Below are 144,179 nucleotides of genomic sequence, written 5' to 3' on the forward strand. Positions count from 1 at the left end.
GAGCTATATCTACAGGGTGTGATGAAAAAACCGCAACCAACTTCAGACTGCTGTCATTTCAAAGCCATTCGTCCCACAGCTGTTAAAATTATTCCAGTGACAGCTCATTATATTCTTTACAAGCGGACAAAAGCATTTTGGTGAGAATTTTCCAGAAAAAAAGTTATTCGTGATAGAATTCGAGCGTGATAGTCTGATTTCTTTATATTTGGCAGGAAAACTACAAGTGGCTATGGTTAGAGCAGCCCAGCATTTAAATGTGAATAAATCTTTTGTGTCTCGTACCATCGCTCGTTACCATGATACTGGTAGCGTAGCCCGGCGTCAATGAAGTGGACGGAAGAAAACAGCAACATCAGCAGAAATGGTTCGAAAAGTAAAGTAGCGACTTGATCGAAACGCGCGTTGGCGGAAAAATGGCTCGTGAGCTGAACATATCGCAATATTCCACTCTGCAAGAATGAGCTCTGGGTAAAGCCATTGAAATTCCAAAGAACTTACACCGTAACAGAAAGAAAGTAGACTCAAAAGGAATAAAGAGTTGCTTCGCTTGGCCGAAAATGGTAAACTGCCGAATTTGGTTTTCTCCGATGAGAAAATATTCGTTGTCCAGCAGTTTGTAAATAAACAAAATGATCTGTTTACTTGCCAAAGAGGTCAGCTGAAAATGAGCGCCGGCCATGGTGGTGGTGTGGGCCGCTCATATTAATCAACCGTGGCATCAGAATAAATGGCGAATATTATCGCGAAAATATTCTGGAGGATATTAAAGCCTTTGGCACACAAACATTTCGGCTGCAGACCTTGGAAATTCCAACAGGACTCAGCACCATCGCACTCGGCACGCGCCACCTAAGAATGGTTACAAAATGAGTTTCCTTGGAGTTGGACTATTGTGTCTGGAGTATTTTGGAAGTCAAGGTTGGCACTAAAAATACCAAAGTATAGGTCACCTCATCCAAGCGCTTCGCCGGGAATGGGCCAAAATACCGCAGAGTAACATTCGGGCGACGTGTGACAGTTTCATTGGCCGTTTGAAGGCCATAATTCGTGCAAAAGGTGACCAATTCGAACAAATCTAAACTTATTCTAAAATTTGATGCTATTTCCGATATTTTTTGCTTTCAATTATGGCGTTTGACTTTGTAGCAGTTTTTTTTATCTCACCCTGTAGATTTCGAAAACTTCCTCCGTATCCCAATTTAACACTAATTATAGGATTCCAGCTCCATCAGTTCCTAAAAACTCGAATTGTACCAAATTTAGTACCGTTTAGTACTGTTCGTATACTTGAGTATACACTTCCGAAACTATATTCTTATATCGATCCCACTCCTCAACCGTGATTCCTATTCCAAATTTCAAATTTTTAATGCTAACCGTTCCATTGTTACGAGATAGTACTATATATAGTACATTTTAGAACTTTCCTCATCCTTCAATAGTGAGGGATATCACATGGTCGACCAGACCTAAATATAGCCGTTGCCTACTTATTTTCTTTTGCAAATTATTTTTTTTTTTCGTTTATTCAAAACTGTCATACTTTGTTTTAACAAAATTAAGAATCGCCCGTATTTTGGTGTCCAGACCATCCTACCAACCACCAACAGCCTTTCATGGGTTGGTCTACTGTGAATGAAGTGTTCGTGGTGTTCATGATGTTTTCCTCGATTTTTACATTGATATAACGTGGCAAATGTATCCCTTTCGACCTCGATTTAGTGCCATGACACTTCATCTGGAATAGCAGTACTTTAAAGCGATTGTTCGCTGCTGCACGGATTGAATGAATATTCAGTCTTCGTCAATCCCATCAGCCAACCAGCCAGCTAGCTCGTTGTATTTTCCCGTTTTCGTTTATGTTTGTTTTTGTCTCTTGGTAAGAGATTTTTTTGCTGATCTTTTTTTTCGGAGCATTTTTCATAGATGCTATTAAAAGATTAAGAAATGTATTTCATGTTTCTTTCCTTCGGGACAAAAGACACAAAAAAAAAAAAAACGAAGCTCTAAAAATTCTCATAGTGTCGTTTTTATTTCGCTTCGTTTCGATTTTTTTTTCTGTGTGCGGCTGTTGTTGAAAATGAGTGAGAGATTTCAAGTAGGGATACTTGTTTCAGGAGGGGCCATAAATTGTATAAGGAAATGAGTGAAGAGGCAATCAATCTATCTTAACAATGGATTTAGGGGGGAAAACAGTAACAGTTAATAAAATGTAAAGGATATGGATGTACTTACACATACATACTAAGGGCACTTCATGCTGTAAAAAAAAAACTTAACCGAAATTTGCTTGATAAGAAATGTAAGGAGGTTTGTTTTTTGGCACAAAAAGTGTTTGGCTGTATGAGTGTGTGTGGGAAAATAGGGTCCATAAATAAAGCGTTATATGTTATTCTGTAATAAATGTTATCGTGGAACATTGTAAATTGAATGCTTTATTAAAGTAAAGAATTTATTATTACTTCTTTACAATTGCACCAAAGAAAAATCCAATAAAATATTCAGTAGCACACCCAGTTATTTGAAAGCAGTACTTATGTTTGGGCTAACGCAAGTTTCATAAAATATATATTTTGATAGCACATATTATTCTTACATGCATCTCTTCAACGATTTCAAATGCTAAATATAAATCCTCTATTTATGAAATGATATTCGGGAGAAAGACAATATCAGTGGTGAACAAAAGTGAAAAGCAAAGTATATAAATGAACAAGTAAAAAACATTAAGTTCGGCCGGGGAAAACTTTTAATACCCTCCACCTTATGGTAAAGAAAACATTAGAGCCCATTATGACCCACATATACCAATTTTTTAGACATATTCATGGGAAAATGTGCCAAAAATCATCAAAATACTGAATATCGGGAAATACGGCTATATGGGGCTATACAAAAAAGTGGATCTATACATACAGTTTTTCGCCAAAAGAGCTAGAACCCATTAAGACCAACAAATATCAATTTCTAGACAAATTCGCGAAGAAATGTTGCAAAAATCATCAAAATACCGAATATCGGGATGTACCTTTATATGGGGACTATACCAAAACGATATATCTCATTTTCAATACCAACCAACATCGCACTCAGTTCGATGGTGTTGAGTCCTGTTGAAATGTACAAGGTCTGCGGCCGAAATGTTTGCGTGCCCAAGGCTTTAATAACGCTCAAGAATATTTTCGATTAGTACGAGCGGAGAGCGACCATCGGCTGTTATGGCGGCCCACACCATCACCATGGCCGGCGCTTGAGTTCTGGTAGCTAACGAAGGTCCACATTTTCAACTGACCTCTTTTTTTGTTTGTTCACAAACTGCTGGACAACGAATTTTTTCTCATCGGAGAAAACCAAATTCGGCAGTTCACCATTTTCGGCCAAGCTAAGCAACTCTTTAGCTCCTGCGAGTCTATTTTTATACCCTTCACCATGTATAGTATGAGGGTACATTAAGTTCGTCATTCCGTTTGTAACTCATCGATATCGTATAGACCCCATACAACGGCACCCAACGATATTAGGTATTTTGATTATTTTAGCCATATTTTCCAATGGAATAGTCTGAAAATCCACACAGAGAGTTCTGTCTGAGCACTTTACCCTCTGGAAGAGAATTGTTTATATAGGTTCACGATATCGTATAGCCCCCATACAACGGTACCCCCAATATTCGGTATTTTGATGATTTTAGCCACTTTTTTTCTATGATGATTGAAATGAAATTTGATGATTGTAGCCATTTTTTTCAATAAAATTATCTGAAAATCCACATAAGGATTTCCTTCTGAGTACTTCATCCCCTGGAAGATTATTGTCTACATAGGTCCACAATATCGTTTATCCCCAATAAAACGGTACCTCCCGATATTCGGTGTTTTGATGATTTTAGCAACATTTTTCAATGAAATTGTCTAAAATCCATATTAGAAGTTCTTTCTAAGCACTTTACTCCCTGGAAGAGAAATATCTGTATAAGTTCATGATATCGTATAGCTCACATACAACGGTACCCCGCGATATTATTTATTTGGCGATTTTAGGGACATTATTCACCGGAGTTAACCCGAGCTCATTTTTCAATATTTGCTGAATGGAATATTGCGATATGTTCAGCTCAAGAGCCATTTTCGGCCACTGCGACATGAGTTTCGATCAAGTCGCTTTTTTACTTTTCGAATCATTTTTGCTGATGTTGCTGTTTTCTTCCGTTCACTTCCTTGACGTCGGGCTGCGCTACCAGTATGACAGTAACGAGCGATGGTACGAGACACAAAAGATTTATTCACATTTAAATGCTGGAGTGCTCTAACGATAGCCTCTTGTAGTTTTCCAGACAAATATAAAGAAATTACACTATCACGCTTGAATTCCATCACGAATAACTTTTTTTCTGGAAAATTCTCACCAAAATGCTTTTGTACGCTTGTAAACAATATAATGAGCTGTCACTGGAATAATTTTAACAGCTGTCGGACGAGTGGCTTAGAAATGACAGCAGTCTGAAGTTGGTTGCAGTTTTTTCATCTCACCCTGAATATCTTCATCCGATTTTGGGTTAATTTAGACACATTCGATCGAATTCAGCCTAGAAACAAGTACGTTAAATTTGGTGAAAATCGCTTCAAACATAGCTATAGCTCCCATATATATGTTTCATCCGAGATGGTGTCTAAGTCCCACACTTGTGTAATATGCACTCTACAACAATTATATTTTGTATCAGATATCTCATAGAGCTCACTAGTGATATTCTCTAAAACATATTTTGAGTTACCGACAAAAATCGGTAACTTTGAAAACCATAATTTTGATATAAAAATTAAGTTAAGGATGACAACATTGATATCTATCGGTAGGTCTTAGCGACTATCTTGATTTTGTCGCTAATTTACTGATAAATTTCCTTAGTTACCGAAATTATAAGCATTTTACTTTTACCGACTTTTGGCGGTAACTCAAAAAATGAATAAGAGAATCACACTACAAAAGTACTCCTGCCAAATTTTATCGAGATTTGTTTAGATTTCGATATAGCTTCCATATATGTAAAATCAATCCAAATTGGATGGATTTCACCAGATTCAACCGAATTTTTCCATTTGGTAAAACTCGCCTCGGATAAATATGTTTTCATATATTTCATCTAGAAGTGAAATAACGCGCTTTTTGGCAAGGTTATTTGGTATTATAGGTAAAAATACATCCCTCAAATTAGGTAGAATCTATTCAAAGTTTGATGTACGTTCCATACACGAGTATTAGTTTCCTCTGATTCCAAATTATAACTGGTCTAAAGCCATGATTCATAGTTGGTATGAAATCCTTTACATAAATTCCCAATATACAACTTTACTAAGTATGCATGGTGGTGTAGGGTATCATACAGTAGGACCCGCCCTTTCTTTGCTGGTTTTCCACTCATGTGGTCCAATATTAAGAAGTCAACATAAAAATACAATTAGATGCGAGAAATTTGTTGAAAAAGGTGGGAATACATAAAGCGCTTATCTGACTGGCTTAAATCATCGGCTGGCTTCTTCGGAAATGAACAAAGGAGCCTAGGGCCAAACTCGAACTACGTCAACCTAAAACTCCTTTGTTCATCTATGAAGAAGCCAGCCGATGACTTAAGGCAGTCAGATAAGCGCTTTGTGTATTTCCATCCTGAAGACCGGAAACGAAAGCCCCATATAATTGTATTCGGATTATACAAACTGTACCCACCAAAGGCCCCATATTTCGGACTTTCTTTATAATCGGTATTTCGTATTGACTGTAATTTGACATTTAGTGTTCTAATTGAACGATTTTATGACAGTATTCTTTTTTGACAGAATTTTCCAGTCTTTTTTATGAAACCGTAATAGCTTAAGCACATTCTTGCAAAACAATTATAAGGTTGATAAGTTCTGAAGTATATACATGAAACAGGTTGGAGTACATAAATGAAAAAAATTAACTATTTAATCTTTTGAATTTTCAAGACCACATAATTAAGCAATGATCTAGATTTTGCTAAAATCAATACTTACAGATTTTAGCAAAATCTAGATCACTGCTTAATTTTCACTCCCTTGTATTAATAAGGTGTCCACAAATTTAAACCCACTTTCGTGCCCAATTGTGGTGCTACACTTACCAATTTACGGTCCATGCATTTGTGTATGCAAATATAAAACCAAGTCAACGCATTTACCCACTTCCTAAACTTTTCCATGCCAAATACTTTTGTGAAACTATGTCCCTAAAATAACTTTGAATTTGTTTAAAGAAATTCAATCAAAAGCTATTTAACTTTTCTATAAAATTATCACCTAGTTGCTTACACCTGCACTTGTTTTTTTTTTTTTTCAAAGCAAAAAAAAAAACTAGAGTGTCAAACAACAACTCGCAAGAATGTCAGTATGGTGATGTTTCCAATAAATATGTACTACCTACTTACTGACGATGTTGCGTATGTCCTACACGGCCACCAGCTTTTTATCCTTATCATGTTTCATTCTGTTATTATTTCACCCCCTGCACCTGTCTCGATCCGTCCTGCTTACTTTTATTTCTTTTGCGAAAAGTTGTTCTTTAAATATTTATTTCGTATTTGCACATCTTTAAGTTACTTTTCGGTTTCGGTTTCGTTTTACAAAGAGTTTCTTACCTTAGCTGTTGTTATCTACTGTTACACCGCAGTTACAAGTTGCTCTTGTTGTTGTTGTTGTTGTTATTCTTTTTTGTTTTGCAATGTTCTTCGAAGAGCTCGTGATGACGCTCAAGGATAGTTAGCATTGGCTCTGGCTAGGTCTATGCCGGTGAGTGTTGTAAAGTTTCCTTTCGCTAGTGTCTTAGAGGCGGAGAGAGAGCGAGAGACACATACTTACTTTTGTTGGGCCGAAGTTGTCATCAAATCTACTGTTCTACTGCCACTAAGTACAAACAACTTTTACCAACTAGCGTTTACCTTCTGGGAAATGTTCACACACACACGCACATAGAAATAAGTGTGAGTTTTAGGAGTAACAGAAGACATACCAACTTGTTTCAATAGTAAACAACCAAAAACCATCCGAACAACCATCCTGCCTATTTCAAAAAGGGGCTTGTGAAGGGTAGTGCGCAAGGAGTTTTTTAGAGAGTTAATTTGAACTTTTTTCCTGAACATTGTTACTTACCTGTACCAAATGGTATATAAAGTTTGTCCTTTCGTTTGTAGGTCCTTGCATCAGTCATTTTGGGCCCTGTGAAGAGAGTTGTGGGAAGACTGATTGCCTGATCTAAAATCAACAGCCAGAAGAAACGGCTGAAGTTAGAACCTTGAAATTTTGCACGAGGGCTAGTTTGCTGGCATAGACGTGTGATAAGGCAGTGTTTTTTGGAAAATCGTACCAAAAGGATACGAAAATGAGTAAATTTAGTGGAGTTAAAAACGTTGGTATGATAATCAATCAAAAAAAATATTTTCCCCTTTTAGAACTTTACTGTATCGGTCCCAGTTTTGGTATGCCCTATTTACAAATATAATGCAGATTAAAGAAAAACTTTTTGAGAAATAGGCCAAGAAATGTCAAAAGTTGGTCGGGACCGACTTTATGATACCCTTATTAAGTAGAGCTATTCGCAATATAAATAAACGTTTTTGAATGCATATTTTGGCTTTAGAGCAGTTTAGAGTGGAACGTATATTCTACTGTGACTCGGCTTCCACTAAATTAGAAGGAGACATTTGTGACTGAACCGATTTTCACCAAATTGGATATACTAGCTACTAGGCTGAATTCGGTAGGATGTGCCAAAATACATCCTAGTTCTGAACCGAACTCGATAAAATTTGGCAACGGTATTTCTGAGCTCTATGAGATATCTGATACTAAATATCATTGTTGTAGATTGCATATTACGAATGTGAGGGATTTAAATACCAAATCGGATGAAACATATATATGGGAGCTATAGCTATATCTCAAGCCATTTTCACCAAATTTGATGTATTTGCTTCTAGACCGAATTCGGTCGAATGTACCAAAATGCAGGTCATTTGGACTGATATTGGCCATTAAGTACACAATTAACCCGAAATCGATTGAAGATATATATGGGAGCTATATCTAAATTTGAACCTTGAGCCAAACAAATATTTGGATGGACGGACATGCACAAATCGGTTGACAGATATATGTCATCTTCACAACAGATCTTGCGTTAGCAAAAATATTTGGATGTGTGAAATTTGAATAGATTTGGATGCTTATTTCGCTTTCTTTGGGCGTTTTATTTTTCAAAATTTTAGACCCTGTGCTGGGGAGGTACCAAAAGAAATGGTCCGATATGTACCATCATTTTAACAGATCTTGTGTTGATGGAAATATTAAGATGTTCCAAATCTGAATGGAATCGGTTCTCAATTTTGCGTTTTATGAGCTTCATGGAGAGGTATTAGAAGGAGTGGACCGATTTATACCATATCCACACCAGACCATGGGTTAATAAAAATATTGTGATGTGTGTAATTGAAAGAACACCAAATGCTTATTTCGGATTTTTTGATCGTTTTGGTTATTCAAAACTTCGACGCATTGTGAGGGAGGTACCAAAAGGAATGGTTCGATACATTCCATCTTTATTACTGATATTGTGTTTATGGAAATATTGAGATGCGCCAAGTCTGAATGGAATCGGATGTTAATTTCCCGTCTTATGAGCTTCGTAGATATTTAAAATGTTGATCCTTTGTGGGGGAGGTACTTGATGGAGTGAACCGATATTGTCCATTTTCGCACCTGACCTAGAACTGAGGCAAATATTAGGATTTGCAAAGTTGGAGTAAAATCGGATTATCCTTTCTTTCACTATGCAGTAAAATATTTTCTTTGAAAATTTCGAGTTTTTGTGAGGGCGGTACCAGAATTAGGATTCGAATATTGGGATTCGCAAAGTTGGAGTAAAATCGGGTTATTCTTTCTCTCTCTCTGTGCAGTATAATATTTTCTTTGAAAAATTCGAGCTCTTGTGATGGAGGTACCAGAAGAAGTAGATCGATATTTTCCATTTTCGCACCTGACCTGGCACTGATGCAAATATTAGAATTCGCAAAGTTGGAGCAAAATCGGGTTATCCTTTCTCTCTCTGTGCAGTAAATTATTTTCTTTGAAAATGTTGACATTTTGTGTGGGAGGTACCAGAAGGAGTGGACCAATATTGCCCATCTCCGAACTCGATCTTTGTCTGATAAGTTATTAACCCAAAAGCTGGTGTTAAAATTGGAAATATCGGTCCACTCCTTCTGGAATATATCGGTCCTCCCCCACAAATTGTCAAAATTTTTGAGTATTCATGAAGGTCATAAAAAACACGAAATTAACATCCGATTCCATTCATAGTTGGGTACATCTCAATATTTCCATCATCACAAGATCTGTAATAAAGATAGTACAGTTCGAACCCTCTCCCACACAGGGTGTACGAATTTTGCAAAACAAAACGCTCAAAGAAATCGAAATAAATATCCAACTCTCTTCAAATTTCACACATCCGAATATTTTTGATGTAAGATCTGTTGTAAAAATTATATGTATCTGCCAACCCCTTCTGGAACCTCACCCATACCCACGTTGTAATATTTTTATCAGTCTAAGGTCAGATACGAATTGTACAATATTGGTCAACTGCTCCGGAACCTCCCCTATAAAGGTTCAACAGTTTGAATAATCATAACTCAAGGCTGGGGGGTATAAATCTGTCGGAAAAACCGACAGTAAGAATTTAACTTGTTATAGTGGATTAAATGGTCGGTCCAGGCCAAATATAGTCTTTGATAAAGTGTTTTTTTTTTTTTTTTTTTTTTTTTTTTTTTTTTTGATACATACAATTACCCTTAGAGAAGATATCGGAAAACGGACAAAAATTTGAAAAATATTTTAAAAAGTCTTACAAGTTAAAAAGCAGTAAGTTTGGCCGGGTCAAACTTTGAATATCATCCACCATTTCGAACTAATTTGAAAGTTTTCAAAAAATTAAATCCGTTAAAAATTTTGTTAAAATCTTAAAAATGCCGAATATAGCCGTTATATTGGGGTCTCTACGACGTGAACCTACATAGGCTTTGTTTGTCATAAGCCATTATCATATTCAAATTCGAAACTTGAAATAAACGGTGAATAATGTAGCTAAAATCATCAAAATATCGTATATAGGAGGTACCTTTATATCGGAGCTATACGAAGACCTTGACCTGCATAGACAATTTTCAGTCACAGGCTATAGCATCCATTACGAATGTCAAATACGACATCGCAAAAAAATTCGGTGGGTATTGTATCTACCGAATATAGGGAGGTACTGATATATGGGGCCTATACGAAGACCTGTACCTGTATAGACAATTCTCTGTCACAGACTGTAGATCCCATTACGAGCTCTAAATACGTAATTTGAAACAATTCCGTTAAATAATAATGCTAAAATCATCAAAATACCGAATTTTGGGAGGTACCGTTATATGGGGGCTATACGAAGACGTGGACCTGCACAGACAATTTTCTGTCATAGGCTGTAATATCCATTACGAATCTCAAATATCAAATTTGAAACAATTCCGTTAAATAATGACGCTAAAATCATCAAAATACCGAAATTTTGGGAGGTACCGTTATATGGGGGCTATACGAAGACCTGGACCTGCGTACACAATTTTCTGTCATAGGCTGTAGCATCCATTACGAAGTTCAACTACGACCTCTCAAACAATTTCGGTGGGTATTGTACCTAAATTCATCAAAATACAGAATATAGATTGGGACCTATGGGATCTATACCAGGACCTGGACCTACATAGGCAATTTTCTGTCACAGACTGTAGTTCTCATTACGAACTCAAAATACGTAATTTGAAACTACTCCGGTGAATAATGACGCTAAAATCATCCAAATACCGAATATTGGGAGTTACCGTTGTTTTAGGGCTATATGAAGACGTGGACCTGCACAGACAATTTTCTGTCATAGGCTGTAGTATCTATTACGAACTTCAAATACCAAATTTGAACCAATTCCGGTGAATAATGTCGCTAAGATCATCAAAATACCGAATATAGGAAGGTACAGTTATATGGGGGCTATACGAAGACGTGAACCTGCACAGACAATTTTCTGTCTTTATCGGTAGTATCCATTTTGAACTTCAAATACCAAATTTGAAGCACTTTCGGCGAATAATGTCGCTAAAATCATCAAAATACCGAATATCGGGAGGTACCGTTATATGGGGGGTATTCGAAGACGAGGACTTGCACAGACATTTTTCTGTCACAGACTGTAGTTCTCATTACGAACTCTATATACGTAATTTGAAACTACTCCGGTGAATAATGACGCTAAAATCGTCAAAATACCGAATATTGGGAGGTACCGTTATATGGGGACTATACGAAGACCTGGACCTGCATACACAATTTTCTGTCATAGGCTGTAGCATCCATTACGAAGTTCAACTACGACATCTCAAACAATTTCGGTGGGTATTGTACCTAAATTCATCAAAATACAGAATATAGGGGGGTACTGATATATGGGACCTATACCAGGACCTGGACCTACATAGGCAATTTTCTGTCACAGACTGTAGTTCTCATTACGAACTCAAAATACGTAATTTGAAACTACTCCGGTGAATAATGACGCTAAAATCATCCAAATACCGAATATTGGGAGTTACCGTTGTTTTAGGGCTATATGAAGACGTGGATCTGTGCAGATAATTTTCTGTCACAGGCTGTAGTATCCATTACGAACTTAAAATACGAAGTTTGAAACAATTCCGATGAATAATGTCGCTAGAATCATCAAAACACCGAAGATAGGGAAGTACCGTTATATGGGGGCTATTCGAAGACGTGCACCTGCACAGACAATTTTCGGTCGTAGGCTGTAGTATTCATTAGGAATTTCAAATGTCAAATTTGAAACATTTCCGGTGAATAATGTCACCAAAATTATCAAAATACCAATATCCGGAGGTATCGTTATATGGGGGGACATGGCCCATTTACGAAGTTAACCTGCCTACTGGAAAAATAAACATGTGTGCAAAATTTAATCTTCTATCTCAATTTATTCGAAAGATAGCGTGATTATAACAGACAAGCGGACGACTCTAAATCGACTTAGAATTTTACGCTGATCAAGAATATATATACTTTGTTGGGTCTGACACGAGTATTTCGAGGAGTTACAAACGAAATGACAAAGTTAATGTACCCTTTCCATAGTATGGTGGAGGGTATAAAAAGGGGGCATGCATCCTGACCCTAGAAATATTGGGGTATGTGTATGCCCCCCTCTCATAATTAAAATGTTTTCGAACATTAGAAGTAGTGTAATTTCCTAGTCGGACCAGCCGCAATCAATGGAACTTTCAACTCGTTTTTTATTTTTTTCTTTTCTTACTTTTTTATTTTGCGTGCATAGCAGCTGCCATCACTTCCAATGCTGTCGTTGCATTAAGAAAGTTGTTCGTGATATTCTTGCTGGGGTGTCTTAAAATGTCTACAAACGAAGAAAAACGAAACTTTTTCTTGTTGAAAAATGTAATTACACTAAAAAATTAAGCAAAGAACTTGCAGAAAATGAGAGCAGAATAGAATGAATGGAATGAAATGGAAGAACAAAAGCCGTCGCCGGGAATGTAGTTAAGAGATACTTCTTACAGTTGACTAGCTGGCTGGATGGCTGACTGGTTGGTTGGTTGGCTGCAACACGCCAATGTGCCAGTAAAGAATGGTTACATTTGCCACTGAATTTCAGTCTATTCCCAAAAATGATGCTAGTGCTACTAATGCTGCTGTTAGCAATGTCGCCGCCACCGCCGCCGCACTTTTCACGGCGGTCTAGAACGTGGCATCTTGTAAATACAACTATTTAGGATTTTAATTTTATTAAAATAAAGAAACGTGTTGAAGACTACAGCAAGTTTTCCATTTTTGCAATTTTAGTTGAAAACTCTTGTCGTCTGTGTGTGTGCTTGTGTGTGTATTGTTACTTGCTGTATGACGTTTCATTGTAAAACTATGTCTAAGAGTATAGTTGTAAGTGTATGTGTGTTTTAAGTAAAATCACGAATTACATTGATTTTTTATTACAAGTTGTCTTTTTTGTGTCTTCAAAACTAAAGACAAGTTTCGTGTAGAATGGGAAATTTCTGTCTTCAACTTTCAAATTTGTAGCACATTACAGAAAATTGAATATTGGTTAAACTTTTTAAGATGTTGGTAAGTAAAGAGAACTAATGCTAAAAATTAACAACATTTAAATGTAAAAATTGTATGTTAAAATAATATTTAATGTAGAAGAATTTCATATCTAATTTTAAGATAATTTTTACGAAAAAGTTGGGCAAGCGAAGACATAGTTAATAAAATAATTTTTTAATTGCCTCTCAATTTTATAAATTTTGAGGAGTCTGAGAATTTTCTAATAAAATTGATTTTAAAACAAATAAGCAAAGGCTTAAGACGTACGGGGCTGGCCATGTGATACCCTGCAGCACTATAATATGTTCGAAGTCCCCTTTTATCCAAATCCATTTTGGAAGATTTCGTTTTTGAAATTATGACAAAGAGCACTGCCCAGAGGTTACCCTTAGGTTTTTGACCCGGAGAATTTGGCCAATATTTACGCACTCCATGGTGTTGTTAAGTATTCAGAACAATTTCACACGAAAGATGTGGTCCGTTTTACAGTTAAATATAATCCAATGGTCATCCAAACTGCTAGACTTCTTCCCGGTCCTTAACAGCCTTCTGATGCGAAATTCCGTGTCGATGGCCTATAGAGCAACTACAAAATTACCAAAAATTTAACTTTTTTTTAATCCATCTGAACCTCTAAATATATATCTTAAGAACAATAGGTTTTTATTCTGACCCTAACCAAAAAATGCAAAATTGCATAAGGATCGGAGGATAATTGCGACATGCATATAATACCCCTGAACGTAGTGTTGGGGGGTGTAAAAATTTAGAAAATTTACAATTTAAAATTGTAAGTCAAATTGAAACCAGTAAAGAAAGTCCTAAAGTCGGGCGGGGCCGATTTTATGATACCCTACACCACTTTGCTAGTTTAGTTGAGCTCCACTTAATAATTAAAAGTTTTTATGGGAGAATTCAATCATACACGCTATGATTATAATTATAATTTAAAATTCAAAGGACTAAATATGCCGAAGCATTTGTATCTTTTAAATTCGGACTTGTATTGCCCATTTGGTGCGAAATTAATTTGAAATCGGATAAAAATATATATGGGAACTATATCCAAATCTGAACCGATCTCGATAAAATTTGGCGAAGATATTTCTGAGCTGTATCTGATATATTTTCGTGAATATCGTTGTTACGGAGTGCATATTACGTCTGTGGGTAACAAATACAATAAATCGGATGAAAAGTATATATGGGAGCTATAACTATATCTGAACCGATCTTCACCAAATTTGGCATACTACCTTCTAGACTAACTTCGGTCGTATGTGCCAAATTCCACCCCATTTGGACAAATATTAGACGTTTGGTGCACAATAAATGGTAATTCGCACGAAGTTATTTATGGGATCTATATCCAAATCTGAACCGATCTCGATAAAATTTGGCAAAGGTATTTCTGAGCTGCACTTCATATATTTCCACAAATATTGTTGTTACAGAGTGCATATTACGGCTGGGGAAGACAAAAATAACAAATCGGATGAACAATATATATGGGAGCTACAGCTATGTCTTAACCGATTTCGATCAAATTTGGCATACATATTTTCAGGCCTAATTTGGTTGTATGTGCAAAATTCCATACTATTCGGGCTGATATTACACGTTTGGTGCACAAAAAAAAGCAAATCGGTAGAAGATATATATGGGAGCTATATCTAAATTTTTACCGATTATCTCCAATTTCAATAGGGTTCGTCCTTGGGCCAAACAAATGTTGTTTGTAAAATTTCATCTCAATCGGATAATAAATGCGACCTGCATTTTGTTCACAAGAATACATGGACAGACGGACGGACGGACAGACGGACTGACATGCATAAATCAACTCAGAAAGTGATTCTATGCAGATCATCAAAAGGAACTATGGGTCTATCTCGTTTCCTTTTGCCTGTTACAAACAAATGCACAAAGACATAATACCCTGACCACCTTGTGATGTAGGGATAAAAATTGCATGCGATAAAAAATATGACAAAATTTGAAAACATGTAAAAAAGCAGTAAGTTCGGCCGGGCCGAACTTTGAATACCCTCCACCATTTGGAACGAATTAGAAAAATTTCAAAAAAATTAAATCCAATAAAAATTCTTTTAAAATCTTTAAAATATCTAATACAGGAAGGTGCCGATATATAGGGGGATATACGATATTGTGGACCTATAAAGACAAATCTATGTCTGCGTGTAAAGTACTCACAAGGAACACCTTCTATGGATTTTCAGATAATTCCATTGGAAAAAGTGGCAAAAACCATCAAAATACCGAATATCGGGGGGTACCGTTATATGGGGGCTATACGATATTGTGAACCTATATAGATAATTCTCTGCCGAGGTATAAAGTACCCACAAGGAACTCCTTATGTGTATTTTCAGACAATTCCGTTGAAAAATGTGGGTAAAATCATCAAAATACCGAATATCGGGGGGTACCGTTATATGGGGGATGTACGATATCGTGGACCTGTATAGAAAATTCTCTCTCAGGGGGTAAATTACTCGCAAGGAACTACTTGTGTGGATTTTAAGACAATTCCATTGAAAAATATGGCTAAAATCATCAAAATGCCGAATACCGGGGGGTACCGTTATATGGAGGCTATACGATATTGTGGACCTATATAGATAATTCTCTGCCGAGGTATAAAGTACCCACAAGGAACTACTTGTGTGGATTTTCAGACAATTCCATTGAAAAATGTGGCTAACATCATCAAAATACCGAATATCGGGGGTACTGTTATATGGGGGCTATACGATATCGTGGACCGATATAGCTTATCTTCGAACTTGACCTGCCTGCAGACAAAAGAGAGATCTGTGCAAAGTTTTAGCTTCCTATCTTAATTCGTTTAGACTGTAGCGTTATTACAACAGACGGACAGGACTTAGAATTTTACGCTGATCAAGAATATATATACTTTGTTGGGTCTAAAATGATTATTTCGATGAGTAACAAACGGAATGACGGACTTAATATACCCTCCATACCTTTTTTGGTGGAGGGTATAAAAAACCAGTAAAGAAAGTCTTAAAGTCGGGCGGGCCGACTTTATGATACCCTACACCACTTTGCTAATTTAGTAGAGCTCCACATAACAATTAAAAGTCTTTATGGGAGAATTCAATCATACACACCATGATTATAATTATTCGGACTTGTATTGCCCATTTGGTGAAAAATTAATTTGAAATCATATAAAGATATATATGGGAGCTATATCCAAATATGAACCGATCTCAATAAAATTGGGCAAAGATATTTCTGAGCTGTTTTTGATATATGTCCCTGAATATCGTTGTTACGGATTGCATATTACGGTTGTGGGTAACAAATATAACAAATCGGATGAACAGTATATATGGAAGCTATAGCTATATCTGAACAAATTTGACATACTAGCTGTTCAAAAGAACATATTTTACTAACACATTTTTAATTTTGTTTTTATTATTATTTATTCTATGTCAGCATATAACTGACCTATATAATTATTGTTTGCCTTATGCAGGCCAATAGCCTAAATAAAGAAACACCTCGATTGGTTTCACATTGCATGGGTTATTGGCTGAAGTAATTTATTGCTTAGTTAACTTTAAATGCTAGTTTTAATGAATTCAAAAATGTATAAATAGAAAGCAAAAATAAATTTTCTTGGTAGATTACAAGAAATTGTAAACATACCAAGGTTACACAATTCAAGTGTTGTGTATATCTGCTTTAATTAATATTAATAAACATTTTTGGTGACCCCGACGTGATCCTGACAAGGATTACTTGATTCACTCATAAATTTCGAATTTCCCCCCACCAGTGGTAAGGAATTTGAAATATTTATTTGTGAAAGGAGCTAGTTACGTACAACTAGTAGCACCATCTAAGAGCCAGAAACATCTGGAGAAGAAGCCAGTACCTACATCAAGAATCTGAATCAACTGATAGCTAATCACCGTAAGGCGGATACAGTATGGATCTAGCTACAGTAATCGAGCAACAACAAGCAGCAATTGCCGAGTTGAGGAAGGCAATTGCGAACGTAAAAAAGGCTCCATTGGAAAGAAGAACGGTGGAGTTCTACAGCAAAAAGCTCAAGGAAATGGAAGCACTCTGGGCAGAGATCGATCGCAATGAAAACAAAATTCGTGCAGATCCTGCGGCAGAGTCACATCTCCATATCACCAATAACGAATACCAAGTCATTGGTGAAGAGTACAGAGCTGCAATCGACAACATCGAGGCAGACATCAAAAGGGGCAAAGAACAAATGCCTCAGAAACCGCTTCCCGCAACAAGGGAGGGGGTGCAAAAACAATCAGGCCAGTTTACTGCAACCAGCAGCGTGACTGCATTAGTGAGACGTCAGAGGGCTCTAATGCAGTCCATACAAACGTTAATAAGGGGCAATTCAGGCCAAGCTGCTCCCTGTCAGACAGTGACTGCAATTGAAAAACTGTGGACACATGTGGAAGATATCCACTTCAAAATGTTCGAGGACTTTGATGACCCAACGTTGGTGGGGTACGATGCATCAGCCTACGTTCTCTTAGAGGAAGAGACGTTAAAGTTCAAAGAAAAAATATCGACGCTAACACAGGTCGATCATTCGTCGTCTCAGCAGAGATCAGGCGGAAACTTGGCAAATCAAGTTAATCTGCCAAAAATTACAATCCCTCAATTTAATGGGGATTATTCGAAGTGGCAGACGTTTGCTGACATTTTTGGGAAAATGATCAACGAGCAAGCCTTGCCACAAGTGCAAAAAATGTGGTATCTCAAGGCCAACGTGACTGGGGAAGCCGAGAAACTCATAAGGCACCTCGAGTTGACCGAGGCGAATTATGACATTGCCTGGAAGACACTCCAAGACAGGTACAATAACAAGAGAGCTCAAGTGTCAACTATACTTGAGAGAATGCTAAACCTGCCCAACATGTCTGGCGATAGCAGATCAGTGAAGGACTTTCATGATAGTCTTCATGAATCGTTATTGGCATTGGAGGGTCTTGGAGTAAGGCCAAGGGAATGGGATCCACTCTTAATCCACATCCTAACAAAGAGGATGGACAAGACTACTCATGTGTTGTATGAGCAGTCGATTGTAGATTCGAAAGAACTCCAAACGATGAATCATTAGAAGCTGTCAATGGGATTCAGAAGAGCAAACCGTCAGCAACGACTGCTTCCACCACGATCCGTAGATGTCACATGTGCAAAGGTGACCACCCCCTATATTACTGCAAACAGTTCTTGGCAATGACAGTGCCCGAAAGACAGAAATGGGTTGCTAGACACAAGATGTGTCTAAATTGCTTCAAGGATGACCATCAGGCAAAAACGTGTACAAGTGGGAAGTGCAGGAAGTGTCAACAAAAACACAATACACTTTTGCATTTTTCAACGAGGCCACAAGTAGAGAACAAGTCAGCAGATTTGTCGGTTCAACAGCCGCCAACAGTAGCATCGGCGAATAGATCCCAATCATACGTACTTCTTGCAACCGCACGTGTTGCGATCAAGGCAAATAATGGAAGAAGCTATGAGTTTAAGGCGATTCTGGATTCCGGTTCACAAATTAATCTGGTGTCAGAGCGACTAGTGCAGAGGTTGGGTATCGAACCCATTCAAACATCTCTCTGTATCGAAGGTGTTGGAGGTAGATCAAGAACCGCAAACCACAGGGTCAACGTGGAGCTTAAGTCACTCACCAGCAAATTCAGAACACGCCTAGAAGCCTTTGTGTTACCAAATATAGTGCCACCCCAACCAAGCACTGAGATCGACATCACATCATGGCCTATTCCAGAAAACATAAAACTAGCAGATCCCTATTTTTATCAAACGACCAGGATTGACGTACTACTTGGAGCAGAGTTCTACTTCAACCTGATTCTCTCACAAGAACTTCGAATGTCCAAAGAGCTTCCTATATTGAAGAACTCAAAACTAGGATGGATTGCTAGTGGAAGAGTTCAGGCTGAATCAGAAACTGTGACATGCGCCGTTTTCGGAGAAGATGAACATGCTTTAGAAGATTTATTAAAGATGTTCTGGGAACAAGACGATGTTTGTGAAGACCAGAACTTGACAATAGCAGAGGAACAGTGTGAAAATCACTTCAACCAAAATACAACAGTGAATGAGAATGGTCGGTTTGTGGTGCGATTACCGTTTGCAGACGGCCCTGAGAAAATTTCTGAATCCTTGAATATTGCAGCATCAAGATTCTTTGCGTTGGAACGTCGCTTATCTAAGGATGCAAGTCTTCACGAGCAGTATGCTAAATTTATGAAGGAGTATGAGGATCTGGGACATATGACGAAAATACAATCAAGAGAGGTGCGTGGTAATCATTACTATATCCCGCATCATTGTGTCCTACGCCCAAATAGCAGCACAACAAAACTGAGGGTTGTGTTCGATGCGTCTTGCAAGTCATCATCTGGATGGTCACTCAATGATATTTTGCATTCAGGTCCCAGGGTTCAAGGAGATCTGTTTGGAATGCTGTTGCGGTTTAGACTGCCGAGATTTGTGTTTACAACAGACATTGAAAAGATGTACAGACAAGTGCTAGTCGACAAAAGAGATCGCAAATATCAACTAATCGTATGGAGAAACACTCCAGACAAGGAACTCGAACATTACATGTTGAATACGTTAACATATGGTACGACGTGTGCCCCATATCTTGCTACAAGATGTCTGAAAAAGCTAGCAGATACGAACATACAAAGATATCCATTGGGGGCGATGGTATTGCAAAAGAATTTTTACGTTGACGATTGCATGTGCGGGTCTGACAGTTTAACAACGGCAATTGAGATGCAGAAACAAGTTAATATGTTACTACTGGAAGCTGGATTTAGACTACGAAAATGGTGTGCTAACCACTTAAAACTGCTGCATGGAATTCCTCCAGAAGATAGAGAAGTAGATCTCAATTTTGACAAATCATCAACCAAGGTTTTGGGATTAACATGGATTCCTCAAGCAGACCGATTTTGTTTGAAGAGTGATGTGAACGAATGCACCAAGGTCACCAAGCGGAAGGTCACATCTGATTTGGCAAGATTGTTTGACCCCTTAGGAATTGCGGGTCCTGTGGTGTCAGCAGCTAAGATCTTTATTCAGCAACTGTGGAAGAATAAACTTGGCTGGGACGAGGAACTGCCAGCAGAAAGGGCAGCATATTGGCTATCGTTCCGAGAAGGTCTGAAGATGTTAAATGATTTCAGGTTACCCAGACACATGTTTGATGGAGAGAAACCAACAAAAATTGAGATACATACTTTCGTGGACGCGTCAGAAAAGGCATATGGTGCTGTGGTGTATCTTCGAGCTATGCTGCCAGACGGCAGGCATATAGTCAGACTTCTTTGTTCAAAATCAAAAATAGCACCAATAAAGGAGATCACGCTGCCACGGTTAGAGCTTTGTGCCGCTGAATTGGGAACAAAACTTACTGCTAAGGTCAAAGCCGAATTGGGTTACGAAGATCTAAGGACTATTTATTGGTCAGACTCAGAGATTACATTGTACTGGATCAATTCAGAACCATCAGCTCTAAAGACGTTCGTTGCCAACAAAGTAAAAAATATACAAGGCAGATCGATAAACACTCAATGGCGACATGTGGGGACGAAGGATAATCCTGCCGATTATATATCCAGAGGTATGAAACCAGATCGTCTGTCGGGATGTCTGATGTGGTTTTATGGACCCACGTATCTACATGGAAATGAATCTCTCTGGCCGGGGCCCTTCTCAAAGAATAGAGAAAATCAATCCGATCTTGAATTCAAGACAAAATCTACAGTATCAGCAATTGCCTCACAGAGTGGGTTACAGGATATGATCTATGGAATCAACCACAAGGGTTCATTTAGACGATTACAACGTATTGTCGGTTATGTCCTGCGATTTTCAGAAAGGATAAAGGGACGCAAGCATGGAAGTTCGACAGATGTATTGACACCTATGGAGTTGAATCAGGCGATGCAACTAATAGTCAAGACCGTACAGGTGGCAGATTTTGCGAAAGAAATTCAGCAATTGAGGAAACATGGAGCATTGGACAAATCAAGCTCCATACATAGTTTAACTCCGTTTCTTGATGACAGAGGAATACTTAGAGTCGGTGGCAGGTTGGAAGAGGCAACCTTAGCATACGACACAAAACACCCGATGTTGTTACCATACAACGATCCAATTGTGAAACTCATTCTCAGCATGATCCATTTAGAGAATAGCCACTGTGGCTCACAACTATTACTGGCAACATCAAGACAAAAATATTGGATAATCAAGGGGAAGGCTATGGCTCGCAACATTGTGCAAAATTGCGTAAGGTGCACCCGGGCGAAGCCAAAGTTATACAACCAAATCATGGGAAATCTCCCACCGAGCAGAGTCACACCAGCAAGGCCGTTTATTGTCTCCGGCGTTGACTATTGCGGACCGTTATGGGTCCACTACAAAATACGAGGCAAGAGACCACACAAGGTTTACATCGCTGTCTTTGTCTGCTTCGCAACAAAGGCTGTACATTTGGAAGTAGTTACAGACCTAACAACGGAAGCATTCATTGGAGCATTGAAGAGATTTATCTCTCGGCGAGGAAAATGTCAAACCCTATATTCAGACAACGCGACTAACTTTGTAGGTGCTAAAAATCAGCTCGATGAATTCAATAAGGCTGTCTTTGGGGAGAAAGGCAAAGAAATAATAGCGGAGACGTGCTCAAGAGAAGGGATCGATTTCCAGTTTATTCCCCCAAGAGCACCACATTTTGGTGGCTTATGGGAAGCCGCGGTGAAGTCAGCCAAGCAACTGTTGCTTCGCACCACTAATAGTGCATCATTAACCCACGAAGAGTTGGAAACAGTTGTTATTGAAATAGAAGCAATCCTGAATTCCCGACCGTTGACTCCTATTTCTGACGATCCAAATGATCTAGCTGCATTAACACCTGGTCATTTTCTTGTGGGAGAACCGTTAACGGCACAGGTTGACCCATCAGCGAACCAATCGTCAACATCATTGACAAGCAGATGGAAGGTCGTATCTCAAATTAGGCATGAGTTTTGGAAACGTTGGTCCACGGAGTACTTAAATACTCTGCAAGAAAGAAGGAAATGGAGTACACCATCTCCAAACGTGGAACCTGGTCAATTGGTCATTATTAAGGAAGATAACATGCCTGTAATGCAGTGGCCGCTAGGCAGAATAACCCGAACATATAAGGGCAACGATGGAGCCGTTCGTGTAGTCGACGTAAAGACACAAAACGGCGAAATTAAAAGAGCTATAACCAGATTAGCTCCTTTATGGAAAAAGGAAAAGGAACCTCTTCCGCCTATAGAGACCAAGAGTAGGAGTGAAGAGCCATCTCCAAAGCGATTGAAGACGTCAAGCAGCATGCTAGTATCGATGATGCTTGTGGCTTTACTATTTTTACCTCTATGCTTGTGTCATTCGTTCAACATACACAAGTTTGAGAATAAGCCCGGCATCTATTTTGAAGGAATTGGAATCACAAAAGTAGTAACAGCAGAGTGGAAACTGATCACTTATTATGATCTTTCCCCATTTTGGGCAGATATGGATGGCTTTTCTACCGGGATAGGAACCCTTCAGAAGTTGTGTAAGATAGCAGTTGAGAACAGAAGCTGTGAGATACTTTCAGAAAATCTTATTCAAGTACAAAAGCAGTTGGAATCAAATACACTGAACATATTCCCCAGGCGCATCAGGAGAGGAGCTCTAAACATAGTCGGGAACCTCGCACACTCGTTATTTGGTGTCTTGGATTCGGAATATGCGGAGCAAATGACTGTGACAATTGAGAAGGCAAATGAAGACAAGCAACATTTGTTGGATCTTCTAAAAAATCAGACATCTATTATTGATTCAACAATCAACATAATTAGAAAGGACGAAGATACGAGCCAAAGGAACTTCGGCAACATGCAAGTGGAGATGAACCTTTTGGCAAATAAGGTGAAGAAAGAAGAAGATGTTGTAAAGACAACACAATCAATTATGTTTCTCACTTCACAGCTCATGCTACTTTCATCAAGGTTGAAACATATAGAAGATAACTTAATCGACGTTTTAACGGATGCTCATCATGGTCGGATAAGTCCGTTGCTACTTACGCCACATCAATTGCTACAAGAGCTCCAAACCATCAAGGCTCACATTCCTCCATCTCGTGCTCTACCCGTTCGCGAAGATAATGTTTCGGATTTCTTCAAATTAATGAAGAGTAAGGGAAGGGTTATTAAGAACCATATCATATTCGAGATTCGCCTTCCATTAGTGGATCTCCAGCAGTATGATTTATTCAAAATGATCCCCGTACCTATGCTACGATCCGGTCGATTTATTTCAATAGCTTTGAAATCAACATTATTGGCAGCTAACGTCCATCGGGATGAGTTCATATCGCTAACCGCAGAAGAAATGAACAGCTGCATACATACCACAAATGACGTTTTTATTTGCGACAACCAAGCGAAATTTAGCAAAGGCGATCGATCACATTTATGCGAGGTGATTTTCTTATTGAACAAATCGTCAGAAGAGTGCGACTTGCAATCAACCATGCACCACCAAACTTGGAGACAAATGGAACAAAAGAATAAATGGATGTTTACTCTAGCCAATTTAACAGAATTGTCCTTTGTTTGTGGTACAAAAATGACACACCTGGAGGTGCAAGGAGCTGGAACTTTAGAAATTGGGCCAGGCTGCATTTTCAAAGACAACACATTTACAATATACGGTCACTACGAAAACAAAACAACAGTGCACACATCATATCTGAGACTTAAGCCACTGGATTCCATAATCTCAAGCAGTAAGCTTGTCTTGCTCAACAAAACATTAAACAGCACCTATGAAACACATGCTGCTGAACTCGTCACCTTACACCAACAGCTAAAAACTATTGAAATCGGACGCCTTCCACAATTAATGAAATCGACGGCCATACACCATCATACCATCAGCTATCTAGCTCTTTGCATTGGAATTGGAGTAGCCATATACGTCATTGTCAAGTTTCGGCACCACAGAACTTCCAACAATAACATGAACCCAACACCTACCCCTCGGCAGTCAGTCTCATCATCATACGTCATTGACCAGACAGTTTCTTGAACGTTCCTCGTTCAACGTGGGGGAGAATGTTCAAAAGAACATATTTTACTAACACATTTTTAATTTTGTTTTTATTATTATTTATTCTATGTCAGCATATAACTGACCTATATAATTATTGTTTGCCTTATGCAGGCCAATAGCCTAAATAAAGAAACACCTCGATTGGTTTCACATTGCATGGGTTATTGGCTGAAGTAATTTATTGCTTAGTTAACTTTAAATGCTAGTTTTAATGAATTCAAAAATGTATAAATAGAAAGCAAAAATAAATTTTCTTGGTAGATTACAAGAAATTGTAAACATACCAAGGTTACACAATTCAAGTGTTGTGTATATCTGCTTTAATTAATATTAATAAACACTAGCTTCTAGACTCGATTCGGTCGAAAGTGCCAAATTTCATCCCATTTGGGCAAATATTAGACGTTTGGTGCGCAATTAAAGGTAAATCGGACGAAGTTATATATGGGAACTATATCCAAATTTGAACCGATCTCGATAAAATTTGGCAAATGTATTTCTGAGCTGTATTTGATACATTTCCCCAATTATTGTTGTTGCAGAGTGCATATTACGGCTGCGGAGGACAAAAATAACAAATCGTATGAACAATATATATGGGAGCTATAGCTATATCTGAACCGATTTCGATCAAATTTGGCATTCTTATTTTCAGGTCCAATCTGATCGTACCTGCAAAATTCCATACTATTCGGACTGATATTACACGTTTGGTGCACAATAAATGGCAAATCGGACGAAGATATATATGGGAGCTATATCTAAATTTTTACCGATTATCTCCAATTTCAATAGGGTTCGTCCTTGGGCCGAACAAATGATCTGTGCAAAATTTCATCTGGATCGGACAATAAATGCGACCTGTACTTTGTTTACAAAAATACATGGACAGACGGACGGACGGACGGACGGACAGACGGACGGACGGACATGCATAAATCGACTCAGAATGTGATTCTATGCAGATCATCAAAAGGAACTATGGGTCTATCTCGTTTCCTTTTGCCTGTTACAAACAAATGCACAAAGACATAATACCCTGACCACCTTGTGGTGTAGGGTATAATGAAACAAAAGATATTCACTTTTTATACCCTACACCACAAGGTGGTCAGGTTATTATGTCTTTGTTCATTTGTTTGTAACAGGTAAAAGGGAACGAGATAGACCTATAGTTCCTTTTGATGATCTGCATAGGATCACATTCTGAGTCGATTTTTGCATGTCCGTCCGTCTGTCCGTCCGTCCGTCTGTCCATGTATTATTGTAAACAAAGAACAGTTCGCATTTATGACCCGATCTAGATGAAATTTTGCACAAATCATTTGTTTGGCCTAAGGACGAACCCTATTGAAACTGGAGATAATCGGTAAGAAATTAGATATAGCTCCCATATATCTTCGTCCGATTTGCTTTTTATTGTGCACCAAACGTGTAATATCAGGCCGAATAGTATGGAATTTTGCACATACAACCAAATTAGGCCTGAAAATCATAAGTATGTCAAATTTGATCGAAATCGGTTCAGATATAGCTATAGCTCCCATATATATTGTTCATCCGATTTCTTATTTTAGTCCTCCGCAGCCGTAATATGCACTCTGTAACAACAATATTTGGGGAAGTATATCAAATACAGCTCCGAAATACATTTGCTAAATTTTGTCGAGATCGGTTCAGATTTGGATATAGCTCCCATATATAACTTCGTCCGATTTACCATTTATTGTGCACCAAACGTCTAATATTTGCCCAAATGAGATTGAATTTGGCACATACGACCGAATTGAGTCTAGAAGGTAGTATGCCAAATTTGGTGAAGATCGGTTCAGATATAGCTATAGCTCCCATATATACTTTTCATCCGATTTGTCATATTTGTTACCCACAGCCGTAATATGCACTCCGTAACAACGATATTCAGGGAAATATATCAAATATAGCTCAGAAATATCTTTGCCAAATTTTTCGAGATCGGTTCCGATTTGGATATAGCTCCCATATATATTTTTATCCGATTTCAAATTAATTGTGCACCAAATGGGCAATACAAGTCCGAATTTAAAAGACACAAATGCTTCGGCATATTTAGTCCTTTGAAGTTTAAATCATAATTTTAATCATAGCGTGTATGATTGAATTCCCCATAAAAACTTTTAATTGTTATGCGCAGCTCTACTAAATTAGCAAAGTGGTGTAGGGTATCATAAAGTCGGCCCCGCCCGAATTTAAGACTTTCTTTACTGGTTTAATTTTATTGAATGAAAGCAAAATATGTCGGAAGTAGCATCAAATTTTTTAATAAGTTTAGATTTGTTCGAATTGGTCACCCTTGCCGCGAATTATGGCCTTCAAACGGCCAATGAAACCGTCATATGCTGCCCGAATGTTGCTCTGCGCAATTTTGGGCCATTCCCGATCGACACTTTGGTATTTTTTAGTGTCAACCTTGCTTTCCAAAATACACCAGACACAATAGCCCTACGGATTGGTATCCGGTGGCCATTGTGCGCTGAAAATGAAGCGAGGAACCTCCTTTTTGTAACCATTCTTTGGTGGCTCGTGCTGAGTGCGATGGTGTTGAGTCCTGTTAGAATGTCCAAGGTCTGCGGCCAAAATGTTTGCGTGCCCAAGGCTTTAATACACCTTCCAGAATATTTTCACGATAATATTCGGCATTTATTCTGATGCCACGGTCTATTAATACGAGCTGAGAGCGTCGATCGGCTGTTATGGCGGCCCACACCACCACCATGGCCGGCGCTTGGATCTGGTGGCCAACCGAAGGTGCACATTTTCAGCTGACCTCTTTGGCAAGTAAACACATCATTTTGTTTGTTCATAAACTGCTGGACAACGAATGTTTTCTCATCGTAGAAAGTCATCATCACCACTTTCGGCCAAGTGAAGCAACTCTTTAGCCCTTCGGAGTCTTTTTTCTTTCTGTTGCGGTGTAAGTTCTTGCACTTTCTTGAATTTCAATGGTTTTATCCCGAGCTCATTTTTTTATATTTTCCGAATGGTATATTGCGATATGTTCAGCTCACGAGCCATTTTTCGGCCACTGCGACGTGGGTTCGATCAAGTCGCATTTTTACTTTTCAAACCATTTCTGCTGATGTTGTTCCGTCCACGTGAAGCTGAAATCTAGAAATTTTGTATTAAGGTACCTGTTGGTGCTAGGTTTATGATAAAGAGGTGGTACAATTTAATATTGGGTGAACATATAGAGTTTGAAATCTGAATTTTTGAAATGCGTCTTATATACGAAAAGTTCTAAATGATACCAAATTTGGTATAAGGTAAAGGAATAGGACTGGGATCCTCTAATTTGATGTAGACCTCTCTGTTGGTATCTGCAATTGAGACATGGAGGTGGTTTTGGAAATGTGTACTATAATTTACAAAAAAACCTAAACAGTACTCAATTTGGTATTGGGTGGATGGGTAGAGATAAAAGTCTAAAATTACATATAGATGTCGTTCTGGTATATGTGGTTAAGATGTGGAGGTGGTCTTGGGAAAATTTACTATAATTGTTCGAAATGTACTAAGTTGTGCTAAATTGGGGGTTGGGTGAAGCGATAGATCCGAAATCGCGAAATTTGACATTGGGGTCTTTATTGAAATGTATTCTATAATTGTACGAAAAATACTAAATTTTCCTAAATTAGGTACTGAGTCATGATCCCAATAGAGATAATCCCCATTGGAATTATAGAGATTTTTTTTGGTCATAACTCCCATAATGGAATAGGGATTATGTCCACAAAAAAATTATAAAATAAAATAAAATCGGTCGTAATCCCAGAAAATAGCGAAACCCCCATAACGATTTCGGACATAAACCCCATTGTGTGATAGGTATATTTACCATGATGACTGCAATGTAATTTTATCATGTCGAAATGCCCGGTTACGCGGTCGATTCGAAATTTCGAATACATAATCCGTGTTCTATCCGGTTCATTTAAAAGCTTATGATATATACCTATCTAACAAATTGTACCAGAAGGAATGGTTCGATTGCTAACATCCTTATAACATACCTTGTGCTGGACCGATATTTTCCATCCTCATACCAGACCTTGGGTTAATAAAAATATTGTGATGTGAGTAATTTGTAGACCATCGGACTCTTACATCACATTTTATAAGAGTTACTAGCTTAAACCCGCTTCCCCTTTTTCATTTTTTATGCATTCAAAATTTTATATACGAATTGTTGTTGGTTTAAAAAAAATAACACAAATTCAAAAATTTAAAAGACGTAATTATTGTAATACTTTTTATAAATCGGCCGAAAATAAATATGGGAGCTATATCCAATTCTGAAACGGTTTGATTTGAATTTGATCTGAATTTGACAAGCTTATTTTTGTACCAAATTTAGTCACTCATGCCAAATTTCATTGGAATCGAATCTGAACCGATTTTAATATAATTCGACAAATTTATTTTTGTTCCAAATTCCGTTATGCATACCAAATTTGGATCAAATCCCGTCACACATTCGAAATTTCATTGGAATCGAACATACATATCATGTTTGATCATCAAATAAACGAAATCGGTCAAAAATATATATATGAGAGCTATATCCAAATCTGTACCGATTTTAATATAATTTGGCAAATGTATGTTCGGTTTGAATTCCCTCACTTATTTCCAATTACTTTGGAATCGAACAAACATATCGTGTTTGGTGCATTAAATAAACGAAATCGGTCGAAAATATATATGGGAGCTATATCCAAATCTGAAACGATTTTAATATAATTCTGCAAATTTATTTTTGTTCCAAATTCCGTTATGCATTCCAAATTTGCAGACTGTATCTGTTGTCTATTAATAGATATGTGCATATAAAATCCAAATTTTTGGGAAGTACCTCAGGTTCTGATTCCATATCTCCAGTTCCAAGTGGAATTTAAAAAATTTATATAGCCTATGTTACTTCCAGGCAATGATGTAGGAAAAGGAAAATCTGTTCACCGGTTTTCGAGTCCATAAATTACAAACAAACATTTTCCTCTTTTATAAATATAGATAATTATCCAAAATTTAGACCCTTTAGGAGCTTGATGGAGTGGACATATATTGTCCATTTTCACACCTGACTGGTAATATTTGGATTTGGAAAGTTGGAGCGAAATCGGATCATCCTTTCTCTACATTTTAAGGTAGATTTTTCTCTGGCGTATTAGCGGGCACTTGGTAGTTCCCAATCTAAGCCTTTATTTGCTTCGGGTAGGTCTACTAGACATGCATAGTGATGTAAAGTCGGCCAGCCTCACTTTTGACTTTTCTGTATTGATTATGTTTTGAATTTGTGCCAATAGACATGGACCAGTATGACCAATCGTCGTGTGTTGACCGAAATATTGGTTAAAGGATAAGTAATAAATTCCGGAGAAGATTGAATATTTTGTTCCACTCCTTCTGATATTAATAGGGATTAAGATTTTTTCCAGAAAAGGTACACAATGGTCAACTTCTTCTTGTTCCTCTCCTGCAAAAAGAATAGTCAGGTTAAAATAAAAATTTGGTACAATTTAAAATTGTACGACTTTACGTATCTCCCCCACAAAGGGTTAAAATTAAAAAAATAATAAATAAAAACCCTTATTTTATGAGAAATAATGTCCGATTTTGTTCAAACATCGCGTATCCAATATTTCTGCCCATGCGATATTTAAAGTGGTTCTTTTATCTCATTAAAATATACAACTTCTTAAAACAATTTGAAAATTTACATACCTACGAAAGCATTGATGTATATGTAGAACACTTTCCTTCCCCCCTCCAAAATACCTTCAAAACGATTGTTTTATTGAGTTTTTTCTTTGAATGGATTTTAATGAGGTAGCTGAAGGTGGTGGCAATGATGGTATGTGCATTTGTTGCGTACCAATTTATCCGTGTGTGGTGTCATTCGGTCGCAAGGTAATAGTTGTTGTTGCTGTTTGCTGATCATTTGATTCCCCCCATCAAATATTTATGCCTATTTTAATTTAGTTTTCATTTTCAACATGATTCGATGATGTTCGAGACGAGGCATTGGATGCTTGGGGCGGCGGATGGTTCGGTTCGATGGGTATGGGTATAGAATATATTCATATCCCTTGTGTATTTTATGAAAATCAATTTGATTTTTGATTAGCCACACACGCTGTCTGTTTGCTCGACTCTGCTCTGTTATCTCTGTAAGTGGTGGTAGTGGAGAATGCTGAATCTCGCACTGATGTTGAGGCAGCAGCTCGCTTATGTCTGCTGCTTATTTGATGGTGTCTTTTGGTGTTTTGATTGTGGTTAAGTTGACCTGTGTGTCTACATGCCCATCCATCCATCCGTCCTACCAACCATTCATTTACTCATGTTCCAGTCGACTTTTCTCCCCGTACTGTCGCCCGTCTGTTCCCCCGACCCCATGTTTGCTTACCCATTTGGCTGCGTGTTTGTATTATTGTGCGGCTCAGTTTGTTTATCGAAAATTAACTATAAATTGTTAATAAATTAGTTTTGTATTTCGCAGTCGGGTATCACTCCACTTGCTGGCTATTGACAGAATTGAATTTGGTGAGAATGATGAAGCGCAGCGTCTAAAACATTCAACTCGAACAGGTTTCCCAAGGGGAATTGCCATGAATTGTGTGTGATTTTGTTGCGTGTGGTTGGGGTTGTGGTTGCTGTTGTTGTTTGATAAAGAAGTTCATAGCACTCTGTTTGAAATACGATTATTTAAATATTTCTGTCACATCAATTTATTTTATTTAAATTTCATTTTTTTGTCCGTTTGTTTGTTTGTTTTGTGTTCGATGGGGCATTAGGTGGCCCTTAATGGGGGGCTAAAGTATTCGTATACAGGTGTAAAATATATACTCATATTTTTCCAAGGGAAACAACGATGTGAAATAAATATAAAAGAAACAGAAACATGAGTAATGATCGAGTTAGGAATTTTGAAAGTGATAAATAATCGCAATGGCCTCTATTATGTTAATTTACATTATTTAAACCGAACCAGCGGTGAGTTAAGGGATTATACATTTTTCATTTTGGGGTCATCGGTTTTTAATATCAATGAACTGTTTGTTGGTCAGTGGAGAAACATAAAATATAATGAGTTTACGGGAAGAGGGCATTGGAAGTGTGTTTTGCCTCAGATGTTTGGAAAGTTTTCAAAAATTGGTCATATATTCTCTATTTTGAAATTAGCTAAGTGCGTTTGTTCACCTGACATTTTAAGATGTCATCAAAAATTCATTTGGCAATTACACTGTGCAACAGCCAATCCCAAAACGGGTTCAGGTTCCAAGGCTACAAATTTTATATATCCCTAATTATACACCATGGATCTCAAATATGTTGCTCTATATTTCACAACATTTAAGATATATACAAATACATAAATTATATAAATAAATAACACAATAAAACAAATAAATAAATTTGATAGAGGCCTATGGGTTACATGTAGAACATTTTTACAAAATATGGGTCATACCATTCCAAGTTTTCCAATTCCGATTTCAAGTATATACGATTTCAAGTACACTGAAAAGGAGAGTATATTAACTTCGTCATCCCGTTTGTAACATCCCTAATTATTCGTCATAGATCGTAATGCTCAATTAATCACAAATCGTCATTATCGTAAATTCCGATCCTTATCGTAAATTCCGAGTTGTGTTTAATACCCGACGACCACTCACCAGTTCCGTATTTTCCTTAGATGTTGAGATGCATTTTTTGACGATTTTTAGATAATCGGGAATCAATCACTCAAATTTCTCAACAACCCGAGTAACAAGAGTTAAGAAACTTCATCTCGACACTAGCATTCCTGACAGTCGTAAACATCCCGAGAATCTCTCCATTTCCCTTGGTATTAAATGTAACATTATTTATTATCTTGTCTAATTGATGATTATCTATAAATGTCCAAATTTTCGCATGGACCCCATGCAACTGTCCATCCACTATCGTTAGGATATTTTCATGCTATATGTCATATTTTTCGACGGAACTGTTTCATATTCGGTATGAGCAGCTGGTAATGTGCTCCACTTCCTATGCAATATTACATATACAGGTCCACATCTATTATACTTCCCATATAATGGTACTTTAACACATTCGGTATTTTGCCGATTTTAGCCACAAATTAAATTTTGATCTGCCAAAAGTTACCGCCTATTCTTCTAATGTTCACATTTTCATATAACACCGATTTTCGGTATTTTAACTATTTTAACGGCATTTTTCCACGGATATTTTTTTTTTTTTTGAAATTTTGGAAGTTCCTTCCAAATGATGGATGACATTAAAATTTTGAACCGAAAATTTGACCCGTGCTTTTTTACTTATTATACCCTCAACTATATGGCTACAGAGGGTATATATCATTTGATACGGCCAAAACATGCCACATCGAAATAAAGGTTTTAGATCCTAGGTCTCTTCGGACCAAATCCGTTTCAGGACATTTGGAACTGATCTAGGGGTCCTTTCGTCCATCTGTCTGTCAGGCTGACTGGTGCGCATGTTAACTCTCAAAGGGAGTATCCGATTTGGTCCAAACTTGGAACATCGCAATATTATTTTCAAATTAAAATCGAGTTTGGAGATGGGCGGTATCGGTCCACTCCTTTTGGTACCTCCCCCACAAAAGTTCAACATTTTCGAAGCTAGGAAGTGATAGTATAATTAGATTTTGTGCAAACTTTGCGGTGCTAGATCAAGTGTGAAAATTGAAAATATCGGTCCACTTCATCAAGTAACTCTCAAACAAAGGATCAACATTTGGAATTGTGAAATAAGAATTCGATTGTGTTCAAACTTCTCAATATTTTTATCATCAGTCCACTCCTTTTCGTACCTCTCTCATAAAATTTCAAATTTTACACATCCCAATTCTTTTACCAATATAAGATATGTTAAGGAATTTATGGGAGCGACTCCTTGTGGTACCTTTCCCACAACCTGTCAACAATTTGAATAACCAAAACGCTTATAAATGCGAAGTAATCAACGGATCGTCGGATTAGCACAAGATCTGGTGTGAAAGTGATACATATCGGTCCACTTCTTCTGGTACCCTGCCCACAAATGGTTTAAATTTTGATTAATCATTCGCATAAACTTGGAAATAAATGTTAGATGCTCATCCCAATCTATTTTCAGTATAAGATGAATTGGAACACTTTGGTCCACTATATCTGATAGCTCACCTACATTTCCTAATTTTTCAAAAACCATTGCATTCCTCATGTAAAGGTGAATGTAGTAGTCGGTATAGCCCAAATCTGACATATTTATATCAGATTTAGGTCAGATACGAAGTGGACAATATCGGCCCACTCCTTTGGAACCTCCCCTATAAAAGGTCAACAGTTTGTCTTTTCCTGCCAAATTCTTTCCGTTAAAGCTGGGATCGCTTTACGCGAAACTCTCACCAAGTTTGATATCATTTACTTTAGTGATGACATATCCCGATTTGACTGAAATTTGTAATCAAAATATTTTGAAAGATTTTCAAATTGGTTCTATTTTAATTAAACATTTAAAGCGATCGATACGCATTTGGCATATAACACCTCGAAATATACATTTTAGACCCCACAAAGTATTATTGATCAACATAAAATTCTATGTCGACTTAGCGATGTCCGCCCTTCCGTCCGTCTGTGGAAATCACTCTAGCTTCAGAACGAAACAAAGTATGTTTATAAAATTTTGCTCAAATGTAAATTATGTCTGCAGGACTTTTGGTATTGAAAACGGATCATGTAGGTCCACGTTTTGGTATAGCCCCCATATAACGGTACCATCCAATATTCGGTATTTTGAAGATTTTACGACATTATTCAACGAAATTGTTTCAAATTTGGTATATTTACTTCAGCCTAAGACAGAAAACGTCAACACGTCAACGTCTTCGTGTAGCTCCCATATATAGCAGTACCTCCTTATATTCTGTATTTTCATAATTTTAGCGACGTTATTCACCGTAATTACTTCAAATTTGCTATTTGAAGTTCGTAATAGATTCTACAACCTATGTTATAAAATTATCTGTGCATATCCTCGTTTTGGTATAGCCCCCATATAACGGTACCTCCCTCTATTCAGTATTTTGATGATTTTAGATGGGTCATTCACCGAATTTTTTTCAAGTTTCGTATTTGAATATTGCAATGGCTTATGACAAAACGTATCTATGCAGGTCCACTTCGTCGTATAGACCCTACAAATTCGCTATTTTTAAGATTTTAACAGAATTCTTAACGGAATTTACTTTGTTATACCCTACACCACAAGGTGGTCAGGGTATTATGTCTTTGTGCATTTGTTTGTAACAGGCAAGAGGAAACGAGATAGACCAATAGTTCCTTTTGATGATCTGCATAGAATCACTTTCTGAGTCGATTTATGCATGTCCGTCCGTCCGTCCGTCTGTCCGTCTGTCCATGTATTTTTGTAAACAAAGTACAGGTCGCATTTATTGCCCGATCCAGATGAAATTTTGCACAGATCATTTGTTTGGCCCAAAGACGAACCTTATTGAAATTGGAGATAATCGGTCAAAATTTAGATATAGCTCCCATATATATCTTCGTCCGATTTGCTTTTTATTGTGCACCAAACGTGTAATATCAGCCCGAATTGTATGGAATTTTGCACATACAACCAAATTAGGCCTGAAAATATGTATGCCAAATTTGATCGAAATCGGTTCAGATATAGTTATAGCTCCCATATATATTGTTCATCCGATTTGTTATTTTTGTCCACCGCCGCGGTAATATGCACTCTGCAACAACAATATTTAGGGAAATATATCAAATACAGCTCAGAAATACATTTGCAAAATTTTATCGAGATCGGTTCAGATTTGGATATAGCTCCCATATATAACTTCGGCCGATTTACCTTTTATTGTGCACCAAACGTCTAATATTTGTCCAAATGGGATGGAATTTGGCACATACGACCGAATTGAGTCTAGAAGGTAGTATGTCAAATTTGGTGAAGATCGGTTCAGATATAGCTATAGCCTCCATATATTTTATTCATCCGATTTGTTATATTTCTTACCCACAACCGTAATATGCACTCCGTAACAACGATATTCAGGGAAATATATCAAATACAGCTCAGAAATATCTTTGCTAAATTTTATCGAGATCGGTTCAGATTTGGATATAGCTCCCATATATATATTTATCCGATTTCAAATTAATTGTGCACCAAATGGTCAATACAAGTTCGAATTTAAAAGATACAAATGCTTCGGCATGTTTAGTCCTTTGAACTTTAAATTATAATTATAATCATAGCGTGTATGATTGAATTCTCCCATAAAAACTTTTAATTGTTATGTGGAGCTCTACTAAATTAGCAAAGTGGTGTAGGGTATCATAAAGTCGGCGCCGCCCGACTTTAAGACTTTCTTTACTGTTTTTTTTTTTTTTTTTTTTTTTGTGAAAATTGCCAAATTCGTTTCAAACTAACAGCTTTTCTACTTGTTTTCATATTCAACCGAATATTACCATTTGTTGAATCTCGGTCCGGTATATCTATTGTTTTAATATATATATTTTTCTAATATAATTCTTATCGAAGTCATATCATACACTGTTCATCAATGTTATTTGGTACTAGAGGTACAAAAGCCTCCGGCAATTTTGTTGAAAATCCATTCAGAGTTGGATATAGTTCCCAAATTACGACTACTCCAAAGCCATAATACGCATTCACGTAAGGTTCATAGTTGGTGTGATCTATTTCACATAAATTCCCAATATAATTTTCTTTGTTAAGGGAGCTCTACTAAATATGCAGAGTGGTTATAGTCGGCCCCTCCCGACTTTTACCTTTTCCTACTGGTTTAAAGTGGTTCTATTTTAATCGCACTTTTAAGGTCATGGATTCGCATTTTGAATTAATATTTGGGAATGGTAAAAAATAATTAATAAATCTGTTATTTACCATAATGTTCAAGTGCCACTTATCATTTTCTTTTTACCCAACAAAAAAATCATATTACTTCAAAATAGAATTTTTGCCAATTACCTTAATATTATCGAATAGATGCTGGCGTTTTATTCTAATTTTATTTCATAAAAAATACTCATTATGAGGTTTATAACAACGATTCATACAATTCATGTTAGATTTAATATCCATTCCTTTAACCTAGGTCCAGCTATAAAAAACACATCGTTTCATTCATTCAAGAAAACATTTATTTGTCTGTCCATTTGGCCTTTTGTTAGTTTTATTTGGTTGGTACTGATGGCCTCTTCGGGGCGTTTGTGTTAAAATTCGATAAATAATTAATGATGGTATCTTTCATATTAGACAGAAAGACATATTGTCATGTAACAAAAAAAAAAAAAGAAATAAAAAACTTGTTAGTATAGAATACTACAACAGCAGCAGCTAACAACAATAGTGGGCTACCATAACTCTTTTTTCCCGATGGACGGTGCTAAAGAACCAACGCTAACTCTTTGTTAACTGATATTTTTGTGGCACTTGTTTAGAAAATACATGTTTCAGGGAGTGAATGGCGATGTTACTTTAATCCAATTTTGTATTTTGTCTGTTCTTTATTTCGATGTCATTTTCTTTCCGTTTCATTAATATTGACCACACACGTGCACACATACACACACACAATTCTATTCTCCTATTGACTTTTACGATTGTCACCTAAAAGGATCATAAATGGTTTTAATGTTCTTTTGTAAATGTGGGATCATTGTTCAGATGTTTATTTTTTTGGTTTTCTATAAATGGTTATTATTATTTTGGGGATTATTATTATCATCATCATTATTTAATGTCAATGCACTAAATGGCCAGCAAGTGGTAGTGTTTTGAAATTTTAATGAACGTTTTTATGAATGTTTCTTTTTTGTTATTAAAGGGGTCACGAATTGAAATGGATACAACAGGACAGGAAATAAAATTAAATTGTTTTGGGGGAAATAAAGAAGAAAATAATGAAATGGAGCTAAAGGTGATATTTTTACAGCCATAAGCTCTGTTCATTTACGTAAAAAAATCTACAAGTTTTACTATTTTTGCTACCCTTTACAAAAAACCGTATCCTTAGGCAGAAAAGTTGTAAAAATGTGGGGTTTACTTTTAATTCTTAAAGCCATTGCTTAATTATAGATTATGTTTGTGTTGATTTTGAAAAATTGCAACCTAATTTGGAAATTTTACTACTTTTCATTCATTTACTTTCACAAATCCCTCTTTCACTAGTTTTACCATTAACAAGTAAGCAAAGGCTACAGTCGAGCGGGGCCGACCGTTGAATACCCTACAACACTATAATAAACCATACAGTTTATATAGGCGATATACTCGAAAGAATTCCACAAGATATTGTGACAAATAATAAAAGAAAACCATCAGGTTTCGTTCTCTAATTGTCGAATAATAGCAACTTAAACTAATTTGCTCATTTCCAATTTATTGGTAGATGTTGCACGTAAATGGCCTTCCTACATCTGGAACTAATATTTCCCAAAGACCTATAATCTCTCAGAAGTGGCAAAAGATTAACATTTATTATTGGTTTTTGACTGAAACGCATCTATATGAGATACAGACATTTGACTATATTCTTCAGCGAAATAATCAGAAGTGCGTCTTTCCTGTATTTGTGAATTTTCCAAAAAGTCACTGGAATGGACATTTTCGTATTTTGTCTACAAAAGTTGGCAAACTATTTCACACATTGAATATTTTTGGATGGCCATCCGAAACTGCTTGGATTTTGCAATGTGCGGTAACACCCATTCAAATGTGCGTGAGGATCGGGAGATAATTACGACCTGCTGACAATTTTGCAGTTTTTTGGTCCATTTCAACCCCTAAATATATGGTGATCATCTCCAAAAAGAGTAGGCTTTTATTCTGACCCTCATCTTATCCCCATGCAAAATTTCGTAAGGATCGGACCATAAATGCGATCTGTATACGATATCCTGATATCCTAACTACTTAGTTTTGTTAGCTGTAGAAATTTTACTAAATGTTTAATTCAAAATGAAAATATGCCAAAAATATGACAAAATTGAAAAAATGTGAGAAAGTGTTACAAAATCAATATTTTCAACTTTAGAGAGATATTTTTATGCGATTTTTTTAGACGTTTTTTCTTTCCTGCCAAGAGGCCATTCTAAATTAATGAGAACTGTCGAAATCAGTTCAGCCGTTCTCGACATGTAAGAGATCTTTCAAGCATATCTTCTTTGATAGAAATATATATCGCACATATTTTGCTATATATCCGATTTGTTGGATGTTAACATCAATGTAAAGGTCAGAAGTAACCTTGTCATGGCTTTGTGATTTCGCCGGGATTTAAAATATTCGCGGTTTAATGAAAAAATTTGAATTTTTTCAACACAAAATATATGGTCTATTTTACCCGCTAAATATTATCTGATGATCACCCAAATTGGTAGGCTTCTTCCCCACCCTAAACTCTAGCTACATGCGAAATTCCGCGTCGATTGGTCCATAATTGCGACCTGTATAGCTACTGCAAAATCCCACATTTTTTCAGTATTTGGTCCATTTCAACCCCTAAACATTTGGCGATCATCTCCAAAAGCAATAGGGTTCTATTCTGGACCAAGCCCCACCTACATTCTAAATTTCGTGAAGATCGGGCCATAATTGCGACCTGTAGAGTGATTACAAATTAACATGGACAGACGGACAGACGGACGGACGGACATACATAGCTACATCGACTCAGCTCGGCGAGCTAGGAAGATCCATGTATACTTTCCTATGTGGGAAACCAATATTTCGAGGTGTTACATAATTTTTGGCCCAATCAAACTTATAATACCCCCAACACATAGTGTTGTAGGGTATAACAAGTTACAGCTGAGTCGATCTAGCTATGTATGTCCGTCCGTCAGTCCATGTTAATTTATAATCACTCTACAAGTCGCAAATATGGTCCGATCATCACGAAATTTGGAATGATGGTGGAGCTAGGGCCAGAATAGAAGCCTATTGCTTTTGGAGATGATCGTATAATATTTAGGGGTTGAAATTGAACAAAAACTGAAAAGTTTCCTGATTTTCAGTTGCTTTACAAGTCGCAATTATAGACCAATCGAAGCGAAAGTGGGGATAGAGCTTAGGGCTTGGCAGAAGCCTTCCAATTTTGATGACCGTTACGTAAATGAAGATAGTAAATATATCGGCTATATATATAGAAATATATACAATATGTATATATAAAGGAAGGGGATGTTAGATAGAATGCTTATGTCTCAAGAATGGCTGGATCGATTTTGACAAGTTTTGTCAATTCAGAATGCCCTCTTGGCATTAAAGTATAAAATCTAAAAAATCGCGGAAAAATATGCCAATAAATATGTTAATATAGATTTTGTAGTATTTTGTGACATTTTTTTCATATTTTTATCGCATGCGATTTTTTTAATTTGACTCATAATATTGAAGTGTATATTTTGGAATATTTTTTCACTTAACAACACAGAAAAAAATTCCTGATCACACAATTGAAGCCAATCGACACGCCTGAGAAGAGAGTAAAGGACAGGGAAGAATTCTACCATTTTGGATGACCATTGGATTATATTTAGCTGTAAAATAGACCACAACAACTAACAGCACGACGGAGTGCGTAAATATTGAGCAAATGTCGCAGACCAAAATGCTAAGGCTGATGTCTGGGCAGTGCTCCGTGGCATAACTTCAAAAGGGAAATCTTCCAAGATGGATTTGGACATAAGAGGGCTTCTAACATAATGTAGTGTTGTAGGGTATCACATGGTCGGCAACGCTCGACTATAGGCTTTGCTTACTTGTTTACCTTAATTTGCCCCAAAGAACTCAATATATTAAATTACAGCTCATCATTGGGTTCGAAATTTCGGTCGAAACCTTTAAAATGGATCGTAAACATTAAAAAACGACGTGTCAGTCAGGAAGACAGGTGTTGCCTAATCGACCTAAAATTTAATGCTGTCCTACTATAAATACATACAGGGTGAGATGAAAAAACTGCAACCAACTTCAGACTGCTGTTATTTCTAAGCCACTCGTCCGACAACTAATTATTCCAGTGACAGCTCATTATATTGTTTACAAACGTACAAAAGTATTTTGGTGAGAATTTTCCAGAAAAAAAAAGTTATTCGTGATGAAATTCAAGAGTGATAGTGTGATTTCTTTATATTTGGCTGGAAAACCACAAGTGGCTATCGTTAGAGCACTCCAGCATTTAAATGTGAATAAATCTTTTGTGTCTTTTCCCGTCGATCGTTACCGTCATACTGGGAGCGTAGCCCGGCGTCAAGGAAGTGGACTTAAGAAAACAGCAACATAAGCGGAAATGGTTCGAAAAGTAAAGAAGCGACTTGATTGAAACCCGCATCGCAGTGGCCGAAAATGGCTCGTGATCTGAACGTATCGCAATATTCCATTCGGCAAATATTGAAAAATGAATTCAGGGTAAAGCCATAGAGCTCTTTTTTAGGTACTTACACCGCAACAGAAAGAAAATAGGCTCAAAAGACCTACAGAGTTGCTTCGCTTGGCCGAAAGTGGTGAACTGCCGAATTTGGTTTTTCCGATGAGAAAACATTCGTTGCCCAGCAGTTTGTAAACAAACAAAATGATCGTGTTTACTTTCCAAAGAGGACAGCTGAAAATGTGCACCTTCGGTTGGCCACCAAAACTCAAGCGCCGGCCATGGTGATGGTGTGGGCCGCCATAACAGCCGATGGTCGCTCTCAGCTCGTATTAATCGACCGTGGCATCAGAATAAATACCGAATATTATCGCGAGTTCCAACAGGACTCATCACCATCGTACTCAGCATGCGCCACCAAAGGATGGTTAAAAAATGAGGGCTTAATTTCAAGCGCAAAATGGCCACCAAAATCTCCTGATACCAATGCGTTGGACTACTGTGTCTGGAGTATTTTGGAAAGCAAGGTTGGCACTAAAAAATACCAAAGTGTTGATCACCTCAAGCAAGTGCTTCGCAGCCAAAACCGCAGAGGAGCGTTTCATTGGCCGTTTGAAGCCTATTATTCGTGCCAAATATGACCAATTCGATCAAATCTAAACTTATTCTAAAATTTGAGGTTATTTCGGACATTTTTTTGCTTTCATTCAATAAAATTATAAAAAAAAGTCAAAATTGTGGCTTTTGGCTTTGTCGCAGTTTTTTTATCTCACCCGATACCTAATATATTAGAATGAGTGTGACAGTCAGAAGTGACCGTATATTTGAGATTTGGCTGGAATTAGAAATAATCGCGATTGAATGGAAATGTTCGTATATTGTTACATAAAGTTATGGTCTATTTCAAGCGCTAAATATTGTCATTCAAATTTGTAGGCTTCTTCCTAGTACCGAATTCGAGCCCAATGCTAATTCTAAAATTTGATGCTATTTCTAACATTTTTGCTTTCATTCAATAAAATTTAAAAAAGTATAAATTATGGCGTTTGATTTTGTTGCAACACCTTAGCTATCAGAATCGGTGTAACGGTCGGATGTGAATCTTTCATATATTCGGAATTTGCCTGGAATTAAAAATATTTGCGATTAAATGAAAATTTTGGAATATTGTTACAAAAAGTTATGGTCCATTTAAAGCGCTAAATATTGCCATTCAAATTTTTAGGCTTCTTCCCAGTTCTAAATTCGAGCCCCATGCAAAATTCCGAGTTAATTGGTTTATAATTGTGTCCTCTAGTGTAATTTTTTTGTTTTTTTTTTTTTTTTGTTTTTTTCCATTTTTTGGTTTTTGGTCCATTTTAACCCCTGAATATGTTCCGATAGACTTCTATTCTGACCATAATCCCACCTCTATGCAAAATTTAGTGAGGATAGGACAGAAACACGTAGCGTGTTTACAAATTAACATGGGCAGGCGGAATATACCTAGCTACATCGACTCAGCTCAGCGAGATAGGAACATCCTATGTCCAGGACCAATATTTCTAGGTGTTACATAATTTTTGAACGAATCAAACTTTTAATACCCGCAAAACATAGTGTTGTAGGATATCATCGCCCTTCATTATTTCAACCTACATTCAACAATGACCATAGCTGGTGTGATCTACTTCACAGCAATTCCCAATATAATCATATGTTTGTTATGTGTATAACTGCCTGCCCTATTTTGTACTTCCCTCACTGTTAGGTCCTTAAATTTTTCCTTATTTGACACAGTTTCGAACAGATTATTTAATATAGCCCACAAATGTTGTTAATGTTTATTCTTTTTTCACCAAATTTAGTTTAAATTCTGCAATAATTACTAGGTGAAAAACCAGTTTTTCTATCCCTTGCATTACTTCCGGTAATTCATAACGAAAATAATTCCACTTAATTTATTAGCTTCATTACTGCATCTCCCCCCTGTTACGTTCAATATCCTCCAAATACTGTTTTGGCATCCTTGTACCAGTGCTAACTTCATTTTCAACAACAACTTCGTTAGCACTTTTCACTTTCCAATGGCCGATTCCGATGGCCTAGAGAGACCAAAAACAAATGTTTGTATGAATGTACCTAAATGTGTAAGTAGTACGTACTACTGCTACTTAGAAGTGAACACACACACACACAACTCGCTAGCTGACTGGAGTCGGTCGGTTTTCGTGCAAATTATTTTTAATTTTCGGCAAAATTTCAAACGAGTAAATAAAACCCCATTAAACTAATGACCTGTTGAGATTGTTTATAAATTTCGTTTCACTCATTCATGGAATGCCTTTTACTCACTTTGTTGTTGGGCATCCGTTTGTGGGTCTGTTCATCCTTAGACTTATAGGGATGTGTGTGTTTGATGGCTCTCTTTCATTATCGCTTTACTCCGGTGTTCCTCGTTGTGTGGTATTTAATTTATTGCCCGTATACCTTTGACCTCATAAAAAAGGTACGACTACGAAATACATTCGTTCGAAGTACAACAAGTTCGAAACATTACAAACGGACAACATTAGCAGTGGCAGCAGGCAGCAATGGCAACGGAACGGCAAATAAATACAAACATAATAACACTTTGTAAATTACCCTTTGATATCTTTTGCAAATGCTTGCCATATAAGAGTTTTACTTAACATTGCTCCGGAGTAGGCAATAATGAGGCGAGGAACCAAAGAAGAAATAGTTTTGTTGGGCAAACACGATGAGGGTGAAAGTGAGTAACATCAATCAGCAGCAATTTAAGTATGCAGGTCATTCATTCCATTTATTCGCATACATTCAAATCGCATACAGAGTGCATTTCTAATCATTTGGAAATATGTTTGTACGTCTGAGTTTGAATGGTCACTGAAAGGAAACAGAATTTCCACACATTCAGAATGATTGATATCCCTTGTTGGATTCCATTCAATCAGAGTTAAATGTCCACATGGGAGGGAGTATGAGTGGTAGTTCATGCAACCGCCTGAATGCATAAACGGTTTTATATTTCATATTTTTTTAGATCTGAAAGCTTTTGAACCATACATATTGCATGCCCTGTAATTTAAAGGTGCAATCGAAACATAACCAACGTTTTTGGTGTAAATTGAAGTACCTCTGCGATCGATAGGGGCATATTGGTTCGCAAAATCTAATACAAATGTAAATTCAAATATATATTTATATAAAAAGTCAATTTATTATAAGGTGAAACCGGGTAGAGCCTACTATATAATATCATACATGCCCATAGAAATTCAGCAGAGCTAACTGTATCTTCGCAACAAATGAAGTTAGAGCCACGACCTTCGGGAGAAATATTAATTATATTTCAATGTGTGATTACATGAAATTAATTCGAAAAAACAAATCCAGTAAAAACAAGTAAAAAAGCTGTAAGTTCGGCAGGCCGAACTTTGAATACCCTACACCATTTGGTACAAATTTGGCAATTTTCAAAAATTAAAATCCGTTAAAAATTCTCTTAAAATCTTAAAAATACAAAATTTAGCCGTATATTAGGGTCTATATGACGACGTGGACCTGCATAGGCAACTTTTATCACAAGCTATTACAAAATTCAAATGCGAAACTTGAAAAAAAAAATATGTTTATAATGTAGCTAAAATCATCAAAATACTGAATATAGGGAGGTATCATGGGGGTTATAAAACGTAGACCTGCACTGACAATTGTCTGTTACAGGCTGTAGTATACATTGCGAACTTCAAATACCAAATTTGAAATAGTTCCGGTAAATAATGTCTCTAAAATCATCAGAATACCCAATATCGGGAGGTACCGTTATATGGGGGCTATACGAAGACGTGGACCTACATGGCTCATTTTCTGTCTTAGAATGTAGTATCCATTACGAACTTCAAATACCAAAATTGAAACAATTCCGGTAAATAATGTCGCTAAAATCATCAAAATACCGAATATCGGGGGGTACCGTTATATGGGGGATATACCAAGACGTAGACCTACATGGCCCATTTTCTGTCTTTAGCCGTAGTATCTATTACGAACTTCAAATACCAAATTTGAAACAATTCCGGTAAACAATGTCGCTAAAATTATCAAAATACCGAATATCGGGAGGTCTGTTATATAGTGGCTATACGAAGACGTAGACTTACATGGCCCATTTTCTGTCTTTAGCCGTAGTATCTATTGCGAACTTTAAATACTATGTTTGAAACAATTCTGGTAGATAATATCGCTAAAATCATAAAAATACCGAATATCGGGGGTACCGTTATATGGGGGCTATACCAACACATGGACCTGCACAGACAATTTTCTGTCACAGGCTGTAGTATACATTGCGAACTTCAAATACCAATTTTGAAACAATTCCGGTAAATAATGTCATCTATCAAATCTTCTAAACTACCAAATTTAAATCAATTGTGGGGGTAAATGTGACTATGATTATCAAAATACCGAATATCGGTGGGTGTCGTTACATGTGCGCTTTAGGAAAAGGTGGAACTAAAAATTATATGGTTTGCCGCGGGGCTAGAACCCATTATGAACTGCAAATACCAATTTTTATCAAAATATCGAATATCGTGAGGACCGTTATATGGGGTCTATACCAAAATGTGGACATATACATACAATGTTTCTTGACAGGAGCAAGAACCCAACGTGGCCAACAAAATTTAAATTTTTAGACAAACCCATGAAAAAGGGTGGCAGAAATCACCAAATACCGGGAGGTACCGTTATATGGCGGTTATACCAAAACGTGGACCGATATATTTCATTTTCAATACCAACCATCCTAGAAAAATGCAAATTGTTCTGCCAAATTTTGAAGGTTTACGTCAAATAATGTGAGCTGTATCGTGATTTCAACAGACAGACGGACATCTTTAAATCGACTTAGATTTTTACGCTGACTTTGAATACAGGGTGAGATGAGAAAACTGCAACCAACTTCAGACTGCTGTAACTTCTAAGCCACTCGTCCGAAAGCTGTTAAAATTATTCCAGTGGCAGATCATTATATTGTTTACAAGCGTACAAAATCATTTTGGTGAGAATTTTCCAGAAAAATTTTTATTCGTGATGTAATTTAAGCGTGATAGTGTGATTTCTTTATATTTGGCTGGGAAACCACAAGTGGCTATCGTTAGAGCACTCCAGCATATAAATGTGAATAAATCTTTTGTGTCTCGTACAATCGCTCGTTACTGGTAGCGTAGCCCGACGTCAAGGAAGTGGACGGAAGAAAACAGCAACATCAGTAGAAATGGTTCGAAAAGTAAAGAAGCGACGTGAACGAAACTCGCGTCGCAGTTGCCGAAAAATGGCTCGTGTGCTGAACATATTGCAATATTCCATTCGGCAAATATTGAAAAATGAGCTCGGGATAAAGCCATTGAAATTCCAAAAAGTGCAAGAACTTACACCGCAACAGAAAGAAAATAGACTCAAAAGAGCCACCAAAATGGTGATGGTGTGGGCCGCCATAACAGCCGATGGTCGTTCTCCGCTCGTATTAATCGACATGGGCATCAAAATAAATGCCGAATATTGTCGCGAAAATATTCTGGAGGGTGTATTAAAACCTTGGGCACGCAAACATTTTGGCTGCAGACTTTGGACATTCCGACAGGACTCAGCAAAATCGCACTCAGCATGCGCCACCCAAGAATGGTTATAAAATGAGGTTCATCGCTTCATCTCCAGCGCAGAATGACCACAAAAACCTCTGGATACCAATCCGTTGGACTTTTGGGAATGGGCCAAAATACCGCAGAGCAACATTCGGGCAGCTTGTGGCGGTTTTATTGGCCGTTTGAAGGCCATAATTCAAGCCAAAGGTGACCAAATCGAACAAATCTAAACTTATTCGACATTTTTTGCTCTCATTCAATAACTTGACTTTGTTGCAGTTTTTTATCTCGCCCTGTAGGTCCCAGAATGCATGCATTGTCCTTTAGACGATCTTCATAGAATATTATTCTTGGGTTTGATTTATGCATGTCTGTCCATTTTATAGAGAACGGATCAGATTTGAATATAGCTTCCATATAGTCTTTATCGGATTTTAGGTTTATTGTGCACCCAAAGTGTATTATCTGCTTAAGTAGGTAAAGTATAGCTATAGCTCCAAAATGCATGTTTTAATTTAAACGCTCTCAAGGTCGTTAATTTTAGTATAAATATTTGATCCTTTTTGTTTCGCCAGACAATACAAATTAAAAAATTTCAGAATTCTATTTTTTACTGGTTAGTATTCTAGAGTCTTGATTAACTCGCAAAAACACGCTTGCTAGTACTTAATAGTTTCTTTTAGAACAAGTTTCTAAAAATTCAACCCCATCGTCCACTTATCCACTAAAGCCTTCTTCTTTGGGTGTCGATGGAACAATATAGAAAATATACATTCTATCTTAGTTTTAGTTGAAACCAGTAAGGAAAAGTAAAAAGTCGGGACCGACCGACTATGCATAAAAATGTTTATATTGGCTCGAGTTGCACAAAATGGAAACGTAGGTCCCGACATTCACTCCATTTACGCTGATATTAGCCATTATTTGCATAAAAAAACCAGAAATTGGATTAAGGATATATGGAAGCTATATCCAAATCATAGCCGTTCTCGATTGGGAAAGGTATTTCCGAGCTTTATAAGATATCTGGTACCAAATATCATAGTTGTCGAATGCATATTACGAATGTAGGGGCTTTAAACACCAAATCAGATGAAACATATATATGGGAACTATAGCTATTTCTGCACCGATTTTCACCAAATTAAACTTACTTGCTTCTAGAGTGAATCGGGTCGGATATGCCAAAATTCGGGTCATTCGTGCCGGTATTGGCTATTTGGTGCACAATTAACCTGAAATCGGTTGAAGATATATGGGATCTATATCCAAATCTGAACCGATCTTGACAAAATTTGATATACTTATTTCAGAGCTGTATCTGATGTTTGGCACCAAAGACCATTGCTGTGGAATGTACAAAATATACATGTAGATCATTTGGACTTAGCCATTTGGTGCACAATTAACCCGAAATCATTTGAAGATATATGGGAGCTATATCTAAACCAATTTCAATAGGGTTCGTCCTTGGGCTAAACAAATATTGTTTGCAAAATTTCATCCCAATCGGATAGTAAATGCGACCTGCATTTTGTTTTGGACGGACAGACGGATTGACATGCGTAAATCGACTCAGAAAGTGATTCTATGAAGATCCTCAAAAGTAACTATGGGTCTATCTCGCTACCTTCTCTATGTTACAAACAAATGCATAAAGACATAATACCCTTACCACTATGTGGAGTAGGTTATAAAAATCGTATTTTACTATTAGTCAAGAGATAAATTTTTGATCCCAACTCAAGTTTTTCCGCCGACAAAAGTTAATTTGGCCCACCTCATTATGAAGCCGTTAAAATGTTCGCCCCGATCAATTTGGCTTATCTTATTAAAATTTTTATTTCCATTATGGCCCATTAGTTTATATCATATTAATCTATGGATAACCAATGAATTACATGCCAATTAGTGAGTATTCATCAGTAAAGGATACTCGCATATCAAATAGTTTCTTCTATGGGTAAAACTTCAGTCCAAATAAAACAATCTCCATAATTTTGATGGAAAAAACAATGCCACATATTATGGCTATTAACAACACAAAAAAAAAGAAACAATTTCATTCAATTGTTTTTTTTTCATTTGAAATGAACAGCAATTTATATTCCTTTAATACAAAAAAAAAAAAAAAAACAATTTACAGCTTTGATCGGATCAGATCAGATCATTTTGAGTTGTACTTTTAATGAATAAACTTTTCTCGTATAGAATTCCAATATGAACTGAATTCCACAAATTATAACAAGCAAAAATTTGTTTCTTTTTTTGTTTTTCATTTGGTAATAACTTTAAAAAAGTATTTCAATGTAATGTTTCAATTTCTGAAATGTTCTACATTTATTGCTTTATTGTTGTTGTTGTGTATGTTTTCTTTTTTTTTTGCCTTCCAACCTCACGCAATCAAATACAATTTAAATATTTTCCCCCCTAAAAAAAGTGAAAGCTAAAGGCCAAAAGCAAAGGAAGAATACAAACAACAGTAAACAGCGAATTTGGGGTGTTGGAGTTATGTAATATTTTATCTACTTACGACATTCTCAAAGCGAAAACGTGGCCTTTAATAAGCTTTACTGGCAATTATGGTACTTTAGAGACTGGCGAATGGATTATTCACACCATTGCTAAGAATATAAAGTGTTACAAGCGCCCAGTTCTTAGCACAAATAAAAAAGCTAGAAAAAATTTAACTGGGCAACAGTAAGGACTGTTGTTGTGGGGGATATGAAATTAAATTTCTAAGTTCCAGTTCGTTTCGCCTGTAAAGCGATGCCTTATATATTTCAAAACCCTAGATAAAACATCTGCAGGACTATGTGGCATTATTTCAAGAATGGAATGGAAGTAAAAAATTCAATGCGAAATTTCTGTTTTTTCCGAAAAAGCGAATTAGGTAATGTAGTAGGACCGTCTACCGATGCTTTTTTAGAGATTGCAAATTTTTGGAAAATATTGATTCCAGATCTATGACTATTCCCTCGAAAAGAGGGGCAATTAGGTTCAACATTTGTTTTTATTGTATAGTAGATTTTGGGATGTTTCATTCTAGTCAAAAGGGTTCTAGATCTGCAGAGACTTTACCACAATTTGTAGTGTTGTAGGATATCAAATGGTCGGTCCCGCTTGACTATGGCTCTTGCGTACTTGTTATACCCTCAGCCACAGAGGGTATGTATCATTTGATAGTGGCTCATCGAAATAATGGTTTTAGACCCCAAGTTTCTTTGTTCAAAGAGAGTCTCTAAGTTCAAATCTGTTTTGGGACATTTGGAATCGACCTAGTGTCTCTCATCATTTACTCTCGAAGGGGGTATACGACTTGGTCCAAACATGGAATATCGTAATATTTTTGCCAAACTTAGATCGAGTTCGGAGATGGGCTGTAATAGAACAGAGGTAAATATGATGCCAAAATGAACAATATCGGAAACTCCCGCACACATGGTCAAAGTTTTGAATAATTACAACTTATATAAAATGAAATAAGAGTCCCACTGTCTTTAAGTTTCCCACATCGCAATATTTTTACCAAAGCAAGATCTGGTATGAGGATGAAATATATCGGACAATTCCTTCTGGTACCTCCCACACATCCGGTCAAATTTTTGAATAATTATATATCTAATGAAATGCGAAATAATCCCCTTAATCACTACGCATTTCACATATCCCAATATATCTACTGACACAAGATCTATTATGAAGATGGTAGATATCGGTCCTCCACTTCTGCTACCTTCCTCACAAAAGGTTATTATTTTGAATAAGGAAATAAATATCCAAACAAAGTGAAATGAACGCAAGTAAGTAAAAAGCTGTAAGTTCGACCAGGCAGGACTTTGAATAGCCTCCACTATTTGGAACGAATTTAACAATTTTCAAAAAAATTAAAATCCGTTAAAAATTCTGTTAAAATCATAAAAATATCTAATGTAGCCGCCATATTAGGGTCTAAAAGACGACGTGGATAGTCAATTTTTGTCATTAAAATATTCAAATGCGAAACTTGAAAAAAATCGGTGAATAATGTACCTAAAATCATCAATATAGGGAGGTATTATTTCATGGGGGGCTATACCAAAATGTGGAGCTGCGCGGACAATTTTCTGCCTTAGTCCGCAGTATCCATTACAAACATCAAATACCAAATTTCAAACAATTCCGATGTATAATGTCGCTAACATTATTAAAATACCGAATATCGGGAGATACCGTTCTATGGGGGCTATACGAAGACGTGGATCTGCACAGACAATTTTCTGTCACAGGCTGTAGTAATTATTACGAACTTCCATTACTAAATTTGAAACGATTCCGGTTAATAATTTCGCTAAAACCATCAGAATACCGAATATCGGGAGGTACCGTTATGTGGGGGCTATGCTAAGACGTGGACCTGCACAGACAATTTTCTGTCTTAGACTGTAGTATTCACTTCGAACTTCAAATTACAAATTTGAAACAATTGCGATTAATAATGTCGCTAAAATCATCAAAATACCGAAAATATGAAGGTACCGTTATATGGGAGCTATAACAAAACGTGTACCTACACGGCCCATTTTCAATACCAAAAGTCCTGCAGACATAATATACATTTGAGTAAAATTTTTCAATCCGTTTAATTTCGTTCGGAAGCTTGAGTGATTTCCACAGACGGACGGACATATCGACATAGAATATCGACATAGAATTTCATGCTGTACAAGAACATATATACTTTGTGGGGTCTAAAATGTATATTTCGAATTGTTACAAGCGGAATATCAAACTTAATACACCCTCCATACTATGGTGGAAGGTGTAAGAAGTGAAATAAACATCCGATTCTTTTTAAATTTCACACATCCCAATTTATTTACGGTCGGTCCACACCTTCTGGTCCCTCACAAAGGGGTTAACATTTTGAATAGCCAAAATGCCGACAAAATGCGAATTCTTTGGATCCTACTCCATATAGGGTCAATAGTTTGAATAATCATAACGCAAGGCTGAGAGCATATACAGCCAAAGAAGGGCGATACCTTTCACGAGCCAAGACCACCAAGTTTAGGATAATTCTGTTCAAAAACGTAGCTACAATCATCAAACTACCGAATATTGAGAGGTACCGTTATATGAGTCCTATACGAAGTTGTGGACCTGTTTAGGCAATTTTCTGTAATAGGAGGAAATACCAAATTTGAAATAATTGCAGTGAAACTGTGGCTTAGATCTTCAGAATACGAATAGGTACAGTTACATGCAACCCTATACCAAAACTGGGACCTATATGTACAGTTCTCTGCAAGGACATTTCCTATATACTGGGAACATATACTCCCAATATACAGCAAATTCAGTTTTAAATTGTGACGAAAACAACCAAAATACTTTATACCTGTTATATGGGGCCTGTATCAAATAGTTGAACTATATGGTCGGGTTTCAATACCAAAAAAACGCAGACCTAAAATACATTTCAGTAAAATTTTATCTATTACGTTTGGAAACTACAGTGATTTCCACGGGCGAACATTGCTAAATCGTTATAGAATTTTATGCTGATCAATTATATATTTAATTTGTGGGGTGAAAAATATATAATTCGAGGTGTTACAAACGGAAGGACAAATTTAATATACCCACCATACTTTGGTGGAGGAGGGTATAAAAATTGGCACGAGAATTCAAACCCCTATAAGACAGAAATTACCCAATCCGATTTCCTTAATTTAGAATTTCCCAACCCCCGGACAATATTAGTTGGGAACGTGGACCTGCGAGGTACCCTTCTATGGGAACTATACTAAAACATATAATTATTTTGGAAATTTTCTGAAATACCCCGAATTAGTCTAAATACAAATTTAAGGTCAAATCGATTCGAAAATGTGGTCAAAGTCTCGAAATAGGAAAAATCGGGAGTTACCTTTATATGGGCTCTACTCGGAAACATTGCATCCTTTAACCACATTCAGTCTAGAAAAAAGTACATCATAAAAAAATCGGTTAAGATATTGCTATAGCTCCGATATATGTTTCATCCGATTTAGGGTTTTAGTACCTCACTTTCATAATAGACACTCTATAACAATGAAATTTGGTACCAGATAACTTATGGAGCTCAAAAATACATGCGCCAAATACGCATAGTGTTGTAGGGAATCATATAGTCGGCCTCGCCCTACTTTTGACCTTACTTACTGGTTTTGCATTGTTGAGGATATAGATATGGTTCTACAAAAAATTGGCCTAAGAACCCTCAACACGTTTGGGGTTTCATCTACTAACTGAATACTATCAACTCTATTTAGAATTTCCCACCCGCCAGATTGGTTGTGGCACTTTGTAATTAATTATTTCCCTATAGTGCAAATCCCTTTCAGCGTTACTGATGACCCAGCCTTATTTTCGAACAACTTAAAAAGCAGTAAGTTCGGCTGGACCGAACTTTGAATACTCTCCACCACTTGAACGAATTTGGAAATTTTCACAAAATAAAAACCGTTAAAATCTTAAAAATACCGAAAATAGCCGGGTTTGCATGACATGGACCTGCATTGTTGTCATAAGCCATTACCATATTAAAACTCGAAACTTGAAATAAAATGTAGATATATGAAGACCTAGACTTGCATAGACAATTTTCTGTTACAGCCTGTAGCATCCGTTACGAACTTCAAACAATTTCGGTGAGTATTGTACCTAAAATCGTCAAAACACCGAATATAGGGAGGCAGTTATATGTGGGGCCTATACAAAGTCCTGCACCTGCATAGACAATTTTCTGTCACAGTCTGTAGTATCCATTACGAACTTCAAATACCAAATTTGAAACAATTCTGATGAATAATGCGCTAAAATAATCAAAATACCGAATATCGGGAGGTACCGTACCAAATTTTAAACAGTTCCGGGGGGTAACATTGTATGGAGGCTATATAAAAACGTGGACCTACATGGCCCATTTACGATCTCAACCTGCCTGCTGGCAAAATAAACATGTGTGCAAAATTTTAGCCTTCTATCTCGATTCGTTCGTGATTATAACTGACAGACAGACAGTCGGACATCGTCTAGAATGAATACGGTGATCAAGAATATATATACTTTGTTGGGTTCACATGAGTATTTCGATTAGTTACAAACGGAATAACAAAGTTAATATACCCTCCATAGTATGGTGGAGGGTATGAAAAGAAAGATGCAAAGAATCTGCTGGACCGTAACCTACACCAACATGTTACTCATTTTTAAAAAAAACCCCTTGGGATTTCCGGTGCGACAATAAAGTATCCACCGAATGTTTGCTGAGTAATAAAGTTTCTTTAACTCCTGGGCTACAACAATAATACTCCTAGTTGTTCTTAAGTCATCTGCAAGAGTTTTATTCTTCACATCGGAAACTTGTCCCCACAGCTCGAAATTTGTTTAATTAAACCTTCTCAAATCATAAACAATCATTTTGGACCAAGATGTAACATCAAAGTAAAACCCCTTGAAATGTAGTGGAAATAGTTCCATCCGATTTTATATTTCGGCAACATTAAAGCCGTACTACGCATTTTTTAAGGATAATAGTTTGTATAAATTATTTCACACAAATTGCGAATATATCTTGCAAAATATTTCGTTTTTGAAATGATATAATATTACAACATCGAAATCATGTCGAAATTTCGTACAAAGGAACAGTCCTTAATTTTGAATGTTGAAATGAGGCGTACCGCTGTGGATGAAAGTGTCATGTAGCTTTCAATTGGACATGTATTTAGCGCTTTTCCATTTTTTTTTCAGTACAAGCCTCCAAAGATGGTAAATTTGTTTTTAGTTTCTTTTTTTTTTTTACATTTAAATTTTGTTTCTGTATACGCTGCGGCTTCTTTCCACCGAGCATATCCCATTATTCCATACATGCCGTTATTTGCTTGACCATGAGCCCGTTCCTTTATTTATTTATTTTTTTTTTTTTGGTGGCCCAAAACACAGTGGTTGTTTCTCATTTCTCATACAAATATGTTACAAGTTACTGGGTAAACCGTCCGACCGACCAACAACCAAACAATCATTTCACCAAACGACCGACAGTTTGTTTGGACCACATTCGACCGAATGACCAACATCCATAACACATGGTTTTCGGTCTTGTTTATGACAGCCTTCAGTATGGAACATGGAGGGAACAACTCAGCTCGAGGATAGAGAGCAGAGAGAGAGAGAGAAAAAACATTATTAGCTAAAGGAGCTGCCGCCTTATCCCTTCCATACAGAAAATGTTAAAGCCCTCAAGGATGTGTGAGTGGGTGGTTAATGGCTTGGGGAATGTGGCGGCAGGCAACAGCTAATAAATAGGCATGCGGCGGCCCGCTCGCCTGCCTGCCTGCCCATGTTGCCACTTCACGCGGTTCGTTTTAACCCAAGCCAGGAGGATATCTCATTTCGAAAGGGGTGGTGCTTGCCAAGTGCTTTTGAATATGAAATAAGGGCTAATTTAATGTTATTTAACACCGTTTTGTCGACGACCCACAACGGAGGACGGCTGGAAAAATGTGACGACAGCAGCAGAAAAATAAAAGCCGACAAAAACAACAAACTTTATTATATTTCAAAAAGTCATGTCATTAATTTTTATGTGTGTTCGAAAAAGATCAAAGGATAACCGAGTTAATTACAATGAATAGTGTTTGCCAGGATGTAAGGAGGTGGGTGGAGAGTGTTCTGTTTTGCATACAACAGAGGGTCATAATCACATTAAGGGTACATGGAAATATCCCCCCGTTTCTTTGTGAGGTGCTGTGGTATGGTGTCGAAAGGATTGGCATTCAGCCACCACATGTGAATACATTTTCACGTCGTAATTATCACTTCCTCGTCAACGTTAGATTTTGAATGGTCCGTTGTGAGCCAATAGTGTATGGTAATTAAAAGTTAATGATATCGAAGGGGTGGAGGGGGGCGAGGCAGAGTTATTTCAATGGACTAACATCAATACTGATTGACAGGCTATTTGACGATAATTTAGTGGGATTTAATACTTTAATTAAGATTCGAATTATGTGTAAGTCTGTAAACAATAGAAGTCATGAAGGGAGAGCATATGATATAATTTGTAATTCCTGCCAGTGGGAGTGAGATTAGCAGAATTTGTTCATTAGGAACATTTTCAATGGATATAAGAATCTGGTAGTCATTCAGTTTGTAACTCTTAAAATCTTCATTTTGGACCCCATAATGTGCAAATACTAACATGTTGAGAAAACAAAAATTGAGAGGGACCGGTCTACGTCAAACTGTAGATTTAGTAGAGCTACTTGTAACAAGAACACGTATTATTGGAATTTTATGTGAAATAGAACAAATGTGATCTTTTATCAAAACAGAAAAAAAAAAAAAAAAAAAACAAAACAAAAAAAAGCAACAAGTTAAAAAGCAGTAACTTCGACCGGGCCGAACTTTGAATACCCTCCACCATTTGGAACGAATTTGAAAGTTTTCAAAAAATAAAATCGTTAAAAAATTATGTTAAAATTTTAAAAATACCGAATATAGCCGTTATATTGGTGTCTATACGGCGTGGACCTACATAGGCATTGTTTGTTATAAGCCATTACCATATTAAAAATATCGTATATAGGGAGGTACCGTTACATCGAAGCTGTGCGAAGACCTTGAACAGCATAGACAATTTTCTGTCACAGGCTGTAGCATCGATTACGAACTTCAATTACGACATCTCAAACAAATTCGCTGGGTATTGTACCTAAAATCGTCAAAATACCAAATATGGGGTGGTGCTGATGTAGATCCCATTACGAACTCTAAATACGTAATTTTAAACAATTTCGGTAAATAATGACGCTAAAATCATCAAAATACTGAATATTGGGAGGTACCATTATATAGGGGCTATGTGAAGACGTGAACCTGCATAACAAATTTTCTGTCGTAGGCTGTAGTATCCATTACGAACTTCAAACACCAAAATTTGAAACAATATCGGTGAATAATGTCGCTAAAATCATCAAACACGGAATATCGGGAGGTACCGTTATATGGGGGCTATATGAAAACGTGGACCTACATGGCCCATGTGTGAACTTATCCTGTCTACTGGAATAAGCATGTGCGCAAAATTTAAGCCTTCTATCGCAATAAGTTCCAAAGATTACAACGGACAGACAGGCAGACGGACATCGCTAAATCGACTAAATCGACTTGGGATGACAAAACAAGATATATTGGGGGGATGTACAATATTGTGGACATATATAGACAAATTTATGTCTGGGGGTAAAGCACTCACAAAGAACTCCTTGTATAGAGTATTAGACAATTCCATTGAATGATGTTTCAAAAACAATCAAAATACCGAATATCGGCACCGTTGTATGGGGACTATACGATATCGTGGACCTATATAGATAATTATCTTCCAGGGGTAAAGTACTTACATGAAACTACTTTTGCAAAATTTGAACAAAATTGGATGATCCCTTCTCGTTGTATACGGAAATTTTTTTTGGAAAGTGTTGACTTTTTGTTGGGGAAGGTACCAGAAGTAATGATCAAATATTGCCCATCTCCGAACTCGATCTAAGTTTGATAATAATATTACGATGTACCAAGGACAGAATTCTCCGATCTTGCTCCAACTTTGCAAATCCTAATATTTACATCAGTGTTAGGTAAGGTACGAAATAGACAATATCGGTCCACTTCAACAAGTACCTGCTCCACAAAGGGTCAAAATTTTTAATAATTATAAAAGATTTTTTATAAAAATGGTAGAGATCGGACCATTCCTTCTGGTACCTCCCCCACAAAGAGTCAAAGTATTGAATAACCAAAACGATTATAAAATCCGAAATAAGCATCCGGTTCCTTCAAATTTCACACATGCCATTATTTTTACTTACCCAAGATTTGCTGGGAAAATGGAATATATCGGCGCACTCCTTGTGGTACTCCCCCACAAAGGATTCAAAATCTTGACAAAAAAAAGTTCATAAAATGCGAAATTAACATTTAACTCTCTTCAAAAAACACACATCCAAACATTTTTTACTAACGTTAAATCTGCTGAGAAAATTATATATATCTGCTAGATTCTTCTGGTATCGCACCCACAAAGGGTCACAATTTCCAATATTTATATCTGTCATAACTTGCGAAACAAGTCAGCAAGTACAACTTGCTGTATCTAAATATTTCCCTTAATGTAATTTGTCGGAATTTATGATTTCGTATAAAATTGAATATAAATGTTCGATTTCCATTAACATTTTCATATACCAATATTTATACCCTACACCACATAGTGGTAAGGTTATTATGTCTTTGTGCATTTGTTTGTAACATGGAGAAGAAAGCGAGATAGACCCATAGTTACTTTTGAGGATCTCCATAGAATCACTTTCTGAGTTGATTTATGCATGTCAGTCCGTCTGTCCGTCCGTCCGTCCGTAGGTCCATGTATTTTTGTGAACAAAATGCAGGTCGCATTTATTATCCGATTGAAATGAAATTTTCCAAACAACATTTGTTTGGCCCAAGGACGAACCCTATTGAAATTGGAGATAATCGGTAAATATTTATATATAACTCCCATATATATCTTCTTACGATTTGCATTTAATTGTGCACCAAACGTTTAATATTAGCCCGAAATGCATGGAATTTTGCACATTCAACCAGATTAGGCCTCAAAATAGGTATGCCAAATTTGATCGAAACCGGTTCAGATATAGCTATAGCTCCCATATATATTGTTCATCCGATTTGTTATTTTTGTCCCCCGCAGCCGTAATATGCACTCTGTAACAACAGTATTTGAGGAAATATATCAAATAGAGCTCAGAAATACATTTGCTAAATTTTATCGAGATCGGTTCAGATTTGGATATAGCTCCCATATATAACTTCGTCCGATTTACCTTTTGTTGTGCATCAAACGTCTAATATTTGCACACATGGGATGAAATTTGGCACTTACGACCGAATTGAGTCTAGAAGGTAGTATGTCAAATTTGGTGAAGATAGGTTCAGATATAGCTATAGCTCTCATATATATTGTTCATCCGATTTGTTGTATTTTTTACCCACAGCCGTAATATGCACTCCATAACAACGATATTCAGGGATATATATCAAATGCAGCTCAGAAATATCATTGCCAAATTTTATCAAGATCTGTTCAGATTTGGATATAGCTCTTATACATATCTTTATCCGATTTCAAATTAATTGTGTACCAAATGGGCAATACAAGTCCGAATTTAAGAGATACAAATGCTTCAGCATATTTAGTCCATTGAACTTTAAATTATAATTATAATCCTATGTGTGTGTATGACTGAATTCTCCCATAAAAACTTTTAAATGTTATGCCGAGCTCTACTAAATTAGCAAAGTGGTGTAGGGTATCATAAAGTCGGCCCCGCTCGACTTTAGGACTTTCTTCACTGGTTTTATCTGCATTAGATGAAGTGGAATATTTCGGTCATCTATATCTGGTACCTCATGCATATTTCCACATATTCCAAAAATTTGCACATATCTCATCTAAAGTATAGGAAGTAGACGATATAGTTCAAATATGGCACGTTATAATATTTATATCAGACTTAGATCAGATACGAATTGGGCAACATTGGCCAAGTGCTTCGGAACCTCTCCCAAAAAGGGTCAATAGTTTGAATATTCATAACTCAAGACTGGGGATATACATGTGTCGGCAGAACCGACTGATACGATTTAACTTGTTTTTTTTTTTTTTTTTTTTTGTGGATTAAATGAAAATCTCTCTTGCCTCAGCCGAATTATTATACTTTTCCACAAACTACAAATTGAATTTATTCAAATTTTCACTTCGACACCTGCTCAGTTCTTAATTTGTCTTACGTTAAAACAGATTTGTCACAAATTTTCAATGAAGAAATATATTCGTTGAAAGTCCCCCTTAACATCTGTCACAATTCAAAAATGTACTTAATTCGAGGCCATTATGGTATTTGATGTTTGATCTTTCATGTTTGCCTTTGCTTGCTCACATAAAAAGAGCTTCGATTTTATTTCAAAAGAAAATCTTCTATAAATCATTTAAAAACACATTCGTTTTGTTAAATCTTTGAGTTGGGATGACAAAACAAGATTTATGCTTTCTTTCGAAAATACAACATGAATTCTCTTTAGCAGAAAACAAATGTGCAATTAAATATTTTTGTGTTTTTTTTTTTATTTCGTGTCCATTCCTACGCTGCCGCAACCGCCGACGATGAGAGAAAATTGCCATAAATTAAATTGGCGTTAAGAAGGCGCCACATAGCCAGCGGCAGCAGGCAGCATCACCATCATCGCCATCGGTACCAGCACCATCACCAGTGGAAGCACCAGCACCAGCAAGATATCGGCATTTGTTCTTTCGCCCATAAAATTTCACAAGAATGATATCAAATTCTTCTGTGAAAATATGTCACAATGAGGTCATTTTCATTGTGTGTTCGTTCGGCTTGCTCGGTATGAGATTCTCTTAATTAATACAACACATGTAGTAGGTACTTAGTAGTATATAACAGTCGGGGTTAAAATTGAGAAAGTTTGGGGAAAAAGAGCAAAGACATTGAGGATTTATTTAAATGTTTAAAGCCAAAAAATATTTAGTTCGGCCGGCCTTTTAAGGTTGGGGAAACATTTAAAAATAAAAATAATGAAATGAATTTTAAACTGAAAACACCAATAAAATCGATTGGAAAATTTCATTTAAGGCTCTGAAATACCATAAAGTGGGCGGGATCGTTATAACGGGGCTATACCAAAACATAAACAATTTTCTGCAACAGGGCTTGGTGTCTAAAGTGAGTTTCAAATTCTAAATTTGAACCGATTCTGTTGAAATAAATTGCATACGAAAATACCTACATATGGGTGATACTCCAAAACATGGGGCCTTTATAAAAACGTGGACCTGATATGATAATTTTTATCAAAGAAAAGTTCTACATACACACGACTTCTTCAGGGCAGGTTCATTTTAAAATTTTACATTCGTTCTAACAGTTCGTGTTAGATCTTATTCTACCCTCCACCAGAGTATGAAGGGTATATTACGTGTGTCATTCCGTTTTTAACATCTCGAAATATATACCTTAGGCCCCACAAAGTCTTGATCAGCGTAAAATTCTACGTCTCTCTGTCTGTCCCTATGTGGAAATCAGTCTAGCTTCCACACGAATTGAAGTAGGTTGATGAAATTTTACTCAAATGTTTATTCGGTATTTTGATTATTTAAGGACATCATTTACCGGAATTGTTTCAAATTTATAGTTCATAACAGGTACTATGTACACTCTACTTTGACAAAATTGTCTATGCAGGTCCAGGTCTTCCTATAGCCCCCATATAACGGTACCTCCCCATAGTCGGTATTTTGTTGATTTCAGCGAAAATTTTTACCGGAATTGTTTCAAACTTCGTATTTGAAGTTCCTAAAGGGTACTACACTCTACAACGAACAATTGTCTATAAAGGTCCAGGTCTTCGTGTAGCCCCCATATATCGGTACCTCTCTATATTCGGTATTTTTATGATTTTAGCGACATCATTCACGGGAATTGTTTCAAATTTCGTATTTGAAGTTCCTAAAGGGTACTACACTCTACGGCGAACAACTGTCTATGAATGTCCAGGTCTTCGTATAGCCCCCATATAACGGCTAACCTCTCCATATCCGGTATTTTCATGATTTCAACGACATAATTCACCCGAATTATTTCAAATTTTGTATTTGAAGTTCCAAATGGGTACTGCAGTTTATGACAAAAAATTGTCTACGCATGTGCAGATCTTCGTATAGTCCCTTCTTATATTCGGCATTTTGATGTTTTTGAGACATAATTCACCGGAATTGTTTCAAATATCGTATATGAATATTGTAATGGTCCATGAAAAAAATTGCGTATGCTGGTCTACGTCTTCGAATAGATCCCTATATAACGGTAACTCCCTCTATATTCGGTATTTTTAAGATTTAAAAGGAATTTTTAACAGTTTTAGTTTTTTGAAAATTTCAAAATGTTTTGTTCCAAATGGTGGAGGGTATTCAAAGTTTGGTCCGGCAGGACTCACTGCTTTTTTAATTATTAGTACTCAAAATATACAATTTGTTCAGCTTGACAATATTTTTAATCAAAACTTCATACACCGCACAAAATTTTCAGACCTTCAAGTCTATGTTGATTATTGAATTTTTTTTCACTTTCGGAAAGAGTAATAAGAAAATGTTTACTTTTTACCAACAATTCTTTAATGTCTTTAATTTTGAAGTCTACCGAGGAGGATGTTAGTAGCATATCTCAATCCGGTTCAATATCTAATATTTTCACGGTCTTAGCTCTATTTCTAATTTAAATGCCAAATATAATACTATATTTTTGGACAATTATAGTACAGCAAAACCAACTCCATATCTAGATCCCAGATACCAACGGAGACCTCAATATCAAATGTTAGAAGTTTATCACTATCCCTTTAACCAATAGCAAATTTAGTACCATTTAGAACTTTTCGTACAATTATAGTACACATTCCCAAAACTATCTCCAAGCTAGTATAAGTTCCCCAAACCACCTTCATATCTCAAGTGCAGATACCAACAGAGTCCTCAATATCAAACTCGAGATTCCAGCTCAATTCCTTTACCCAATATAAAATTTAGTACCATTTAGAACTTTTGGTACAATTATAATACACAGTCCCAAAACTATCTCCATATCTCCAAGCTACACATGAACAGCGACCCTAATAACAAATTTTAGATTTCAAGCACTATCTGTTCACCCAATACCAAATTGTACCCAATATAGTACTATTTAGTACTTTTGGTGCACTTGTAGTACCTATTTCCAAAACCACATCCTTATCTAATTCCCAGATACCAACAGAAATTTCAATTTCAAATTTCAGACGTTTCTATCTATCTCTTCAACCAAGACCAAATTTAGTACCATTTAGTACTATTCGTACAATTAAAGTGCACATTTCCAAAACCATGTCTATATCTCAAGTGAAGATACCAATAGAGAGAGACCTCTATATGAAATTTGGGGATTTCAGCTCTATCTCTTCACCCAATACCAAATTAAGTATTACTTAGTACTTTTCGTACAATTTTAGTACTGTTTATGAAACTACCTTCATATGTCCAGGCACATTCGTTCACACAACAAGTGAAGATGCCAATAGAGACCTCAATAGCAAATTAAGTACCACGTAGTACTTTTCGTACAATTTTAGTACTTGTTTATGAAACTACCTTTCATATGTCCAGCCACATATGTTCACACAACAAATATAGAACTATTTAGTACTTTTCGTGCACTTGCAGTACACTTTTCCAAATCCACCTCTATATCTAGATCCCAGATACCACCAGAGACCTCAATATCAAATTTCAGTAGTCTATCTTCAAATTTTTCAAAAATATCTATAAAATTTAGGGATTCCAACTCTATATCTTCACCCAATATCAAATTTAGTACCACTTAGTACATGTTTCCGAAACCACCTCCGTATATCCAGTCTACGCATGAGCAGTAATACCAAATTTCAGATTTCAAACACTATCTGTTCATCCAATGCCAAATTGTACACAATATAGTACTATTTAGTACTTTTCGTGCACTTGTAAAACACATTTCCAAAACCACCTCCATATCTGGTTCCCGGTATCAACAGAGACTTCAATATCAAATTTATGTATCCAATCAAAAACAATATATCAAATTAGTACCATTCAGTACTTTTCGTACAATTAAAACACACATTTCCAACACCACCTTCATATCTCAACCCAAGATACCAAAAGGAACCTCAACATTAAATTTCGGGATTCCAGCTCTATATCTTCACTCAATTTCAAATTAAGTAGCATTCAGTACTTTCCGTACATGTTCCTGAAACCACCTTCATATGTGCAGGCTACACATGAACAGCGATCCTAATACCAAATTTTAGATTTCAAACATTTCACCAACACCAAATGGTACCAAATATGGTACATTTTGAAAAACATTTTTGAAAATTTCTAATTCCCAACACCCCTTCGGTGCATCTATCCTGTACTCATTTATCACAATTCCTGGTCCATCGATTCATGAAAATACAAATTTGTTCCAAATATAGTATCATTTAGTACACATAAGTTTGCACATCTAAAGCTACCTACATACCCCAATCCTACACTCCCACAGTAGTTCGAAGTTTGCGTTGAATTTAAATATTTTTGAGAAAGAGATTTCCAAGCGTTTAGAATTCAAGAAGTAAAAAAGCAGTAAGTTCGCCGGGCCGAATTTTTTATACCCTTCACCATTTGGAATGAATTAGGAAATTTTCAAAAAAATAATAATAATAATAGTACTGGCCAAAAATCCTTTTAAAATTTTATAAATTCCAAATATGACCGTTATATTGGTGTCTATACGAAGACGTGGACCTGCATAGGATACGTTGTCATAAGTCAGTGAATAATATAGCTAAAATCATCAAAATATCGAATATATGGGGCCTATACGAAGGCCTGGACCTGCATAGACAATTTTCTTTCGTAGACTTTATTTACATTACGAACTCTAAATACGAAATTTGAAAAAACTCCGGTGAATAACGTTCCTAAAATCGTCCAAATATCGAATATCGGGGGGTACCGTTGTATGTAGGCTGTACGATATCGTGGACCTATATAGACATTTCTCTTCCAGGGAGTGAAGTGCTTCTAATATGGATTTTTAGACAATTCTATTGAAAAATGTTGCTAAAATCATCAAAAGGCCGAATACAGTGAGGTACCGTTATATTGGGGATATACCATATTGTGGACCTACATAGACAATAATCTTCCAGGGCGTGAAGTTCTCAGAAGGAAATCCTTTTATGGATTTTCAGGCGATTGCATTGAAAAATGTGGCTAAAATCATCAAAATACCGAATATCGGGGGGTACCGTTGTAGGGGCAATACGATATCATGGTCCTATCCCTCTTCTAGAGGGTAAAGTGCTCAGAAAAAACTCCTAGCATGAATTTTCAGACAATTCTATTCGAAAGACCTCCTTGTGCTAATTTTAAGACAATTCCCTTGAGAAATTTGTGTATCTCAGAATTTTGAAAATGTGAACCGCAAACTATTATTTGGTTAAAAAAATACCTTAGAAACTTTGATGCTGAGGTAGAAGTGTGGACCGAAGGCCTAGTAGCTTTTCAGTAGTTAAGAATTGTTTTCGATCATGGACTTTGCTATCTCCTGCCCTTTAAAAATTCAATCACGTCATTACTTAAGGTAAGACGACTTAGCTTACCTCTGCATAAAATAAAACCAGTCTGTATACATTTTACCCGAATAGTTACTCCCTAAAAAGGCACACGGAAATAAAATACTAAAAAAATTAAAATTTAATTGAATTCTTTTTAAACAAATAAAAAAATGTTGCATTGTAGAAAATACTTCATGTTCAAGTGAAAATACCAAACTATTTAAATGCTCCTTTGTATTCGTGTGTCTTTTTGCATGTCTGCGTGTGTGTGTTCAAGTGTTGAAAACGGCAAAAGAGAATTTCTGTTATTTGCGGTGTCCTGACCGATGAATTAACATTACTTAACTTTTCTTTGCATAAGGTTACCACATACTCATCGAATAGATGCAGCTTAAAATTACACACAAGTGGACTTTACATAGTTTCATCGGCCACATCGACAACAACAACAACAACAGCAACAACTACAGAGTAGGCCAAAATTGTCGTACACCTTGGGGATATTTGTAGAAATTAAATGAGTATTCGGCTCTGGGGTAGACTATAATAGTTAGGGATACATACTTGAATGTTGTCTCATGACGGTGTTACCCAAGGGAATCAGGTTGTTGGTCACTAGGTGGGTGAGATGTTAGAGGTCGGAAAGTCGGTGAAGTTTTATGCCTCATACATTTGTTAAGTGTAATGTGTGCAAATTGATGATCGTTTTGAAGTTTATTCTACAATCTATTGAATGAAATATTCAGTACATGAGATGATGGAAAATGGATTTTTGCCTTTGTGACAGTGCAAAACTTTTACACTGTGCAACATAAATATAAAAAAAAAATAAATAAAAATAAAATAAATTATAACAAGTAAAAAAGTATCAGTCGGTTTTGCCGACAGATGTATACCCTCAGCCAATTTTCGATTATTTAAAAATATTTTGACTTCTGTTATGATTATTCAAATGTTTAACCCCTTATGCAGAAGGTTTCGAAGGAATGGATCAACATTGGTCATTTAGTATCGGACTTAAATAAATATGATATAAATATTGCGACGTGCTAGGTTTGGACTGTGTTATGTTAATGGAAATTTTGGTATGTACCAAGACTTGAATAGAATCGGATGTCAATTTCGCTTTTTATGAGCTTCATGGATATTCAAAATTTTGAACCTTTGTAGGGAAGGTACCAGAAGGAATAGACCGATATGTCCACCTTCACCACGGATCATTTGTTAGTGGAAATAATGGGATGTGTTAAATATAAAGATAACCTGACGCTTATTTCGGATTTTATAAACCTTTTAGTTATTCAAAACTTTGACCTTTTGTGGGGTAGGTACCAGGATGAATGGTCCGATCTCTACCATTTTTACAGATCCTGTGTTGATAGACATATTCATATGTGTCAAGTCTAAACAAAATCCGATATTAATTTTGCGTTTTATGAGCTTAATGAATATTCAAAATATCGACCTTTTGTGGGGGAGGTACCAGGTGGAGTGGACCGATGTTGTCCATTTTTACACCTGTCCTAGCACGGACGCAAATACTAGAATTTGCAAAGTTGGAGCAAAATCGGATTATCCATTCTCTTTCTGTGCAAAAAATACATTTTTTAAAAACTTCGACTTTTTGTGGGGAGGTACCAGAAGGAGTGGACCGATATTGTCCGTCTTAACACCAGACCTTGGGTTAATATAAATATTGGGATGTGAGAAATTTGAAGGCAATCGGACTCTTTCATCACATTTTATGAGAGTTGTAATTATTCAAAATTTTGACTATTTGTGGGGGAGGTACCTGATGGAGTGAACCGATATTGCCCATTTTCACACCTGACATAGCACTGACGCAAATATTAGGATTTGCAACGTCGGAGAAAAATAGGATTATCCTTTCTCTTTTTGTGCAAATTTTTTTTCGACCTTTTGTGGGGGAGGTACCAGAAGGAGTAGCCCGATATTATCCATCTCTGAACTCGATCTAAGTTTGACAAAAATATTACGATATACCAAGTTTGAACCAAATCTGATACTCCCTTCGAGAGTTATCGTGCGCACCAGCCAGCCAGACAGAGAGAAGGACGAACATCACTAGATCTCCAAATGTTCTGAAACGGATTTGGCCCAGACACCTAGGGTCTAAAACCGTTATTTCGACTAGGCACGTTTTGACCTATCAAATGATATATACCCTCTGTAGCCATATGGCTGAGTTAAAAAGCAGTAAGTTCGGCCGGGCCGAACTTTGAATACCCTCCACCATTTGGAACGAATTTGGAAATTTTAAAAAAATAAAATCCTTAAAAAATTCTGTTAAATTTTAAAAATGCCGAATATTGCCGTTATATTGGGGTCTATACGACGTGGACCTACATAGGCATTGTTTGCTATTAGCCATTATCATATTCAAATTCGAAACTTGAAATAAACGGTGAATAATGTAGCTAAAATCATAAAAATATCATATATAGGGAGGTACCATTATATCGGGGCTGTGCGAAGACCTGGACCAGCATAGACAATTTTCTGTCACAGGCTATAGCATCTATTACTAAGGTCAAATATCTCAAACGATTTCGGTGGGTATTGTACGTAAACTCGTCAAAATACCGAATATCGGGAGGTACTGATATATGGGGCCTATACGAAGACCTAGACCTGCATAGACAATTTTTTCTGTCATAGGCTGTAGTATCCATTTTGAACTTCAAATACCAAATTTGAAGCTCTTTCGGTGAATAATGTCGCCAAAATTATCAAAATACCGAATATCGGGAGATACCGTTATATGGGGGCTACGTGGACCTACCTAAATGGGCCATTTACGAACTGGAAAAATAAACAGGTGTGCAAAATGTTAGCCTTCTATCTCAATTCGTACGAAAGATAGCGTGATTACAACAAACAGACGGACAGACAGACAGACGGACAGACAGACAGACGGACAGACAGACTGACGGACAGACAGACAGTCAGACGGACAGACAGACGGCTAAATCGACTTAGAATTTTACGCCGATCAAGAATATATATACTTTGTGGTGTCTGAAATGTATATTTCGAGGTATTACAAACGGAATGACTAACTTAATATACCTCCATACTATGGTGGAGGGTATAAAAAATATCTGGAAAGCACTAGCAGATTGCGAAATATCAATAGGTGCCCGCTATTTCCCTGCCCTGACAAACTTTGTTTATTTTACCAGCGATTGTAAGTAAAACAAAAAGTAATTAAATACATTTTATGCAATGTGTTGCATTCATTGTAATGTAAAATGCAATGCAATGAACCCAAAAATGAAACATTGCGGCGTACACGCCGAACTCAACCAATGGCCGGACGACCGACATACGACAAATGATTGAAGAGTAAAGTTAAAACATTCACAATAAATAAATGCACCAAAAGACAAAAAAGGTAACATAATAAAAATAAATACAAGAGTTAATGCGAATATTTAATACAGTTCACACAATTATTTAATGAAAATGTAAATTTTTTTTTTATTAAAAAAAACAGCGTTATGAAGGGAGATATACAAATACCTGGATCTAATTTATGACTAAATGATAGAGAGTTTATGTTTAAAGCCAATTTGGTGAAATATAACTGAAAAAAACCAGTAAGGAAAAGTTAAAAGTCGGGCGGGCCCGACTATTTGATACCCTTGACCACTATGTGTATATAGTAGTGCTCCCATAACAAAAAGGGTTTATATTTATTGGGTATCTATGTGAAGTAGATCATACCAACTATGAACCTTGATTAATGCGTATCGTGACTTTAGAGTAGTCACAATCCGGGAACTATATCAAACTCTGAATCGATTTTCAACAAATTTGACGGAGGCTTTTGTACCTCAAGTATTGCTGTATAGTGGATGATATGACTTCAATAAGTATTATATTAAAAAATATTTATTGGAGAAATATTGGAGCAAATATATTTAACACCAAAGGGGATGAAACATAAATATGGAAGCTATAGCTGTATCTGAACCGTTCGAAGTGCCTAAACTCAGTCCATTTGGGCTTATATTAGCCATTATTTGCATAATAAACTTGAAATCGGATAAAGACATTTATTGAAGCTATATCCATGTGAGAGACGGATGAAACATATACAGGTTGAGATGAAAAAACTGCAACCAAATTCAGACTGCTGTCATATCTAAGCCACTAGTCCGACAGCTGTTAAAATTATTCCAGTGACAGCTCATTATATTGTTTACAAGCGCACAAAAGCATTTTGGTGAAAAATTTCCAGAGAAAAAAGTTATTCGTGATGGAATTCAAGTATGACAGTGTGATTTCTTTATATTTGGCTGGAAAACCACAAGAGGCTATCGTTAGAGCACTCCAGCATTTAAATGTGAACAAATCTTTTGTGTCCCATCGCTCGTTACTGTGATACTGGTAGGATAGCCCGACGTCAATTGCCGGAATTGCCAAGATTCAGTTAATTTGGACTGATATTAGCCATTTGGTGTGCAAAAAACCTGATATCTGATAAAGATATGCGAACTATACATTTGACAGAAGTATTTCTGTGCTGTATCTGATATCTGGTGTCAAATATCATTGTTGTGGAGTGCATATAACGCATGTGAGCGACTTTAATACCAAATGGGATGAATCATATATTTGGCAGCTTTAGCTATATCTGTACCGATTTGATGTACTTAACTCTAGACTGAACTCGGTCGGAAGTGCCAAAATTCACTCCAGTTGGACTGATAATGTTGCTAAAATCATCAAAATAGCGAATATTGGGAGGTGACGGGGATATAAGAAATCGTGGACCGACATGATCACCTGGTGTACAATTAACCCGAAATCGTTTGAAGATATATGTGGGAGCTATATTCAAATTTGAACCGATTTTCACCAATTTCTATAGGATTCGTCTGTGGGCCAAACAAATATCTCAATCGGATAATAAATACGACCTGAATTTTGTCCACAAAAATACATGGACAAACGACGGACTGACATCCATAAATTGACTCAGAAATAGTTTCTATGAAGATCCTCAAAAGTATCTATGGGTCTATCTCGCTTCCTTCTTCATGTTACAAACAAATGTACAAAGACATAATGACATGGTAGAATAATACAGATAGATGCATCAACGCTTGGAAACATTGATATGTCAAAAAATTTTAAATGTTTTCATATCTCCACCTTAAAAAGGAGGGTATGTTAACTTTGTCATTCCGTTTGTAACATCCATAAATATTTGTCGTAGACACCACAAAGTATATATATATTCATGATCAGCATAAAATTCTAAGTCGGTTTAAGAATGTCCGTCTGTCTGTCTGTCTTTCTGTTGAAATCACGATACAGCCCACATTATTTGACGTGGAACTTCAAAATTTGGCAGAACAATTTGTATTATGTCTATGATGGTTGGTCTTGAAAATGAGATATATCGGTCCACGTTTTGGTATAGCCGCCATATAACGGTACCTCCCGATGTTCGTCATTTCCATGATTTTAGCGATATTATTCGCCGCAATTGTTTCATATTAGGTATTTGAAGTTCATAATGGATACTACAGCCTAAGACAGAAATTTTTCAGTGCAGGTCCGCGTCTTCGTGTAGCCCTCATACAACGGTACCTCCCGATATTCGGTATTTTGATGATTTTAGCGACACTATTCACCAGAATTGTTTCAAATTATGTATTTGAAGTTCGTAATAAATACTACAGCCTATGACAGATAATTGTCTGTGCAGGTCCACGTCTTTGTAAAGCCCCCATATAACGGTATCTCCCGATATTCGGTATTTTGATGATTTTAGCGACATTATTCACCGGAATTGTTTCAAATATAGTATTAGAAGTTCGTAACGGATACTACAGCCTAAGACAGAAAATTGTCTGTGTAGGTCCACGTTTTGGTATGGCCCCATGTAATGGTACCTCCCTATGTCCGATATTTTGATGATTTTAGCTACATTATTCACCGATTTTTTTTTTCAAATTTCGCATTTGAATATTGTGATAAAAGTGGCCTATGCAGGTCCACGTCGTCGTACTTTTAACGGTTTTTATTTTTTGAATATTGCCAAATTCGTTCCAAATGGTGGAGGGTATTCAAGGTTCGGCATGGCCGAACTTACAGTTTTTACTTGTTTCAAATATATGTAGATTTTTATATATTTTCTTATACGACATCATTCGGAGGTTATTATAATTCGGGGTTTTCAACAATTTTTACTAATTTGAATAATTTTTCATTCAACATTTTCAATTCCTAAATTGGTTTGACAGCTCATTGTCCCAGCAGCTGTGTCAATGCGTCTACCCATATTCTTCTACCATGCATAATACCCTTACCATTATATGCTGTAGGGTAAAAAAATAAGATCAATAAGTTGTATAGAAACATTTTTGTCACACTTTCCCCTACATGTGGTGCCATTGTGCAATGGTTTGTACATAGTTTATAGTAATCAACTTTTTCCTGTGGCCCCTCATTAGGAAACCGCCCGATATTCCGTATTTTTACGATTTAAACCACATTCTTCCATGGAATTGTTTAAAATTTCGAATTTGAAACTCATAGTAAATAATAACCCCTGTAGTAGAAATAAGTCCGCATTTTGGTACAGTGGCCATATTGCCGTAAAACTTGAAAGCTTCAACTGCAGCCTCCAACCGATGAAATCTAAAGTTAATCGTTGACTGATTGCATATAGTTACGTCTACATTGGTAAAACTCAAAAATGTATTTTAGCTGTAACTTCGACGAAATAAGGACTTGAAAAAGTTACAAACAATTGCACAAAACTTTAATATCTTCAAACCCAAAAAGATTTCACAAATAAATCAGCAACAATATTAAATGAAACTGAAATTGGTTAATTTTTTTCGTTCGTGTAGACATTGAGACGCGGGCGTTTTTTGGTCGGTCATTGGCCAGTTTTCGTTGCAATTTTTGGTTGCCAGACCCATAAAATTAGTGACACAGCCGTTGGTCGGGCCCATAAGCGTCGTTGGACGCTTTTAAATGTGGTATGTTAATTCATTTCGTTGACGTTTTGGAAACGTGCGTGCATGCGCATAAATTGTCAGCAGCCATTGGCTTGTTTATGTTTCAAGTAATGTTGTTGCTGCTGTCATTGTGTTGTTGCTGTTGTTGTTAAGCCTTATTTAGCGTTTAACAGCTAATTTATGTAAATATTGACATTTTTCAACAGAAATCTGAATGAACGAATGTGTGTGTGTTTGTGTACTGAGTCCATTGTGAGAGATTTTTGGCCGAAGAAAAAAAAAAAAAAAAACGCTCTCCTCATTTGTCGTGTTTAACCTTTTTTGGATGCAAATGCATTCTTAATGTTTGGTTGGTTTGGTTTCACTTCGTTTCAGTCATTCAACCAGCCAATCATTCAGTTCAAATCGATATGTTCGGTTGAAATTGATTTGTTGATTTAGCATTTTTCCACCGTCATTTTCATCCACAACTCATATCAAATTCAACATTGATTTTGTTCAAATTCATTAAATGCCTATTGAAAACACGAAAAAACACAGCAAGGAAATTTAAAACGAAAAATGTTTCACATTCAGACCTACATACATACTAATTGGGCTTACTGCACGAAGTTCGTATATTTGTGGGTACAGTGAGACCTCATTTCACAGAACTTTTATTCAATTTTTTTTTTTAAATATAAATAACCATTGTTTTGTAAAAAAAAACAAATAACTAGTAAAAAGCAGTAAGCTGGCGGAACTATGAATAACATCCACCATTTGAAACGAATATGGAAATATAAAAATAATAATAAAATCCGTTAAAAATTCTTTTGAAATCTGAAAAATATCGAATATATCATATCATACTGGGGTCTATACGAAGAAGTGGAGCTGCATAGGCAACTTTTGTCGTAAGCCATAACAATATTTAAATACCAAATATAAAAAAAAGTAAAAAAGCTGTAAATTCGGCCGGGCCGAACTTTGAATTCCCTCCACCATTTGGAACAAATTCGTCAATTCTCAAAAACATTAAATCCGTTAAAAATTCTGTTAAAATCTTAAAAATACCTGCATAGGTAATTTTCTTCATAAACCACTAAAATACTAAAATTCAAAACTTAACAAGTTAAAAAGCAGTAATTTCGTTCGGGCCGAACTTTGAATGCCCTCAGAATTTGGAACGAATTTGGAAATTTTCAAAAAATATAATCTTTTAAAAATTCTGGTAAACTCTTAAAAATACCGAATATATTGGGTCTGTTATATTTGGGTCTACAAGAATATAGCCGTTGTATTGGGGTCTACATAGGCATTGTTTGTCAGAAGCCATTGCCATATTCAAATTCGAAACTTGAAATAAACGGTGAATAATGTAGCTAAAATCATCAAAATATCGTATAAAGGGAGGTACCGTTCAATCGGAGCTGTGCGAAGACCGTGACAAGCATAGACAATTTTCTGTCACAAGCTACAGCATCCATTACGAACTTCAAATACGACATCTCAAACAATTTCGATGGGTATTATATCTAAACTCGTCAAAATACTGAATATAGGGAGGTACTGATATATGGGGCATATACGAAGACGTAAACCTGCACAGACAATTTTCTGTCTTAGGCTGTAGTATCCATTACTAACTTCAAATGCCAAATTTGAAACAATTCCGGTGAATAATGTCGCTAAAATCATAAAAATACCTAATATAGGGAGGTACCGTTATATCGCGGCTATACGAAGACCGGGACCTGAATATACAATTTTCTGTCACAGGCTATAGTACGTATATGTAGACTTAAAATACGAAATTTCAAACAATTTAGGTGAAAATTGTATCCAAAATCGTCGAAATATCGAATATGGGGAGGTACTGATGTACAGGGTGAGATAAGAAAAACTGCAACCAAGTCAAACGCCATAATTTTTACATTTTTTTAATTTTATTGAATTAAACCAAAAAATGCCAGAAATAGCATCAATTTTAGTATAAGTTTTGATTTGTTCGAATTTGTCACCTTTAGCACGAATTATGGTCTTCAAACGACCCATGAAACCGTCACATGCCGTCCGAATGTTGCTCTGCGCAATTTTGGCCCATTCCCGGCGAAACGCTGGCTTGAGGTGATCGACACTTTGGTATTTTTTAGTGCCAACCATGCTTTTCAAAATACTCCAGATAAGATTTTGGTGTTCATTGTGCGCTGGAAGTGAAGCGAGGAACCTCATTTTGTAATCATTCTTTGCTGGCGCGTGCTGGGTGCAATATGTCTGAGTCCTGTTGGAAGGTTCAAGGTCTGCGGCCAAAATGTTTGTGTGCTTTTATACACCCTCGAGAATATTGTCGTGACAATATTCGGCATTTATTCTGATGCCACGATCGATTAATACAAGCGGAGAGCGACCATCGGCTGTTATGGCGGCCCACACCATCACCATGGCCGGCGCTTGAGAACTGATGGCCAACCGAAGGTGCATATTTTCAGCTGACCTCTTTGGCAAGCAAATACGATCATTTTGTTTGTTTACAAACTGCTGGACAACGAATGTTTTCTCATCGGCGAAAACAAAATTCGACAGTTTACCGCTTTCGGCTAAGCGAAGGAACTCTTTAGCTCTTTTGAGTCTATTTTCTTGCTGTTGCGGTGTAAGTTCTTGCACTTTTTGGAATGTCAATGGCTTTACCCCGAGCTCATTTTTCATTATTTGCCGAATGATATATTGCGATATGTTCAGCACACGAGCCATTTTTCGGTCACTTCGACGCGACGCGGGTTTCGATCAAGGCGCTTCTTTACTTTTCGAAAAATTTCTGCTGATGTTGATGTTTTCTTCCGTCCACACCCTTGACGTCGGGCTACGCTACCAGTACCACTGTAACGAGGGATGGTACGAGACACAAAAGATTTATTAACATTTAAATGCTGGAGTGCTCTAACGATAGCCACTTGTGGTTTTCCAGCCAAATATAAAGAAATCACACTATCACGCTTGAATTCCATCACGAATAACTTTTTTTTTCTGGAAAATTCTCACCAAAATTTTTTTGTACGCTTTTCAACAATATAATGCGCTGTCTCTAGAATAATTTTAACAGCCGTCGGCAGAATGTCTTAGAAATGTCAGCATTCTGACATTGGTTGTAGTTTTTTTCAAATCACCCTGTATATCGAGGCTATACGAGACTGTCTGTGAGAGGCTTCTGTCCCAGGCTCTAGTACCATTAGGAACTTCAAATACGAAATTCCAAACAATTTCGGTGAATATTGTATCTAAAATACCGAATATAGATAGGTACTGATATATGGACCTGCACAGACAATTTTCTGTCATAGACTGTAGTTCCCATTACGAACTCTAAATACGTAATTTGAAACAACTCCGGTGAATTATGTCGCTAAAATCATAAAAAAAAAACGAATATCCGGAGATACCGTTGTATGTGGGCTATACGATATCGTGGACCTACAAGACATTTCTCTTCCAGGGGGTAGGGTAATTAGAAAGAACTTTTAGTATGGATTTTTGACAATTCCGTTGAAAAAAATTAGCTAAAATTATAAAAATATCGAAAATAGGGAGGAGCGATTATATGAGGGATATACGATGTCGAGGACCTATATAGACAATACTCTTTCAGGGGTAAAGTTATCAGAAAGAACTCATTTTTTGAACATTCAGACAATATCATTTCAAAAGATTGACAAAATCATCAAAATATCGAATATCGGTAGGGGTGGGAGTACCGTAATATGGGAGCTGTACGATAACTTGACCTGCCTGCAGACGAAAAAAAAACTGATCTGTGCAAAATGTTAGCTTCCTATCTTTATTAGTTTAACTCTAGCGTGATTACAACAGACGGACATACGGACAGGGCTAAATTGTCTTAGAATTTTACGCAGATCAAGAATATATATACTTCGATAGGTCTCATGTTATTATTTGGATGAGTTATAAACGGAATGACGAACCCCAAATACCCTCCAACTAATGTATGGTGAAGGGTATAAAAATAACGACTTGGATAAAGGATGACCCTCTACCATATGAAAACTTGATTTATGGCCAAACCGGCTGTCCTCAAAATACATAATATGGTGACATCCAACTGTAAGGAACCCTCCCAATTTTAAACACTTTTGCTTAAATTTCAAATTATAACTGATTTGGTTGTAAATTTAAACCGATATGTTCAAAATACCAAAAATTAGGTGGTAGCGTTATATGGGGGATATTCCCAAAAGTAGGCAAAATACAGTTGACTTTGTTGGAAAATGAGACCAAATTCTTAGAAAAGCCGCCAAATGGGAGCTGTAGCTGTTATATGGGAGTTATACCAAAATGTGGACCGATATATCCAAATTTCCATGGCAAACATCTAAAAAGGACTACAGATATCTACATCATACACATTTATCTTGATGTGACATTACTCTTATTGTAACCTATATATGGCTGTCAACTGGAGGACGGACATCGTTATACCGAATTAAAATTTTATTCTGATCGCGAAAATATGTAGTTGATAGGGTCTGCGCCTATCAACTACATATCGGACAAAGTGATAAATGAAGATAATTTACCCTTCATATATTTGCGAAAAATGAATAGACATGACTGAATCATAAATGAAGAAGTGCTACTTTCTAAAAATATATCCATTTCATTTATGTTCATCTTTTGCAAGGTTCCACTGTACACCGATAAATATATGCAAGAGAATACCCAAACTCTGTACAAGTGAATTTATTCATGTGCATATAGATAAGTGTTTGTATTCACTTATGTACATATAATTAAACTTTCAGTTTGATTCGAGTAATGCGAATTTCTGTTCCTGCATTGCCCTTCACTGTATAATTAAAGAGAATTTAAACAAATAAAATTTGCAATTATTATATAAATAAAGAGCGCTTTCTTTTCATATGGTAGGAGGAATGCGGATGAGCGCATCTTGGCAGGAAATTAAGCAGAGGTGTAAAAATATGAAAAAATATATAAACAGGGCCTTTTAAAGCCGCAACCCTAGTATGGAGGGTATATTAAGTTTGTTATTTCGTTTGTAAGACCTTGAAATCTAAATTTAAGATATAAATTCTTGATCGGTATAAAATTATATATCTATTTAGCTAGGTCGGTCCGTCTGTGGAAATCAATCTAGCTTCCGAACGAATTGAAGTAGGTTGAAAAAATTTATTCAGTTGTGTGTTAGATCTGCAGGACTTTCAGTATTCGTCTTCGAAAAGCCCACATAACTATATCGACAGATTTAAGGTTTTTTGAGGGTTGTAGTAAAATTTTAACCCGAATTTGCTGCAAATTGGCAGCATGTGCTCCCATAATGTAAAAAATATTCTAGTCTTGGCATCGTTTCCATATAACTGCACCTCCAGATATTCGGAATTTCGATTATTTGTGTCACACTTTTTACTGGAATTGTATCAAGTTTCGCATTTAAAGTTCCCAAAGGGTACTACAATCTATGACAGAAAATTGCATATGCAGATCCTCATATTCGTGAATCCCCCATAAACTATACCTTCCCTGATTCGGTATTTTTATGATTTTAGCAATATATTCAAGGGTTTATTTTATTTATTTATTTATTTATTTTATTTTTTTTTTTTTGGAAATTTCCTTTCAAATTTGGAATTTGAAACTCACAATAAATATCAACCACTTACCAGACAACCGGTATCATAGAGACTTTTTGCCGACCCGGCGAAAATGGAATTGGACCCAATATTCAAAACCGAATAATGGTTCAGTCCGGCTGAGCTTAACGCGTTTTTAATTGTTTTACTTTAAAATGGAATTATATTTTGTTGTCAAATCTTCTAAATATAAAGTCAAAGGCCATAATTTTTACATTTTTTTTTTAAATTTTATTGAATGGAAGAAAAAAATTTCGGAAATAGCACCAAATTTTAAAATAAGTTTAGATTTGTTCGAATTGGTCACCTTTGGCACGAATTATGGCCTTCAAACGGCCAATGAAACCGTCACACTCTGTCCGAATTTTGCTGTGCGGTATTTAGGCCCATTCCCGGCGAAGCGCTTGCTTGGGTTGATCGACACTTTGGTATTTTTTAGTGCCAACCTTGCTTTACAAAAAACTCCAGACACAATAGTCTAACGGATTAGCATCAGGAGATTTTGGTGGCTATTGTGCGCTGGAAAGGAAGCCAGGAATCTCATTTTGTAACCATTCTTGAGCGTGCTGAGTCCTGTTAGAATGTCCAAGGTCTGCGGCCAAAATGTTTGCGTGCCCAAGGCTTTAATACACCCTTCAGAATATTTTATTTTTTTAATATTCGGCATTTATTCTGTTGTCACGGTCTATTAATGCGAGCGGAGAGCGACCATCGGCTGTTATGGCGACCACACCATCAGCATGGCCGGTGCTTGAGTTTTGGTGGCCAACCGAAGGTGTACATTTTCAGCTGATTTCTTTGGCAATTAAACACGATCATTTTGTTTGTTGTTTACAAACTGCTGGACAACGAATGTTTTCTCATCGGAGAAAACCGAATTCGGCTGTTCACCACTTTCGGCCAAGCGAAGAAACTCTTTAGCTCTTTTGAATCTATATTCTCTCTGTTGCGGTATAAGTTTTTACACTTTTTGGAATTCTAACGGCTTTACCCCGTGCTCATTTTTCAATGTATGCTGAATGTAATATTGCGATATTTTGAGCTGACGAGACATTTTTCGGCCACTGCGACGCGGGTTTCGATCAAGTCGCTTCTTTACATTTCGAACCATTTCTGCTGATGTTGCTGTTTTCTTCCGTCCACTTCCTTGATTTCGGGCTGCGCTACCAGCAACACGGTAACGAGCGATGGTACGAGACACAAAAAATTTATTCACATTTAAATGAAGGAGTGCTCTAACGATAGCCAATTGTGGTTTTCCAGCCAAATATAAAGAAATCACACAATCTCGCTTGAATTCCACCTCGAATAACTTTTTTTTCTGGAAAATTCTCACCAAAATTCTTCTGTAAACAATATAATGAGCTGTTACTCGAATAATTTTAATGGCTTTCGAACGAGTGTCTAAGAAATGACAGCAGTTTGAATTTGGTTGCAGTTTTTCATCTCACCCCGTACATATATTCTGGATCGACGTAAAATTCAAACAAGATTTAGTGACGTCCGTCAGTCTGTTGTAATCACGCTATCTTTCGAACGAATTTAAATAGAAGAAGTTATGTTCGTAAATGGGTCATGTCGGTCCATGTCTTCGTATAACCCCCATATAACGATACCTCCCGATACTTGGCATTTTCATGATTTTATTCACTGGAACTGTTTCAAATTTCGTATTGGAAGTTCGTAATGGGTAGTACAGCCTATGACAAAGAAATTTCGTAAGCAGGTCCACGTCTTCGCATAGTCCTCATATAAGGGTTTTCTTTTAAGTGGTAGTTGTCGGATTTTTTTTTCTAGTTCTTCGAAAATGGTGGAAGGTATTAAGGGTTCGGTCCTACCGAACTTAGCTGCTTTTTTATTTGTTAAATTGTACTTTAAGAACACAAACTGCGTGTAAAGGTAGAAGATATTACGTAACCCGTTTTTGAGTAAGATAGATTTTGCTAAGGGTCAGTATTAGTGCGGAGACACAAGATAAGCCATAGTTTTTGAAAAATTGGCTTTAAACATTGTGAATAGAAATAAGGGACACTTTTTGATACCTCTTAAGTGACAATCAGCATTGGAATGTAAAAGTTGATATTTATTCACTTGAGAACAAGAAAGGGGAGATAATTCGTTGATATCTTAAAAAAAATCAATGTTTGAATATAGAACTGAGGAAATAAATTGGTGTAGTATATAATTTAGCCGGCCCGGCAAACCTTTGTCCTTGCATAAAGGGTTTTCCATTGTTGACGATATTGATTTCAAAAATTGTGAGAGTTTTCTTTGAATACTGAAGCTACACCACTTATAAAAACCCCCTTTGTTTTAGATCTCCCTTTAAATTTTGTTATTAGGCTTCATTCTCAATCTCCAAATAATTCGTATTTAAGCATTTGGAACAATGAACTCGCAATTATACATATTTCAGTTCATCAGATTGACCCAGCATGAGACAAGCAATTGCCTGCGTGTGTGTGTGGCAACATCTTTAAATGTTGGTAAAACCAATATTTCATATTGCTTCTGGCGCATTGGTTTTATCATCAAATTGTAAAGTTTATGTGTGTGCGTGTGTGTGTGTGTGTGAGCGTGTGTTCACAAATATACAAATGTCTTCTCCAAAGTCGATGACAAGTAAAATGCACCAAAATGATGCAGAAAATGCAACAAAAAATGGAATTGAGAGTCAACAGTGAAACCTCTGTCAATTCACAATTCCGAATCGTATGCACAGCACGGTTATTATAGGGCAATGAGAAATCTGTTTAATTGTGCATTTCATTGATTAAAATATGTCATGCGAATACATCAATTATTCAATCCTATTACGAGGTTTCACTGTAATCTTGCACTGACATATTGCCGGAAAAATAAATTGTTCATTTGGTAGACAACTGTTTGGTCTTTCATCTTCATATTCTAGTTGTCGTTTTTTTTTCTCGTTTTCTTAGTTCTTTGGCACATCACTGACTATTTGGCTGTCTAAATGTCTGTTTATCAGAGACATCATCATCATCATTATTCAGTGCAGTTAAGTTATATTCCTCTTGAAGACAGGGCATGTGTTTGGATTGATGCCCAAAATGGAGAACAATTTGAAAATTTTTTGATAAATGATAATACATTTGAATGCACATAACCCAAAGAAATTGGGTCACTTTGGTGAGAGAAATAAGAATTGGTTTTCAAACCATAACCAAGAGAGTTGATAGAGATGGGCGTTATTACGTGAGAAATAATGAACTTTTGATAGACTCCATATATAAAAATACCCCCTGATTTCAGTTATTGGGTCTTGGCCATATTTTAAAAATTAATTTAGCTTTAATTAGGCTTCTTTGCGTAAAGAACACTTTTTCGCAATAATTTCAATATAGGTCAACGTTTCGTAGTAGCGCCTATGCTCAAGATTTCAATAATTTCCAGGGTCTTAGCCATAATTCCTGCATTTTCCAGTAAAACTGTCATGGGGTTTAAAGGTTTAAAATACCAAGAACCATTTGTATATGCATGTTGGCATTGAGGGAATATTAACTTTTTCATTCCGTTTTTAACTCTTCGAAATACTTATGTCAGACCCAAAAAAGTATATAAATTCTTGATCAGCTTAAAATTCTAATTCGATTTAGCGATGTCCGTCTGTCTGTCCGTATGTCTGTGGAAAGAATGCTATCTTTCGAACGAATTGAAATAAAAAGTCAAAATTTGATACACGCGTGTACTTTGCAAGTAGGAGGTTGAGTTCGTAAATGCGCCATGTCGGTCAATGTTTCCATATAGCCGCCATATAACGGTATCTCCCAATATTTGGTATTTTGATGATTATAGAGACATTATTTTTCAGGAATTTTTCAAATTTCGTATTTGAAGATATACATGGTACTTCAACCTATGAAAAAAAAAAAAAAAAACTGCAACCAAATTCAGACTAAGCCAATCGTTCGAAAAAAAGAATTTTTGTGAGAATTTTCAAGAAAACAAGTTATTCGTGATGGAATTCAAGCGTGATAGTGTGATTTCTTTATATTTGGCTGGAAAACTAAAAGTGGCTATCGTTAGAGAACTCCAGCATTTAAATGTGAATAAATCGCGTCGCAGTTGCCAAAAAATGGCTTGTGAGCTGAACGTATCGCAATATTCCGTTCGGCAAATATTAAAAAAATGAGGTAGGGGTCGGGCCATTGAAATTCCAAAAAGTGCAAGAATATACACCACAACAGAAAGAAAATAGACTCAAAAGAGCTAAAGAGTTGCATCGCTTGGCCGAGAGCGGCGAATTGCCGAATTTGGGTTTCTTCCATGAGAAAGCATTCGTTGTGCAGCAGTTTGTAAACAAACACAATGACAGTGTTAACCTGCAAAAGAGGTCTGCTGAAAATATATCCCTTCGGTTGGCCACCAGAACTCAAACGCCGGCCATGGTGATGGAGTGCGCCGCCATAACAGCGGATGGTCGCTCTCCGCTAGTATTAATCAACCGTGGCATCGGAATAAATACCGAATATTATCGCGAAAATATTCTGGAGGCTGTATTAAAGCCTTGGGCACGCAAACATTTTGGCCGCAGACCTTGGACATTCCAACAGGACTCAGCACCATCACACTCAGCAGGCGACACCCAAGAATGCTTACAAAATGAGGTTCCTCGCTTCATTTCCAGTGCACAATGCCCACCAAAATCTCCGGATACCAATCCGTTGGACTATTGTGTCTGGAGTATTTTAAAAAGCATGGTTGGCATTAAAAAAAAGTGTCGATCACCTCAAGCAAGCGCTTCGCCAGGAATGGGCCAAAATATCGCAGAGTAACATTCGGGCAGCGTGTGACGATTTCATTGGCCGTTTGAAGGCCATAATTCGTGCCAAAGTTGATCAATTCGTACAAATCTAAACTTATTCTAAAATTTGATGCTACTTTCGATATTTTTTGCTTTTATTCAATAAATTTTTGCATTTTTTTATCTCACCCTGTATATTGGTGTCCCCAAGATTCTGCATTTTCACGATTTTAGCAACATTGTTCACCGGAATTGTTTCAAACTTCGTATTTGAAATTCGTAATGGAAAATTGAATATGCAGGTCCAGGTCTTCGTATAGCCCACATATATAATGGTACCTCGCTTTATTCGGTATTTTGATGAAGTAAGTGACATTGTTCACTGGATTTGTTTTTAATTTCGTATTTCAAATTTGGTATCGTTACTACAGCCAATGGCAAAACATATATTGCCCATATAACGGTTTTCATTTCGCCGAATTTTTTTTTTAAATTTTCAAGTTCCATCCAAATGGTGGAGAATATTAAAAGTTTGGCCCGACGGAACTTTAGTCGACATAAATAAGAGTAAATATATTGTCAAAATCTCGGTATTTTATTTTTTTGTTTTTTTTTTTTGCTGGCGCATAGATTCGAATCAGCGACTTTAGGTTTTGTTTTCAGATGTGCACACTCTGCACCGCTGTAACTCAACACTTGGTGAAAGTAAGTTATCTCAACATGCCTTTTAAAATTTGTGGAAAAAAAAAAAAACTCATTATTTTTTACCTTAATGGTAATGAAAATAGTATATACATTGTTGTCATAATTTTTGGTACATTGATAATGCAAAGGTTATGTGATTGTCTAGTCATAAATTCGTATTCAAAAAGGGCATTTACGAAATACTCTGGAAAATATAAGCTATCATATTTTCTTATAGTTTGTAATTCACTTCCACCGCAACTTATGTATTAACGGTTTTTTATGAACTGCTGTGGCACTTCCCTCTTCAGTAAATGTGCTGACAGCTCTGATAGCTAAAAAAGAAAGCAAATTGTGACACTGCACAAAAAAGTGAGGGAACAACTTCGTTGGGTGTTACTTTAAGTTTTGCAGTGGCCTTTCTCGCATCTGGAATATTATATATTTTTATCAAAGGTAGTATAAATGTGGATGTATTGTACACTATACCAAAACAATTTTCAGGCTGTTTAAAAATTTACTATTTTTGGAGATTCTTTTTTGAATTCACATTTTATGAAGTTACAAGTAAACCAGTAAGGAGAAATGAAAAGTCGGGCGGGGCCTACCATTTGATTCCCTACACCACTACGCATATTTAGTAGAGCTCCCGTAACAAAAAAAAATATTTCAAGTAGATCAACCCACCTATTAACATTTGGAGCAGTTACAGTTTTTCTAAAGATGCATGATATCACTTGGTGAAGGATTATATTAAAACAAGTTAAAAAGCAGTAAGTTCGGCCGGGCCGAACTTTGAATAATATTCTCCATTTTGAACGAATTTGGATATTTTCAAAACATACAATCCGTTAAAAATTCTCATAAAATTTTAAAAATACCGAATACAGCCGTTACTTTGAGGTCTATAAGACATGGACTTACATAGACAATGCTTGTCATAAGCCATTACATTATTCAAATTTGTAACTTGAAATGAACGGTGAATAATGTAGCTAAAATCAACAAAATATCGTATATAGGGAGGTACCGTTATATCGGAGCTGTGCGAAGACCTGGACCAGCATAGACAATTTTCTGTCACAGGCTGTAGCATCCATTATGAACTTCAAATACGACATCTCAAACAATTTCGGTGGGTATTGTACTTAAACTCGTTAAAATAGCGAATATAGGGAGCTACTCATACATGGGCCCTATACGAAGACCTGGACTTGCATAGACAATTTTCTGTCACAGACTGTAGTTCCCATTACAAACTCTAAATACGTAATTTGAAACAAATCCGGTGAATAAAGACGCTAAATTCATCAAAATACCGAATATTGGAAAGTACCGTTATATGGGGGCTATACGAAGACGTGGACCTGCAAAGACAATTTTCTGTCATAGGCTGTAGTATAAATTACGAACTTCAAATACCAAATTTGAAACAATACCGGTTAATAATGTCGCTGAAATCATCAAAATACAGAATATCGGTATGTATCGTAATATGAGGTCTATATGAAAACGTGGCCAATTTACGAACTTAACCTGCCTACTGGAAAAATAAACATGAGCCTTCTATCTCAATTCGTTCGAAAGCTAGCGTGATTACAACAGACATACAGACAGACGGACATTGCTAGATCATCTTAGAATTTTACGCTGATCTATAGAATGATGGATTTTATAAAAATATAAATCGGAGCTGAGTCGCACAAAATGGAATCGTACGTAGCGAAATTCACTCCATTTTGGACTGATATGAGTCATTATTTGCACAATAAACCTGAAATCGGATATGGGAGCTATATTCAAATCTTAGTCGATCTCGATAAAATTTGGCAAAGGTATTTCCGAGCTTTATAAGATATCTGGTACCAAATATAATTGTTGGCGAATGCATATTAAGAATTTGAGGGACTTAAACACCAAATCGGATAAAACATATATATGGGAGCTATAGCTATATTTGAACCGATCTTTTCCGTCCGGTACCAAATATGATTCTTCTGGTGTGCATATTACGCATGTGAGTGACATGAAACCATAAATCGGATGAAACATATATTTGGGAGCTATAGCTATATCTGAACCGATTTTCCCCAAATTTGATTTACTTTCTTCTAGACTGAATTCGGTCAGATATGCTAAGATGCATGTCATTTGGACTGATATTAGATTAAAACTTTATCAACCTACTTCGTTTTATTCGGAAGCCAGAATAATTTCCATAGACGGATAGGCACACAGACGGGCGGACGTTGCTAAATCGTCATATAATTGTAAGCTTATTTAAAGGCATCGCCTTAATGTTACATTGCCTTCACAGTTATGCTAATACCAAAATATATAACTCCACTTCTATTCCCATGCCATATGCTAAATTTAATATAATTTAGTACTTTTCATATACTTGTTGTACACATTTCCAGAAAGACTTCTATTCATACTAAATTTTTACATTCCACCTTTTTCCATTCACGGAAAGCCACACTGTACCAAACTGTAAAAGTGGCCAAATACCATATTTCAGATTTCCACCTCGATATCTTCCTTATATACCAAAATTAGTATTAGCGATATCTTAGCCAATATAGTCAATATCAACATTTCTAATTATACCCTCCGCCAAAAAAAAATTAAAATTTCGCACATCCCAATATTTCTACCAAAACAAGATTTGGTATGAGGATCGGATAGAACGAAGTTTTCCTTCTGATATCTCTCCCACAACAGAACAATATTTTGAATAAAGAAAAAAAAAAAAAAAAAAAAAAAAAAACATCAGGCAACTTGTAACAACCTAATACTATTCAAGATCCACTATTTAGATATAATACATCTCGCCTCTTTTTCTGGCACCTCCCCCACAAATTGCCAAATTTTTGAACTCTGATAAGATGCGAAATATGTAAATGGTTTTCCTCAAACCTTGCAAATTACATTGTTTTTACTAACAAGACATCTGATCTGAATATGAAATTCATCGGCCCACTTCCCCTGGACTTTCCCCTCTTTTTATAACCTCCACCATAGTATGGAGGGTATATTAACGTTGTCATTCCGTTTGTAACACCTCGAAATATACATTTTAGACCCCACAAAATATATATATTCTTGATCAGCATGAAATTCTATGTCGATTTAACAATGTCCGTCCGTCTGTGGAAATCACTCTAGCTTCCGACGAAATGAAGTACGTTGACAAAAATTTACTTAAATGTGTATTATATCTGCAAAACTTTTGGTATTTAAAATGAGCCATGTAGGTCCACGTCTTCGTATAGCCCCCATGTAACGGTACCTCCCGATATGCGGTATTTTGATGATTTTAGCGACATTATTTACCGGAATTGTTTCAAAATTGGTATTTGAAGTTTGTACTGGATGCTACAGCCTAAAACAGAAAATGGGCCATATAGGTCCACATCTTCGTATAGCCCCCATATAACAGTACCTCCCGATATTCGGCATTTTCATGACTTTAGTGGCATTATTTACCGGAACTATTTCAAATTTAGTATTTGTAGTTCGTAATGAATACTACAGCCTATGACAGAAAATTGTCTGTGCAGGTCCACGTCTTCGTATAGCCTCCATATAACGGTACCCCCCAATATTCGGTAATTTGATGATTTTTGCGACATTATTTACCGGAATTGTTTAAAAATTCGTATTTGAAGTTCATAATGGATATTACAGCCTGTGACAATTGGCTGAAAATTGTTTGTACAGGCTTATGACAAAAGTTACGTGTGCAGGTCCACGTCATCGTATGGACCCTAATATACGGCTACATTCGGTATTTTTAAGATTTTTACAGAATTTTTAATGGATTTTAATTTTTTGAAAATTGCCAAATTTGTACCAAATGGTGGAAGGTATTCAAAGTTCGGCCCGGTAGAATTTACAGCTTTTTTACTTGTTAATATTACGAATAATTATAACCTCTATACATGCGAAATAAATCAGGGTTTTTCTTCAAAATTAATGTATGAAGGGTATATTGTACGCCCCTTCCTGGTAACTTACCAAAAAAGTGTAGCATTTTCAAAAAATATATACATATTATACAAAGCTTTCACCTCCAATGATTATATCAAAGTAAGGTCATAAGCGAAATTGACAATATTGTTCGACTCCATCGGTAGCTCTCCTATAGAGTGTCAACATTTGGAATAATAATAAAACATTTGAAAATATATTTTAATAAACGACCAAAGGCTGAGAGTATCAATCTGCCGGCAAAACCGACTGATACTCTTTAACTTGTTTCTAGCACTATCCGTTCACCCAAATTGTAATTGTACCAAATTTAGTACGATTTAGTAAAGTTCTTACACTTAATACACCATTGGCCCATATATATACACAATAAGAACGAAGAACACGGAGTCCATATCACAACAATATTTAATGAACTCACTGCCTTAAGGGACAAAAAACCTCCCCCCACTGTGTTGTGGTTGACATCATTAGTTAGTTGGAAATATTTGAACACAACCACAATGCCCGTTACGGTAGTCGAAGTGTTGTTACCTGAACGTAATAAATTCTAAAATATGTAACAACTAAATTTTGTTAAGAAGTTTACTACAGCTCGGCGTTTCGTTTTTTGCATCATTTTGCACAAAGCAAAAGTGTTAAATAAAGTCATACAGTCAAAGTGCTAAATTCAAAAAATGTTTTCCGTTATTTTCGTTGGCGTGTTGATGCCTCGTTCTGAACTTGCAACTGAAAAATGCAAAAATTCACAAAGCAGCAAGCAACAATAACAAGAAGAGCAGCACAAACACTGAAAGCAAAGGACATGAAGTATTCTCAGCACAACTCAATAAAAAACACGACAAAGTTTTACTTTTTTGCCAGTTAGAGGAGCTGGGAAGGAACGAATGAACGAATGACTGAATGACGGGGAAGGGCATTAAAATACGCGTTGTGCAGAGAGAGAAAAAAACACCAACTTCAACTGCAATGCCATAAACATAGTTGTATCCTCCACAAAGCTAAAAGAGGAAAGCCAAAAAGCGTTGGCAAGTTGCAACAACTTTTCTGTAAACATTAAAATGTCACTGTACCCGGACGGAAAACGGGAAAAACGCACTGTTTTTTAATGTCATCAAACCAGCTATCAACTACCCTATCCTAGTTCTCTTGGCAGTGCATCCGACAAACCATCCACCCACCCGGTCTACATTAGGAGCCCCCTTCACACCAGCTGAGCACAAACGCACGCCAACTTCTTGTTAAAGTGCAGCAATTCTTGTGGCATTCACCACTTCAGGCTGCTCCATTCTCCATTCATACTTCTCAAGTTGTTTTTTTTTTTTGCCCCAAAAAAATGTGTTTTCGAGGTGATGGCAGCAACTACTATAAAAGTAATTTTGGTTGACTGAACCCAAAGAGGGGATAAGGAGCAAAAGCAAAAAAATCACAAAATTCCGCATCATCAGCAAGGACTTTATCACTGAAGTAGAGTGTCTCAGCTGCCACAGAAATTGTTGTAATGTTGCCTTTTTCCTTCCAGTGTCAGAGGAAGAAAAAACCCCTTCTCTGATATGGCCATAAATTATAAAAAAAAAACTCATCGTCTTGGAAAGTGGTTAAAGTTGAGGATTTGTGGTATTAGATGCAACAAAGTTAATTAGAAGGACTCGGATGACAAAATGAAGATTGGTGGATTAGAGAAATTTGTTTTCGTATTAAAATGAGATGAGGGAGATGGATACCAAGGAAAGAACAAACTAGCAACCAAAATGAGGTGAGACGGCCGAGAAGAGAGTGTGCAATTTGCTTTTCCAGGCAGTGGCGACATAAGAAGCTGTTAACGTTTTCAAAAATGTGAAAACTACTAGGGCAGCTGTAGTTGGAGTTGCAGTTGGATTTCGATAATTAGATGACTGATTATAGACGTATATATGTACATAAAAATATAGACATACAATGTTCAAAAAAACAGTAAGGAAAGCTCAAAAGTCGGGCGGGGCCGACTATATGATACCCTACACCACTATGCATATTTAGTAGAGCTCTCATAAAAAGGTTTATACAGGGCATTTCAGAGCTCTATGAGATATTTGGTACAAAATCAAAATCTATCTAATTCTATCGTGCATTTTACGAACTATAGCTATCTCTGAACCGGGTTTCTCCAAATTTGACGTATTAGCTTCTAGACTGAATTCGGTTTTATGTACGAAAATTCATGCCATTTGGGCTGATATAGGCCATTTGATGCACAATTAATACGAAATCGGATGAAGATATATATGAGAGCTATAGCTATATCTGAACCGATTTTTACTAACATTGGTGTACTTGCTTCTAAGCTGGTTTCGGTCGGATTTGCCAAAATTGATGCTATTACGGCCATTTGGTGGTCAATCACCCGAAATCGGATGGAGATATATATGGGAGCTATATCCAAATCTGAACCGATTTCTGTAAAATTTAAAGCAGCTATTCCTGTGCTCCATCTAATACCTGGTACCAAATATCACGGTTTTGGGGTGAATATTACGAATGTAAGGGACTAAAACACTAAATCGGATGAAACATATATATGGTTGCTTTATCTATATCTGAACCGATTTTCACTAAATTTGATATACTTGCTTCTAGGCTGAATTTGGTCCGATGTACTAAAATTCAGTCCATTTGGACTTATATCGGCCATTTGGTGCACAATTAACCCGAAATCGGATGAAGATATATATGGGAGCTATATCCAAATCTGAACCGATTTCGATAAAATTACAAACAGCTATTTCTGGGCTGTATCTTATATCTGGTACCAAATATCATTCTTGTGGAGTGCATATTACGAATGTGAGAGGCTTAAACACCAAATCGGATAAAACATATATATGGGAGCTATAGCTGTTTCTGAACCGATTTTCTCCAAATTTGTTGTATTTGCTTTAAGGCTAATCTCGGTCACACGTGCCAAAATTCGGGCCATTTGGGCTGATATTGGCCATTTGGTGGCCAATTAACCCGAAATCGGATGAAGATTTATATGGAAGCTATATCCAAATCTGAACCGATTTCGATAAAATTTAAAACAGCTATTTCTGTGCTCCATCTAATACCTGGTACCAAATATCACGGTTGTTGAGTGCATAGTAGGAATGTGAGGGACTTAAAGATCAAATCGGATGAAAGATATATATGGGAGCTATAGCTATATCTGAACCGATTTTCTCCAAATTTAATATACTTGCTTCTAGGCCGAACTCGGTTGGGTGTGCCAAAATTCAGGTAATTTGGACTGATAGTGGACATTTGGTGCACATTTAATCCGAAATCGGGTGAAGATATATATGGGAGCTATATCTAAATTTTATCCGATTCTCACCAATTTCAATAGGGTTCGTCCTTGGGGCAAAAAAATGTTGTGTGGAAAATTTCATCTCAATCGGATAAAAAATGCGACCTGCATTTTGTTCACAAGAATACATGGACAGACGGACGGACGGACGGACTGACATGCATAAATCGACTCAGAAAGTGATTCTATGAAGGTTCTCAAAAGTAACTATGGGTCTATCTCGTTTCCTTCTCCATGTTACAAACAAATGCACAAAGACATAATACCCTTACCACTATGTGGTGTAGGGTATAAAAAAAATAATTATATAATGGTCATGTCCCAAGAAGTTCTTGAATGTCATCGCAGACAGGATTTTTCAGGAGGTTCCTATTTTTGTATACCCTCCACCAATGTGAGTTTGGTCTGCAGGACTTTTGGCATTGAAAATGGACTATATGGGTCCACGTTTAGGTATAGCCCTCATATAATTGTACCTGATTATGTTCGGTATATTGGCGATTTTAACGGGAATTGTTTCAAATTTCGAATTCGATAGTCTGTAACATAAAATGGTGCATGCGGGTCCAGGTCTTCGTATATTCTGTGTTTTGATGATTTTAGCTACACTATTCACAAGGATTGTTTCAAATTTTCGTATTTGAAGTTCCTTGTGGATACTACAACCTATGACTGGATATTGCCTATGCGGGTCCACGTCTTCGTATAGCCCATATATAATGGTATCTCCCATTATTCGGTATTTTGATAATACAAGCGACATTACTCACCGGAATTACTTCAAATTTCTTATTTAAAGTTTGAATTAGGTTCTACAGCCTATGACAAAAAATGGCTTAATTGCAGGTCCAAGTTTTTGTATAGCACCCATAGAACGGTACCTCCTATATATTCGGTATTTTGAAAATTATTGCAGCATTATTCAACCGAATTACTTCATATTTCGAACTTGAATGACGACTGAAAATCGTCTATGTAGGCCCACGCCTTCGTGTAGCCACCCAATAGCGGTATCTCCCTATGTTCGGTATTTTGATGATTTTAGCTTCATTATTCAACGGAATTGTGTCATATATCGTATGTAAAGTTCGAAATCGGTACTAAAGCCTCTGACAAAAAAATTACTTAAGAAGGACCATGTCTTCGTACGTCCCCAATATAAGTGGTTTCATTTGACATTTTTAACGGATTTTTTTTTTTTAAGTTTTTTTTTTTAAGTTCCTTCAAAATGGAGGAGGGCATTAAAATTTGTTTTCCGCCGAAATTTTCTGTTTTTTTTTTTTTTTTTTTTTTAATTCAATATATATTACCTCGCATTTGTAATATGCATTCCAATAGTAATATTTGGTACCAGTCACCATATATAACTGTCAGTAATACCTCTGCCAAATTTTATAGAGATCAGATCAGATTTGGATACAGCTGCTGTTTATATCTTCAATCGATTTCGGGTTTATTGTGCACAAAAATGTTTAATACCAGTACAAATCGAGTGGATTTTGGCACATCCGACCGAATTGAATCTAGAAGCAAGTACATCAAAGTTAAAGAAAATCGGTTCAGAAAAAATCGGTAGCTATAGCTCCCATGTATATGTTTCATCCGATTTGTTGTTTAAGTCCTTCACATTCGTAATATGCATTCGAGAACAATGATATTTGGTACCGGATGTCTTATAGAGCTCGGAAACAGCTTTGCCAAATTATATCGATTGTATAAGATTTGGATATAGCTCTCATATATATCCTCAAACCGATTTCAGGTGTTTTTGTGCAACTAAAGGCTAATATCAGTTCAAATGGAGTGTTCGGGGCGCACGTTTCCATTTTGTGGAATTCGGCTCCGATATATAATATATATTTTGTATATGAGATTTCTGAGATTTATATAAGATTACCCTCTCCGATAATATTTCAAGCACTGAAAGAAGGCGTATGCACAAATAGTATCAAGGATCACTTCTTATCCCATCAACTCTAACACGTTTCCATGCACCCGAGAAATACCCTTGGCTCACGCAGATGCTAAATATTGACTCGATATATTAGGGCCAAGCGACATTCTGTTTCTAATCCGGCTGATACTGTCCGAAACTTCAGATCTTTCCAATGCCGGATACTCAGCCATCAAAGGCTCTGTTGTCCTGGCTACTGAACCCATCATGCCGGCACTCACGGTTACCTCAAGGATCATCTATATTGTCCTGGATAAATCCTCTTCAATTTTCTTTTTTTACTCCTTGGCAGCTCGTCCTTGTTCGTCCTAAGGTAACCAAGGAACTCAACTTTATTCTGAGTCCTTTGAAATCTCTTCTTTAGATAACTGATTCTATTCCGCATCAGATTTAGCTCACGGATTCACCATTGGTTACAGCATACTGCGCCCACCAAGGAGCTCGTCATTGACTACACTCGTCCACACATTCAAGTTGCAAATCTGGTCATCCACAATCAGTGACTACTATTGGCATAGCAGCCTCCCTAACGGGAATCGCATAAAGTTTCCAGTTCACGTCTCACGTTTATGTTCCTTCCAACCCACGAAGCTCTCTGTTTCCTACGTATGTCTCTGCGATGGGACCATGAGCTCAATGAGACTATGGCTACTTACACCCTAGTCATCCAATACAAGCCAGCAAAATTGGTAAACAGTCATTGCCGCCCCCCATTTGCAGCAGTCACATCAATGTCACCAACTTCCGAGGGCTCACCAAAGGTATACAGATCCGAAGGATCATTCAGATCATTCAATATGTCGACTCCCCTCACTTATACAAATTCCCTTAGCAGCTCAACTCACATGCGATTCTGATAGCCAGACGGGTGCCCGGATATCTTGGAGAACGACAGCGAGGATAATGCTTTTGAATTTAAACCTAGGATAAGCGGATAACTACTCGCTTGGAGTACTACCGAATCCATATTCTTTCAATGCGGCTTCAACGGGGACGTACATCTATAATACAGGATGAGATGAAAAAACTTTAACCAACTTCAGACTGCTGTCATTTCTAAGCAACTCGTCCGACAGCTGTTAAAATTATTCCAGTGGCAGCTCATTATATTGTTTACAAGCGTACAAAAGCATTTTAGAGAGAATTTTCCAGAAAAAAAGTTATGCGTGATGGAATTCAAGCGTGATAGTGTGATTTCTTTATATTTGACTGGAAAAACACAAGTCCATATCGTTAGAGCACTCCAACATTTAATTGTGAATAATTCTTTTGTGTCTTGTACCATCGCTCGTTACCATGATACTGGCAGCGTAGCCCGACGTCAAGGAATTGGACGAAAGAAAACAGCAACATAAGCAGAAATAGTTCGAAAAGTAAAGAAGCGACTTGATCGAAAATCGCTAAAAATGGCTCGTGAGTTGAACATATCGCAATATTCCATTCGGCAAATATTGAAAAATATGCTTGGGGTAAAGCCATTGAAATTCCAAAAAGTGAAAGAACTTACACCGCAACAGAAAGAAAATAGATTCAAAAGAGCTAAAGATTTGCTTTGCATGACCGAAAGTAGTGAACTGCCGAATTTATTTTCCTCCGATGAGAAAACATTCGTTGTCCAGCAGTTTGTAAACAAACAAAATGATCGTGCTTACTTGCCAAAGAGGTCAGCTGAAAATGTGGACCTTCGGTTAGCTACCAAAACGCAATCGCCGTTGGTCGTTCTTCGCTCGTATTAATCGATCGTGGCATCAGAATAAATGCCGAATATTATCGCGAAAATATTCTGGAGGGTGTATTAAAGCATTGGACAAGCAAACATTTTGGCCGCAGACCTTGGACATTCCAACAGGACTCAGCACCATCGCACTCAGGACGCGCCACCAAAGAATAGGTTTCTCGCTTCATTCCTAGCGCACAATTGGACTATTGTGTGTGGAGTAGTTTGTAAAGCACTCTCCTTAAGCAAGCGCTTCGCCGGAAATGGGCCAAAGTACCGCAGAGCAACATTCGGGCAGCGTGTGACGGCCAAAGGTGACCAATTCGAACAAGTCTAAACTTATTTTAAAATTTGATGCTATTTCCGACATTTTTTGCTTTCATTCAATACAATGTATTTCATGAGCCGCCGGCTCATCTGAGCCACCTGGAAATATCCACGATAAATTTCATTCCAAGGCCAGTGCTGAACATAATCTCACCACCATAATCTCATTGAAATAAAATTGCACCACAAGACATGGATTTACCCGCCGGAACACTTTTTGTACCCTCCACCATACGTAGTATTTATATTAAGTTTGTCATTCCGTTTGTAACTCATCGAAATAATCATTTTTGACCCAACAAAGTATATATATTCTTGATATATATACTTTGTTGGGTCTAAAATTCTAAGACGATGTAACCCCTTCCGTCCGTCCGTCTGTCCGTCTTTTGTAATCACGCTACAAGCTAAACGAATTAAGATAGAAAGATAGACGGGCTATATCGGTCTACGATATCGTATACCCCCCATATAACGGTACCACCGATATTCGGTATTTTGATGATTTTAGCCACATTTTTAAACGGAATTTTCTTAAATTCTATACAAGGAGTTATTTGTGAGTCATTCATCCCTAGACATAGATTTGTCTATATAGGTCCACAATATCGTTTATCCCCCCATATATCGGCACCTTCCGAAATTTTAACAGAATTTTTAATGGATTTTATTTTTTGAAAATTTCCTAATTCATTCCAAATGGTGGAGGGTATTCAAAGTTCGGCCCGGCCGAACTTACTGCTTTTTTGCTTGTTCATTTTCTTTTTAATTTTTCTAGTTTCTTAATTTTACTGGCAATTCACCCTAATATTGCTCTTAAATTTTGAAATACCAGAGAAAAATACTTTTAGTGGAAAAGATATAAAAAACTTTGTTTTTGTGATGCATTCATTTACAACGACTTGATTTGACATTTAAAGGTGCCGTCAGCTGGGGGGAGGCGAGGGGTTTTACATGATTATCGCCTTGACGGCTTCAACTATGATGCACCATTGCACAGGGGTCGCTATACGATGCGTCGGTCAGCGCCCCTTTGGAATTACCCAGAGTTCTCTTAGAGAATGGTAGCCCTCCACGGACTTTTTGGTCTACTCCGCAGTTCCCAATTCGATATCAGCTATATGGGCTTCACTTCCCTCTTCGTCAGCTAGGGTGATGCGACTACCTAGCAGATCTACCTGGTATATACCCTCGGGAGTCAAAGTATATTTGCCTCGCCAAGCTTTGTTAAAATCGTTCGAAATGAAACTATAGCTCTCACATGTCCAACTCCACATCACCCACAAAGGCTATAATAAATTATTTTTCCTTTAATTTTTGTTTTTTCAATTTAAGAGAAAAAACAACTATTGATTTGGCATGAATTCGATTTCATTTGATGCTGTTACACACATAGCCTTTTGACTTTTAAACCGAATTTTCATTTCATCAATAAAATATTCTTCTTTGTCATGCATACTTCAAATAGTTTTTTCTTTTTTTTTTTGCAAATTTCGATTTATTTTCATTTTTATTGGTATTGGCAAAAGGCTTCGTTTGCTTCAATTCATAAAGGAATTGAAATTCACATACATTGACTTTGCATACATAGATATGAATATGAAAACACACAGCATACATTCATATATAGGAAATTCAGTCAGCCACTGTGGATATACAAATGTTCCTGCATATGTAGATATGTCTAATGTATGCTATCTTTTATTAAGAATTGTTAAAAGTTTAAAGTAAATTATCGGATTAAATTTCGAAAAACTGAAATAACTATGGCATATGCCCACAAATATTTTTTATACTCAATGCACAAAAAAGTGAAATATAAAACCAAACTATTTATAAAAAAAACCGATAAAATAGCCACTTGCAATATCATATTGTACTTCGCAGCGGAAAGTCTACCTTAAAATTTTAGATTCATTCCAACATTTCGTTTAAGGCCTTTTTAGTACAACAAATGCACAACTTTTTAAGTTTGACAATTTTTTTTAATCAAAACTTCAAGATACCAACAGAGACCTCAATATCAAATTTCGGGATTCCACCTCTTTACATTCACTAAATACCAAATTTAATAACATTTGGTACTTTTTGTATAATTTTAGTACTTATTTGCAAAACCGTCCCACATCTAATCGTAGACCCCAACAGTTGTCGCAATAGAAAATTTCACGATATCAACTCTTTCCCTTAGCCCAATACAAATTTTAGTACCATTTAGTACGTTTCTTGCAAATAAAGGGCGCATTTCCCAACTACCGCCAAATTGCAATCCCATATACCAACAGGGACCGCAATATCAAATTTCGGAATTCCAGCTCCCTTTATCCAATACCGAATTTAGTACCATATAGTACTTTTGCATAAACAAAGGACGCATTTTCAAACCACCTCCAAATCTCTAATTTTAATATCAAATTTTAGAATTTTAACTCTTTCTGTTTACCCAATACCAAATGTAGTACCATTTAGTACTTTTCCACAATTATAGTACGCATTTGCAAAACCACCACCAGATCTCAACACCAGATACCAACAGAAATCTTAAAATTTCGGGACTCCAGATTTACTTAGTAACATTTAGTACTTTTCGTACAACTATAGCACACATTTTCGAAAGCACTTTCATATGCCCTGGATACACACGAACAGCGACCCTGTTCGGATTTCAAGTACTATCCGTCCAATCAATACCAAATTGTACAAAATACAGTACTTTTAGTACTTTCCATGCACTTGTAGTACACATTTCGAAGATCACAAACCTACCACCAGCAGTAAACCCAGTACAAAAATTTCAAATTATCAACTTCTAATGTACATCCAAAATGAAATTCAGTACGGTTCTTACACTTAGCACACATTACCAAAACCATGTATTTACAACAAGCAGGTTTCCACGAATTCATTCTTAAATCAAAGTTGAAGATTTTACCACTTTCCCTTCGCACAATTCCAAATAGTATCAAAATTAGTCCATTTTAGTACTTTTGGCTCACAACAGCAAAGTTTTTCACTACAATTCCGGATCTTCAACCGCACAAAAAGTGATCCCAATGCAAAATTGTAGACTTCCAACTGAATCCCTTACCCAAGTATCAAATTAAGTACCAATTATCACCTTATATTACGTATTTCTAAAACCACCTCAAAATCTTAATCCTACGCATTAACAATGATTTTTAACATCAAACTTCAGATTTCAAACAGTATGCGTTCATTCAATACCACATTTAGTACTGTTTAGTACCTTTCCTCCAAACCCAACACTTTATCTTAGCCCTACGCACCAGTAGAGACTCCAGCACCAACATTTTAAATTTCCATTTCAATCGCTTCAACCAATACCAAATTGTATTTAATTTAGTACACATGTTTCACTTAGTACACGTCTCCAAAAACAATTGCATATATCAACACTACTTTCCAAACTTTTTTTTCAAGATTCAAGGTACAAAATGTAGTGCTGTTTAGTACTTTAGTACATTACTACTCCGAAATTCCAAAAGCCAAGCCAAATCGCAACCCTACCCACCAACATAAGTCCATAGAACAAATACTCCGCACGTATTTTAAAACCAACTTTTTTCTAAAGCTTCCTGCAATCGTAATTCCAAGTTTAAGGATACCAGCCCTATGGGTTCACCCAAATCTAAATTGTACCAAATTTAGTACCATTTAGTAAACATAAGTACCTATTTCCATTAATACCTATATTTTATGATCAAATCCAGTAGAAATATTATTATTTTCAAATTTCAGAATTCCAGATCTTTCGGTTCCTCCAAAACTTAAATTGTACCAAATTTAGTACCAAGTAGTACACATAAGTATGAATTTTCAAAACTTCCTATGTACCTCAGTGCTAAAATGCAAGAGTAATTACATTTCTAAATTTTATTATTTCTGCTCTATCTGTTTACCCAAATCGAAATTGTACCAAATTTAGTACCATTTCGAAAACTACATTCATATCCCAATCCTACAGTCCGCCAGTAATGTTAACTTAAAATTTCAGGATTCCAGTTCCATCTGTTCCTCCAAATCAAAATTGTACCAAATTAGTGCCATTTAGTAATTTCTGCTGAATATGTGCACCTTCGGTTGGTCGGAATAAATGCCGAGTATTATGGCGAAAATATTCTGGAGGGCAAGGGCAGACCTTGGACATTCCATCACAAAATGAGGTTCCTCGCTTCATTTCCAGCGCACAATGTCCACCAAAATCTCCGGATATCAATCTCTTGGACTATTGTGTCTGGAGTATTTTGGAAAGCAAGGAGGCGTTAAAAAATATCAAAGTGTCGATCACAAGCAAGCGCTTCGCCGGGAAAGGGCCAAAATACCGCAGAGCAACATTCTGACAGCGTGTGACGGTTTCATTGGCAGTTTGAAGGCCATAATTCGTGCCAATGGTGACCAATTCGAACAAATATAAACTTATTCTAAAATTTTATGCTATTTCCGACATTTTTTGCTTTCATTCAATAAAATTAAAAAAAAAGTATGTAGAAATTATGGCGTTTGACTTTGTTGCAGTTTTTTTATCTCACCCGGTATATGGAGGTAGCGTTTTGTGGGGCTAGACGAAGATGTAGACCTCAATAAACAACTTTCTGTCATATGAGGCAGGGCCCATCACACCTAAGTAAAACTTTATCAAATCGTTCGAAAGCTAGAATGATTTCCAAAGATGGACAGACAGACAGGCGAACGAACGGGCGTGTCTTAATCGACATAGAATTTTATGCTGATCACACCTAAATGGGTTTAGGATTTGTTATAACCCCTATGTAACGTACCACCGGATTTAAAGTATTTTTGGATTTTATCCAACAAAATATAAGAAAACGTGATATCCAAATTGTGGTATAGACCATATATAAAGGTACTCCCTAATATTCAGTCTTCAGACCGAATTTTTTGAAAGTTAGTAAGTTGGTTTTGCTATATGTCTCATTGTTTCTTGCAGATAATTATTACCGTAGAAAAAAAAAAATGTTAAAACTCGATATTTGACTATCATCCTCTGTGGGTAAAATTAAAAAACAAAACGTTGCTGTGAAAAAGATCTGCCAATAGAACTTGAGTCGAACCTGGAGAGTTTCTAGTGTATAATTCGCATATGCTAATTTGCAATAAGTTCGAAATATATACTACTTTCCAGAGAACGGCCCTTGTGAGCCATCATCCACATCAAATATGCCTGATGAGCCGCTTAACCAACGGCGAAACGCGTCGCATAGTGTCTATCTGGCTTTCCTTTTCACTGCAAATTTCAGATCATTAAGCTCGTCTCGAAAGAGAAAACAAACACTTAATAAAACATATGATCTTCGCCTTAACAAGGCAAAACTCAAAAAAATATTTTTTTTTCAACTTTTTGAATCTTGTCTGGAAGTTTTCTGGGATATTTTGTTAACAATTCCAGTCGAACATATTAAAATAATTTCCGGTCAACTTTAAGCAATTTAATATGTAAACTTTGAAATGCGTTTTTATTCTCAACAGACAAATGGCGTACGGAACACTTCACCGATGACGACGACGGCTTGTTAAATACCTAAACACCTTCTTAGGAAACGAATTGCTATGAACTATCTAAAAAGCAGGTATTAATTGTACAATATATTTAAGCAAACTTAAATATTTTTAAAAAGTATTCCCATTTAAATTATTCAAATTTAATGTTTATTTTATTTTTGTAAATTTTTATATAGCAATTTTATTGATTGCCAGTGCCAGCAACTAAAATATAAATTTGCATTTGATACAAAAATTCCTCCATAAATCCATGGTATTTATAATTCTCTCTTTGTAAATGGAAATTTTTGCTCATTTATTTAATGGATCTTTGGCAATGTGTGATTAGCCTAATTTGAAAAATGACATTAATTATAAATGTAAATTTCGGGTTTGAAATGTTCTGCTGTTTAATTTTGAAAACATTTAAAGGGTGTGAACGAATGTTGGAAGAACTTTAATGTGTCATTCTAAAGTATATAAAAGTTGTTCAATTAAACAAAGTTTTACAAAATTTTGTAAACGATTAGTGCCGTCTGAGAATTTGATGGAAAAGGTAAATTTAATGATGCCATATTTGGACGATTGTATATTAACATATTTAATTGTGAGTTTTAAAATTTAGATCATTTTTCAATTTTAAGAGTAGAAATTTATTGCCCTTAAATTAACAAATTTTACAAAGAGTTTCTTTTTTAGCTATGCATATTAAATCAAATCGGAAACAGTGGTAGGAGTATAAATTGTTTTTGTAGTTAAAACCTCAACAAGTGAAAACCCTGCATACTTTTAATTTTAAATTTGCAATTTATTTATGTTAAGAGTAAAAGAGTAAAGTAGTTGACTGACTTAACGGCCAAAGCTAGAATTTTGAAATTTTGGGTGAGGGTCACTCTCGGTCGAATGCTGGGTTTTTGGAAATTCGTACTAGAACGACACGAAAAGTATTACAAGATACTAAATATGGTATCCAATCTATTTGAAGAAGCAGTAGAGCTAGAACTCTTTAATTTGGAATATGTGTCGCTTATGGAGTGTATGATAGATGTACCAAAGAGTTTTTGGAAATTCGCTCTACAAGTTTACGAAAAGTACTAAAATGTACCATGTGAATGGGCAGAGCTAAAAACTTGAAATTTGGAATGGGATTCAAGGTTGACGAGCAGAGTCAATGTATGTGTAATGAAAAGTACTAAACGGTACTAAATTTAGTACAAATCGAATTTGGAGGAAAGCTGAAATCTCCTGGCGGAGTGTAGGATTGGGATATGGAGGAAGTTTTCGAAATTCGTACTTATGTACACGATTTGGGTGAACCGATAGAATTGGAATTCTATTGCATTATAGGGAATTTTGGAAATTCTAACTTATGTGTACTAAATGTTACTAAATTTGATGCAATTTAATTTTTTGGAGAACCAATGGATTTGATATCTTGAAATTTGGAAATAAGATTACTATTGCATTGTAGGACTGAGGTATATAGGCAGTTTTAAACACTCGTACTTATGTGTACTAAGTGGTGCTAAATTTGGTACAATTTAAACTTTTGGGTGAACCATTGGAGTTGAAATCTTGAAGTTTGGAAATAGGATTACTATTGCATTATAGGACTGAGGTATGTGAATAGTTATGAAAATTTGTTCTCAAGTGCTCTAAATGGTACTACATCTTTTACATCTTTGTATTTAGGTGAACCAATAAAGATGACATCCTGAAAATTCGAAATAAAATTAATGTAGGAGTGTAGGATTGGCATATGTAGGTAGTTTTTGAAGTTTGTACTTATGTGTACTGCATGGTACTAAATTGGGTACGATTTTTATTTAGGCGAACCGATAGGGTTGGAATCCTGAAATTTGAAATTGATTGTGGTATGTAAGAAGCTTTGAAAATACGTACTTATGTGTACAAAATTTAGTACAATTTGGATGCAGGTGAACCGATAGGGCTAGAATTCGGAAATTGGGTATTGGGATTTTTATGGCTGACCAAGTAGTTGGCACTTGCTAGTACATATATGTATAAAAGAGTATTGAAATAACTGACGGATTGAGAATCAACATCCAGACGAAACGGCTGATGCCAGAATCTTGAAATTTTGCACAAGGGTCAGTCTTTTTGCGAAATCGTGTGATGACTGGGCTTTCACTTGATGATGACACGGCACATTATGTACCTGTTTCGTCAATAGTATGGTCTAACGATATGGAACATTTTTGGCAAAATATTTTTGACCAAGGTCTATATCAACTCAATAATATTTATAATTTTAAAGGTAAAATATTAGACTTAGTGTTTTCTTCATCCGTTAATACTTCATTAAGTAAATGTTCACCTTTTGTAGAACCGGAAGATAAATATCACCCAACACTTGTCATAGACCTTGAACTTAATATTCAAACAAATTATGCAAAACCACAAACTAAGCCTCACAAATTAAATTTTTCTAAGACTAATATTAATCTCCTTCGTTCTATATTGTCCAATTCAAGTTGGTCTCATGAAGGTGACATTGAATTGCAAATTTCAAATTTTTATAGCGTACTTAAAAATGCGTTAACTATATCAGTTCCATTATTGAAGTTCTATCCTGACTCAGGACCAGTTTGGTTTACCCCACATCTTAGGCGCTTGCGCAACATAAAAATTAGGTTATTTAATAAATTTAAAGAATGTAATACCACTTTAAATTATACAAAATATTCACAAGCTCGAAGTAAATATAACATTGAAAATTTAAAGTCTTATTCGATTTATTTAAAAAAAATGAAAAATAATTTTCAGAAGAGTCCTAAAAGCTTTTATAAATTTGTAAATTCAAAACGTAAAGTCCGCGAATTTCCTAGTAGCATGAAACTTGGTTGCAGGGAAAACTTGGTTGAAATAGCAAATTTGTTTGCTGACTTTTTTCAAAATACTTACTCTAAGCCTTCATCCAATCATAATGAATATTATGCTTATAATATTAGTAGATTAAATAATTTTCCCCAAATTATTCTGTCTGAGGAGGAGGTTTTAAATGGTCTTCTATCGTTAAAAAGTAGTAATTCCCCTGGTACCTGCTTACATTTTAAAGTCATGCGCATATGAGCTTTATTTACCTCTAACTACTATATTTAATTATTCTTTGACATCTGGTCATTTTCCTCAAGTATGGCGATCTAGTTTTATTATTCCTTTGCATAAAGCTGATAATAGAAGTGTCGTCGAAAATTATAGGGGTATTGCAAAATTAAGTGCAATACCGAAATTGTTTGAGTTTTTAGTCTCGCGTAGACTAACGCACTTTGTTTTGTCTATAATATCGCCTTACCAACATGGATTTGTAAAGGGTAGGTCAACTGTAACTAATTTATTAGAACTTATATGTTATGTACACAGGGGGTTTTCAATAAAATGCCAAACTGATATTATATATACTGATTTCAGTAAGGCTTTTGACAAAGTGGATCACTTATTATTATTACATAAACTTGACAAAATGGGTTTCGCAACATTATTTTTATCATGGATATCATCTTATTTGCAAGGGCGTACACAGAGAGTTTCTTTCAATAATGTTCTTTCTAAACAGATAACTGTGTACTCTGGTGTCCCCCAGGGTAGCCATTTAGGTCCTCTACTTTTTGTATTGTATCTAAATGACCTTCCAACGGTTATACGTTACTCTAAGATCCTAATGTTTGCTGATGATGTCAAACTTTTTTGTAATATGGACTCTCACATTAGTTCCCTTAAATTGCAACATGACATCTACTGCCTTGTTAATTGGTGCAGTGCTAATGGTATGACGCTAAATCTCAAGAAATGTAAAGAACTGTCTTTGTTTGGAACACAACCTTTTAAAAGTGATTACCTCATTGGTTCTTACAAATTGGACAATGTAGACTCATTCGTTGATCTTGGTGTAATTTTAGACAATAAATTGCGTTTTAATATGCATATTGATTCATGTGTAAATAAAGCCAAGTCATTGCTGGGTTTTATAAAAAGATGGTCAAAAGAATTTGACGATCCTTATGTGACTAAACGTTTATTTATTAGTTTGGTTCGGCCCATTTTAGAATACGGTTGCGTATTGTGGAGTCCTTTTTACAAAACATATTCTGCTAAATTGGAATCAGTACAAACTCAATTTCTTTTATTTGCTCTCAGAGGATTAGGATGGGATATAAATGATACACTTCCACCATATGAGAATCGCCTAAAACTAATTGATCTTCCGACACTGGAAAAGAAACGTTTAATGTTAAGAGCTTTATTTATTATAAAACTTTTGCGTGGCGAAATCGATTCACAGTTTTAAACCGGTGAATTAAATTTTAATATTCCTGCTCGTAATACTCGAAATTACATACCACTTAAACTTTGCTTGGCTAAATCCAATTATGAATCTTATAATCCTATGAGGTCTTTATGTGATCTCTACAACAAATTATATAATGAGATATCATTGACAGACCCTTTGCATGTCATTAAACACACTATTTTACATCTTTACATCTGTTATATGTTGTTTTATTTCCTGTGTGTTGTCTTTATTTGTGAATTTAAACAACCGGCTGATGTATAACTGTAGCTGGTTTCTCTAAACGTAAAAAGTGTATTTAAATTTACTAAAAATTTAATACTTTAAAGGTGTGAAAATGCTGCGTGGAAAATTCGTTCTAAAAGGATACTAAAATGTAGTAAAAATTCCATATTTTGTCTTGGAAAAACGTAATAAGCTAGAATATAAATTTGAAATGAGAGCTAAAGAGTTTTTGGAAATTTGCACTTTAAGGTTACGAAAAGGTCTAAAATGATACTAAAGTTCGAAATGATGGTAGATTTGTGATAAATACGTGGTTTTGCAAAAGGGTACATAATAGTACAACATTTTATACAATTGGTATTGGGTACACAGATAGTGATTGAAATCTGAAATGTCGTATTAGGGTAGCTGGTCATGTATTGCGTGGACATATGGAGTTGATTTGAGGAAATGTGTACTCTAATTGTACGAAAATGTATTGAATGGTACTATATTTGGAATTGGGTGAAGTAATATAGATAACATTGTGAAATTTGATATTTAAATTACTGATGGTATCTGCGTTTGAATTTTGATGGTGGTTTGGAAATTCGTCATATATTTGTACATAAAGTACTAAGTGTTACTAAATTGGGTATTGGGTGCAATCCTCAAATTAGATACTGATGTTTCTGTTGGTATCTGGAATTGAGATATGGAGATGGTTTCGGAAACGTGTACTATAATTGTACGAAAAGTACTAAATTTGGTATCGGGTGATGGAATAGGGGTGAAATCCTGAAATTTAATATGGATGTCACTGTTGGTATCTGAGGTTGAGATATGGAGATTGTTTTGAAATTGTGTACTTTAATTGTTCAAAGGGCTATAGTACTAAATTTGGTATCGGGTGAAGGAATAGGGGTGAAATCCTGAAATTTGATATGGATGGCACTGTTGGTATCTGAGGTTAAGTTATGGAGATTATTTTGAAAATGTGTACTTTAATTGTTCAAAGGGCGCTAAATTTTACTAAATTTGGTATTGTGTGAAGGAATGGGTCTGGAATCCTCAAATTTTATATTAAGGTCACAATTGGTATCTGAGATTGAGATATATAGACTGTTTTGAAAATACGTACTGTAATTATTCGTACTAAATGGTACTAATTTTGGATCTCTGTTGGTGTCTAGGATATAACTTATAAATTGTTCTGGACATATTTACTAAATGTTACTATTTGATCTTGGGTCAAGGGATAGAGCTGAAATTTCGAAATTTAATATTGAAGTCAAGTTTCTGACGTTTAAATAGTTTTCAACAGAAAAAAAATAATGTGAGTCCATTGTGCAATGATTTTACTAACATAGTCCTTGGTAAACTTCATACCCAAAGATTTTAAAGACTTTTTGGTACAAAAGGAATCATTTTCCTATTATTTATTAAAATCTTGAAACAAACAAACAAACGAACAAGTAGTAAAGCAGTTAGTTTGGACGGGACGACATTTGAATACCCTCCACCATAAAAAAAATAAATTAAAACTATTAAAAACAAGTTAAAAAGTATCTGTCGGGCTTGCCGACCCTCAGAAAATATACGACTATTTAAAAATATTTTGAATACTGTTATGATTATTCAAATGTTTAACCCCTTATGGAGTTGGTTCCAAAGGAATTGGCCAATATTGGCCATTTCGTATCGGACATAAATAAATATGATAAAAATATTGTGATGTGCCAAGTGTGGACAATATTGGTAACTTCCTTTACTTTACATGACATTTATGATAACTTTTATAAAAAGTTAAAATATGAGTGAGTTACCAGATATAGTCGACTGAAGTATTCCATTTTCATGCTTCATCTCAGATTTCTGGTTGAGAAGCATATATTTAGATATAGCAAGTTGTAAAGAATCGCTGAGTTGTTTCGAAATTTATGACAGATAAAAGTATTGAAAATTGTAACCCTTTGTAGGTGAGGTACCAGAAGGGGTTCGTAGATATATAGCATCTTCAAAACAGATTTTAGTTTAGCAAAAATGTTTGTATGTGTGAAATTTGAAGAGAATTGGATGCTTATTTCCCTTTCTTTGAGCGTTTTGTTTTTCAAACTCTTGAACCCTATGTGGGGCATGTAGCAAGAGAAATATGTAGGTGTACCGAAACTGAATGGAATCGGATGTTAATTTCGTGTTTTATAAGCTTCATAAATATTCAAAATTTCGACCCTTTGCGGAGAGGTACCAGAAGGAAAGGACCAATATATTTCACCTTCACAACAGATCATGTGTTAGCAAAAATATTTGTATGTGTGAAATATAAAGAGAACCTGATGCTTTTTTCGGATTTTATAAACATTTTGGTTATTCAAAACATTGACCCTTTTTGGGGGAGGTACGAGAAGGGATGGTCCGATCTCTACCGTCTTTGTAACAGAACCTGTGTTTATAGAAATATTCAGATATGCCAAGCCTTAATGGAATCGGATGTTAATTTCGCGTTTTATGGGCTTCAGGAATATTCAAAATTTTGACCTTTAATGGGAGATGTACCAGAAGGAGTGGACCGATATATTCCATTTTAGCACCAGATCATGGGTTCATAAAAATATTGTGATGTGTGAAATTTTAAGACAGTCGGATTCTTACCTCACATTTTATTAGAGTTGTAATTATTCAAAATTTTGATCCTTTGTGGGGGAGGTACTTGCTAGTGTGGACCAATATTGTCCATTGCAAAGTAGGAGCAAAATCGTATTATCGTTTCTCTTTCTCTGAAGAAAATATATATTTTGAAAATTTCGATCTTTTGTGGGGAGGTACTTCCTTCGAGAGTTATCGTGCGCCCCACCCAGCCAGACAGACCCACGGGGGGACGGACATAGCTAGATCGACTCCAAATGTTCGACTCCAAAGACACCTAGGGTCTAAAACCGTTATTTCGACTAGACACATTTTGTGTCTTTGTATATACCCTGCGTGTTTGTATATGCCCTCTATAGCCATATGGCTGAGAGTATAAAAAGTAAAAAAGCTTAATACCCTCCACCATTTGGTACAAATTTGGCAATTTCCAAAATATAAAATTCGTTAAAAATTCTGTTAAAATCTTAAAAATACCGAATGCTTATACGACAACGTGGGCCTGCATAGGCAACTTTGTCATAAGTTATTACAATATTTAAATGCGAAACTTGAAGAAAAATCTGTTTATAATGTAGCTAAAATCATCAAAATACCGAATATGGGGGTACCGTTATATGGGGGCTATACGAAGACGTGGACCTGCACAGACATTTTTCTGGCATGGGCTGAAGTAACCATTACGAACTTCAAATGCCAAATTTGGAACGATTCCGCTAAATAATGTCGCTAAAATCATCAAAATACCGAATATCGGGGGGTGCGGTATATGGGTGCTATATGAAGACGTGGACCTACATGGCTCATTTTTTGACTTAGGATGTAGTATCTATTACGAACTTCAAATACCAAATTTGAAACGATTCCGGTAAACAATGTCGCTAAAATCATCAAAATACCGAATTTTGTGAGGTACCGTTATATGGGGGCTACACGAAGACGTGGATCTGCTCAGATAATTTTCTGTCTTAGCATGTAGTATCCATTACGAACTTTAAATGCCAAATTTGAAACAATTTCGGCGAATAATGTCGCTAAAATAATCAAAATACCGAATATCGGGAGGTACCGTTATATGAGGGCTATATGATAACTTGGACCTACATGGCCCATTTACGAACTTAACCTGCCTTATGGCCTTATGTGTGCAAAATTTTAGCCTTCTATCTCAATTTGTTCGAAAAATAGCGTGATTACAACAGAAAGACAGACAGACGGACAGACGGACAGACGGACATGGCTAAATCGTCTTAGAATTTTACGCTGATCAAGAATATATATACTTTGTTGGGTCTGACATGAGTATTTCGAGGAGTTACAAACAGAATGACAAAGTGGAGGGTATAAAAACAATTAAGGTCTTTTAATAACCTCCACCGAATATCGGTGGGAACCGTTATATGTATGCTAGAATCCATTCCGAACTATAAGACAATTTTTAAACAAATCCGTGGAAAAATATGACAAAAATCATCAAAATACCGAATATAGGAGGTGGCGTTATATGGGGGCTGTAGGAAATGTGGGGTCTACGACGAATATTTGGGAATGGTAGAAACGGAATGACAAAGTTGATATACCTTCCTTTTCAAGGTAGAGAGTATAAAAACGGTTAGGGTTGTACTTTTTTCGAGTTTGGTTCAAAGTGTACCACACAACAGAATTTTGGTTATTGAACAAGCTAAACTATTAAATGGAAAGCTCCATTGAGTTCAACATAAACTTTGCCCAAGGATTCTTTGGTCTAAAGATTTTTGTTGTGGTCATAAGCCAATATGCCTTGTCTCCTTTCAAATTTCATAGTGCATTCCATTCTGAGCCGCCAGCAATTTATTATTTAAACCAGACCACAATGAATTCCAACTATTATTCTCACCAGTATTCAATTTCAACAATCAATGATATTTTGATATGGAATTTTAATAGGAAACCAATAATGCTGTTAATGAGATTAGCATTTAATATCCTTGGGTATGATTACAACGAGGCAGCCAGCCAGCCAGCCAGTCGACAACCCATCTCCACAATTATTGCTGCTGCTCCTTCAAGTTTAACGTTCGTAATTATCCACTTGGTTATCTAACACAGATTCATACTTTCGTAATTTGCGTTGGATTTCCACATGAATACGCCTCGTACGCCTCGTTTGCATAACATCAAATTAAGCTGGCCAACATGGTCATGTCGGCAAAATATTCTTATATAAAATATTTACATTGGACATTGTTTGGACTTGGAAGATGGTTATTATTTGGGATAATTGGATAACAAATATATAATTGAAGTAAATTATTGGAAATTATATTAACCCATACCGAACGTTGCAATTTCTTCTTCTGCTGCGTCTTCTGTTTATGGTGTTTTAATATTCTTCTCTTATGAGATTATGATAATAGCCAAATTAAACATGTATCTGTGGTTGGATGTGCGTATGAGTGTATGCGTTTAAAATGAGTTCGAAATATACAACAACATCGAGATATTCATAATGGCAATGTTTATGCTTTTGTTCTGAACATTACAGCATTAATATTGTGTATTAACACTGGTCAACAGGAATTTAGAGATAATACCAGAGTCACTGTGGGCTGTAGTTTTTGGAATTTACCATTTAGAACCCAATAGCAAATTAAGTACCATTTAGTACGCATATCCAAAACAATATACAGGGTGAGAATAAAAAACTGCAACCAATTTCAGACTGCTGTCATTTGTAAGCCACTCGTCCAAAAACTGTTAAAATTATTCCAGTGACAGCTCATTATATTGTTTACAAGCGTACAAAAGCATTTTAGTGAGAATGTTCCCGAAAAAAAATTATTTCTGATGGAATTCAAGCGTGATAGTGTGATTTCTTATATTTGGCTGGAAACCCACAAGTGACTATCGTTAGAGCACTCCAGCATTTAAATATCAATATATCTTTTGTGTTTCGCACCATCTCTCGTTATCGTTGTTCCACGTCAAGGAAGTGGACGGAAGAAAACAGCAACATCAGCAGAAATGGTTCGAAAAGTAAAGAAGCGATTTGATCCGCATCGCAGTGGTCGAAAAATGACTCGCGAGCTGAACATTTCGCAATATTGCATTCGGCAAATATTGAAAAATGAGCTCTTGGTAAAGTCATTGAAATTCCAAAAAGTGCAAGAACTTACACCGCAACAGAAAGAATATAGACTCAAAAGAGCTAAAGAGTTACTTGTTTGGCCGAAAGTCGTGGACTGCCGAATTTGGTTTTCTCCGATGAGAAAACATTCCAGCAGTTTGTAAACAAAAAAATGATCGTGTTTACTTGCCAAGGAGGTCAGCTGAAAATGTGCACCTTCGGTTGGCCACCAGAACTCAAGCGCCGGCCATGGTGATGGTGTGGGCCGCCATAACAGCCGATTGTCGCTCTCTGCTCGTAGTAACCGACCGTGGTATCAGAATAAATACCGAATATTATCGCGAAAATATTCTGGAGGGTGTATTAAAGCCTTGGGCACGCAAACATGTTGGCCGCAGACCTTGGACATTCCAACAGACCTTGGACGTCCTACAAAATAAGTACACATTTCCAAAACTAACTCCATATCTCAACTCTAGATACAAACAGTGACACCAACATCACAATTCAAGATTTCAGCTCTATTCCTTCAGCCAATACTTTAGTAGTATATATACAATTATTGTACTCATTCTAAAACCACCTCCATATCTCAGTTCCAAACACCAATATATATCTCAATATCAAATTTGAGGATTTCAGATCCCTTCATTCCGTACTAAATTTAGTACTTTTTAGTATTTTTCGTACAATTATAATACACACTTCCGACACAACCACCATATCTCAATTCCAGATACCAGCAGGGTTCTCAATATCAAATTTCCCTTCATCCTATAACCAATTTAGTACCACTTAGAACATTTCGAACAATTTTAGTACATATTCCAAAATCACCTACATATCTTTACCACCAATAGTGATAAGATTCAGGATTTCAACTCTATTCCTTCATCCCAATACCACACTTAGTACTATTTAGTATTTTATGTACAAATAGTACACATTTCCAAAACCACCTCAAAATCTCAATTCCAAACACCAATAGAAACGTCAATATCAAATTTGATGATTCCAGCCCTATCACTTCATCCGATACCAAATTTCGTACCATTTAGTTATTTTCGTACAAATACAGGACGCATTTTCGATACCCCCTCTATATGTTCAGGCTACAGATGAGCAGCGACCCTAACACTGAATTTACAATTTGAAGCACTATCTAATCACCCAATACCAAATTGTACTAAAAATAGTACAATTTAGTACTTTTCGTGCACTTGTAGTACCCATTTCCTAGACCACCTCTTTATCACAAACAAACCACCAACTGGGACCTCTAACCAAACTTTAAATGTCCAGCTTAAGCCGTTCACCATAAAACAAAAAAAATGTTCCGAATTTAGTACAATTTAGTACAGTTGGCACACTTAGTACAAATTTCCAAAACCAATTCCATATCTCTATCCCAGATACCAACAGACACCTCAATATCAATTTTAGGGATTCCAGCTCCATACCTTCACTTAATACCAAATCTAGTACCTTTTAGTACTTTTCGTACAAATATAGGATGCATTTCCAAACCACCCACAAATCTTAAAAACAGACACCATCATTAATCAAAATTTCAAATTTTATATCTATTCCTTCATCCAATATCAAATTTTGTACAATTCAGTACTTTCCGTACAATTTTAGCACACAAAATTTCAAAAAATTCCAGCATCATTCGTCTACACTAAACCAAACTTTATTCTACACTCCGCCAGCAATGTCAATTCCAAATTTTCAGAATACCATGGATATTTGGGTTAACCAATATCAATATTGTACCAAATTTGGTACCACTTAGTACACTAAAGTACACATTTTCATAACTACCTACCTTCAGTCCAATAGCCATTTAATTTCCAACATTTCAGGATTCCAACAAAATTTAAGTTGTACCAGATTTAGTACCATTGAGTACACATAAGAACGAATTTTTAAAAGTACCTACATTCTTCACTACTAGAATGCGATATGAATCTTATTTCTAAATTTTTAAATTACAGCACTATCGGATCGCCCAATTCGAAATTGTATCATATTTAGTACAATTTAGTACTTTTCGTGCACATAAGTACACATTTCGAAAATTACCTCCATATACTAATCCTACGCTCCGCCAATGATGTTATTTTAAAATTAAACTAAATTTAGTTACTTTTCGTATATATGAGTACACACTTCTAAAACTACCTCATTACATCGGCTCTACTCTTCAACTATGATTTCCATTCCAAATTTCGAGTTTTTTAGCTCTAACCATTCATATGATACATAAGGTACCAAATGTGGTATATTTTAGTAGTTTTTGTACACTTATAGTTCGAATTTCCACAAACCCTTTGGTACATCTAACACATATTCATCAGTGACCCTCATTACAAATTTAAGAGTTCTATCTACACTGCTTCCTTAAACGCGTACCGTTCTACTACGAATTTCCAAAAACCCCGCCTTATCTGACCCCCTTAGACCAATAGTGACCCTTACCCAAAATTTTAATATTCTAGCTTCAGCCATTTCGTCTGGGCGTTGATGAATCTTTAATTCGGTCAGTCATAGATATATAAATATCATTTCCACCATTATATAATATTGTTTTTGCAAAATAGTGTAGTATAACAATTATTATCCAGTATAGTCTTAAATATATAAACTACATTTGTTGTTATTTCACAAACTGTGTCTTCACAACGAAATGTTTAACATTTCTTATGGGCAAAATGGTAATATTATTAATTCACTTTGCTATGTGGACTAATATTCTTTGGACATGCCTTCGTTAACAATAATACTTGTGATCATCACAACTAACACACACCCACATCCATACATGCATGCATCTTTGAAATTGTAAGGACCTTTGTATGGAATGCATGTTATGTTAACACTTACAAATTAACCCGCATGTGGAATTATAATCGTTAAGTCTGTCTCTCTCTATGTCGTAATCAGTATATATCTATATCTCAAATATTAAGAGCTTATTTACGGCTGGGTGTAGATGCATTTGCAAAAGAAAACCGAATACATAAGTGTCTAGTGGAATTGATATTGCTTCACTCTACATGAAATAAATTTCAAGACGTATATATAGCATCAAAATCGGAGGTACCTCCTAAACATTTAGATTTTATATGCACACATCTATTGATCGACTACAGAGACAATCTCGAAACTCGGAATGCGTAGCGAAATTTGGAACAAAAATAAATTTGCCAAATATTACTAAAATCGGTTCAGATTTGGATATAGCTCTGATGCACAGGGTGAGATAAGAAAGTCAAATGCCATAGTTTTAACATTTTTTTAAAATATTATTGAATAAAAGCAAAAATGTCGGATATATCATCAAATTTTAGAATAAGTTTAGATTTGTTCGATTTGGCCACCTTTGGCACGAATTTTGGCTTTCAAACGGCCAATGAAACCGTCACACGCTGCCCGAATGTTGCTCTACGGTATTTTGGGCCATTCCCGGCGCAGAGCTTGTTTGAGGTGATCGACACTTTGGTATTTTTTAGTGTCAACCTTGCTTTCCAAAAAACTCAAGACACAATAGTCCAACGGATTGGTATCCGGAGATTTTGGTGGCCATTATGCGCTGGAAATTAATCGAGGAACCTCATTTTGTAACCATTCTTGGATGGCGCGTTCTGCATGCGATGGTGCTGAGTCCTGTTGGAATGTCCAAGTCTGCGGCCAAAATATTTTCGCGACAATATTCGGCATTTATTCTGATGGCACGGTCGATTAATGAGAGCGGAGAGCGATCGTCGGCTGTTATGGCGGCCCACACCATCACCATGCCCGCGCTTGAGTTCTGGTGGGCAACCGAAGATGCACATATTCAGCTGACCTCTTTGGCAAGTAAACGCGATCATTTTGTTTGTTTACAAACTGCTGGACAACGAATGTTTGCTCATCGGAGAAACCCAAATTTGGCAGTTCACCACTTTCGGTCAAGCGAAGCAAGTCTTTAGCTCGTTTGAGTTTATTTTCTTTCTGTTGCGGTGTAAGTTCTTGCACTTTTTATACCGTCCACCATACACAGTATGGAGGATATATTAAGTTCGTCACTCCGTTTGTAACTCATCGAAATAATCATTTTAGACCCAAGAAAGTATATATATTCTTGATCAGCGTAAAATTCTAACCGTCCGTCCGCCCGTCTGTCCGTCTGTTGTAATCACGCTTCAGTCTAAACGAATTAAGATAGGAAGCTAAAATTTTGCACAGATCTCTCTTTTGTTTACAGGCAGGTCAAGTTCGAAGATGGGCTATGTCGGTCCACGATATCGTATAGCCCCCAAATAACGGTACCCCCTATATTCGGTATTTTGAAAACTTTACCCAAATTTTACAAAATATTCAATAGTTTGATGATTTTAGCCACTTTTTCCAATAGAATTATCTGAGTACTTTACACCCAGACATAGATTTGTCCTAATAAGTCCACAATACCATATATACCCACATATATCGGCACCTTCCTATCTTAGATACTGTAAAGATTTAAAATAAAATTTAATAAATTTTATTTTTTTGAACATTTTCTAATTCGTTCCAAATGGTGGAGGGTATTCAAAGTTCGGCCCGGCCTGCTTTGTTACTTGCTTTTTTACTTGTTAGAGTTTCAATGGCTTTACCCCGAGCTAGTTTTTTAATATTTGCCAAATTGAATATTGCGATATGTTCAGCTCACGAGCCATTTTTCGGTCACTGCGAAGCGGGTTTCGATCAAGTCGCATCTTTACTTTCGAACCATTTCTGCTGATGTTGCTGTTTTCTTCCGTCCACTTCCTTGACGCCGGGCTACGCTACCAGTATCACGGTAACGAGCGATGGTACAAGACACAAGCGATTTATTCGCATTTAAATGCTGGAGTACTCTAACGATAGCCACTTGTGGTTTTCGTGTCAAATATAAAGAAATCACACTATCACGCTTGAATTCCATCACGAATACCTCTTTTTCTGGAAAACTCTCACCAAAATGCTTTTGTATGCTTGTAAACAATATAATGAGCTGTCACTGGAATAATTTTAACAGCTGTCGGATGAGTAGCGTAAAAATGACAGCAGTCTGAAGTTGGTTGCAGTTTTTTCATCTCACCCTGTAATATAACAGTACCTCCCGATATTTGATGGTTTTTGACACATTTTTCCACCGGTTTGTCTTAAAAATGTTATCTGTTGTTTATAATGGGTTCCAGCTTTGGTAACAGAACATTGGTTATATACTTCCACGTTTTCGTATAGCTCCAAATACCTCCCTATACTCTGTATTTTGATGGTTTCTGCCAGAATTTTTATACGGATTTGTCGAAAATTGGTATTTGTGGTTCGTTATGGGTTCTAGATTCGGTGACAAAACGTTCCAAATCTAGGCCCACCCATATTCGGTATTTTGACGATATAAGCTACATTTTCTAATAGATTTGTGTGAAATTTGGTATTTTTACTTCTCAGTGGGTTCTACAACCGTCGTCAAAACATTTTTCATATGGGACATAGTCCCTTAGTCACCTTTACCCACGAAATAATGAAAATCTGGTATTTACGACACGCTATAGATTATAACCGTTGTAGTATAAAATTGTCTATATAGGCTCCCGTTTTAGTATGGCCCCATCTAACGGCTCCAACTGGAGTCTGAGGTTTAAAGTGGAACACGTTTCAATCCAGATGCTTTTGCATAAAAATGTTTTCTTTACCCAATGGTGGAGGGTATTAGAGGTTCAGCCTGGCCGAACTTAATGTCTTTTTATACCCTCCACCATAGTATAGAGTATATATTAATTTTGTCATTCCGTTTGTAACACCTCGAAATATACATTTTAGACCCCACAAATTAGCATAAAATTCTATGTCGATTTAGCAATGTCCGTCCGTCTCCCGTCTGTGGAAATCACTCCATCTTCCGAATGAATTGAAGTAGCTTGATAAAATTTTACTCAAATGTATATTATGTCTGTAAGACTTTTGGTATTGAAAATGGGCCATGTAGGTCCACGTTTTGGTGCTTTTTGCGACTATATTCATAGGAACCGTTTCAAATATGGTATTTGAAGTTCGAAATGGATGCTATAGCTTAAGACAGAAAACTGTCTGTGCTGGTCCACGTCTTCGTGTAGCCCCCATATAACAGTACCTCCCGATATTCTGTATTTTGATGATTTTAGCGACTTTATTCACCGGAATTGTTTCAAATATGGTATTTGAAGTTCGTACTGGATACTAAAACCTAAGACAGAAAATTGTCTGTGTTGGTTTATGTCTTCGTATAGCCCCCATATAACGGTACCTGCCGATATTCGGTATTTTGATGATTTTAGCGATATTATTCATGGGAATTGTATCAAATTTGGTGTTTAAAGTTCGTAATGGATACTACAGCCTAAGACAGAAAATTGTCTGTGCAGGTCCACGTCTTCGTATAGCCCCCATATAACGGTACCTTTCGATATTCGGTATTTTGATGATTCTAGCTACATTTTTTACTGATTTTTGTTTTTTTAAATTTCGCATTTGAATACTGTATTGGCTTACCTATGCAAGTCCATGTCGTCGTATAGACCCGAATATACGTCTACATTCTGTATTTTTAAGATTTTAACAGAATTTTTAACGGATTTTTTTTTTTCAAAAGTGGCAAATTTGTACCAAATGGTGGAGCATATTCAAAGTTCGGCCCGGCCGAACTTACAGCTTTTTTACTTGTTACTTGTTGTATTTGTACTTGTCGTACTCGTAAAATATGAAGGTTCTAAAATCACATAGTATCTTACATAGATACGCAAAAGCGACTCCCATCCCAAATAATAAATTTATAGATCCTATCAATTGCCCAGAAAGTCTTTCTTCAAAACAAACCAATTCTCGTTCGATAGCAAATGCGACTTTTCAAATATACAACTTGTACTTTACATACCGACCATATCTCTCTGCAAAAAGTGCAACAAAATAAGTGAAATTGACTGCTTTCCAATTAATTTTTTTTTGTGTTGACTCATCGAAAAATTAGATTAGAACTTGCTACAGTTTTCTTTCAATCGCTTTCTTCATTTCACACTACTTGGCTACCTGCACTTTTGGCAAATAATCCGATTTAATCGTCGACTTTTTTTTGAAAAAACAATCCAGCTAAGAAGTAGGCGGCAATGCTGTTGATGATGATGACAGCAAAGGCAAATACGACAAGAATTGCAATCTGATTTCTTTTGCTGTCGAAAATTTAGGCCGCCTGACTGGCTGACCGACCGACCGACTGACTGACTCTATTTGTAGGGCTATATGGAGCTACTATGTAGGAACAATTTTTTTGCCATTTCATTACAATGATATGGGCGTCTAGTAGAACGAAGAGCTTTACATTTGATGTTTTTGTTGTAGTTGTTGTTGTTGGAACTTTTAGTTGTTGCTGTTGTTTTTATCGTACTCGGGTAGTATGTCAAATGTCAGACTGTAACCACGTCATTACTGCCGTACATTGTGCGGCATAGTCATGTTGGTCGAATTTCTTCCCAAATTGTCTCTATGTGTGTGTGTTGGTGTTTATGAGAACAGTGTGAGTTTGGAAAATTATTATTTCCTAAACATAAATAGCTCCAATTATCGCTTCCAATTTTATACATTTATGAACACTTTGCACACTTTTTGTACACTTTGTACATTGTGTGAAGCGTTTAGATAAGGAGGTGAATTTGTAAATGTATAGTAAAGGATGATTTTTTTATATACACATAAAATTCAGAAAAATGCATGAAATGATAGCGCGGTCAATATAATTAAATATTTTAAGACTATTTTATGCAAATGTTGATCCAGACTGCGCCTTAAATCGTCTATCCGGTTAACATTGCTTTAACATAGCCACACAAAAAATAGCCTATTCCTTAAATCGCACGACCAGAAAGAAAGAAAGTGTTAAAGTCGGGCGGGGCCGACTTTATGATACCCTACATCACTTTGCTAATTAAGTAGAGCTCCACATAACAATTAAAAGTTTTTATGGGAGAATTCAATCATACACGCTATGATTATAATTATAATTTAAAATTCAAAAGACTAAATATGCCGAAGCATTTGTATTACATTTATATTCGGACTTGTATTGTCCGTTTGATATATATGGAAGCTATATCCAAATCTGAACCGATCTTGATAAAATTTGGCAAAGATATTTCTGAGCTGTATTTGATATATTTCCCAGAATATCGTTGTTACCGAGTGCATATTACGGCTGTGGGTAACAAACATAACAAATCGGATGAACAATATGTATGGGAGCTAGACTATATCTGAACCGATCTTCACCAAATTTGACATACTAGCTTCTAGACTCAATTCGGTTGTAAGTGTCAAATTGCATCCCACTTGTGCAAATATTATACGTTTGGTGCACAATAAAAGGTAATTAGGACGAAGTTATGTATGGGATCTATATCCAAATCTGAACCGATCTCGATAAAATATATTCTGAGCTGTATTTGATATAGTTCCCCAAATATTGTTGTTACAGAGTGCATATTATGGCTGCGGAGGACAAAAATAACAAATCGGATGATCAATTTATATTGGAGCTATAGCTATATCTGAACCGATTTCGATCAAATTTGGCATACTTATTTTCAGACCTAATTTTGTATTGTATGTGCAAAATTCCATTCCATATGTGCAAAATATTACACGTTTGGTGCACAATAAAAGGCAAATCGCACGATGATATATATGGGAGATATATATAAATTTTCGCGTTCGTCATTGGGCCAAACAAATAATTTGTGCAAAATTTCATCTGAATCGGGCAATAAATGCGACCTGTACTTTGTTTACAAAAATACATGTACAGACAGACGGACCGACATCCATAAATCGACTCAAAATGTGATTCTATGCAGATCACCAAAATGAACTATGGGTCTACCTCCTTTCTTTTGCCTGTTGCAAACAAATGCACAAAGACATAATACCCTGACCACCTTGTGGTGGGAAAGGTATACTAAATGCTGTTAACAAATTTCCAATAAAAGTAAATGACGTTTGTAAATACTGTTCTAAAGTACCCAAATCTCAAATTTCGCTGTGCAATAGCCAGTCTAGGCTATGGAAAATTCCAATTGGATTTAATAGTGCTTGGTTTGTACATCTAAACCCACAAGATGTGAGGGTTCTTTTTATTATACCTAAAGAGAGTGTATATCATTTGATACGGTCAAAACGTGCCTAGTCGAAATAATGATTTTAGACCCTAGGTCTCTTTGGACCAAATGCGTTTAAGAACAGTTGTATTCGATCTAGCGATAACCGCCCGTCCGTCCATCTATCTGGCTGGTGCGAACGATAACTCTCGAAGGAAGTACCCGACTTGGTCCAAGCTTGGTAATATTATTGTCAAACTTAGATCGAGTTCGGAGATGGGCAATATCGGTCCTTCTGGTACCTATCCCACAAAAGCTCGAACATTTCAAAGAAAATATTTCACTGCACAGAGAATGAAAGGACAATCCGTTTCTGCTCCAGCTAATATTTCTAATATTTGTCCAATATCGGTCCACTCCATCAAGTACATTCTTCACAAAGGGTCAAAATTGTGAATAATTACAACTCATATAAAATGTAATGTAAGAATCCGATTGCCTTCAAATTACACACATCACAATATATTTATTAACTAAAGTTCTGGTGTGAAGATTGTTCACTCCTTCTGGTACCTGCCCCCAAAAGGGTCAAAATTTTGTATATCCATGAAGGTCATAAAACGCGAAATTAACATCCGATTCCATTCAGAATTGACACATCCCAATATTTCCCTCGACACAAGATTTCTTCTAAATAACGTAGAGATCGAACTATTCCTTCTGGTACCTCCCCCACAAAGGGTTAAAGTTTTGAATTACCAAAATGATTATAAAATCCCAAATAAACATACGGATCTATTCATATATCACACATCCCATTACATATATGTTTCATGCGATTACAACTCCATTTGGATCTAGCTCGCATATATATCTTCACCCGATCTCAAGTAAATCGTGCAGCAAATGTGCCATATCAGCCAAAGTAAGTGCGCCAAATTTGGTTATAATCGCATAAGAAATATCTATAGTTCCATTAGCGACGTGGCCAAAAATGCATTTCGCAAAAATTTGGGGATATGCTATACGTTCAACTTACAAGAAATGGGATTTTCAAGCACAATTCTCAGGACCCCCGACCTGACAACGTCAGTGACTCTTATATATATTTTTTTATGCCATCGACCATCGTATGAAGGGTATATTAAGATTGTCATGCCCTTTTTATACCCTCCACCATAGCATAGAGGGTATATTAAGTTTGCCATTCCGTTTGAAACACCTTGAAATAAACATTTTAGACCTTACAAAGTATATATATTCTTATCCTTCTATGTCGATTTAGCAATGTCCGTCCGCCTGTCCGTTTGTGGAAATCACTCTAGCTTCCGAACGAAATGAAGTAATTTAATAAAAAATAACTGAAATGTGTATTATGTCAGCAGGACTTTTGGTATTGACAATGGGCCATGTAGGTCCACATCTTCGCATAGCCCTCATATAAAGGTACCTCCCAATATGCGGTATTTTTATGATTATAGCGACATTATTTACCGCAATTGTTTCAAATTTGGTATTTGAAGTTCGTAATGGATACTACATCTTAAAACAGAAAATTGTCTGTGCCTGTCCACGTCTTCTTATGGCCCCCATATAACGGTACCCCCCGATATTTTAGCGACATTATTTACCGGAATTGTTTTAAATTTCGCATTTGAAGTTCGTAATGGATACTACAGCCTATAACAGAAAATTATCTGTGAAGGTCCAGATCTTCGTATAGCCCCTATATAACGGAACACCCGATATTCGATATTTTGATGATTTAGCGGCATTATTTACCGGAACTATTTCAAATTTTGTATTTGAAGTTCGTAATGGATACTATAGCCTATGCCAGAAATTTTTCTGTGCAGGTCCACGTTTCATAACCCCTATGGTACCTCCCTATATTCGCTAATTTGATGATTTTACCTACATTATAAACAGATTTTTTTTTTGCAAGTTTCGCATTTGAATATTGTAATAGCTTGTGACAAAAGTTGCCTATGCTGGTCTACATTCGGTATTTTTAAGATTTTAATAGAATTTTTAACGGATTTTATTATTATTATTATTATTATTATTATTATTTTTTTTTTTTTTTTTTTTGAAAATTTCCAAATTTGTACCCAAATGGTGGAGGTTATTCAAAGTTTGGCCCGGCCGAACTTATAGCTTTTTTATTTGTTAACTTCTCGGAAAATAAATTTAGACTTCTCAAAGAATATATAGTATCGATCAGCATAAAATTCTGTGTTGATTTACGGATGTTCGTTTGTCTGTGAAAAATCATTCTACCTTCCAAAAAAAAAAAAAAAAAATGAAGTAGGTTGATAATATTTTACACAGAAGGGTTTAAGGTCTGCAGGTCTTTAAAAATAAAGCTTTTCCGGAAGACTTAAGGTTTTTTTGGGTGTTCCAGTCACAATTTTAACCCGAATTTTTTGTAAATTGGTAGTTTTGTTTGCCATTAGAAAATAACCATACTTGCATATGGAACTGTCAATATTGGTCAAGTTTCGGGATAGTCACAATAGTTTCGGTATAGTCACCATATTCGGTATTTTGATGATTTGTGTCACACTTTTCACCGGAAATGTTTCCAATTTTAAGTTTTCAGTTCTAATGGAAACTACGTCCTATGACAAAGAAGTGCTCATGCAAGTCCACGTCTTTGTATACCCCTATATTCGGTATTTTGATGACTTTAGCGTAATTTTTCTCCGAAATTTTTAAAAATTTTATCAGTATTTTTCAACGGTCTTTTTTGTAAATTTGCCAATTCCTGATTATTTACAGGGTTGCCCATATTCGACGGACCAATGACTCTTTGGGCCCATTCCAATCGACGAGGCTTGTCCGCAGGCAACATTCTTTACATCAATTGAATTTTGTATGGGAACAAATGCAAATCAGTGCGAATAATCCGTTGTAAAGTGGACCGAGCCATGCCAACTTGGAGACCTGGCTCGTACGGCAGCGGTATTCTCGGCCGATCGCCTTGGTCGACTTGTATATGGCCTTTTGGATTAGAAAGAGCCTTAACAGTCGAAAATTTTTCGTATAAACGCTCAATGGTGTTCTTAGAAGGCGCACTTCTCACATTTTTAAATGTTTTAAAAGCAGGTTGAGTTTTCACAATTGACTTCTTCTGTTGAATGTAAATTTCAACTATTTCGCGTGGCGTGTATTGGTTCATGGTAAAAATCTGCTTGGACTGACGCTGCAAACGCGGTATGTCATTAAGCGATGTGACATCTCTGTCAAAAGTTATGGCGTTGCCAGATTTTGAAATGCACCTTTTTGCACTTCTAAATATTTTACTTTTCGAATTATGGAGGACATTTAAAGTTCAGCCCGGTCGAACATAATCAGGCATGTCACAGAAGTTTTACGAAAGCGATTTATTTCACCTTTTCCAAATCGTTACGATTTGCTTTTGCTTCTTCAGCACTCGTACGTTTTGACTAATCCGGAAAAAAAATCATTTCACATTTTTGAAATAAAAATATGGTAACTCCATGAAAAAAAAAGTCGTAAACAAATTATTGACAATTAAAAAAGGAGTTTAAATTGTTTTTTATAATATAAACACCAAAAGTAAAAATGCCAGGGGCTTCAATACTTGCTGTAATGGATGAAGAAATAAATCAGCGGTCTACTGAAAAAATTCGTCGCCGGACATTGAGGAACGCATCAGATCCTTTATCTCACTCAAATGCAGAGTAAGGATCCACCATTTTTAGTCCATTGTGTAAAATAATGTAAAGTTAAGAACGAGTCGTATTTGCTTTTTCCTGTTCTACAGCATATTTAAGAGTTCAAGTTCAACTATTTTGAGTTTCATTTCGTTCCGTTCACGCATTCTCTTATGCATTTCAATATTATGTAACTGCTCTTCCACATACTTTTTTTCCAGGATGTTACAAAGTCTGTTTGTTTTTTCATTTCCTTACTGTTATCTTCTAGAATTTTACAAATTTTTCCAAGTTTTGTAAATGAGAATTTTCCTCAACTAAAAGCGCATTTAGATCTTGCTTTGGGGGAGTTCTTGCCCGGGGTCTTTTTACTGCAGGCGTGGGTTTTGCTTTTGTTAGGCTGCCCGACACTTGTCTTATTGGTGTAGATGGCGGAGAAACGATAAGCTTTTATTTCTAAGTCGTTTTTGAACAGGTGTTCGCGAACGGTTTTCTTCCAATGTTGTTGTTCTTGGATCAATTGCCAATGTAGAAACATTTTTAAAAGCAGCTGGAATGCATGATCTTGGTCTATCTTTTTTATTTAAAATCGAAGTGGTCTGCTTTGAAGTTGAGGGTGATAAATTAAGCTCTTCGTTTTCAGATTCACTTAAAACTAATTGACTTGATTTTCGAGTTCTTGGAATATGTGTAGATGATGACGAATCAAAGTTTTCTTTTTCAGAACAACTGAGGTCTAATTCACTTACAAAATCCGCAAAGCTTACTGCACCACCAACTCCATCGACACTTTTATACAATCCGCAAATTCTGATTAAACTGTTCTCGTGTTTACTGAAAACATATTGATTGATATCACCACCACCAGTTCCTCGCAAGTCCTTTTTATTATTTTTCATCATGGATTAGAAAAATAATAGATTTTTTGTAAAATAAATTCCAAAAACATGTTCATTCTAAGAGAATTTGGTTAATACAATATTTTCTGTTAAATGTATGTGTCTTCTGTTTATTTTTTACGTTAAAATCACTAAACATTTCAATTTCACCCTGCTTTTTGAAAGTGGTATCAAAACGCAAAATTTTTGCGTTTTCCGTTTTTTAGAGAAGCTAAAATCGTTTTCGTTTTCACTCTTGAACGATTTTACATTCTGTGACATGCCTGAATATCTCCCTTTTGCTTGTTACTTATCCAATGATTGCCTTACATAATTAGCAGGATACTGTATTGTCACCTTCAGAACTTTGTGAAGCACTCCCAGTTGTTGTACTGCTGAACACCTACACATACATAGGCATAAACAAATACTTATCAAAACTTTAGTTGTCCATGTACCATGTCAAAAGAGCTTTTGTTATACAACAGACAAAATTTCTTGTAAATAGATTTGTGTGGGATTGTGTTCCACAGGCCGTACATACATACATATGTACATACAGTCGTCCCCATTTCTGTGACATAAACTGAACGGGAAGAATTTGCACGAAACCGTTTTTTTTTTGTTTCCAAAATCAGCAGCTCAATCCCAGCTAGCCAATTCTCAGATTTTCATTTTTGATGTTGGCGTATGTCTCATGAAAGAGAAAAGCTATGGAATTTTTACAGATTAGCTGCTACTTTTCTTAGATGAAAACGAAAATAACAACAACAAAAACAACAGATTCTTGTTGTAAAACTCTTTTAATGTCCGCCATTTTAATTCGTTCATGTTTCCATAGATTTTAGGTTTGCTATCCGATATCATCAGTTACCTCATCTATTGTTTTTTTTTGCTTGGCATTTGAATGCATGTCTGGACGCCTGGATGGGCTGAATAGATGGATGAATGGATAATGGCTTTGTGTCAAGTAGCATTTAATGGGCGAATGAATGAAACGAGAACAATCGGAATGAGAAGAAATTCCTAAACTGAATGAATTTGCCAAATAACAAAGAAAACGGTGTAGGATTACCACAAATAATAGGAGGAAAAGAAATGGCAAACAAAAGAAAGTGGGAAATTTTTCATTTTCAATTCGCCGAATTGAAATTGGAAACACATTTTATCAGTTTTCAGAAAAATATTTCTCACAAAATATTGGTGTTGGAAAAAAATTCCACAACAAGGAGACAAAACGATTCTCTGGCATTTGAATTCATTTCGGGGGAGTAACCAAGTGTTTCCTGCAGTTGAACGGAAAGGGTGATAGCAATGGCATTTAAATAGGAAAACAGGAGATAGGAGATGGCATTGGAATGATAATTCCAATTGTCCAATTATAACTTATTCCGTAGGTAAGCACCGACTTTCGATCCCATAAAATTATATTTCGATGCCAAATTAAATATATTCTTCCATAAATGGTGCAGGATAAAAACAGCAGCTACTTCTACCAGTTAAAGCCAGAAATCTTTAGACAAATATATATGGAAGGTGCAAAAGCCAATTTCTTTCAATGTCACTGATTTGGAACATTTTCAATTTGGCTTGCCCGAATGTTCCTTAGTGGCAATGTAGATGATTTACTGTGAGGACAATATTACCACGGCATTGGTATATTGTCGCCAAGACAGCAACGGCGCGAATGCTTTCCAGATCTATATTTTTGGCCCTGTTGTTTTAAAGATTTTTTCTTAAGAATTGTAAAAAATTCGGTACTTTTATGATCTTAAAGGCTACATACCCTTGTTGTCGCATAGCCCCAGGTTACAGTAGCAGGAGGTTTCTGCTATATTTTCGATGGACCTCATGACAATGATATTCCCAAATTAGGAAACTTAGTAAGTTATTTAGCAATTTGGATAAGTGACGGGTACAAACACGTTCATCGGTATCAGTCAATAAACATCTCAATCAGCATAAAATTTTATGTCGATTAAGCGATATCCGTCCGTCTATGGAAATGCTTCAAGTTTCCGAACGAAGTATATTAATAACATTTTATTTAGAATGTGCCACGTAGGTCCATTTAACTGTTCGGCATTTTGTTTAGGGCTGCAAACCACTTGTCGATTTGGGTTGGTTTGCTTTAGTTGTTCACACCATTTTTGAATCATGGTTCGGTTTTTGAAATGGGTTTTCAGACGGCTCGAACCAATGTTCGCTTCTCTTCGATTTGTAGATATATAAAATATCGCTTCCACCCACAAACTGCTTGTCAAAATTAGCAATTGTGGCGTAGCCTCCAGCGACATATTCGTAGCAAAAAGATGTTCAAATACGAACTAATAAAAAAACAAGTAAAATCACATTAAGTTCGGCCGGGCCAAACTTTTAACACCCTCCACCTTGGGGTAAAGTAAACATTAGAAGAAATGTGGCAAAAACCATTAAAATACCGAATATCGGCAGGTACCGTTATATTGGGGCTATACCAAATCGTGGACCTACACATACAATGTTTCGCCAAAGGAGCTAGAACCCATTATGACCTACAAATACCAATTTTCATACAAATCCGTGAAAAAATGTGGCAAAAATCATCAAATTACCGAATATCGGGAGGTACCGTTTTATGGGGGCTATACCAAAACGTGGACCTATAATTACAATGACTCGCCACACGAACTAGGACCCATTATGATCTACAACTACCAATTTTCAGAGAAATTCTTGAAAAAATGTGTCAAAAATCATCTAAATACCGAATGTTGGGAGGTATCGTTATATGGGGACTATATCAAAACGTGGACCTATACATACAATGTTTCGCCACACGAACTAGGACCCATTATGACCAATGAATACCAATTTATAGACAAATCCGTGAAAAAATGTGGCAAAAAAATTAAAATATTGAATATCGAAAGGTACCTTTATATGGGGGCTATACCAAAACGTGAACCAATACATGCAATGTTTTGCCACACGCACAGGGACCCGTTATGACCTAGAAATACCAATTTTCAGACAAATCAGTGAAAAAATGTGGCATAAATCATCAAAATACCGAATATCAGGAGGTACCGTTATATGGGGACTATACCAGAACGTGGACCGATATATCTCATTTTCAATACCAACCATCCTAGACACAATACAAATTGCTCTGCTAAATTTTGGTGCTCTACGTCAAATAATGTGGGCTGTATTGTGATTTCAACAGACAGACAGACAGACGGACAGATAGACGGACATCGTTAAATCGACTTAGAATTTTATGCTGATTATGAATATATATATTTTATGGGGTCTACGACGAATATTTAAGGATGTTACAAACGGAATGACAAAGTTAATATACCATCCTTCCCAAGGTGAAGGGTATAACAAGTAAAAAAGCAGTAAGTTCGACCGGGCCAAACTTTGAATATCCTCCACCATTTGGATAAAATCCATTAAAAAATCTGTTAAAATCTTAAAAATACCGAAAGGTGCCGATATATGGGGGGATATACGATATTGTGGACCTATATAGACAAATCTATGCCTGGGGGTAAAGTACTCACAAAGAACTCCTTATGTAGAACTTCAGACAATTCCTTTGGAAAATGTGGCTAAAGTCATCAAAATACAGAATATCGTAAGGTGCCGATATATTGGGGGGATATACGATATTCTCTTTCAGGGGGTAAAGTGCTCCCAAGCACCTCCTTGTGTAGAATTTCACACGATTCCCTTAGAAAATGTGGCTAAAATCATCAAAATACCGAATATCGGTTGGTTCTGTTATATGGCGGGCACTCGACATCGTAGATCGATGTCTTGACCTGCCTGCAGACAAAACACAGATCTGTACAAAATTTTAGCTTCTGATCTTAATTCGTTTTGACTGTAGCGTGATTACAACAGACGGTCGGACGGACAGTGCTAAATCGTCTTAGAATTTTACGCTGATATAGAATATATATATACTTTGTTGGGTCTAAAATTATTATTTCGATGAGTTACAAACGAAATGACGAACTTAATATACCCTACATACTATGTATGGTATAACAAATTAAAAAGCTGTGATTTGTCCCTCACAATTTGGAACGAATTTGGATGTTTAAAAAAATGAATCTGTTAAAAATTCTGTTAAAATCTTGAAAATACCGAAAATAGGGGTCTATACGAAGACCTGAACCTGCATAGGCAATTTTCTGTCACAGGCTGTAGTCGAGCTTATGCCGAAAATAGGATTTATATTGAAAACATTTTCGTTAGATGAATTATTATTCTAAGAGAACACAAGATGCCTGATTACAGATATTTTGTTTGGAAAAATTTGCTAACGCCTTTAAAATACGGATAATCGGGAGGAAGATAAATAAATAAATATACATACGACAAATCAAATTTCGGTCTTAAAATTCATTTGAGCAAAAAAACATAAGTACTTTAACCTGTTCCGAAGATAGTTTGATTTCCACAAATAGATACAAACTGGCTATAGCTAAATTAGTGTAAAATATCTTTGGGGGCGAATAGATTATTTTCTTGTGTAACAAGGCGATTAACAAAAATAAGGGTATAGAAACAAAGCTTCTCATTTAGCAAGTCGTTAAGTTGTTTTAAATTGTTTTCACATTAGGGATATGAAAGATTTACCTAGGGCGCACCTAACTCCCTTTTTCAACAACGGCCCCTAACAAAACCAAATCGTTCTACGATCAAGGGCATGAGGCAGGCAAAATGTCACTCGTATTCAACATGACCTTACTTAACCTAACTTCTCCCACTTTTCGATTACGGGTTCAGTGCACACATCAGCAAATTATGCTGGGTGAAGCTTTTGCATGTCTTTATCACTTCATAACTTCAATGGTTTATTGTTGACTTAATCTTCCTATTCCCCATAACGCCAGCAACAGCAGGTACATATGTTTTGCGATTTTACTATGACATCTTGGCATCGAATCATTAAGGAACCCGCCATAATGAAAGTTCTTCATATTCCCCAAGCTGAAGGTTGAAACCTTGAGTACTTTTTCCTGTTATTCCAGAAGGCACAAAGTAATTGAAATTAATTAAGCGAATGCACCCATTCGCTCAGTAAGCACTTTAATTTTCTTCTTCTACTTCTAGTTGCTGGGTGGCTGTTGTTGGAATCGTGTTGTTTGTAATTTTTGCTAAATGTGTTCATATTGCATGGCTGTGCTGTGCAAAAAAAAAGGATAAATAAAGTCCCTTCGTTTTCTTTCCTATTCATTTTTGTTTTCATTTCTGCTGCTGTTGCTGCTGCCGCCGTTATTTGCCTTATCTTTGTCATAGGGTCGAAATCGAAACGGCAAATAACAGCAACAGCTTGGCAATGCCAGCAACTTTCTACCACACTTCAGGATGCACTTAAAATGTCGTTGAACTTCGGGGTCCGTCATGCACATAACACTGAGCTCTCAACTTGTACTTGTATTATCCTTTATGATGTTGCATGCAAACTCACACAGTCACACACACCAACACACTCCCTCCATGCAAATGTTCTCTTCCCCGCTCTTTCTCTCACTCTCTCGCCCCATTCTGCAAAAGGACAAAAATAATAATAAACAACAATTGCCGCCAACAATCATTGCTGCATGCAAACAACACGAAAAGTTACCATTTTTCATCGCACCCTATTTGTGTGCGGCTGTTGCCGCTGTCGCCGCACACGGAAAGTGAAAAAAGACGAAAATCCCCACAAAACATCCAACAAAAGAAGAAGAGAACAATTTTTACTTTCCTTTTACGAAAAACACACATTCCAATGCTATTGGTTTCAAAAACTGGGGGCCAGGTGCGTAGCCAAAAGCAAACGCTTCGACCCGTGCCTTAAAGGCCAGATTTGCGAAATATTCCTCCGAAAAATTCTTAACGTTTGTGGCATTGGCTACATCCCTGTCATGCAGCATGCAACATGAGTATTGTGTTGCGCTGGCTTTACAACACACAAATACTATAAAATATGTTAACCTAGTACCACTACGAGGACCACCAATACAACTGTTGTTCATCGTTTCACCATTGCCATCAACAACACAACCACCACCTACATCGTCATCGTCGTCACCGACGACGACAACAACTCTGGCTCTGCATATTTCTACAATTACCGTTGTGGGATTACTCCGATGCCATCAAACAAAGCAGCAGCAACAACAACAACGCAAACAGACGAGAATTGTATTCCTTATGCCACACACATGTATATGTATGTATGTATTTACGAATAGAAGGACAATTTTACATAAGGTCCTTAGGAGTCGCATGCCATCACATTTGAGCTTTTCACTATGGAATAGTGTTCGGGAACTTGAGAAAGTGAAAAATTACTTCGAAAGTTTGTTTTTCATTAAAAGTGGACAATTCAAAAGGCTTTAAGGGCCATAAACCATTGGAACAAATTCCTTCCCCAATGGTTTTAATTTAACATAAATTAAAAAGAGAAAAAATCATGTAAAAAAGCTGAAGGTCGGCCGGGCCGAACTTTGAATAACCTCCATCATTTGGTACAAATTTGGCAAATTTCAAAAAAATAAAATCCGTTAAAAATTCTGTTAAAATCTTAAAAATACCGAATATAGGCGTATATTAGGGTCTTTACGACGACGTGGACCTGCATAAGCAACTTTTGTCATAAGCTTTTACAATATTCAAAAGCGAAACTTGAAAAAAGAAATCTCTTTATAATGCAGCTTAAATCATCAAACTACCTGCACGGACAATTTTCTGTCATAGGCTGTAGTATCCATTACGAATTTCAAATACCAAATATTAAATAATTCCGGTAAATAGTGTCGCTAAAATCATCAAAATACCGAATATCGGGTGTACCGTTATATGAGGGCTATACGAAGACGGGGACCTGTACAGACAATTATCTGTCATAGGCCGTGGTATTCATTACGAGCTTCAAATGCCAAATTTGAAATAGTTCCAGCAAATAATGTCTCTAAATTCATCAAAATACCCAATATCGGGAGGTACCGTTATATGGTGGTTATACCAAAACGTGGACCTCCGTGGCTCATTTTCTGTCTTGGGCTGTTGTATCCATTACGAACTTCAAATACTGAATTTGAAACAATTCCGGTAAGTAATGTCGCTACAATCATCAAAATACTGACAGACGGATAGTCGGACGGTCATCGCTAAATCGACATAGAATTTTATGCTGATCAAGAATATATATACTTTGTGGAGTCTAAAATGTATATTTCGAGGTGTCACAAACGGAATGACAAACTTAATATACCCTCCATACTATTGTGAAGGGTATAAAAATATTAAAATCGGCCTGGCCGAACTTCTAATACCATTCACCTTTGGGTAAAGAAAACAATTTTTTATAAAAGTTTCCTAATACAAACGTGTTCCACTTTAAACTAACCGTTTGGGTAATGCTGTTAAACTTTTCAAAAAGCCATAAAGTGGGTGAGGTCGATCAATGGGGGCCATACCATATCAAAATACCAAATATCGGTGTGCTATAGGAAGACGTGGACCTACAAATACAAAGTTTCGCCACCGGAGCTAGAACCCATTATGACCTACAAATACCAATTTTTAGACAAATTCGTGAAAAACTGTGGTGAAAAAATCAAGATACCGAATATCGGGAGGTACCGTTAAATGGGGGCTATACAAAAATGTGGACCTTACATACAATATTTCGCCACCAGAACTAGAACCCGTTATGACCTACAAATACCAATTTTAAGACATATTCGTTGAAAAAAGTGGCGAAAATCATCAAGATACCGTATTTCGGCAGGTACCGTTATATGGGAGTTATACAAAAACGTGGACCTATATATACCATATTTCGCCACCGGAGCTAGAATCCATTAAGACCTACAAATACCAATTTTTAGACAAATTCAGGGGAAAAATGAGGGAAAGTCATCAAAATACCGATATATCTAATTTTCAACACCAACCTTAAAAGACACAAATTTTGAAGCTCTACGTCTAATAATCTGGCTGTATCTTTATTTCAACAGACGGTAACACAGAGAGACGTACATCGTTAAATCGACTTCGAATTTTATTCTGATCATGAATATATATACTTTATGGGGTCTACGTCGAATATTTAGGGGTTTTACAAACGGAATGGCTCTCTTTTTAAGGTGGAGGGTAAAAAAATTAAAAAGCTATGGCCGTTTATTAAAAAATATGTTTTGACTAGCATTATGATTATTGAAACTATTGACCCTTAATGGAAGAAGTTCGTTAGCAGTGGGTCAGTATTGTCCATTACGTATCTGACATAAGTCAGATGTAAATATTAAAAGGTGCCAGAAAAGGCACGATTACATTCATCAGTTTCATGAGATATGTGATAATGGAAAATGTTGAGAGAGAGAAAGAGCTAATATATGGGAGGCATATCCAATTCTGAATAGATTTTCACAAAATTTGACGGAGAAATTTTTATCTTTTATACTAAATAACATTGCTATAGCGTGCTTGACATCACTTCGAGAAGGATTATATTAAACCAATAAGGAAAGGTCAAAAGTCGGGCGGGGAAGACTATATGATACCCTACACTACTACACGGTAAAATTAAAAAAACTACAACAAACTTCAGACTGCTGTCATTTCTAAGCCAGTTGCCCGACAGCTGTTAAAATTATTCCAGTGACAGCTCATTATATTGTTTACAAGTGTACAAAAGCATTTTGGTGTCAGTCTTCCAGAAAAAAAATTATTCGTGATGGGATTCAAGCGTGATAGTGTGATTTCTTTATATTTGGCTGGAAACCCGCAGGTGGCTATCGTTAGATCTCTAGCATTTAAATGTGAATAAACCTTTTGTGTATCGTACCATCGCTCGTTACCGTGATACTGGTAGCGCAGCCCGACGTAAGGAAGTGGACGGAAGACAACAGCAACATCAGCAGAAATGATTCGAAAAGTAAAGAAGCGACTTGATCGAAACACGCGACGCAGTGGAAGAGAAATGGAACATGAGCTGCATATATCGCAATATTCCATTCGGCAAATATTGAAAAAATGAGCTTATGGTAAAGCCATTGAAATTCCACCGCAACGGAAAGAAAATAGACTTAAAAGAGCTAAAGAGCTTCACTTTACTGAAAGTGGTAAATTGTAAACAACCAAATTATCGAGTTTACTTGCCAAAGAGGTCAGCTGAAAATGTGCACCTTCGGTTTGCCACCAGAACTCAAGCGCCGGCCATGGTGATGATGTAGGCCGCCACCACAGCCGGTGGTCGATCTCCGCTCGTATTAATCGACCGTGGCATCAGAATAAATGCCGAATATCATCGCGAAAATGTTCTGGAGGTTGTATTAAAGCCTTGGGCACGCAAACATTTTGGCCGCATACCTTGGACATTCCAACAGGACTCAACACGCGCCACCCAAGAATGGTTACAAAATGAGGATCCACGCTTCATTTCCAGAGCACAATGGCCACCAAAATCTCCAGATACCAATCCGTTGGACTATTGTGTCTGGAGTATTTGGGAAAGCAAGGTTGGCACTAAAAAATACCGAAGTGTCGATCACCTCAAGCAAGCGCTTCACCGAGAATGGGCCAAAATACCGCAGAGCAACATTTGGACAGCGTTTGATGGTTTCAAGGCCATAATTCGTGCCAAAGGTGACCAATTTGAACAAATCTAAACTTATTCTAAAATTTGATGCTATTTCCGAATTTCTTTGTTTTATGTGTTTGTTTTTTTCTCTTTTGAGACGAGCTTAATGATCTGAAATTTGCAGTGAAAAGGAAAGCCAGATAGACACTATCACACACTCACCACTATGCGACGCGTTTCGCCGTTGGTTAAGCGGCTCATCAGGCATATTTGGTGTGGATGATGGCTTACAAGGGCCGTTCTCTGGAAAGTAGTATATATTTCGAACTTATTGCAAATTAGCATATGCGAATTATACACTAAACACTTAGCATATGCGAATTATACACTAAAAAATATAAAAAGTGTGGTGTTGCAATTTTTTATCTCACCCTGTATATATTCCTGATCAAAGTAATATAATAAGACGTTTTAGCGAGGACCGTCTGTCCGATTGGCCGTCTATTCAAATCACGATAGAGTCCACATTATTTAATTTAGGACTTTGAAATTTGGCACAAAGGCTATATTGGTCCACGCTTTGGTGTAGCCCCCTCCCGATTTTCGGTATTTAGAAACAAATCAGCTGAATCTCTACATTTGGGGTATTTTGTAGGTCTGGTCTCTCCCTGCTAAAACTATTCGCTACATTTCGACTTATTGGTATAGTTCCCATATGACCGATTTCCCGCCACAATTTTCAACTAAATAAGCTGAAACTTGTCACTTGGGGTTCTCCGTAGGTCAGTTCTGTACTTGCGAAAAATGTTCGAATCAGGTTCACCAATTGGTACAGCCCTCATATAACGATACCTCCAATTCGCTATATTTTTAAGGGTTCTGTCACAATTTGGGTTGGGTTATTTTTCTATTTTAATAAAAACGGATTGATATTCTAAGTTAACATTTTAAAATCTTTTTATAATTTCTTTTTAGTTGCCGATTATGTTCAAATCGTCTACAACCTGAACATTATCACCGTGGTCCGCTACGATCGTCCCCCAGTGTTTTCGATTATCCTCAGATCATCTGTAACCCGAATATCGTGATCGCCGACGACTATTCACCAGAATTGCCGATTACCTTCCAATCGTCTACTACCCGAAACTCTTCATGGTAATCCGAGGACATCCGACGTCCAGAAATCAAAATGTCAAGAAACCGATTCGCAACACTAGCATTCCCGACCATTGTTAACCTCGAATTTCCGACCATTAATTGCACCTGAACCGTTATATAATGAATTCCCGAGTATCTCTAAAGTCAATTTAGTATTTAAATCAATAAAACACCCGATGTTTACCCCCAGGAAAGGGAGAATTCTGCATTTTTTCATTTCATAAGGTTTAGTGGGTCATTATGGAAACTCTGGCATTGGCTTACCCCAGCTGGCGAGAAAACCACGTTACAGGGCCAAATTTAGGAATGGCCGTCATACATTGCTTTTTTTTGTTATTCTTTAAAGCCAACCCACTCAGCTCTAAATTGATATTTCGGGTTCTCTGATATAATTCCCAAAAATATTCAATCTAGGTAAAATTTTTAGCACATCCTCATTTAACGGTACAAGGATCTTCGAAAATCTTCTTGTACACAAATAAAAAAATCAGCTATCAGCAAATAAGTTAGTTATCGCTGATGAAGCCATATACAACAATTTGGATCTGTAGTTCCTCCGATCGCTACCAATAGTATATTTTCCCCCTTAAGATTTCCACATATTCGGTACTTTGAGCCGCATTTCTTAGAGGATTTTTTATTAATTCAGTATTTCGTAATGGTTTCTACATGCTGCTGCAGAAGTTATGCAATTCTGTTACACTGTGTCGCTCTTGTGTTTGTGTGTGTGTTTTTATTTTGAATATTCCAACACATTTATTTATCCCTTTTTCCAATGACAACAAAAGTCACTAACATTTACCCACTGCCAACACGAAAAGTCAACGGCATGTCGTCATAAGTACAACTGCATTTGTATCTGTTCACTAATACTTTGGCATTCGCATGTTTTCTCCGCACAAATGCACCCTGGAACTTGTTACTTTAATTGTGTAGTATGTTGGGTGAGGTTTTTATTTTCTGTGACGATTAAATGCGAAAAGTGTGGAATGCTGAAAAGGAGATTTAAAAAATCAACAAAAGGCTTTAAAAATCAACAAAAAAAAATTAAATACGAGACTACGTCTTTTTAAATCAATTCTAAATCGGAGTACAAATTTTGTAAGATTTTTAATATTTATAAAAATCTATGGGTTCTTCTTTGGATTCTTCTTTGGTTTTAATCAATTGAAAATTTACTATGTACATATATTCATGCAAACTTGACAATTAAATTGGAAAGCGTGCTGCGAAGGACTGCGATGCAAAGCCGGTCTGGCTCCGAAGGTTTTTAGAACTTTTGTTTGGACTGCATTTTTTTGAACTTTTGTTTGAACAATAATTTGACTGAAATTTTTGGTACTTTCGACGGAATTCAGCATAAAAGCAAGTACTTCAAATTTGGTGAAAATCGATTCAGATATAGCTCCCATATATATATATATATATATATATATATATATATATATATATATATATATATATATATATATATATATATATATATATATATATATATATATATATATATACTAGCTGGCCCGGTCCGCGTTGCCGGCCCGTAGTTTTACTCTTTAATGCAAATTTTGCATAGCATAATATTTCACAAATCTAGCTCATAAAGGTGAACAAATTTTAATATAAATATTGATTCGACTAAATAGAAATAAATAACTATGGAAGGAGGGCAAAATGATTTCTGAATAGTCAAAGTTAATTACGCTTTTACACCCATTACCATAGCACCTCAAATTGCGCATTAGAGTCCCCAAAAAGTCTATGTTCTTGTTCATAGTAAAATTCAATGACGATTAAACAATACCCGCGTTGTTGTTCGCCAATCGGTAAACATCACTATAGATCGGCGGGCCTGGGGACTATATGGGGACTGTATCAAAATATTTACGTATGTTGACATTTTTCTGTAAGATGGTTCTCTACTCACAAAGTAGCCTAAATACAGCAAATAATGGCCAAATCAGTTGAAAAACGTGGCCAAGACCACGGTCACAGCTGAAATCAGGGATACATTTATATAAGGGTTATACCAAAACGTGGCCCAACCAATATTCTCTTGGGGGTTACAAATTCCATAGAAAACAAAATTTTTTCTGACCACCAATTAGATGTGAAATTGGACTTGGGGATACTCCAATGTGGGGACTTTACTTAAATAAATTCCTATGTGACAATTATCTGTATGATGGTTCCCTACCCCAGGGTAGCATAAATACAATTTTTAGCCAAATCAATTAATGAATGTGGTCAAGACCAAAATGGGCCCTACTCTGAAAATTTCAAATTTTATGCGAAGAGGTTCTCTACCTTCTTAGAAACAAAGATGCCAAATATAGCTTAAATCATACGATGGTTATATAAATATGAAATCAGGTTGTACCCTTATCCGTCAGTTATGATCGATATCATAACCTGCAAAAGCGATTTAAGGTATCTTGAATGTTTGGGAAGAATTTCTGGAAGGATAGAAATCCTTTTCTTACTAAGAGTCCCATTCGCTCTACTATTTTCCACCCTTTATATTCGGTATTTTTCTGATTGTACATTGGACGGATTATTGTGACAGGAAAGAAGTAGTTCCACGCTTTGAAATGAGCCCCATTAGGCTTCTTCGGTAATTTTTGTTTGTTCAAATGTGTTCGCATCTTCCAGCTGAACCACGATTTCGGCCCTGGAGTTCAAAGGTAGATGTCAGTTAACATCGTATTTCCCTCTTATTTCATTTTTTGGTGAAAATTTGTATATAGTGAAAAATTATTCTTTATTTTGTTCACAAAAAATTTTCTGAATTCATTAGATAATAAAAATTGAAAAAAAAAAAATTGACAAAAGAAGAATAACACATTGAAAAAATCTTCAACTTATTCGCTGATTTTTTACAGCAAATGTTTAAAGATCCTTATATAGTTTGTCAATAGAATGTACTTCTATTTTAAAATTCGATTCCATTAAATTATTTCGACATCATCTATTCCGTTTCGCCACCACATAATTCGGTACTACACTTCCATGTAACTCGCCACCATTTTCATTTCTCAAGAAATCAAGTCAATTAAATAAATTGGTATTAATATTTGAATTCAAAAATAAAATATAAAAAAACACTACAAATGTACATTAGAAAAAAGTAAGTCAAAATAGAAAAAAATCATGCAAAATAAAACATTACTATTGTACATTTGAAAAGTCAAAATGAAAATGTTAATATATCACATTCTTACGCGATTTTTTTGGATATTATCCTTTTCGGAGAGGAGACAATTCCGAATTTGTATGAATCGTTTAAATCAGTCCAGCGGTTCTTAAGTTATAAGCGTAGTAACTAACACAACTTTCTTTTATATATATAGATATATATATATATATATTTCATTCGATTTGGTGCTTAAGTCCCTCATATTCGTTCGTGCGTACACACAAGATTGATATTTGGTACCAGATATCTTATAGAGCTCGGAAATACCTTTGACAAATTTTATCGTGATCTGCTAAGATTTGGATATAGCTCCCATACAATTCCTTAATCCCATTTCAGGTTGTGCAAAAATGGCTAATATCAGCCCAAATGGAATGAATTTCTGGACGTACGTTTGATTTTGGTGGAACTCGGACCTGTTATATATTTTTATACCCTCCACCATAGTATGAAGGGTATATTAAGTTGGTCATTCCGTTTGTAACACCACGAAATGTACATTTTAGACCCCACAAAGTATATATATTCTTGATCATAATAAAATTCTATGTCGGTTTGTCAATGTCCGTCCGCCTATCCGTCTGTCCGTCTGTGGAAATCACTCTAGCTTTCGCACGAAATGATGTAGGTTGATAAAATTTTACCCAAATGTGTACTATGTCTGCAGGACTTTTGGTATGGGCTATGTAGGTCCACGTCTTCGTATAGCCCCCATGTAACGGTACCTCCCGATATGCGATATTTTGATGATTCTAGCGACATATTTTACCGGAATTGTTTCAAAATTAATATTTATAGTTCGTAATAAATGCTACGGCTTAAGACAGAAAATGCGCCATGCAGGTCCACGTCTTCGTATAGCCCCGATATTCGATATTTTGATGATTTTAGCAACATTATTTACCGGAATTGTTTCAAATTTGGTATTTGAAGTCCGTAAGGAATACTACATCCTAAGGCAGAAAATGAGTCATGAAGGTCCACGTCTTCGTATAGCCCCCATATAACGGTACCCCGATATTCGGTATTTTGATGATTTTAGCTACATTATTTACAGGAACTATTTCAAACATTGTATTTGAAGTTCGTAATGAATACTATAGCCTATGACATAAAATTGTCTGTGCAGGTCCACGTCTTCGTATAGCCCCCATATAATGGTACCCCGAAATTCAGTATTTTGATGATTTTAGCGACATTATTTACCGGAATTGTTTCACATTTTGTATTTGAAGTTCTATGACAGAACATTTTCTGTGCAGGTCCACGCCTTCGTTTAGCCCCCATATAACGGTTCCCCCCGATATTCGGTATTTTCATGATTTTATCGGCATTATTTTCCGGAATTGTTTCAAATTTCTCATTTGAAGTTCGTAATAAATATTACAGCCTATGACAGAAAATTGTCTGTGCAGGTCCACGTCTTCCTGTAGCCCCTACGTCTTCGTATAGCCCCCGGGGGGGGTACCCCGATATTCGGTATTTGGATGATTGTTGCTACATTATAAACAGATTACTTTTCAAGTTTCGCATTTGAATATTGTAATATCTTGTGACAAAAGTTGCCTATGCAGGCCCACGTCGTCGATTTTCAGAATTTTTAACGGATTTTATTCTTTGGAAAATTGTTAAATTTGTACCAAATGGTGGAGGGTATTCAAAGTCCGGCCCGGCCGAACTTACAGTTTTTTTACTTGTTAAGTTTAGCATTTGAATATTGTAATGGCTTACGACAAATGTTACCTACGCAGGTGTATGTCGTTGTATAGACCCTAATATAATAGCTACATTAACGGATTATATTGTTTTTGAGAATTGTCAATTTTGTACCAAATGGTGGGGGTATTCAAAGTTCGGCCCAGCTGAACTTACATCTTTTTTACTTGTTTTCATATATAATCCTTCTCCACTCTGTAGCAATGTTATTTGGTATAAAAGATAAAAATATCTCCGTCAAATTTAGTTAAAAACGCTTCAGAATTGGATATGCCTCCCATATATGAGTTTCCTCTGAAACCAATTCTTGTTACGGGAGCTCTACTAAATATGCATAGTGGTGGGTGTCATATAGTCATCTCAGCCCGACTGTGACTTTTCCTTACTGGTTATGATTTTAGCAGTATTTTTTGACGGCATTTTTATACTCTACACAACATATTATATCCTTATGCGTTTGTTGGCAACATGGAGAAGAAAGCGTGATACACCCATAGTTACTTTTGAGGATCCTCATAGAATCACTTTTGGAGTCGCTTCATTCATATAAGTCCGTCCGTCTGTCTATGTATTTTTGCGAAAAAATGCACTTTTGTCCGATTGAGATGAAATTTTCCAAAAACTATTACACTCAAAATATGCACTCCACAACAATGATCTTTGGTACCAGATCCGAGATCGGATCAGATTTGGATATAGCTCACATATATATCTTTATCCGACATCAGATTAATTGTGCACCAAATGGCTAATATGAGCCCAAATTTACTTAATTTTGGCAAATCCAACTGAATTCATCCTAGAAAGAAGTATTTCAAATTTGGTGAAAACCGGTTCAGATATAGCTGCAACTTCCATATATATGTTTCATTCGATTTCGGGTTTTGAGTCCCTCACAAGCGTAATATGCATTCCACAGCTAAGATGTTTGGTAGCAGATATCAGATACAGCTCTGAAAAAAATGTTTCAAATTTTGTCATGATCGATTGAGATTTGGATATAGCTCACATATATATTTTTATTCGATTTCGGGGATTTTGAGTATCAAATGTCTAATATCAGTTCAAATGGACTCAGATTTGGCATTTACGACGGAATTCAGCATAAAAGCAAGCAGTATGAACCCAAATTGACTCAATTTTGGAAATTCCGACGGAATTCATCTTAGAAGGAATTACTTCAAATTTGGCGAAAATCGGGTTAGATATAGCTATAGCTTCCATATATATGTTTCATTCGATTTGGTGTTAAACTCCCTCACATACGTAATATGCCCTCCTCAACAATGATATTTGATACCGAGCATCAGATACTGATCGAAAATACCTCTGCCAAATTTTATAGAGGTCGGTCCAGATTTTTTTTTATAGTTTCGATGTACATCTTCTTTCGATTTTACAGTTATTGCTCACCATATATTTAATATCAGCCCAAATTGAATATATATTTTAATATTCAACAGATTTTTCCCATTTTGTTAAACTCCGTCCGGTATATCTATTGCTTCAAGAAATATGTTTATACCCTACAACACTATGTGTTGGGGGTATTATAAGTTTGATTGGGCCAGAATTTATGTAACACCTCGAAATATTGGTTTCCCACATAGGAAAGTATATATGGATCTTCCTAGCTCGCCGAGCTGAGTCGATCTAGCTATGTATGTCCGTCCGTCCGTCTGTCCGTCTGTCCATGTTAATTTGTAATCACTCTACAGGTCGCAATTATGGTCCGATCTTCACGAAGCCTACTCTTTTTGGAGATGATCGCCATATATTTGAGGGTTGAAATGGACCAAAAAACTACAAAATTATCAGCAGGTCGTAACCGGGTTACCGGACATTGCAAAAGCCAAGCATCCAAAAATATTCATTGTGAGAAATAGTTTGCCAACTTTTGTAGACAAAATACGAAAATGTCCATTCCAGTGAATCTTTGGAGAATTCACAAATACAGGAAAGACGCACTTTTGACTACTTCGTTAACGCTGATTTCGTTGAAGAATATAGTCAAATGTCTGTATCTCATATAGATGCGTTTCAGTCAAAAACCAATAATAAATGTTAATCTTTTGCCACTTCTGAGAGATTATAGGTCTTTGGGAAATATTGGTTCCAGATCTAGGAAGACCATTTACGTGCAACATCTACCAATAAATTGGAAATGAGCAAATTAGTTAAAGTTGCTATTATTTGAAAATTAGAGAACGCAACCTGATGGTTTTCTTTTATTATTTCTCACAATATCTTGTGGAATTCTTTCGAGTATCTCGCCTATATAAACAGTATCGTTTATAGTGTTGTAGGGTATTCAACGGTCGGCCCCGCTCGACTGTAGCCTTTCCTTACTTGTTTAATATAATCTTTATCGAAGTCATATATTGCTTTATAGAGCAACGTTATTTGGTTCATGATCTACTTCACATAAATTCCCACTATAAGTTTTTTTACGGAAGCTCTACTAAATATACCTGGTGGTGTAGGCTATCTTATAGTCGACGCCGCCCGACTTTTGACCTTTTCTTACTGGTTTTTTGTTGTGTCCCCTTGGTCTTACAATATATATTTGGCACTTTTTAGTACCTTTAAATCACAAATATTTAAAAACAGGGCCAATATGATGCGTCCCAGCAACTTTTAAAATTTTAACGGTAGTGGTAAAGAATTTAAGTCAAAAAATACTTATAAGAACGAATTTCCAAAGACCCCAACCACTTATCAACTTACGAAACTTAGAGTAAATAAGCGGAAATCAGAAGATACTATTATACGCAGACTGTATCAGGACCAGGGGTTAAACTACATGAAACATCAAATTACAGATAATTTTTTGGAAATTGGGACGAGAGCCTTTGAAAGTCAAGAGGTATTGTTAGCTGGTGCTTTACCTAAATGTAGACCGATATATTTCAAATATCTTAGGTATAATGTCAATGTTTGTACAAAATAAATCGGCAAGAAGAGCATAGCAAAATCGACAAAGAATTTTAAACTGACGGAGGTCTCCGGTATATTTGTGGGTGTGTTAAAGGACAAATTTGTATAAAACTGCATCCCTTCAATTTATAGAGGGAGATATAAGAATAATGCATCACAGAATTGTATTTCGTCGAGATCACGCTAGGGGGGTTAGGTATACAGAAGGATTGGCATACTAATTTATACAATATTAAAGAGAATTTTTTTTTATTTGATCTGAAAGCATTCCAAACTCTCTGTTTTGTAGTGCGATGATAGATCCGTAAAGCTCCCATCGAAGAAACATATACAGACTGCTGCCATTTCTAAGCCACTCGTCCGACAGCTGTTAAAATTATTCCATTGTCAGGTCATTGTATTGTTTACAAGCGTACAAAAGCATTTTGCTGAGAATTTTCCAGAAAAAAAGTTATTCGTGATGGAATTCAAGCGTGACTGTGCGATTTCTTTATATTTGCTGGAAAACCTCAAGTGGCTATCATTAGAGCACTCCAGCATTTATATGTGAATTAATCTTTTGTGTCTCGTACCATCGCTCGTTACCGTAATACTGGTAGCGTAGCCCGACGCCAAGAAAGTGGACGGAAGAAAAAAGCAACATCAGCAGAAATGGTTCGAAAAGTAAAGAAGCGATTTGATCAAAACCCGCGTCGCAGTGGCCGAAAAATGGCTCGTGAGCTAAATATATCGCAATATTCCATTCGACAAATATTGAAAAATTAGCTCGGGGTAAAGCCATTGAAATTACTAAAAATTGCAAGAACTTACACCGCAACATGAAAGAAAATAGACTCAAAAGAGGTAAAGAGTTGCTTCGCTTGACCGAAAGTGGTGAACTGCCGAACTTGCCGATGAGAAAATATTTATTATCCGGCAGTTTGTAAATAAACAAAATAATCGTGTTTACATGCCAAAGAGGTCAGCTGAAAATGTGCACTTTCGGTTGGCCACCAGAACTCAAGCGCCGGCCATTGTGATGGTGTGGGCCGCCATAACTGCCGATGGTCTCCCTCTGCTCGTATTAATCGACCGTGGCATCAGAATAATTGCCGAATATTATCTCGGAAATATTCTGGAGGGTGTATTAAAGCCCTGGGACGCAAACATTTTGGCCGCAGACATTGAACATTCCAACAGGACTCAGCACCATCGCACTCGCCACCCATGAATGGTTACATAATGTGGTTCCTCGCTTCATTTCCAGCGAACAATAGCCACCAAAATCTCCGGATACCAATTCGTTGGACCATTGTGTCTGGAGTTGGCAAGGTTGACACTAAAAATACCAAAGTGTTGATCACCTCAAACAAGCGCTTCGCCGGGAGAGCAACATTCGGGCAGCGTGTTGCGGTTATATTGGCCATTTGAAGGCCATAATTCGTGCCAAAGGTGACCAATTCGAACAAATCTAAACTTATTCTAAAATTTGATGCCATTTCCGACATTTTTTGCTTTCCTTCAATAATATTTAAAAAAAATGTAAAAATTATAGAGTTTGATTTTGTTGCAGTTTTTTATCTCACCCTGTATACTTAGTTTCCTATTTTCTACATCTTTCCTTTAATCCGACTTCAAATCCAAAGGATAACTTAATCTGACTGCCTCAAATACTCTCACTCAGAATAATGCCGACACATCAAAATATTATTTATTTAGTCATTATCATGAATTTTTGTCGAAAAAAAAATATTCCGATTTGCATATGCAACACTTTCGTGATGTTGCTTTCTTCTTCTAAATCGTTTATCATCTTCATGCATGTCACATAAATTTTGTCCATAAATTTTGTTATCCCCAGGTATATGATTA

The 144,179-nt window shown here is 36.3% G+C and overlaps 1 protein-coding gene across 1 annotated transcript; it reads left to right on the top strand.

Moving 5' to 3' along the window:
- Positions 1-18,551: 18,551 nt before the first annotated feature.
- LOC131801053 (uncharacterized) lies at positions 18,552-104,099 on the top strand. The gene is made up of 3 exons (XM_059119017.1): positions 18,552-22,626; positions 22,855-23,523; positions 103,957-104,099. The coding sequence occupies exons 1-3, from the start codon at positions 18,552-18,554 to the stop codon at positions 104,097-104,099; spliced, it is 4,887 nt and encodes a 1,628-aa protein (XP_058975000.1).
- The last annotated feature ends 40,080 nt before the right edge of the window (positions 104,100-144,179 follow it).

The sequence above is a fragment of the Musca domestica genome, unplaced genomic scaffold (assembly GCF_030504385.1).
Source record: "Musca domestica strain aabys unplaced genomic scaffold, Musca_domestica.polishedcontigs.V.1.1 14, whole genome shotgun sequence".
Lineage (NCBI taxonomy): Eukaryota > Metazoa > Arthropoda > Insecta > Diptera > Muscidae > Musca > Musca domestica.

What these genes read in the sequence shown, in the direction of transcription:
- LOC131801053 (XM_059119017.1), top strand. Translation starts at nt 18,552, where the DNA reads ATGTGTCTAAATTGCTTCAAGGATGACCATCAGGCAAAAACGTGTACA. An exon ending in TCCGCCTATAGAGACCAAGA is followed by an intron (nt 22,627 to 22,854) that starts GTAGGAGTGAAG and finishes CATTTTGGGCAG; the next exon opens with ATATGGATGGCTTTTCTACC. An exon ending in TTTCTTCAAATTAATGAAGA is followed by an intron (nt 23,524 to 103,956) that starts GTAAGGGAAGGG and finishes TCAGAGGATTAG; the next exon opens with GATGGGATATAAATGATACA.